This window comes from Typopeltis vanoorti, chromosome 11 (assembly GCF_054136105.1).
Source record: "Typopeltis vanoorti isolate ZY-2024b chromosome 11, IOZ_Tvanoo_1.0, whole genome shotgun sequence".
NCBI classification, from domain to species: Eukaryota; Metazoa; Arthropoda; class Arachnida; order Uropygi; family Thelyphonidae; genus Typopeltis; species Typopeltis vanoorti.
The window spans coordinates 23,437,914-23,569,911 of NC_143559.1; the positions used below are offsets into that span (position 1 = coordinate 23,437,914).

Consider the following 131,998-nt stretch of genomic DNA (forward strand, 5'->3'; position numbering starts at 1 on the left):
GCTGTATGCAATGGAACGGTGCATTGAATCTCGTGATCTATCACTCCAACTTCCACAACAGTTTGATATTTTCTCCTGCCTCATGCGCGAAGACAGATATTGTACACCATTCACGGATTTTCCGCTCCGTATTAACAATTCTGTGGCCAGTCTTATTACAGAGCAGATACCGCTGACGTGTGAAATAAGACATATATATATAAGTGGGAAAACTTCCTTCAAAACCTGGTGGCCTGGAGATATCAGTAAAAAGGATTTTTGCGTTTGCTTAAATGGAAGACAATTGGAGCGGAGTACGTGGAGGTTTAGTTAGTGCCATGTGATGTGCTCAAACTATTACCACACACCACATGGCACTAACTAAACCTCCACGTACTCCGCTCCGATTGTCTTCCATTTAATCAATCGCAAAAATCCTTTACTGATGGCATCTCCAGGCCACCAAGCTGAAGCACATATGGTGTTCATGTCTCAGGTTGAGCCACGGGACAACCATATGAGACCAACTCCTTGGAAAGGCATATGATTCAGGCTACACATGATACCCTCGGTATCAGTGCATATCCAACGCTCACTATCACTGCGACCACCCTCCACCCCCACCAGACTATCCTATACAAGAGTACTTGCGATGCTACTGCTACTTGCACTGCATTGTTAGTCCAGAGCCTCCCCTATCTCCGAGTCATCACGAACACAGTGATGGTACTCGGGAATGAGATAAAATCCCATTCCCGAGTACCATCACTGTGTGTTCCGATATACACATCAGAACATAGGAATCTCCTTCCACCGAACTCTTTCCACTCCTCATGAACAATTTGGAAATGGATGTTTCCTGTATATATATATATATATATACATATACACACACACACACACACACACACACATACTGGGAAGTATTTTCGTAACAATATAAAATATGGACGTCACGGAGCAATCGACATCAATGCCAATTCAACGATCAGTTCAAAATAGTGACTGTGGTGGAGGCGGGGTGACCACCACTAGTACTTTCGTACTAGATCTAGTACTTTTTATAAATTTTTAGTGTTCTAGTACACGTTCAGCAACAGATCTAGTACTTTCTTCCTTCCGAATAATAATAACAACAACATGAGTTTTATCTTCTCCCACCTCCCCATAGGTCACATTCAGTGACCCGAGTATGAATTCTCTTTTTTCCCTACTCCCTCTCACTGTTCGCTAACCCCCCCCCCCCCCGATCCCATACTCACGCAGTCCGACTGGCATTAGCCAATGAAAAAATATTCTTCTCTATCCAAGCACTTCTCGCGCATTATAAGATCACTACAACAATGAAAACAAGTGGAAAAATTAAATATTTTAATACGAGTAATCACCTTTTATTGATGCACAGCGTAATTTGGACCCTATTGAAAAGATAAATCCATCCGACAATGGTCAGTTTTTAGACATAGAAAATGTGTATCTAGGGCGTTATGAAGAGCTTGATAGAGAATGGCAACTATTGAAGACTGTAGAAGCATTGAAAAAAGTCAAGAATTCATGTTTTTTTGGAATAAAGACTTTGAAATGAAAAATGCTGTAAGAGAACAAATGTTTCCTAATTTAACAACATTAGTTAAATCTGTACCGTGCCTCCCTCATTCATTAGCAGCAACTGAAAGAATATTTTCAGCAGTGACAATAAATAAGAATAAAATAAGAAATCAACAACAAACTCCCTTGATGAGTGGACTCCTTTTGACAAAAGAAAAATTGAAACATTCATCAGCTACAGATGTTACTGTTTCTGAAGAGTTACCTAATTTAGTAAAATCTGCTAAAATAATGAATAAATAATTCCAATGTTTTTCTTGTGAGTGAGAACCCCTGTATATGTGTAAATAGCATAATAAATAACTGAAGATTTAATGTTACATTATTTTAAACACTAAAATAAGACTAAAAATTATCTGGTAAATTAATTCACATGTTAAGTGCTAGAGTTAAAATTGGGACTTCTGTTATGATGATTGACAAATGCAGCTCTTGGACTCATAGATGACTATAGTGAAGTGAGTTTTGACTTTTTTCCTTTTCATATTTGTTGTTTTTCGGATCTAGTACCTTTTTCCTGCATAAGTTAGTACAAAATATTTTTGCTGGGTGTTCACCCTGGGTGGAGGATGAAATCAAATAATAGTCTTTTGCGCAAGAACACAAGGGTTCAATTCCGATTGGTGCAATGACATTAACTGTTTGTTTTAGAATCCGGAAAATCACTGACTCAAGACCAAAACAAAAAAAATATATACGCATTTAATAAAACTGAAACAATATATATGTAACCGGCAAAGTGTGAAAAGCGGTTCTATAGAATGCCGAAAGTGGGACATCAAAGTATGAAACGCTTAGATTTTCACACATTTCCTAGGCATTCTATAGAATGCCAAAAGGCAAATCGGCAAAGTATAAAATACTCCAGCAGTGACTTTTAATGTCGCAAGGAAAGTGATGTGACTTCGACGCTCGCCTCAAACAGAGAGCCAGAGCACTTCCTAACCTAAACCTAACTTAACCAGATATGGTTAGGTTACGTTCATGCCGCCTGTGGACATGAGAGTAAAGACGATGGAAATGAGAAAATAGAAGGTTATGATGTTAATATTTTGTGTACTCTTTGCTTCAATATTGAGAATGCTGTCAAAGGTAAAACTCCATCTAAATTGAATCTGGAAATACAGGCGCCGAAAAAATGAAAACGGATTTCAACAATAAATTTCCTCCTGCACCTTTGGGGGTTACTGCGCGAGTTCCTATCCCAGACGTCGACAAGGGACGGGGTGAACTCACGCAATCTGCTGACGGTTATGAGTGTGACAGATGATAGTTTTTACAGAACTTGAAACTGCTGAAGGAATTTTAAACCAACTCTATGCCAGATCGCAATTCACTTTATGTCCTAAGGACTTACTGAGACTTGGAGACTTTCCTGACCATGAAATAGCTCTCCGGTCAGTCGCTTTCGCTCTGTCCACGGGTAGGCCAATGGTTCGTGAGGTGTACTTGCAAGACCAAGTGCCTAAATTTTAAGTGCTTTGTATAAAAAAGACAGTTAAGTGCAATTCAAAATGTCATTCCAGTCTACCTTGTAGCAACAAGTAGTTCAGCACTGGTCTTTTTCTCTTTCTATAGAAAAATCCGGTATCTTACATTTTGTACTTCTTACATTTTCGCATGCATCTTTTCAATAAAAGATACTTTGCCGAAATAGTATTTGTCATTCTATATAATGCCTTGGTATTCTATACAATGCCTAGGGAAAGTATGTAAAATATTAAAATAAAACAGACATTTCATACTTTGCCTAAAAACGTCACGCATTCTATAGAATGCCTGCTTTTCACAATTTGCCGGCAACATATGCACTTTAACTAAAGTTATAATATTACAAAATGCTGGATCCAAAGCTGTCTAAAATAAATCTACACTTCAGAGATTTTCTTATCCAAAAATATTAAAATCGCCCATTCTCTGACTCATTCTATTACACAAACACACACACACACAGAACTTATCTGGAAATACCCTCTGAAATGCTGAAAAAAATGGACAGCAATCATTTGATGTGACTGAGTTGCCTTCGCTTCGGTTCTTCCTCTTCTCCTTTGAACTTGTGTTTGTAAAATAAAAACGAAACTGGAAATGGACGTAATTCGCTGTAACACAGAGGCTTGATACCGAGAGTATCATGTGCAGCCTGAATCATATGCGTTTCCAAGGAGTTGGTCTCCTATGGTTGTCCTGTGTCTCAACCTGAGTCATTGACACTATATGTGCTTCAGCTCGGTGGCCTACAAGCCATCAGTAAACGATGTTTGCGATTGCATAATTGGAGGAAGGAGTGGAGTACGTAGAGGTATAGTTGTCCCATCTGCGGTGTGAGGTAATAGTTTGAGCACAGTGTATAACAATTTAATTTGGAATAGGAGATGGAGGTCGGTGGAAGGAATTTTCCCCTTTATATGTCTTATTTCCCACGTCGCAGGTGTGTGCTCTGAAAAAATAAACGCAGAATTGTTAAGGCGGAGCGGAGAATCCGAGAATGGTGTAAAATATCGGTCTTCGCGCGTGAAACAGGAGAAAATATCAAGCTGTTGTGGAGGTTAGAGTGACAGATTACGAGATTCAATGCACCTTTTCACTGCATACAGCTATATAACTTCGACCAATTGTAAAAAAAAAAAAAATCAATGGATTAATAGTTAGGTATGCGTATAATGGAACAACCATAACTTACGGTTTTGAATTCTTGGACCAATAAATAAATAGAAGCGAATTAAGCATTGTTTTTCGCTGAAATCAAAACGAAATTGAGTTGATTACATGGTAAGTCTCAATCAACATTTAATTTTCTTGTTTCTCCTTTATTACTTTTCTACAAACACAAACAAATTTTATTCAGGCATTGAAATCTTACCTCCAGTTGATTTCGAATTTTATTTTCTAAGTTTAATATCTAGACAGATCCAGACGGACTCCTTATTTCCCTTCTAATAAAGGATAGAGGGACATTTATGGTGGAGTTTGTTTGATGGTTCGGAGAGGCCCCTCGTTGGATGAAAGCACCCACCGGTCATATCTCATGACCATCATTAAAGCAATTATGTGATTTAAAAAGGACCCAATATAGCAATCAAAAAACAAAAAAGCGTCTATTATATATTATTACTACGATATTTCAGGGAGTCAGGAATTTATCGAGGGAGGCCATTCTATTAGCCCAAACTGTCATCATTGTAATTCAATTTATTCATATAACGTTCACGAACAACACCCAACTGCAGTCCCTTCCAATCACGCACTACACTATGAAAAAAACATCTAGCCGTAACCCGCCTTCTTCACAGCATTCATTCTCAACTTCCATGGACGCTCTCCTATTCTTACCCTACCACCATACATCCATAAAATGAAATATTCTATCCCTTCACAAGCTATCGCTAAATTCTTATTCAGTTTATATAAGAGCTATAATACCTCCTCTTCATACACCTGAGTTAAATCACAATATTGCACACAACAAGATTGATACCTGTTAGCAAAATGGCTTCTATTTAATGGAACAATAACATTTGCATCAATCATCCGCTTACCATCTGCGTTCAATAGAGTTATTCTTTCCAACTCATTATTTTACTTGAAGCCTAAGAATAGAATTCTTTGGGTTTGTCTTTAACTTGCAGAGCCAGTTTATTTACATACTCCGAGTTAACTTTCCGCACGATTCTTGTGACTGTTCTGGATTGCCGTTTATAATTATCATTACTGTCATCATCCTTATTACACATGATGTTCCTTACACCATCGCATTCGTACTGATCTCCTACTTAATTAGATTGCACATTCATTTCACTTATACACTGTTTATTCGTCGAACTTTATATACATATATGGGATCCTATGACGAATAAATTCGTAATCAGATCCTAGAGATCTAGATAAGTAATCTGCTACTACATTTCCTTTTCCTGGAATACAAGTCACATCAATATTATATTCCTGCAGTTCCAGTGCCCAACTAATTATACGTTAATTTTTATCCTTCATAGTACTGTATAAGTTTAAATCCAAGAAGGAAACAAGATACAGACATAACCGAGTTCTTTCATCGGAAATAATAGATGGACATGTGACGGCATAATTTAAATATTTCTAACTTGTAAAAAATAGTACTTTTCTTTAAAATTTGGCTCACTTTTTTAGGTGTTATATTTGTAAGCATAACACATGTTGCGAGGCTAGTACAATAATCGGATTCCATAATGTTTAACATCACTGATTGAAAACCTTCCTATTATTATTTTCCAACTTAAAAGTAGTCGGAAGATTCTCACAATCCCACACACTTAATCTGCATTCTCTAAAAGATTTTCTAATAGAGATTATCATTTACTCATTTTCGGTTTAATCGAAAAGTTGGTCAATGGGTCTTATTATGTATCCGCAGTGTTCCCTTAGGTGTCTATTCCAGAATTCTCCACATTTCAGTTATTTAATATTAAAAAGCTACCATATAATAAAGTATGCCTGAGGTTATTAATCCCATATTTCATTTCTTCAACCTCTTGTAGTTTGTTTTTTTTTTAATTTGGGTTTACCCTTTTTACCTTGCAGTTCTTATTTTCCCGAGAAAAAATTCTCTTTATATAAAGCTTTATCTATTCTTAATACGCGTAATGCCATCGACAAGAACCAAGCACTTTACAGTCACTTTTTTATATAAAAAACCCACCCACTGGAAAGATTAAAAAGTTTATACGCCCAAGTGCTGTGTGTGACTTAACTGTGGAATGGAATACAATACTGACTGCCTTTCATGCACTGCAGTCTCAAGGAGCTCCACTAAAAGAGGAAAACAAAACAAAACTCATGAGGAAATTTTGCTTCATTCCTCTTTATCCCATTTCAGACATATCTTACAGCATTCCAATTATTTGTGCCTATGTTGACTTTCCTTTATACGCTGTAAACTACATGTTGTCTTTGGTATTTCCATAAAAAGATAATGCTTCTGACAAAGAGAATCGGACACTTATCTAAACGGGTAAATGGCAGAAAGATTTTTTTTTTTTTTTTGTTGAACAATATTATCTCTTTATAGCTTAATCGGTATCTGTGAAGTGCAATCGGCCTTCACTTTGCTATCTCTGTGTCGTCCTTCTCCCACACCCCTTTAAATAACAGTGCAATCCTACTGTCACCTTATCTGAGTTTACTTTTTTCATTCAATTCATACCTTATAAAGGGAAGATATAATCCCCCCCCACCTAAAAGACAGGGCAATTCTACTCAGTTTATCTTATCTGAGTTTACTTTCTTGTATCATTCAATTCACACTTTATTGAGGGGGAGATTTATTCTTAAAAGCGCTTCTCATTTCGCTGGTTTAAGCCTTAATAATTTACCTGCTGTCCTGAGAATTTCGCAACTTTTCATTTTTTTTTTCTTCTTTATTTTTCTCCTTCTGCAAAACGTGTTTGTTTGGTTATATATGTTTCCCTCTTCAATTACGAAATTATAAAAAAATTCATCACTTCAACTACAAATTATAAGTTCCTATTTTCCGCAATCCCATTTTTATTTTCTGAAAAGGCTTTTTTTTTTTAAAAAAAAATTCTAGCATTCCGATTATTTTATAATCACGTTATAGTTTCATGCCTATCATTTTGTGCTCTGGTCTTCCAATATTTAAAAATATTTAAATGGAATATTTTTAAATCTTCTAAACACATAATTTCAATGTATTTGCTGCGATATGTCTGCACTGCCACATGCTTACTTAAATACTAGTTTACTCACGGCAACAATACAGCTTTCTTCATAAATGAAGAAAGCGTCGTTACTGTAATTTTTCCATTACAGTAACGACTTTGGTATTTATCACGGGACTTTTTTTTTTAACTTTACGTCTGTTCTCCAACCAATTCTCTCCCAACATTTGATAGAATTAAGGCAATATATTTCTCACGATGCTGATCCCAGCTATAAAATGAAATGTATCACCTTGTATTGGAGATGACAAATCACCGGAATCAACGGACTATTTCCCCTTTGGGGAATCTTGATTCTTGTAATAAGGAGGTGGGTGCTAGATTTAGGAGGACTCTTTTCGAAATTGGAAAGCCTTTTATGATTGAGGGTTAAAAGACTATGAACAACATAGACAGTCTTTATACATAATTAGCATTAAAACGTTGTAGTTGTATTTGAAGCTGTTCTTTCATTTGTTGCATTGTTGGGAGAGTGCGTGCTTGCTGCATCACGTGAACGCCAATACATGATTACAGCTGAATGACTATCTGGGAGGTTGTAGCTTAAGTTGTTATTTAGATGAACAGGATTGAAGATGATTTCTCTCGATTCCACAATTTTTCTCTCTATTTCGTCACTGCAACGGAAGATGTTTGTAGATTTTTCCCAGCAGACTTTGTGACTTTGGTTATCATCATTAGGATTAGCTGAGAAGAGGATATGACTTGATAATGCACTTGCTCGCTGTCTCTTGTAAGTAATGTCTCTCATGTGTTCTTCCATACGCATTTCGACAGATTTGTCTGTCTGCCCGAAATAAGGAATATCGCAGTCACATAATATTTTATATACGCCAGGGTATTCGAGTTGATGATGACAAGGTTTTGGGTGGCTAATTAAGGAACGGATCTTTGGAAGTGGAGTGAACAAGGTTCTGATATTGTATTTTTTTAGAACTCTTGCTAATTTATGTGAAACAGTACTTATGTAAGGAATAGATATATTGCTTTTGAATCTATTTGTTTCTTCTGAGTGATGTCTGGGAGGATTAAGAAGGAATTTGTTAATGATTTTCTTGGAATATCCATTAACTTCGAAAGAAGTTTTCAGATGGTTTATTTCTGTAAGAATTTCATTTGGATCATCAAGAAGAGAACGGGCTCTATGTCCCAATGTGGAAATTATTCCAAGCTTATGAGGAGGGAAATGATGGGATTGACTGTGCAGATATCTGTTGGTATGTGTGGGTTTTCTATATATCGATATTTTTAGTTTACCAGCAGAAGAGTGAGTCAGTTTGACATCAAGAAAAGGCAAGGAATTATCCGTTTCAAGCTCAGCAGTAAACTTAATACTTTGATGTCGGCTATTGAGATGTTCGAGGAAAACCATAAGGGATTCATGTCCATGGCTCCAAACAATGAAGACATCATCCACATAACGTTTCCAAACTTTAGGTGTTAAAATAAAGGAAGAGATAGCCTTGGTTTCAAAATCTTCTAAGTAAATATTTGCAAGAACAGGAGATAAAGGATTACCCATAGCCAATCCATGATTTTGTTTGTATATATTATCTTGAAATTTGAAGTAACCGGAGCTGATGCAATGTGTAAGCAAGGCTAACATTTTTTTTGGATAACTTGTCCTTGAGTAATGTTAGGACTTCATCTGTTGGGACATTAGTGAACAAAGAAGTTATGTCCAAGCTAGCCATGATGTCATTTTCATCAACTGTAATATCCTTGATGTATGTAACAAATTCTGTAGTGTTCTTGATAAAGGAAGGTGATTTCCCTGAAAAACTTTTGAGGTATTTGGCAAGGTATTTTGAAAGATTGTATGTAGGAGAATCGATACCTTCTACAATTGGGCGTAATGGGGTGTTCTCTTTATGGATTTTAGGAACACCATATATGCGAGGAATTAACGGATGGAGAGAGCGTAGAGATAAACGGACTTTTCGGGATAATTCAGTTGTTGTTTTTAATAAGTTGTTTGTACGATTTTGAAGTTCACGAGTTGGATCTCTCTCAAGTATTGAGTAGGTATCATTATGTAGTAATTCGATCATTTTATTCTTGTAATCTTCGGAGTTCAGGATGACTGTTGCATTTCCTTTATCTGCAGGGAGGATGATTATATCTCTGTTGTTTTTTAAACTTTTAATAGCTTTGCGTTCAGTTGAAGTAATGTTGTCTGCAGGTGGTTTTGCGTTATTGATAATAAAGATTGATTCAATACGTAGAAGGTTTGCATCTTGTGGAGGGAGAGAAGAAGCAGCTTTTTCTATTTTTGTAAGTAGTGTCTCCTTTGGTATTAATTTTGGGGAAGGAATGAAGTTTAGACCTTAACTAAGGATGCTTTGTTCTACATCTGAAAGTATATAGGAGGATTTGTTGATAACGACTTTGTCAATATTGATGTGTGGTTTTGAGTTCCTATTATTTTGTAATCTCTTTAACGTTTCAAATTTTCTTATAAGATTTACTTTGTTATTATATTGTATTCTGGCTGCTTGAGATTCACAGTATGTATTAAAGGTATGCCAACTTTCATTATCTAGAGATTCTTCCAGTATTTCAGCTATGGTTCTTTTTTTATTGAAAAGAAAAGCGAGAGTGCGTAATAAAGCAATAGTGAATTAGTAGAAAAACAAATAATGGCGTTTCGCAGGATTTTAAAATAAATGCCATTTCAGACAATAATAGCAATTTTAGTACTCTTTGGGTCTGTGTGCACTTTTAAATATGTGTCGTTATACGTTAAAGGAGGAGCTGTCCTCAATATGCAAATATTTTGCGAATTGTCTTAATTTCAAGGACGGGGCACGACTTCATATTAAACACTTTGCAGTAATGGAAAGTTTAACAGAAGTCTTGTAGAGCAGCTTAGGAGAATAAAGATGTTTCTTGGAGAAATTTTTTCCGACATCAAGTGACCGTCATAACTACATAACTCAGTATAATAATTTCGAGAAATCTTTATTTTTTAAATATTTAGTACAAGATATACTACAGGAAATTATTGTAGTCTCGTCATTATTATTATATGAATCTCGTTAGCATAGTACGTTTACTAATTCATTTTAAGAGAATATTAATTGACCGACCACTATCGACTTCCCAGTATATGCAAGAAAACAGGAATGGAATGAAATATACCTCAGCTGACAAAGCAAGTACTTCGACATTCAAAATGCCTTAAATTGTTTTACGGAAACATATTTTGAACACTTGCATTCCGATAAGTAGTTATTTCCCAGCCGATCTCTGGAGTTGAAAAAGAACTTCATCCTACAGCGCGATGCTCCATATATTTTCAAGGCGAATGATGAACTTTTTAAAGAGTTTATATTGTGCCAAAGTCGCCTTATGAGACGACCACAAATTTTACAAACACTGAAAGCTTCTTACATATTACTTTAATATTATGTAGGCATAGCAATCACCCCAGGTATTTTCTTATGAACGATGTCTTCACGTACGAGGAAATCGATAAAATTGTTCCGTTTATACCAGTCATCGGTTTCTTATATTGTAATTCATTTACAATAGTTTCATTAAGATTTAAATGAATAAAAAAAACTGCATGGTTGCGCTACTGAATACATTTATTAAATATAAATCTTTATATACAAAATGTACTATATATTAACAAGCTAATATATATCAATATGTCCGAAGCTTATTATATCACAGTGCATGCATCTACGACAATGTTTTCCATAGTCGAATTCTGAAGTTCAGATTTTATAAAGAAGCATAAGACGAGCCCTGGTTTCAGCAATTTTTTTTTTTTAATATTTCAAATGTCTTATATGCCGACATATACGGTATTTATTATTTTTGAGACCTTTGTAATATAAACGAAGTTAGCTTCCCTAAAGCATTTTAGATTGACCATCTTTCAATTAATATTTATTGTAAGATCTCACCGCCATTGGTCAACACTCTTACTGATCTCTCTTTATTAACTTCGGCACGCATTAACCAAAGCCGTGAATGTTTTACGACGATGCAAATCAATTTACATGAATGACAAAAACGGTTTGGGTGGTTGGTTAACCAGACAGTAATTGCCCAACAGAATCAATTCCAGAAATACTTCACCTGTCATCTACTGAGCACACAAAATTTCGCAATGCGTGATGTACCAGAGTTACGCCACGGACTAAATCGACATTTTGATGACGTCCACTAAACAATGTTTACTGTCTGGTATCCATAGGAACTGATCATATTATCACAATCTATTTTATTACTTAATGTTCTATACAGAACATTCTAGATTCTAGGCATACCATTCTCCAAAATTATTTCGTTTGTGAAAACTCAGGCAATTTATTGGAAAACAACTGGAGAATTTAAAATGAATGTACTTTTAAATAAAATCGAAAGATTTGACTAAATGACCTTGAATGTTTGCTATTTATTGTGAAAATTAATATAAAAATAGAATAAAAGCCAAAACGCTATTTTTCTGGCAACCTTAATAATAATGAAGGGGATACAAATCCTTTGATGTTTTTCTGCAAGTAAGAGAAACTCTAAGAACTAGGACTAAGATCTATGAGTTTCATACCGAAAAACTATCGGCAAATCCAAGTGTAAGTAACCACTTGGTAGTACAACACCAAGACAACTCGTATCAAAGGTGGAGCAAGCTCCCTCGCTATCCTTGATATTTTCTCATAATGCAAAAACACAGCCCTAGGGGACGTAATACTGTAATTACATTATGAGGAGAGGTCACTAACCTTGTTATCTTCCAGGTCTACCTACTCACTGATGAGACCTCAAAAAAGGGTGAAACCGGTCTGGGTAGTGCCCTCTCCTCATAATGTAATTACAGTATTACATCCTCTAGGGGCTGTGTTTTTACATTATGAGAAAATATCAAGGATAGTGAGGGAGCTTGCTCCACCTTTGATACGAGTTGTCTTGGTGTTGTACTACCAAGTGGTTACTTACACTTGGATTTGCCGATAGTTTTTCGGTATGAAACTCATAAATCTTAATCCTAGTTCTTAGAATAATATATATATATATATTTTATTACAGACAACAAATTTACAGTATAATAAACACTGTGTATTTGTCGTAGTTTTTTTTTTTTTTTTTTTACTTATATGGGATTCATACACGTAAGGTTCGAAACCCACTGAACCTTAGTGCTGTGAGATGACTAAAATATAGATATTCCGGAAAACCTGCTGTAAAGGGTAAACACGGAAGATTTTTATCCAATTCAGGCCTCCAAATACGCATGGTGACGGTCTCACAATGGCAATGAAATTCATCTACAACTAAAAATATTCGCAAACATCCATACCTGCATGGGGTTCAAGCCCATATCCTATTGGTTGAAGCGGAATCCGCTCAGTAACTAGGCCGGCGAAAAGTGAAGAAAGAATGTAGTTTTTGAATCATTTACTTCAGTTATTTCTCTTACATGGTTAGTTTCTTAAGCTCTCCTAGATAACGCGGATTCAGAAGCTATCAACATCCAAATATTTTTCTCCAGAATACTTGTACACCATTGACTCAAATAGGTAATAAGATGACTGATTTTCATGTAGATTGCACCCCCCCCCCCCTCTCTCTCTCTCTCTTCAAGTATTAGAATATACTTTTAGTGGCGCCCGTTCAACTTTATTATATGCTCTTTCTTTCTCTCTTCATTATCAGTCTGTTAATTGGAATAACTAGGTAAAGTAAATGTTGGGCAAAATACCTGAAAATTAGGTCAATTTGAAAATGAAACTGGAATTTAGTTACATTTACAAATAGAAGCCAGGTCGCAAAATTGCTAATTTATCAATCAGCAAAATAATTAAAAAGTGGCTAAAAATTTCAAAATTGCAGATCAATCAACAGAAGTAGAAAACAGAAGGTGCTTTACTAATATTCAAATCAGTTATTATTTGTTGCATATATTTTTCATACTGTGAAACAGAATATATGGCGAAAAAAAAAAAGGATAGTATATAATACTCAAACAGTCTTTACAGATAAGTTTCATGATGTCATAAGGCATGAACATAGTTCGGGTTTCAAAGGCTAAAAAATTGATTTTTAGCCTTTGGTTACTTACCAGAGTTCATTCTATCGTCAGTCTGCGTATACACAAGTACTAGATTGACTGGAATAAGGTAATTCGAATCGGATAATACATATTTGAGGATTTTACAAGAGAGACCATTGGTAAAACGGGACTTAAGAAATTTGGGGTATTCTTTGGCACTTGGTGTTGCACAATGATTTAAAAAATCACAGATAAATATAACTTTGCATACTGATTGCTTGTAAATAGTTATCATTAGTAAGGATGCCATCGTGAATATAAGGCCAAAGTTCATCTTAACGTGACTCAATTTTTATTACATAGTCTATTCCCACTATCTCTCTCAATCTATCTTGCAACGGATAGGTAGAGTTCTCTGGTTAGGGGCTTAAAGGCTATTTTTTTTTTTTTTTAGTGTGGCCAGCTTGCCATTCCGCTGATGCATCCTTTACGAATTTGGGTGTCTTCAGTTTATATATAAGTGTGTTCATGACCGATTCGCCTGCCTTATAGAGCGAAAAATCCCAGTTTCTGAAAGAAAAAAAATCTTCCGTCTCCACACGAGATCAACAAGGAAACTGGATATTGAAAGAACATACTGCACCCAGATTTTGTCCGCTTTCGCATTTATGTCGGGAGGTGCATCTTCCTGTTTTCTGGAAAATGGCTTCGTGTATTTTCTTCGTATCAGAATTCATTTTAAACCCACCAAACAGCGGAGATTTAGGTTTTCAGTTAAAGATTTGGTTTCTGTTTAGCAGAACAGAAATCGCCTCGAGTGGAACCGATGCCACTGAACTGATTTGGTTCAACGTAATTTGTAAGCATAACGGTGGATCGTGTAGTTTTGTTTGTAATAAAAGTAAAAATTATAAACCTGCACTAGCATTTTATTTAAGATTTCAAGTAATCTTAAATGCACTTTAACATTACTTTTAAAGAAACATCGACGTAGATCACTGCTGTGGTCTACGTCGATGTTTAGCTAGATGAAGGGGGGGGGTATCCGGAGAGTTCACCGAAAAACAGTTAACCGAAAGACAATTCATCGAACGACAATTTATCGAAAAAGCAATTCACCGAATAATCAATTCATCGAACAACAATTAATCGAAAAAGCAATTCCCCCAAAAAGCAATTCACCGATCAGCAGTTAATCGAAAACACAATTCATCGAAACGCAATTGATCGAAAATACAGTTCACCGAAAAATGAATTATAAGACATGTGGGATGAAGATGTGTGTGGAATTTTTTTTTTAATTGTTTTGTGAGAGATATATCTTTCAGGTAACTTATATACAGTAAACTACTATTTATCCGACTTCGTTCGGAAAGCGATTTTTTTGTGGGGCATACTGGTTGCGGTGAATGATATCCACTGAGGCGGATATAGTTGAGATGTTAAATGAACATTTCATAAAGGATTTCATCCTCGTGAAAATAACGTCCTACAGAACTTGAGGTCAGTGGGAGGAACACTGATGGTAAGTGAGTTGGAAGTATGAATGAGGAATTCAGTAAACTGGATATCCGCGCGGTTAGCCTACTGGCTTTGCGCTTCGCAACCATATGCTTGGGGAAGAAGTGTCCTAGGTCCGATTCCCGTCGTCGACGTGAGGAGCTTAAGGATCTTCCTCAGCCATAGCCAAGTTAGCCGGTCTTGTGCGTGGACAGCAGGGTTTTTTCCGCCAGTTTATCTGGTTTTTCATCCCGCAAGCATACAAACCGGACTCGTGAACACACAGGCACACAGTCAGGAATACTTAGAGGTATAGGGCTGACCATCTTATTCTCATATTTCGGTTACGAAATCCAAGCATGCTTGGAAGGTTGTGGGCCTTAAAGGCCTTTTTCAATGAATTGTCTTTCGATTAACTTCGATGAATTTGCCTGTAACCGGGGGGGGGGATAGATGGAAAAAAAAGCCATTGGGATAGGATAGTAAACTGGATATCAATCAGCATGTAGGACTTGTTGATATATCAACATGTGTGTGTCTTTGCGATATCTTCTGAGAAGTAGTTGAAAGTAACAAGCTGTACGAGGGGAGGGGACTGAAAACTTCTGATAAACACCTAGAACAAAATGATGTTAAAGCATTCTGATATAAATCACAAGGAAGACCATATCTTAAAACCCTTCAACACCTATGTTTCCTGAAATCGTAATAATTATTGTTTTTCATTTAGGATATGTAAGGAAACATGTTAGTGGTTTTGAAGAAATCCAAAATGATATTAGCAATTCCGCTCTGGCTGGAATTTTTAATTTCAATGGGACTAGATTTATTGTGACAAAATTTGGTAGAATGAAATGTCTTCTTCAGAGATAAATCGCTATCTGAATAAAGAAGCAGGATGTACACTTACATTAAATGTTCTAAAATGTAAGAAAATAATTATTACGTTTCAATGACCCCTTTCATCTGTTGACTGTATCATGAGTAACGTTCACTATTGTAACTGAATATTTTCTAAACAATAGTTTGCAAGAAAAATGACGTTTCGATGAATTATGAAAGAATTCATCGAAAAATTTTCGGTGAATTGTTTTTTGGATGAATTGCATTTTCAACGAATTGTCTTTCGATGAATTGCCGTTCGAGGAATTGGTCATTCGATGAATTGCCTTTTCGACGAATTGCCATTCGTTAAATTGTCGTTCGATGAATTGTTAATTCGGCGAATTGCTTTTTCGATGACTTGTCTTTCGATTAACTTCGATGAATTTGCCTGTAACCGGGGGGGGGGATAGATGGAAAAAAAAGTTAGGGCTAAAAGGATGCAGCTTCCTTTGAGGAATAAAACGAAAGTAGACTATATTTATTAGCAGTCATAAAAATTCGACGGAAAGCAGATTTTGCTTTTCGTCGAATGCGCATTATATGAAAATAAGGAGATAGTGCGTCATTCAGTGAGGTAAAATTTACAGCAAATGTCAATAAAAACGAGAAATGGCTACTAAAATTCATGGGGTCATTGCACAACACCTTCATACTGCAGTCTGAAGAAAAATTTGTTCCCTTAAGGATAAGAACAACCGAGTGTTCTCTTAGGTGATCTCATGAATTATATGGGGGAAAAAAAACATTTTCAGCTGAAGGTGAGTTAAACGGGATCTTATGGGGTAGGAGGATTTTTTTCATACCTACAAAAGTCGAGCGACTTAAAGAAACCTCCCCTACTGCAAGCTAATATTGATAATAAGCCTTCATACAGCTGTCGATAAAGCTACAACTAAACCAAAATGCTCTTTAGTTGCTCACTCGTTGTGGACAGAATTCAAACCTTCGGCGTTTGAATTTAAAAGTTCAAACACACTTAAAAGGGTTCCTCGTTCTTTTGTTAAATCTCCTGAAACACCAGAGTATCGGGAGATTTAACGTGTGATATTTCTTCATTTCGGCAGGCATTCACATAGTTCAAAGTGCCAAATTTTACCTTACCTTAGCAATGCAGTCTATTTTTTTAATTTTTTTTCTGCTTGTATTCATGTTAATCTAAGGTACTAATTTAATACTTCTATTTACACTGAACTACTGATCATCGTTTAATTAGTTAACATTATAAAAATAATACTTATTTAAGCATTCAACAAAGATTATTTTTTAAACATAGAACTATGTTGACAGGTTTAACAGAGAGGGTGGAATAATTATGTCGATAAATATTTGTTTTAATCAGGAGAAAAGCTTACCTGGTGTCACTTGTTGCGCTATTCAAAGCTAGCTGTCTGTCGACGACTCACGCCAAAAAAGCAGCAGAAGCGCTCCGCACAAATTAGATGTCTTGTGGGCTTGGTAACACAGCAATCAAATGAGAGAGAGGCATTTCTTTGAACACAGATCGAATAGGTAGGTACGGTAATGCAGGAGGAGTCAAGTATGCGCGAGTACACTCCTTGCTGTTAAGACAAACAGGCGACCACAGAACGTGCATTGAATATTCAAATACTTCATCTGCTTGTCGTAATCATATGTTTGTTTTCATTTTTCTCAGTAAGTGGCTCATTTGCATATCGACATTTTTTAATGGATGTTAAAATCTGTCCTTCTCTATGCACCCCCTCATTTTTAACATTATGTTTATAATATCCAGACATAACTGGATGATACATGCAAAGCGGTGCTAACGAGTTTCAGGTGCTGTCATTGTTGCTTCTTAGACAACCATCGAGAAATACTTGAAAATTAACAAAGATTCTGCAATGTCAGGAGAAGTAAGTAAGAAAAATTCATTTTATTCCATACAGGAATCAGAAACGATTACTTTCCAGTTAGTATGCGTTTCTTTAGATAAGAACAAATTCATTTTGTGTTCCAAGATGAAACGCTTTTGGTCGTCGATTAATAGCAACCTCTTCTGAGCAGTTAACATGGAAGTAATTTTTTTTTTTTTTACAGATAAATCCTCTTCTGAATTCCTTTGGCTTGGAAAGATCACAGAAGAATTATATCGCCATCTGAAGTCTACCTACATCTAACCTGTCTTGGAATCGAATAAAATTCACGTGTGTTAACTTGCTTTTACTTGATATTTAACTGGCTATTAACGAAGGAAAAAGATATGCAGGTACCAAAAAACAAAAAAAAAAAAAATACCCTAACAAGGATTCGAAAATAGATGATTTAAATAATATTCAAGTTAATATTCAGACATGATAATTAACACACATGATTACATTGGCTTTTATTTATAATCATTTTATTCCCAAATCATATTTTCATTTCAAATAGCGAGTCTGCAAAAGAAACAAATTAACGTCCGTGCGATAAAAATGAGATGCAGAGGAAACAGCTGATTGGGAGATAGTAGAAATATATGCTGCATTGTTAGCTATAGGACATTTAATAATCTTTAGTTATCTCGAAATTTCAAAATCTATTCAATTATTGGAGAGAGAGCTAACGTACTTATTTGTGTTTGTTTGTTTTTTGAAATAATTAAAATATAATATAAAAAAATGAAACTTTTAAATTAACAAAATATATACTTTTCGGACTTCAAGAAATCATAAACAAGAGAATAAAATGACCGTACTTCTATAAGGAAATTCCAGTTACTGCCATATATATTTTGAAGCATTATGGCCCTGTAAATGATCTGATTGAAAAAGAAATCGCCAGAAAAATATTTAAGGCCTTTAGATAACAGGGAAAAAAATTACGTGCTTGGGCAATATGCATCACATTTGATAAAATAAAATCATATTGCATTTTAACAAGAGAAAAAAAAACGACAGGCAGATAGAGAGAGCTAACTGCATTCCGACTTGAATGAAATAAGTTAAGATATTCATCCTGTTACCAGTTTAAAATCCTACAAGGCTTCAAAAATGCTTAACAGCGATTTCTATACCTTCCTGTAAGTTAAACTAGTTTATCCTTAGAGCACATTTCAAAGTTAGGGCTTTGCTTTATAACGCTTAGAGAAATGTATCATGCAAGTGTCATAGCTCCAGTACTCACTCTCCGATAAACTGGTCCACTATAATGGACCTCCCGAAGATACTGATGTACTTTCTCCAGTCTTATTCTCAATCGTACCTAATATTTTTACGTTTTCTTTTTCTTTTTTTGACGTAAAATTTTTTCTTTTTCATTTTCGGACGTAAAACTCTTTAGGTTGGTTGTTTTCAGAACCATTTTCTCACGTCTACTTTGAAGTGTTAGTCATTTCCGAAATAGCTATCTTGAGATATGTCTTCAATTTGGATTTTTCTAGGAAATGCTCTTGATAATAAAGATGTGGTAACGTGATTGTTCGCTTCAACATCCGATAGAATCAGCTTGATTTTCTTCGGTATTTGTCTGAGTATTAGTAAGAGTGAATGACTAGTAAAGTTAGTTTCAAAATTTCATAAAAACCATTTTTTTCTGTGTGAAGAATTTATTTAACTTATGAACGTCTTAAGTAAGGATTATTTGAAAGAGTCATGCTTGGAGAAAAGAACTGTTATTTTCAATGTTAGGAGGTTTTTTTGTATTTGATAAGATTCCTTGGTTCGGAAAGATTCAAACAAAAAAGATTGAAATAATCCTGTAAATCTGCTTCAACTGAAATCTCAATAAATCATACAAGTTTAATAAAATAAAGAGCCAAAAGGTTTCAGTTCGGCGATGCAAACTTTATAAAAATCAAGTAGTCCACGCTAGGGTGACTCGAAAATGCCGGCGGGCGTATTCCCGTAAGCTCTCTGGTCCACTAATTTGTACTGAAACTTTCATAGTTTCTACATTCGGCTTTGAAATAATGCTGGATCTAATATCCATTTGATTTTTATAAATACAAATTTAATATTACGAATTCCTTAAGCAATTTTGCGTATTTTCTTTAAAGTGTGATGCAGAAGAAACTACCAGAAATACTTTCATATTTTTCCTATTCATTCATTTATTTCATGTATTAAAATTGCTCGTATGTGTTTAATTCTCATAAACGTGTGCTATTTTTATATAATCTTTCATAGTCCATCATTCATCATTCTTGTAACAAATTTTTAGCATTCATTTAGGTGGAAGATGAATTTCATTGGCCAATATGAAACCATATGATTGGAGGCCTGAAGTGGCTTGAAAAAGTTCCATATTTGACCTCTAGAGCAGGGTTTCCGGACTATGTAAAAATAAATAAATATGAAAAAATATAAAATTAATAAAAGAGAAAAAATTCATAGCCTATCCAGAGTATGAATGTAGTATAGGTCTACCAAAACCTTTCGTGGATGGAAGCCACAGGAAAAAAAAATACTTAAGATTGGAGAGTTATAAACACAGGATTATGAGTATTTTATTTTACTATTTTAGAGTAAAAGGATTGAGAATAAAACCTTTGTTTCCTCCATTTAGAATTATGAAAACAATCGGCATATTAACTGTTACAGAATTAGAGAACGTTATTAGGTGTTCAGTTCAAATTATTTTTGAACCACTCAGAAAAACTCTGATTACTTACAATAGGTACACTCCTACTGAAGAGGTATACACAGTCAAAATGAAATCTTAATTTTTATTTCTTATTTTGAAATGAATAAAATATCTGTTTGAAAGAATTTTAAATTTTAGGAGTGACAAATATAGAATATTTGAATGTGACATTCAAATGTCCCACTAGTTTAACAATAGGCATAGTAACATTAAAGGAGTTCGCTTAATCGCAAAAGAAATCACTAATGGCTCTGCTTCGTATTAGCGAAATACTGTTCTTGTACTTTATATGTCTATATATATTTATATTATTATTATTATTATTATGTGAGCAACTTCATGGAGTCCTTAGACTCGTTGAGGAGGAGGGCTCTAAACAGTGCCAAGTGCTATTCAACGTTTGCACAATATTTCTCATACTTTGCTTTTAACTCATTCACAGTGATGGCACTCACGACAGACTCTGAGAACTTATTCCATTCATTCACCTATCATATACATTGTATAGCGATGTAATAAACTGAAAATCTTATATATTTCGCTAATACGATGTCGACATTGGTGTTTTCTTCACGATTTATGTCAACGTTAAGTGCAGTAAACAATATAATACACAAATGATGACATACAGTGAGATACCAAATTTCTGTGTAGTGAATAAGCACTGAATAGTACATAAATACTCTACAATTCCCGCTTAATAAACTTTGTTTACAGTAGAAAGTTTCAAGTTCAGATTCAACTGGATAATTTATAATTGCTTTCGGTGATTTCCAATTCTGTTTTACTCCGTGCGTCGGAACTGCTTTCAGTAACCAATTGCGCTATCGCAAGGTATCGTAAACCAGGGTATCTACTGACGGAATATTGAACATGGATCAGTTCCTGTAACAAGTACAAGGTTTCTTAAGTAAGTGAATCAAACTTTCCTGGGGAAAAGGATGCACCATTTTCAACTAATTTCTTACACTATTATCTACTCCGTTATGCAATCAACTAGTGACAAATATTCACAACCATCAGCTAATTTCCATAAGAAACGCTGATATATCAGAGAACCATCAGACAACTTGATGGGCTGATTTTTTGGAGGGATTGGGATTAGCTGGAATCAGCTGTTACAGCAAGTGACTAACACCCAGTATATTTATGTTCGTTAATTTTGTGTGTGTTCTTCGACTGGTTTGTAAGTTTTGCAAGAGAAAACAAAAAGAGTAATATAACAGCGGCTACTTCACTCGAAAAGTTCTTATAAATGTTCCTGACATATGAGAAAAGATTAGAAGTTAGGTCTTTCTGGAAGGAAAGTACTCTTTTTTAAAGGTAGAATACAAACTTTTGAAATTCCCTTTAATAAACTATTTTGAACAGCACACACACAAACCATATTTTATATATATGTATTGATTCTAATATACGTACATATTATTAAAATTGTTATGTCTCGTGAGGGTGTTTCTTGTTGATATAAGAGATGCGGGTAGATACTGTTATACGTGTCCGGTATTTGACAACACCAAAAGAAAAAAAAAAATCTAAAGAGTTCATTGGCCTAATCATCAAGCCCGTGATATCTCTGAGTATTGACTTGTATTCATTATAAACCAGTAAGGAATGGATGGATCATTTTGTACTATCGTTTTGAATGTTATCAATAAATAAATTGGATAGGAAGTAGACCCGAGTGCGTGCAGTTGCAGTACTCTAGTAAACAATAATTCCCGAGTGTCGCATCATTTGGGGATTGCTGACGTCCACAACATGCCAGCCGCATAACGCACAGTCAATAATTCTGCTACCGATTGTACATTGGGACCGATGTATAATCAATGACACGAGAACGCTGGTGCCTGTCACAAGGGAACACCACGGAGAACCCTGATGTACAAAGCGCAATCAATGGCATTATAGAAACCAATAATACATTGCGGGTTGTGTAGTCATAATTCATCATAAAATAATTTGCGAAGTAAAAAAAAAAATAGTCATAGTTAGGTTAACTCTAAAAATAATTCCCGAAATAATGTACTTTTAAAATATGAGTACGTTTATGGTTACTGTGGTCACAAAGAAATAAAATAATTAGAGAAAACTAAAAGACAGACAGAACAAAATTCTTCCCCCCCGCCTTACTACTTTGTTAGGATCTCTTAAGCTTTTGGAACTGTTTTTGTGAGTGTGAATTTGACTTGAAAACAACACGAAGAATCTCTAATTAAATTCCTTTTGATATTCCCAAAAGCAAAAAAGAATATTCAGTCAATATTACTGTTATGCGCCATTGATGAGGGCGGGGGGGGGGGGGAGAGTGGGAAGAAAGAAAGGAAAAATGATTATTAACATTTGAAAAGTATGAGGAAATGCACATCAAGGAACGTTATCCAAAAAGAGTGATGCTGAGGATAAATAATAGTTCGACGAATTTGAAATTTAGTATGAATGGAAGATGGCTAACTGTGCTGCCTTTCAAAGCTTAGAAGAAAGGCGAGAAATTAGACTGATTAAAAACAATATCGTTCACAGATCCACAGGACTGAACATCAGAATGTAACCGAATCTGTTTGTATATATAGGGAAGATCAGTCCTAGATGTGTAATCATATTCTAAAGTAGACCAGGAGAATTTGATAATTGTTTAGAGCAGCATTTTTCAAACTGCGGGTCGCAACCCATTAGTGGGTCGTGAAATCAATTTAGTGGGTAACGACCAGAATCCTTTTTTAAAAATGAAATAGACAGAAAATATCCGAATGGATCTTACAGATTTCACACTTTTAAAACATTTTCATTTGATTTTATACAAACGTTCAAATCTAATTATAAAACACAAATGGTGGCTATGGTTAAGAAAATGTTTACATTCACGGTCTATCTACATAAGTATTCTAAAAAATTCCACTTAGTTGTCCAATCAAACAGACCAACAGGCAAACAGACCAATGTGTGTTATGAATTATCAGTGCGTTTTTTGGAAAGGAGCTTACTGAATGTGGCATTTTTCAAGTTCGCAACAATTGTATCATTATGAATTTAACACTAGGATTTAACCTTTAACCGACTGAAAACAAAAGAAACATTACACTTGATACGAGCGTAATATTGTCCTCATATGTTCATTCATACTGGAATGAACTTATGAACAGGCAAGAACACCGTAGAATTAAATAAAATATTTCCTCATTTCTGATATTTATTACGTGTTTATGTTTACTTTATTATATGTAGTAAGTGCACTTGCTATAAATGTGTACTGAATCCCACAGGCTCAGTAGCCATATACAGTGGCACAGAGCTAATACAGTTAAGCAGAAATCATTTCTAAATCTAGGAATTACTGAAGATAATTGTATACATTTTTGTCAGAAATAAATCAGCATTTAGTTGCTTTCATTGGTTGTTCAGTCTAGCCGAAATTTTGATATCCAGAAGGGTATTTTCAGTTAACTGCTCAGTTATGTACTTTTTTTTTTAAAGCGAAACATCTTTTAATTAAGACAAGTGCAGCTACAGACTGCAATTATTCGTGAAAAGACAACGAGCAGTGGTTACTTTGCAGAAATCAGCAATGTGAAACCATCAGATTTTATCAAGATTTATTACAATAGGAGCCACAAAGCAAATATCGATGGACAGCGTATTCGATCACATCCAAGGTTAGTTAACTCTGAGAGAAGTTATATCATGCTGTCTTCTTCCTGTTTTCTTGCATCGAATCTCATCGTCATTAAACTTTGGCCGTAGTCAGAATGATGACTAGTTTCCGACTCTTCAGCGCCATAAATGGGGTCAGACTATGATAAAGGGGAAAAAAACAAACAAACTAGTAACCATCTTTATAGAATTAATCGTTGAACATTATTTTAGCTATGTGAAACACACACACACACACACACACACACACACACACACACACACACACACACACACACACACACACACACACACACACACACACACACACACACACACACACACACACACATTCAAAATACGCGATTTATTTATTCAGACGTCGCTCCTCAATTCTTTTCCCTTTGGATTACAAGTCGATCAGTGTTAAAAATTTCAGAATGCATTTCTGTAAATTAATAATAAAATTTAGTAGTAAAAGATATTCATAAAAACATCACTTGTCGTTAACGCAAAAAACCCATAAAATCATTTTTTACCTATTTCGGATAACAGAGTCCATCATCAAAACTTCGAAATTCAAAAGTTTCAAATATCAGAGAGGTTTAAATTTTAAAATAACCTCAAATACCGACTGTAAATCCTTATTCTACGACTTTCACTAAGTTCTTCGCGAACTATTTTGCACAAATGAAACCATAATATTATATTTCAATGTTTCCTTAGTAGAGAATTCCACTTACTATGAGAAGTGCATTAGTGGTCATCATCATCGTCATTATGCATTTTTTTAATGTTTCTATTTAATAATAATAGTAATGATCTAATTCGATATTTCTGGGCGTCAGTTAAGAGAAAGATTAACAAACGAGGAGTACTTACCAAACCAGGACTTTGGTACATTGGATTATCGAAGCCTTTCACAGAAGGTTCAGTAGATGACGCCGTTGGCTGACTGGGATCGAGCTCTTCATGTGGAGTTGTGCCTAGTTCCAACTCGATCCTACCAGTATCAGTGTCGAATCGAGCGAAGGAGAACGGAAGACTGCGGGTAATGTAAGAAGAATCATTGCTATAGTCTAGCACAATTTCATTTGAGAGGTCAAAGAGATCATTAAAGATTAAGATTTGAAAATTTTAAATTCATATATCACAAATCAAGACGCTCTTTTAAATGCGATGTGTAAAACATCATATGTGTAAAAATAAATAAAAATTGAAAAAGAAAAATGAATATACGAAATAAGTGAGTCACAAACTGCATTACATAACAGTATTTAAAACTGGTAACGAAGACACAACTAAATGTCAACTAATGTCTGTATTTCAGCAGTTCAATGTGATTTTATCAATTCTTACTTGGATGAATGAAGATTGGAAAAACTATCTTGATGGATGCTGAGACATTTTGATGTCTTACGCAGAGAGATCTAAATTAGAGAATCAAAGGTTCGCTATTTCAGTGAAGATTTAGAGAAGATTGGCCACCACAATTTTAGAGACAGCTCCCCAACATTAACGCTATGGGTGAGCGCGCGATCAATCTGATTCTTCAGAAAGCTCAGTTGAGTGCAAACGTACACAATACAACTCGAACGTTCAGGTCAGGTGAATAACAAATTATATCTTATAGAACGATAGATTTACCACCAAGTCCGGTAAAAATATTATGACCAATCCCATTATTCCCCAACTGACATTCCATCCTGCCAGGTGACACTCGTATCATGGTGAAAGCCCATATGCATAATACTGAAGAAGTGTAATGTACTGTTCAATCGAGGATGCCGATCGCCATAGGTAAGGAACATGAGCTAACTACTTCGAAAAATCATGATTATATATCAGTTGAAGGGTGACAGTATCCAGGAAACTACCAATGTCTGTTCAGACTGTTTGTGTAATGACTTGGTTAAGAGTAGAAGGATAATATAGGGCGAACAGCATTCACTAATTCAGGGAGAATATCCTGTTTTCTACAAGCCCAAAGACAAAAAACTGTGGAACGGCTAACAGGGACAAATAGCAGTGTTTCCCCAGATAACATCCAGCAAAGCACCCGAACTTTCGCTTAACCATTGACTACTACGTCTACACTATACATCTAAGATACAGTATATTATGGGACGCCCAAAAAAAAAAAAAAAAGTTGCCTTTTCGGATGTCTCGAGCTATCCAGTGTGGACGGTAAATAGGACGCTAGGCAAATACCTAGAGAAAAAGCGAGAGAGAGAATTATCCCGATGTCATGATCAAGCAGAAACGGTAGGAAGTGGCAGTGTTATGTTAAGATTTCCCTGAGAATCTCTTGGAGCTTTGCATCCTTAGATCATAATACCATGAATGTTACAAAGTTCTCTATTGTGGCTGTTGAGAGAACACTCCTTAATGGTGATCGTCTTTCCAGATGGCGTGTTCCAGCATGATACCACACTGTGCCACTTTGCTCAGATTGTTCGAGAGTGGTGCGTGAAACATAACAGTGACTTCCAAGTGTCGTGTTTTGCAAATTTGTGGGATATGTATCCCATATAACATTTCGGAATTTATGTGGATTGAGAAATCCGGCGTTTGAAATCTCTACCCCGAACACTCACACATCTGCGGGAAGCAATTCTGGAGATGCCGTATAGCACGTTCCTTCAACGGTGAAAGGTCCATCATGCTATGACGCGTAGCTGCATTCTAGCAGCTGCCAGTGTGTGGGGGGGATGGGGGGGGGAGGCTAAGAACTATAGGGCAGTCGCATAATATTTTTACTGGACAGTAAAAATATTATGCGTAAAATACTTTACCGAGGTAAAATATTTTACCTTGGGTATAATAAAATAGCTTGGTATTTTTAACATATATATATATATATATATATATAGTTTGCTCCTGCACGTAGTGCAAGTCTGAGGCAACTCGTGGTAAAGGTGGAGTAAGCTCCGATCATGTTCCTTAGTATTTTCCCCTAATGCAAAGCACATCCCCTTGCGGAGATGTATGATGCTATGCATTAAAGGCAAGGGTCACTACCCAGACCGGTTTCGACCTTTATTGAGGTCTCGTCAGTGGGAGCCAGACCTAAAAGTGCCAAAAACCATGGCATTTTTAGGTCTGGATCCCACTGACGAGACCTCAATAAAGGTAGAAACCGGTCTGCGTAGTGACCCTTGCCTTTAATGCATAGCATCATACATCTCCGCAAGGGGATGTGCTTTGCATTATTGGAAAATACTAAGGAACGTGATAGGAGCTTACTCCACCTTTACCACGAGTTGCCTCAGACTTGCACTACACTACGTGCAGGCGCAAACTTGACTTACTTGTCTGTTTGCTTCCTTGAGAAAAAAAGGATTAAAACCTAGCTTATAAAACTGCTTAGTATATCTTAAATATAGTATATACCCAGGTAAAAAACTTTCTACATATATATATATATATATATTATTATTATTATTATTATTATTATGGGTCCAAAGACATCGAGGGAGGGCACCAACTCTACAACTCTCTGGCTCCACCACTCAATTCACCTACTACAACGAACTGCAACTACACCGAGCCATCTATCGTCCACCACCATCACTAGTATTTTCACAGACAATCACATCATCATCATCATATACATATTATTACAAGAGATGGAAGATGTAGTTGGTTGGAAACACTTCTTATGGAAGACATTGAATAATATAAAAAGATGCCATTTGGAGTTGTAGACATCGAAGTCACATAGGAATATGACTTCACTATTTGGACAGCGTGCAATACAGAGTTTCAAGATTTAGTGATAGAAAGTTGAAAGAGGTCAGTGATTTTAAGAATTTGGAGAGGGCTAGAGAGATATATGTAACTCAATAAAAAAGTGTAGTTTTGGCTTTTTCTGGAATGGAACGTCGAATCGAATACAGCCAAAAAATGCCGTCTTTGTTATGACTGAAGGAATCACACAGAAAGTAGTTTGAATAGTTGAGATGTACACTTACAGATCTGTGAGAAGCAATTCTGGAGATGTCGTACAACACATTTCTTCAACGTTGAAAGGTCCAGATTGTTGAGATTGGTGTCTGACTTTTCATCAGAAACAGGAAGCCAGATCTAGAGATGTCTGTAAGTGATGATTCTTTTTTAGTTTTAAATTATTTTTTTATTTTTATTTTAGAGAGATTTTTTAACCGTAGCGAATATAAATGCCCGTTATTTAGTCCCTGCTCGTTTTGGTGATTGGCTAAAAGGAAGACATGTCCTTGCTTTCTTTCAGCAGACTCTTGGATATGTCGCGCGGACATCCAATCACTTCATATCAGATCCCACATTTACTTGAATTCTCCTTCCTGTGTGATCCGACAGAGTATGTGGCAGCAAGATTATTTACAGCTGATCTTACGATCAGCTGTTGATTTTACCATCCTATTTGGTTGTGTGCGCTATCTGGTGGTTAGACTATGAAACCGTTGTACTACTGTATCCTGGAATTGAGAAGTTTTTTTTTTTTTTTTCGAGAGGGGTGGGGGGGGGGGTGTCTATGTTATGTCTGGTATGTCCTTGAAAGGTATCACGCTGCATGGATAAGAAAAGGAGAGAGAACAGGACCTCCGACCTGGAGGCGAAATATGGCATTGGCTACTTTAAGCTTCCAACAAGCAAGTAGTAACGTTTCACCGGGCGATAAACTACTAAATAGCAGTTGTAGTCATAATCACTTAATAGTGGGAATACTCACTGTTTTTGTCGAAGCCAATCACAAAAAAGCGTTGGCTGAAAAAAAAGGCTATTTTCTGCTTCAACCTACGCATTAGTGGCCATTTGTTTCCATGCTCTGAGAAAAACGGAATTATATTTTTCCTTAATTTTGTTGCCAAAAAAGACAAAAAGGAATATTAATTCTCATGTCTGAAAGCGCATTCTGGTTCTGAATTTCATTTCGCTGGTTTAGTACCTTGAAGTTTGAATTCTGTAATTGAATTTATGTTATGGCCAAAACTGCATGAAGAGTAGAGGGGGATTGGAGAGCGTATATATTTTATTTATTCACTTATTCATTTTTTGTCCAGTGACTGTGTAATTAAGACTAGTAATATTTGTTTCATTGGCCGGTGTGGCGAATAAAACAATCAGGAAGAATCGTAGTGAATTAGTCATACTAATTTAAGAGTCTAAAGACGTGCTAATACCGTTAGAATGGTCAAACGTATTTTAGGCATGGTAACAGTAGTCTGCTTAGTCATCTAAACCTAAATCATTACTATTTAAATTAATAGCAATGAATTCATGAATTAATAGCAATGAACCTATCATAACTAAAAATATATTTATAAAAATATAATTATTTGTTGATTATGACCAACAAGTCATACACAGCAAAATAAAAAATAAAAAAATAAACTTACTATCTGCGTCTGTACCAAAAGTACGCTGATATGCCACCTGCAGCTAGCAGCAGAAGGAAGAACACGATGGTGACTACGCTTCCGGCACCGAGACCTGGAAATTAACGTATAAGATGAGGGCAACAGTTACAAATGTAATAGGATCCGAGAGATGACACTCAATGAAGAAATGGCAGTAAATATACAGACAAATAATATATCATAAATTTAGTTTAATCCTTTATCCAAGTGTGAGCAAACAAAGTTTGAGCCTGAAAGTATCTTCAGGACTGGGGTAAGGTGGTACAACACCGGGCAACTCGTTGCAAAGGTCGAAAACTAGTCTGGGTAGTGGCCCTCCCCTTAATGCATAACATTACACATATCCGCAAGGAGATGTGTTTTGCATTATGGAAGATACTGAGATAGGAGTGTTGTGAGCTTGCTCCACCTTCGCAACGAGTTTCCCGGTGTTGTACCACCTTACTCCAGTCCTGAAGATACTTTCAGGCGCAAACTTTGTTTGCTCACACTTGGATAAAGGATTAAACTAAATTTATTAAAGTCTAACCAAGTGAAAAATAAACTTTCAAAATAATATATCAATTTGACATGGAAAGAAACATTTCATAGGTAAGGCTATTCATATACAAATTCATATAATATTGCTTCGGTAATCTAATTAAATAAAAAAATAAATGCTTAAGAAATATGCGACGTGCCATATAATTACTACTACCGACAATATAACGAGATAATGAAAAATTGACCATCTAAGCACGGAAATGATGTACCAGTTAGATTCTAATCGGGAGCGTGAGTTATTTGGATAAGTGTGGAGAGTTTCACTGAGAAAGCGATGATCAGTGTTTCATCTACAGAGTCAAATTCGCAAGGATACCAATTCTGAAATAATGTTATATTTTTTTACTTAACATTTAAACTTCTCTCTGCCTAGTTTTCCGTCTGGACACTATCACACAAATTCAGATTTCCTTCCCCCCTCTCTCCTCATGTCATGGCCAAAGTTTATAAAAACAAAAATTACGGAAAGACTAAAATAAAAAGCCAAGAGGCTTCACTTCGGCGATGCAAAATTATACAAATTAAGTGGATATTGAATCCAACATTATTTTAAAGCCGAATATATAGAAACTAAAGAGTTTCGTACCGAATATAGAAACTATAAAAGTTTCGGCGGATCCAAGCGCAAGCAACCGAAAGTGATCAGAACTTACTCACCTTTGCCACGAGTTGCCCATGTCCTGAAAGGTTGCTTACGCTTGGACCCGCCGAAACTTTTATAGTTTCTATTCGGTACGAAACTCTTTAGTTTCTATATATTCGGCTTTGAAATAATGTTGGATCAATATCCACTTAATTTGTATAATTTTGCATCGCCGAAGTGAAGCCTCTTGGCTCTTTATTTCAGTAATTCTTGGTACCTTTTAAAATATGACACCTTTTGGTATTCGCATGGGAAAGAATGACTTCTGCATCACTTCAACCTGGGTATTTTACATCTGGGTCTGGCTCCCACTGACGAGACCTCAACAAAGGTCGAAACCGGTCTCGGTAGTGACTCCTGCCCATCATACATGTCCGCAAGAAGATGTGCTTTCCATTATGGAGAATACTAAAGAAAGTGATCAGAACTTACTCCACCTTTGCCATGAGTTGCCCCTATCATGAAAGGCTGCTTACGCTTGGATCCGCCGGAAACTTTTATAGTTTCTATATTCGGCACGAAACTCTTTAGTTTCTATATATTCTGCTTTGAAATAATGTTGGATTCAATATCCACTTAATTTGTATAATTACGGAATGAATTCTGACCATTAAAATGTATAAATAAATTCATTTCTATTTTTCTATAACTTCTATAATTACATATACTATAAAATAATCGATTCCCGTCTATGACGTGAAGAACCTTCATCTGGTCTCTTTCGACCAAAGGTGAGTTACCCGGTCTCATACGGAGGTAGATGGTTTTTTTCACCCGGAAGCTCGGGTTTTTCGTCTCTCAGAACAGGCAAACTGGCCCAGTGAACACACACACGGATCTTGTCAAAAATACATACTTAGAAGTTCCTCATTGGAGGGCACAATCTCAACCTTTCCCAGGGGACGAATGGGGAAAATCAGGAGAGGGGGATTTAAAATACTATTCATATTTTGAAATCCCAATAGTATAAAGTTATAAAATTCCGTCCCCTAATCGTACATAGAAACAGAAACTTCAAGATAATTATTATAAGAAAGCTGCAGAATAAAATGTTGCATTCGGGTAGTTAGCTGTCCAACCAAATGAATCCTACATAGGCATGGATGTTTGTGATTATTTTACTAATTCTGTGCGAAAAGGAAGATTTAACTATACTACTTCCCCTAGAAACCCTCCAAAGAGAAGGCAATATGACCAACTTTCCCTTATGATTTGTCCAATCAAATCTGCAAAAGAAAGAAATTAAATAAATGTTTTGATTTTTATTTTTTTAAAATATATCTAATAAACATCGATTATTTGTGTTTTAAATATCAAGGTAACTCGGCCAGATAAATTATGATTCACGATGCTGACAGTGATTTCAGTTGGTGCAAACGAGCTTTGGATTATCTTATGAATGGTGTAAAGTGAACTGTTTATCATAATTTACTTATAAACTGTTTCGCAACCTAATAAAGCAGCATTGTAGACAACTAAGCTAACGAGATTATGGTTATTCAGTCAGATAAGGTATTTCAGCAACTAATTTTTTATGATTTATTTTCGTCAAAAAAAAAGGTAAAGAAACGACTATGGTCATTCTAATTCACTCATTAATTCTAAATCGACCGTTATTAATTAATGTCTTGAAGAAATTGATAACTGGAAAGAAATGCATCAACGCATGGTAAGAAGATATTAAGTTGAGTTTAGTATGTTCTGCTGGTTGGGAAGAAGGCAACACGATGGCACATTCCTATATGCCCATGCGATGTTACGTTCAAGAATATAGCATGCAACTATTTGCTCAGATCGATGGTGCTAATTTGAGTTTACAAAGGAAGACGGTGGTGACTTAAAAAAAGAAAAAAAAAAGAAAGAAATCCAGACTTTTGAGATTATTTCACAGAAAGCAGATATTGATGGAAAGTGGGTGACATTGGATGACCGCGCAAATAAGAATGAATCAATATGCGAATCCTACGTGAATAAAATTTTAAAGAGAAAAAGAAAAGATGGTCAAAATTCATACATAATCATTATTTAAGCATGTTTAAAGTAGGAATACTTCAACAGATATTAACTTAAGTGTTTTTACACAGTATTTACTTAAATGATTCTGATAATCGATACGATTAGCGGTCATGTTTATACCGAAGAACAGAACCTGGTGACAAAAATTCAGAACATCAGGTAAAAATATGGAATAGGATTTCTACATTTACTTCTTAGTGTGTGTGTGTGTGTGTGTGTGTGTGTGTGTGTGTGTGTGTGTGTGTGTGTGTGTGTGTGTGTGTGTGTGTGTGTGTGTGTGTGTGTGTGTGTGTGTGTGTGTGTCACACACACGCACGCACGCACGCAGAAAGAGAGAGAGAGAGAGAGAGAGAGAAAAAGAAATTTTAGATAGAATCGAAAAAAGAATTTCTAGGTCTCTCTCTTCCATATGAAACTTTTCAAAATCACAATCTACCGTGCTTGAAATCACCACATCGATTCTGTCTTCCTTTCAAATATTTTGCTTTCAAACATATCTTATTATGTAGCGAATCAGACATGTATATCATCATACTACTAACTGCCGTGAGTAGTCAACAATACCGTTAGATTACTTTTGTCAGTTGGGTATGCTTTTAGTATTAATGGAGAAGAGAAAAAAAGGTTGTCACTCAATTTCCGATAAGGAAATGGTGAACACTCGAAACGTGGAAGAACAACCAGTTCTTTCTATTTAAACTTGAAGGAAGAAATTAAAGAAATTTCTGCTTATTACATTGATTCCATTTTTTTAGCAGAGCTAATGCAGCACAGACATGTTTTACTTGAGCTATATGTAAAATCTACTTCCCCCTGAGGCTTCTAAATACGACTCAATGCTTACTTATTATTTTTAAAAGTCCAGAAAAACTGAAAATTAAATCAGAATGTTATCAGAAATACAGAAAATTAGTTCATAGAAATCTATTTACAGAAATTATAGTTATGTTTTAAGTACATACCTTCATAAGGACTAGTAAAAGCAAAAGGAACAATAATCCCAGCTTTCCAGTTATATGATATGTGCGGACGAACAGTCTTCACTTTGTACGCTCCGTTATTATCTGCAATCACAAAATATAAGCTGAACATGAAAATTATACATGAAAGAAGTGAACTACTTTTATCAGTTAAGTTTTAATTTTAAAAGTAACAAAACTTACGTGTTCGCATTCGTTTGTACAAAGAAAGGTATTTTCCATGAGCAGTTGAACTGTACACTGCTAGGAAAGAAGTCAACGGAAACCATAATGTGAGGAACAAACAGCCATGGCCCACCTTAATAACATGTAGGACCTCCACTTGCTGCAATGATTGCAGCAATCCTAAGGGGCATACTTTTCACAAGCGTACGATAGCGATCAATGGGAATTTTGAACCATTCTTCCTATAGGCATGTAATGAGGTCCTGGACTGTTGTGAGGCAGACGTCCTTTGACCTTATCCAACGCTCTAGTTCATCCCACAAATGTTCAATAGGGTTGACATCAGGGCTCTGTGGAGGTCAGTCAAGTGTGGTGATGCTAATCCATAAACCACGCATTTGCAGCGGCAGAAGCACTTATGACACGGTGCATTGTTTTACTACATCCATACCCGTCCATCTGCTCGGTGGAGGTTGTAGCGTGATTTGTCGCTGCATAACACAGCTCTCCAAGCTTCCACGTTCCACTGGACATACATTCCCTTTGCATCACTGAAGACGACTGCATGTTGGTTCAGGTAATGTGGGATCTTGCATATTGCGGTCCTACCATAGAAACCCATGTTGTGAGCTTCGGTTTTGAATGCGTTTGTACAGATTTGTATTCCACTCGATACCCAGAGCTGCGCATTCAACGTGTCGGCCGGCAAATGGCGGTTTTTACATATTATCCTTTATAGCACGCTACGGTAAATTTCGGTGAGTCGTCCACTGAAGTTAGCATTTGTAGTTGACTCCTTACGCTTCGATCTCAGTATAGTATCCTTGATTACTGATCTGGGATGACTCAATTTATCAACAATTTGGCGAATAGATAAGGCTCCAATATGGCATCCTATCACAATACTTCTTTAAAACTCCATCAGTTCCTTTCTAGCTGTTCATTTCACACGGACACAGTTGCGCTAACTAACTCTGGACTATCATATTCCTCCAATTTATTCCGACATGGCACGATGCACCTTGCCCATGGGTATGTACGTTGACTTCTTTCCAAGCAGTGTGTTTGAACATCCCGAAGTGACTAATAGACAGTGTTTTGCTGTGTTTTGGTTTATAATTTCTACAAGACTTGCGGAAGTTCTGTAGAATTTAACAAACCTTTCGCCGAGTTCATTAATTCTAAAAGGAAGCAAATTTCCTTTTAAGATAAAGAATCATTCCAGAATTCATTGGTGTTTCTCCAAATATGAAATTAGTAAGAACAAAATAGTTTACGAGGAAACAGTATAAGAACACCCAACAAAAAATTACATTTTGCTCTCGCTTACGCTACAACATGTGCTACGCTAAAACTACATTCACATCGCTTTAGTTTTAATAATAAATAATTAATGTATGACGCCTTGGTTGGTTGAATGGATAGGGTTTGGGTTCCCCAAATGATGATCTTCGTTGGCCAGTATGAGATCACACTATTTAGGAAGCCTGAATTGACTTGAAATCTTGTCAGATGGACTGAGATCCCAACAAATATGATCATTATCATCATGTATCTTAAACTGCTTGAGGATCTGACAGCGTTGGTACATTTGCAAAGAATTTCCTTGACGTGTTAAATGCAACGAGTGTAATGGTTCTATTTTACTCAAACGTATACGTTATGTTACGATATTATTTAACACTTACCTTGAATTATCGCTTCCTGGATTAATTTGGCTACTTCAGCTGCATATCCACGGGCATCACCTCCATCCATAAATACTGCACTTATTTTATTGTTTGAAGACCTGTATAGGTATCCCTGAACAGTTTTAAACTCTTCCTACAAAGTAGTTATATAGTAGTTAATTTGCAAGTGCACAAGATGTCTAAAAAATGAGAGAGCATCCTAACATTGCTAAATAAACTAAAACTACTTCAGTAAAGATAACAAAATAATGAAATCGATAACAATACTGTTGGATGGATTAAAAAGAAAACAGCATAACTTTTTTTTTCTTTTTGGAAAGAAGAAAACTCAGAATATGATGGCCATAAAAGTCCGCGACATTACTTGGTTTTGCGATACACTACAATTTCTTTCAAATTTTATTTAAAGAAACAGATAATTTATCATTATTATTATATTTGCAAAAGATAAAAAAAAGTTACACCTAAAATAATGTATGTGCGTAACAAAAATGTAAATTTGATCCTGTATGCTTTCATGGATGATGCACATCCGAGACGACATCTACAATATATTGGAAAAAAGTATTTGGACAGCAATCTTTCAGAGAACCCGAAGTAGAATAGACCTCAGCAGGTTACGTTTTGCGCAATTTCCACATTTTAAGCATACTCGCCACCAACGTATAAAATACGAGCCAAATATTTGGCCCATTCTTCTTTCAACATGTGGCATATCCATCGACGTTTTTCCTTTCATGCACTACACTCAGAAACCTGAGTCCATAATATAAAAAAAAATGTTCCAGACCATTTCACCTGACTCACTCGAGCAAAAGGTTATCGACTGATAGCCAGGCGTAATGTAGAATTTAAGTGAAGTCGACATTTTTCAGGTTAGCAGTAGTATCATATTAACATCCTGAACCAATGCAGAATCTTTTGACATGCTGCTTCATCTTTCCAGCATCGGACTGCCAAGATTTGCGGAGCACTGTTCAGACCATCGTTTTGTCTATTGGTGTTTAACTTCTTGAGTCTTCCTATGTGTTTCTTGTTAAGGTGGGGTACTCCTGTTATATATACATGATTGATCTAATATTAGTCCAACATAGCCTATTCTTGAATCTTACTTGAATCTTGAAGGTTACTACTTCGTCACCTTTTTTATATGGGCCATCATCATCATCAAATTCCCGACATGTACCCACAGGGGTGTGCAGGATATTATGCACACCATGAAACAGTTACACCATTACTAGCTTCCGATCAACAGTTTTCCTCCAAATTAATCTGTTATATGTCCAACATTATCAGATCTTATATTTCTCTCTTTTAAGACACTTATATATCGATCCATCTACATCTTGCTTTTCCTCTTTGGCCTTTTCCGTAAAAAAAAAACAGCTGTTTTGCTATTGGTTAAATGGGTTAAACAACATTTTGTTTAACTCATTTGATCCCAAGAATTATTTTTTTAAAGGCATTTTTTTTTCATATTATTTAGTTTGTTAATTTATTCAAAATTAACAAACTGCTGTACTCAAATGAGTATGCTGGGATAAAATGAGTTAAGTGACCATACCATCTGAGATTAGCTCTGCTAACACATTCCTGGATGTTAACAATGTCAAGTGGTTTCCTAATATCCTCGTTTTAAAGATGATATTTTCATTGATGCTATCTGTTCATGCCCCTAATCCTTCTCAGGAGTCTCATATCTGCTGTCTCTTGTCTTTGGTCAAGTGTTTTATTTCTAACGCAGCTCTGAGACTGAGTTTCTACCACACCCAGCTTTACTAATTCTGCTATCTATTTCCTCATTTAAGTTATTATCTTCACTAAAATTGTGCCTAAATAAATGTTTTACTTGTTCTACAGTTCTCCATTCAGACTGCAGTTGAGGTTTTCAATGTTTCTGCCTATTTTCACTGTCTAGGTCTTTTTATTGCTGATTTTCATACCAAATTTATTACAACAATTATTCAATTTAGTCAGGGAATCTTGCAGACTTGTAGCGTTTATTTAGAAGTGTAACATCATCCCTATAAAGAAAAGAGCTGACATTAACATCCCCAATTTTGATATCAGATTTAATACCACTTTCCTTTATAATGTGAAGGAAAGTGGTATTAAATATCCATATTACAGATGCTGAATAACGGTGGAGATATTGTTTGATTTTATATCAACCCATTTTCCTGTACCTCCTACAATTCTAACTGCTGATTTGCAGCTTAAATTTGCAGCCTAAATATTGCTCGATATAATGTCCAATTTACACCATATAACTGTATCGTTTAGAAAAGCTTTCCTCTTGGCACCTTTATATGAGTCATCATAATCATTTCCAGGTATGTACTGTATCTTCGAAGGTTGTGAGAAGACTATGATAGATTTTAGTTTCAGTATGACACCTACTTGCAGAATGCTGGACAAGAAAATTGAAGGGAAAAAAGGAAACCAGATTAATAAAAGCTGTATAAGTCAATTTGTAAAATTATCATCTCTTGAAGGAACGTGAGTAGGTTTCTTCTCCTTGCGAGAGGCGCCAAGTAGGCGAATAGCTTGTACTCACCTTATTAAGGAAACTGCTGTACAGGTGTTGTAGGCCTAATAATCGGAAGCCACTGCTGTATTCCATTTCCAACATAGCACCTGATAATCAACAAAAGAAAATAAAGAATAATTAAATAAACTGTTTAAATGAATTCTACATTTGTATCATACACATTCCAAAATGCTATGATGCTGACTTACCACACATAAGACAGCAGTTTCCCGTACTGAGAATAGGATCCGTACAATCCAGTTCTGGACAAACACTTTCCTGTTTTGCACAAATCTTGGCCATTATCTGTTTTAAAGAAAGTTAATCATGTGTAATATTTCTAATAACAAGCGAGGAAATAATGAAAAACAATCATTTTCAAAAACAGCACACTTTTACATTAAAGGTATTCGTTTTCACAAAAACTAAACATTGGGGCCGTTTCAGTTTTGAGTGCTGTAGTTGGCCATGTTGCATTTTCTTGGCAACATGGTCGGCGAAGTGGATAATATCTCTGCTCTCATGATAACAAAGAGAGCTCAAATAACACTATAGCATAGTGTGATTTAGAAAGTCCGAAGTAGATTTTCCTGACTGGTGTGAGACCTCCGTCTTGCTTAGTGGTGGCGCGAAGTGGCTTGAAACAGCATCATGTTCGCTCTATGGAATAAGGCTTTCTGAATTAGCCAGAACACATTACTTCTAAACGTGGAATAGGTTAGAAACTTTTCTTCATTGAGATTCACATAAATCAAGTCAGTTTACTTAATGCCATCTGTAAAGCAGAATTTGATATTATCACGAATTGTTTTACCTAATTCTACCATACAAAATCGTTCGAGTTGCACCGAAATTGAGATTAAACAAATTTTACTAAAGGATGTTAATAAAAATAGATTCGTACTTTCATTAAAATTCGTCCAGCCTGAGCTGAGTGGTTTTAGGCATATAAATGATTCGATAGAAACAACAAATCTAATATTTTATGAAACGCGTTTAAAATTGACATCTTACAATAAGTGGTTCTTATTTGTACGTTTATGCGATTTTAAAAATAAAAAAAGTCGTCTCGCCTATTACTATTTTCATTATTTGTTGGAAATGAAGACTACTTACTTACCACATAAAAAAGCAGTTCAAACCGACAAATGAAATTACTTACATTGGGCGTTTCATTCCCACAAAGGCATCCTTCGGGATCAGTGCAATCTCTCTGATTTGAAGTGATTCTCCCTTGTTCTTTGAATATTCGTAGGCCTGTTTTTGTACCGACCATCCACTGAAGATCTTGTCCAGTATACCTCTGCACAGAAGAAGAACAACGACTGGCTTTTAATTATTTGATTTAAAATTTCAATTTCATATGCATCTATAAGCAACTGCGAAGTGAATGATTCTGCGTGCTTTAGGAGACTTAAAATTACGAAAAATAAATTGCTTCATTCACTAATTTTTATTTCAATTGCATTATCGATCATACTGAGTTGATAACATCACGGTCACGACAAAGAAATTGGTTAACAACACCGAAGATCTTTTAAAGAGTATGGAACTTGGGATATTTACCACACCATCGATGGTGAGCGACTTCACAATGATCTCCGCTCCACTTAGAGAAAGTGTGAATGTTGTGTTCACAGGAAATTCCACATCGTCGTAGGTGCACGGTACCTGTTCCGAGTGGGGCACCGGGGACCGCGTATTGTTTGCTTGTACGCGAATCGCTGCCGTGGATGACATATTCCAGTTGAAAGGATGAAACCAGTTCTCCTCTCTGTTGATAAATTCGACATCTGAGAAAGAAAGAATGATATGTAATCAAGCAAACTGAAATCACATGCGATGCGATAGAAAAACACTGTAAGGAAATGTGAATATAATGTTAACGAAAAAACAGTTGTTGTTTTTTTCGCGAAAAGCAAACCAGGCTATTACACCCAATTAACTAACAAAATACTCTAGCTTCATATCTTAATTGCTCTGACCACAATTCTAATCAAATAAAAGTAAATCCAATAACTTGATATGGTAAAGGCTTTAGCATTTAGGGGCACTAATTAAAGACATGTAAGGCGATTGATTCCTATCGCTTTAGTTTGTCATGTGTCGGTGTGTCAGTTTCAATTAAGTCTCTTCTTTGATTTGTAGGAGGAAAATATCCAAGAAGGTAGCAATTTTGTGAAAGGTAGTTGTGAAAGACAAGTTGTGAACTTGTGAAAGGCAAGGTTGTGAAAGGTAGCTCCTTTCACAACCCATCACCCATATACGGTACTAACGTACTATAGGTTGACCAGCCAACCTCCTGTATATGGGCCCAACATAAAAAAAAAATTAAAAAAAAAAAATTCTCTCTCTCTCTTCCAGAAGGAAAAATATTGCCACTTTATGAGATCAGTAAACTGAAATTCAGTTGAAAGGTGTTTTGAAGTCCACCACATCAGAGATGAATTCGAACCAAGATATTTTCTATGAAATCTCTTTTTCTCATGACGCAATTGTCAAAATATTATAAACGAAATATTATTTAAGAGTGCAATCCGAATAGTAGATGACCCTCTCTCTCTCTCTCTCTCTCTCTCACACACACACACACACAGATTCAAGCTTTCTCTCAGATGTCCTGGTTCTAGGTTATTGCGTTTCTATATGAATTTTATGGACTAGACTTTGCTCTCCATCGAACTACTCCAGTAGCCTATACGCATTAAGAAATTAACAAAATTTACCCTAAAATTTACCGAAACAACTTCTCATCCTCTTTCATTTGATCAATCTCAGTTCTTTGACAGTTTCTTCGCACAGTTTTCTACTAGAAGACAATCTACAGCTGTCCAAGGAGCATATGAGTAGTTATCTTCTTTTTCGACCATTTGCGTGCACATAGGGCATTGTGCTATAGATTTTATGCCTTCCCTATGTTTGACTGATATTTAAAAATTGTAATTCTAAAATTAAATTTTTAAAAGCTTGGGAAACGTAGTTAGGAGGAACTATGGACGGTTACTTTTTCTTAAATATTCCCAGGCTTGTTTATATTATCAAATTGTTTTACTATATTCACTTTCACATATTTTACTCCCATCTTAGTACACAGCAGTTATGAAATCAACTAAAATCTTCGTAGCTCAGTAGGTATAAGCGAAGTCTTCTGGTCAGAAAGACCTAGGATCGATTCTCGTCCGTGAGGTGAAGAACCTTTATCTGGTCTCTTTCGACGAAAGGTAAGTTAGCCAGTCTCATACGGAGGTAGGTTTTTTTTTTCACCCCGAAACTCGGGTTTTTCGTCGCCCAGAACATCTCAGGAATAAGACACATCCATAGGCGTAATTCGTCCCCCCCCCCTAATTTTATCCGGACTGAATAAAATTAGGTGGTATTGAGATGGTGCCGCACCTCCCCGTAAAAGGAGCTCACGGCGGTTGTATAATCATACGAAATAAATAAATAAAATGAAATCAGATCAATGGCTGGATATAGATCTCTAGTTTAAGTTTTACTTTTGTAATATGTTTAGTATTTCTGGACTGTGTCCCATACATTTTTGCAACATTGTCACCAGGGACAGTAAACCATACTGCGCTAACCGCATTCAGAATTGAATTCCTTTTTAAAATACTTACACGCTAAATATATAATATAATGTGGGACATTTTCTTCGAGCACTGACAGTATCATATTCATATTCAAACAAATTAGAATTCTTACACATAATAGGAGGCTATGCTTCAAAAAATAAGGTTAAGAGCGAATGGCATGACACCAGAAACATCGAATGCGGAGAGGGGGTAGGGAATTTGGATAAGCGAAGAGAGCAGGGCCGAATGCTGGTCTTGAAATTCACGCTTGCTCTTGTTATCATTCAGGGAGTGAGAGGTGTGATTGAAGTCTGATTAGCGGAATAATGAATTACTGACCATTTAAAACTATATATTTAGAAATTTATGTACATTTAATCATACAAATACAACATTTATTTTACAAATGATACTCTATATTTTTCAATTTAGCTACTTGAATACAAATTCTACCCTACAGTTCTTTTTTATGAACTGGTCAATAACATCGTCATAAAAAGTTGGTTGTAACTTAATTTTCCCAAGCAACACGCATACAAAGGCTGGCTAGAGCTACTTTGACTGCGTATGGCCTGTGTTTAAGCAACAGAGTGAGACGATGTGAAGAGAGCGGAAATGGCTATGCACGCGCATGAAATCACAGTGCTGAAGCGAGAACCTGTGAGCTCCTACAACCGAGCAAGCCAAGGTAGCTTTGACTAGACGAGCAAGCATCGGCCTTCGATACACAACGCAAAGCTCAATTATTGTCGCGCAAGCTTAAGACGTCTTCTGTCTACAAAAATAAAAGCCTAAATGGAATGCTTATAAATGCGTGCATTTATAAACAAAGAGAAAAAAGATTTATTACTTCTTGAGAAAGAAGTAATAAATATTACTTCTTTCTCAAGTAATGAGCTTGCGCAACAAGCATAGCAAGCATGGAGAATTCGCCCCTGGAAGAGAGTGTTCTTGTGTTTCCTCGGACTGCACTGCAAGAAAACTAGCCAGCTTGATTCGATTGCGTCATGTTATGAATACCGCACTAATCGAAATTTACTGCCAGTCAGCACGCTTCGTATGAAGCGTGCTGACTGGCAGTAAATTTGGTGTAATAACTTTTTAAAGAATGTGGACGGATGCAGCAGTGTGCAGCATGCTGTCTTTTTCTTGGTTAAAAATCACTTAACGCCAATTAATTCTTCTCCAGGACAGCTGCGCAAAATGCATAAACATCTTTGGCGACTACGTGAAAAACAAAGTAATGTGTAGCAATCTTGACATGCGTCACACGTGCATTGATGTTAGAATGAAGTCCCTTACGCAAGAGTACCTGTTCCCTTATTTTTTTGAAACACACTCATATTGTGATGGACACTGAATATAATGAAACAAATTATTATGCATCATCTTCATTTTCTGCTTAGTTTGAATAAGATTTTCATCGTTTACCTCGTCCTTCACAGGAATCATCCGCAGCTGCTCCTATATCAGCGACAGCATCGGTAGGAAACACCAGCTCTCCATTCATAGGTAGAATCTGAATATAATAAACAAATGCGTGAACAAAAAAATTATGGAACTTATTTTTCTCAGATGAGAAAGCAAAATCAGCAGAGGTTATTATTATTATTATTATTATTATTATTATTATTATTATTATTGCTGAATAAAGAATTGGTGAAAAAAGTGAACGGAGAAAATGAAAAATAGAAAAGGTGAGTGTGGTTCAGAGAGCCGGTAACTTCATAAAATTTAGAGAATTGTGTATGAAACAATAAATACCGTTTCCTACACAACTCCTTTGCAGGAAATCTAATGGAAATCCTAAACTGTTCTTAGAGAAACTAAAAGTCTACTTAGATGTACGTCCATCTTTGGCTTAATAGTAGCCATTTTATCTTATATTAGGGAAAAATGCTACATGAAAGTGTCGTGTATCAACCACATTAATATTCGTGTAGCAGATAAGAGATTTATATCAGCAACTATTAAGTAAAACTAGCAGACTAATACCTGCATCAACACATATTCCCACATTGGATAAACAAAGCTCCAACATCATACCCACATCCTTCCTTCCTGATTTACGCTTACGCGTACTTCACCGAGCAGGTATTCGATTCCAAATCTGACGGAATAGGTTGGTTAATTCTTATCCCCAAAGTGCCTTATGTTTGTATATTGCGTGTGTTCTTCAAACCGGCTTTGAGGGACAAAAAACTAAGTTTTCGGGAGAAAAACTCTCCATCTACGTACGAGACCGTCTAACTCACCATTTGATTGAAACACGTGATTCGAGCCCGAGTCTTTCAGTCAGAGAGCTTGTCGAAACCAACTGAGCTACGAAGGTTCACACCCACATAAAATATGAAACAAACATTAATAGATGAATAAATTAGAATTAGAAACTTCACGGCATCTTATAACACAATCCGACAGTCCGGATAATCACATGTTTTTTTTTTTTTTCTTTCGACTTGACGTGTTGTATATAGGCGAAAGAGTTAAGGATTTACTTACATGGCCAAATGATGACACGCTACTAAAAATGACTGACTGACTGTGACAGTGACTAAAAGCAATTCTCCATCTAGCCAAAGCTTAAAATATATGCGGAATTCAGAAACAAATCTTCAGTCAGAAATACGCCGCAATAAACGTAACAATTACAGCAATAAAAGAAAACAAAATGAAAAAAAAAAACTTAAAGGCACTTGCATAACAATAAACGAAGGTACTCAAAACACCACTTGTCCCTGCACCAACAACAATTACTCAGAACCTTGCCAAACGTGGTTAAGCAATATGAAATCAGCGCACAGACTTAATGGCACTTTCAAGGACCAAAAATTATTAAGGAAAACTAAACTATTCCGACCTTGGAAAGCTAACCTAATAACACACTTGGAAAGTTTTCTCTGATAACGCAAAAAGATACAGCTATATCGAAAATAAATTTTAAATCATGCATCTGATCGCATACGATCTAAAGATGTCAAAATGAACAAAATGCGCGATTAAGTTTGTCCCCGGAATTGCTGTCTGTCAACGTATCTATTTTTAAATTCATTTTTTTTCAGAGGAAAAATACCAGTTTCCCAGAGGTTACACTCTGCTACGTTCATATCTAAACCGTTATCCCACCTTCAGCTGAAAAGTCGTTTATAAAGAAACATTTACATGGTTCTCAAATCCTATATAGGCTAGAACCCTAGTCTTTCCAAGCAAACAGTGAATTCCCTAATTACTACCATACTAAAGAGCTTACTGCTTTATTAATATACAAAGAACTATAAGATGTTATAAACCCATCATCATTTCATACTCAGATAACTGAATTAAATAGTTAAATACTTTCAAAATTGAGCTTATGAGAATACAGTCTTCGGCATCGGTCTGATGCCTTTGTACTGCACTACTTAAAAACATTAACTCTGCCTAGAAGCTAGTATATTTATCTTTTAATAGCATGAAACCGTAATCAAAAGCACTAATAAAGTCAAATCATTGGCTCTTAGGAAGAGTCCGTGTCTTTTAAGTAACGCAGTACCAAGGCAACTCCGATGTCGATTGTTGTATTCTCACAAGTTCTCTGGGCCAATTTTGAAACCTTTTAATCTCATTTTTCAATTATTAATGTACGTATTTATTTTCGTGATGTTCACTTTATTTTATTAGTTATTTTATCTCAGAAGACTCACCGAATTGAGTTCAATATTTATAATTCTTATTCGTGAGCCCATTAGTCATAGTTTGGTTGTTTTATATTTATTTGTTTATTTTTTAATGCATTATAGGATACATTAATAGAAGAAGGTGTGTGCATTAAAATCAAGAACGTTGGTTTCATGCAACCTGTTGCAAGACTTACCATTTCCCTGAAAGAAAAAGACTTGGGCATTTGCACGACTGCTGAGTCAGGAAAAATAACTCTGTCATTGGCACATGGCACTCGACCGCCTTTCCAGTTTTTCGGATTGTCATAATTTGTATCGATCAACCACGTCTTCACGGAAGCTTCGCAACCGACTAAAAATAATAATAAATAAGTAAACATATTAGAAATTAGTAAATAAATAAAAAGAAGTCAGCAATAAAAGATGACGAACCGATTCACAGATTGCAGCAGGGAGAAATGGGGATAATTTCAGAAAGCAGTTATTACAGACTAAAAATCTATCCTTTTATAGATTTCATACTACAACTAAACTACAGATTTTAAAGGATATCCCTGCCATTCCCAACATTAAGGCTAAGGCTGACAGAGATCTTGAAAATGGAATCATTGGGAATGAAAACGCATTTTGTACGTTCTAAATTATTCGCTGAGAGGTTTAACAGAATTTGAACAATCACATAATGCATTAATGTCTTGATAGATAACTTGATCACAGGCGGAATAATGACAGAATTTAGCTGTAAAATATACGGTGGTGGTCATTTCTCCTTTAAATTATTCAATCTGTTATCGCATGCTTACTGAGGTAAACTGTATGGCGAAAATAACACAGTTACGGACCCATCATGTGCGTACCACAATGCAAAGACGTAACGTGGAAAGTGACAACGTGGAACATAATGTCCTTAAGCTCCAGCATAAGTGAGACTTACCTGACTAATTATGCTCACCATTTATTTTACACGTGATGGACACTTCCGACAGGATAACATGCCGTGTCACTCGGCTTGTGTTATCCAAGAAATATTATAAAAACGTTATAGTCACTTTACCTCAGGGTACTGCTTCCATCCCTCCTATTCACTGCATCTCAATCGTGTTGAGCATCTTTTGGATGTGGCAGAACGAGACGTTCCTGAGAGGAAATCGATGTATGCAAATCTGATGGAAGCCATCGAGTTCTTACCTAGGATTGGATATTATGTAGTGTTTTAGAAAGGGTGTTTCGACATTGCTCAACACGCTATTAGGGATTCATTAAGAAACTGGGCTTGTGTTGTTCAAGAAATATTAGTATTATAGCTGAAAATTTACGGTGGTGGTCATTTTTCCTTTACATTATTCAATCTGTTATTCCATGCGCACAGATGGCGAAAATAACACAGTTACGGACCCAATAAATTTATTCCCACTTAATTTCCTAATATCTTCGGATTGTAACAGCATTTTAAACTATGCTTCTCCTGTACACTCGGCATCAACTATATGTGACTTGTTTAATATAATTTATTGTATCTGTTTTTGCTTCTTTCATCATGAGAACTACAGTGATAATGAAAAAGAAAACTTGTTCGAAAACAATGCAATAAATAAAGAGTATTTATGAATAGTGTAAAAGTGATGCTTTTGATTCATTTGCCATCTTTCATAAGCCCTAAATCGTGTAATTTATGCAATCCTGAAACTCGTTCTCTTATAAATTTAAATTAAACAACAACAAAAATGTTTTCGTAAATTGCTAACAAGGAATTAATTAAATAAGAAATACATATTTCTTACTGATGATATAAGCCTCCGTAGCGCAATTGGAAGAACGACGGTACATTGCGCCCTTCGATTGGAATACGCCTAAGTCCGATTCTCGTCGCGACGGGAGGAATCTTTATCTGGTCGATTTCAATCGAAGGTGAGTTAGCCGATCTCAGCAGGGTTTTTTCTCCCGGAAACTCGGGTTTTTCATCCCGCATACAGACAAATCGGCCCTTCAGAACACACGCAATTTACAGACAAAACATACTAGCTGTGGTAGTGGTGGAGGTGGGCGGTAGATGCCGTTGATTCGTAGTAGTGGTTCAGTGTAGTGGTAGAGACAGTTGTAGTGTGTCCTCCCGTGATGAGTCTTCGGACTCCTTGGAGGTGTCAGGAATAATAATAATAATAATAATATACGGATTTTTATCATCCTTTAATAAAAGAACTACTAAAACTGGATTCTTCAATTGGTGGTTCTTCAAAATTTTAGGTTATTAAATTTATTAGGAGACAGCAATCTCACGAAGAATAGCATTTGTTATAAATACATAAAAATATGCGAATAGACATATTTACAAAATTGTAACAGTAGACATATGCCTCTCGTAACGCTTATAGACGAAAATCCTGTGTTTTTCCTACATTGTCACAAATACAGTCCATAGTTCCGTCAGATACACGCGTTATACGAGAGACTAGTAAATCTCTCTAATAAATAACAGGACTATTTCATAGGCCGAGAATTGCCCTTTCTGTTCAGTGGTTCTATTTATAAACTGCAAACCTTTAATTTATATGATATCTACACCTTAATTCATTTTAAAAGATCAACTCTCACATGTTTCTAAACAGCTTATGATTTCTTAACTGTCTCGTAATAGTTTTTTTTATAAGCAAAGTATACCTAGATAGATACGAAGAAAAATTCTTACCGAGGAGGAAAAATATTCCCAAAGAGTAAAAGAGGTGATTCATTTTTACAGATGTTTGGTAGCATAGGTCACAGATGTAAATCCAAATAACAGCTTAGGGTCATAAACCCAACACGAATTCAGTAAAACATAGCATTTTTTAAGCTTGCGGTATGATTACTATCACTATCCGACAGCGAACTGTTGTAGCAGGAATTGCCTGGCTCCGCATGGTCTTACCAACACCGAACTATCTCAGATTACTTAGTTTGATGGTAGACACGCGTATGCTTCGTTGTTGACAGGTCAACCAGTAACTGGCTAATACGCAGGTGGATATTATATTCGCCTCTTTTGCCACATGCTTAAGATAAATGAAGTAAGAAATTAGCAATAAAAATATGATAACTTACTGTTGGTTTTTCGACCATTACGGAACTTTGGCATTTCTCCTTCCTTAAAAGAATAAGAAAGGTAAGGGGAGCAGAAGGAGATGTTCTTTAAGCATTTTAATGAAAATTTTAAATTCTGTACAATTTCAACGTTGCTCATTACACTACTTCTTTGTATTTCTAGTAAGTGGGTTGTGAAAACTATAAGCATTTGAGCATTATAGTACGATATTCTGATTTTTAACTTCACTATAAAAGAATAATGTTTTGGGTTTGGAGTGTGGATGTTAATGAATCTTAGTGAATTTTTAGGTGATAGCTGATTTCCATCGCCTGGTGTGGAACCTACATCCTGTTTGAAAGTACCACCACCAACAATAACTCTAGTCTCTTGAACAAGTCAATCATCTAAACCGTACCCAGTTCGTTTTGCTTACGTTTTTTCAAAATGGCCGATTTTAACTAACCTAAGATAAATCAACTATTTTACTGAAGATTCTAAATACAAAATTTCACTAAAATGTATTTAGAGTTGCTACGTGTGCACGGACGGATAGACAGAATGAATCTAATAGGGGATGATACATTCTCAAAACTCACCAGAGAACAATACTAATATACAAATTACTTAATTAAGCCAGATTGAGTTTTTTTATATACTTTTTCCCTTATTTTTTTTCATAGTGCATTTACGACATCGGTTGAAACGGATCTTGTAATTTTTAGTTTTCGAACAAGCAAGGTTTGTGAAATGAAGAATGGAATGTACATTAATCGATTAATAAGAACGAGGGAAGGATACTCGATATTCCAGTCTAAACTATCGTTTATTCATAAATATCGATGGTATCCTTCCCTAGATATTATTAATGTACATTCCATTCTTCTTCATTTCACAAACCTTGCTTGTTCGAAACTAAAAATTACAAGAACGGTTGCAACCGATGTCTTAAATGCACTACGAAAAAAATAGGGGGAAAAGTGTAAAAAAAAAGCAATCTCAATCTGGATAAAGATTGAGTTTTGGTGGCTCTATAGTTTTAGCTGCAGTTTCGAACATGGAATTATAGCCCGATCTGCTAAAAGAAAAGTGACTATTCGCTGTCAAAAAGAAAAACTGCAGGTTAGAACTTCCTGAGTAGGTCCCCTATGCAAGCCCCAATAGAACATCCTGAAAATGTAAGAAAAATAAGCCTAGTTTCTCCAAATCGTTCAACATCAGGTTTTTATGAAATAAAGAAGTTGGCTGGTGAAAGACTTCTCTGTTACTTGGGAAAGTCCAGAGTAAAAAGTAAAAAGATAATGGTAAATAATTTTAGTTATTACTGTTATATTAATTTTTCTATGGTGTATTTACGACATCAGTTCCATCTGTTCCTGTAATTTGCATGTTCCCTCTGATGATGTGATGAGATACGAAGAAATATACTTCTTCTGCTATTAAATAATTTATTTTATCTATACAAACTTTACGTGCATAGAAAGTTCTTCGATGTTGAAGATGCCTCTTCTTTTCCATCGGTATACAGAAAAGCAATGACACCTTTATTTTTGTATTCTCTTTTTCCATTAATAGACACCATTGGAAAAGGAAAGTATAAAAACTAAACACGATGGGAATTAATTCCAGATATAAACAGGATTTGAATACAACTGTGGCGATAATCGGGATCCGAGGTTTTTGTTTCTAAACTGGCGAAATATTTTCTAATCTCAACGAGGAGTATGAAATCAGCGGTATTATTTCTATAATGAATATTCCACAACAAGAAGTAGATAAGACAGAGGCAGTAGGAAGCAAGTCACTGAAAGCGCTCACAATTTTTCAAAAAAAACAAATCTCTGCACAGAATGCATGTTTTAGAGAGATGTTTTGTAGTTCGTCAAAACAAGAGCTTTGAAGAACAAATATAACACCGAGTCAGTCTCTTATTAGGTATGTTCCAGCAACACTACATGAATGCAAAATTACTTTCGCAGGCAGGGCTGAACAGAATATTTAAATAATACGAATAAGAATTAATAAACAATCACAAAGAAATATCAGTTTGATCATATTTTGTGATTTATTATTTATTATTACTCTTGACTGCTTACAAAAAAAAAAAAAAAAACATTGAAACTAAAAGCCTTCACTTTAGAGAAATTACTGTTTGGTCTTGAACAATTGCTTCCGTTTCTTAGCAGATTTACTCTTGGCAATTTGAACATGAATTTCTTTCCCGTTGCTTCTGTTGCGAATTTCTATATAGACGGAGAACAAAATTGGTATTTTTACTTTCCTGACAGTCAGCCGTGTTAATCTCCATTTTTGCCTTAATCATCATTAAATTGTTACAGAGTAATCTAATATAAACTTCGATGCATTTGAATTAGGAAAATGAAGACAGATGTGATCCATTAAGAAATATGAATATTAATTAAAGAGATAATTTCATTTAGTAATTATCAACTGAATGGATCCATAATGGGTTTTTCCATAATACAAATTATAAACAGACATTATGAACTAAGTGTAAACATGTAGAAATAGTCCTTACATGGAAGTCTAATTTGCTTTTATTAATTTGTTTTAAACTCTACTGAGTATCCATCAAAGTATTTCAGAAGAATGTAAATCATTTGGATGCATTCTGTTGTGCATGTTGTTTTTTTTTTTTTTTGTTGGTGGTTCTGGTTCTTTAAAAAAAGTGCAGATTAAATTAAGCTCTTACTGGAGAAAAAAGAAACAAACAAAAGCAAATGGTATTGTAAATTTTTTTAATCACCGATATTAAAGTAATAATCACTAAAGAATTTAGGAATATTACAAATAAATTACACTGATTATATATATATATAGGAAACTGTACAATTTCGAAGAAATATGAATCCATCGAATTTTGACTCTGCTCCCTCAAGGAACTTTCTTCTTCACGTAAAATGAATCCCAGTTTTGTGCATCCTCGCATCAGAATTCCAGGTACACACCGGGTTTCAGTACAACTGTGGTGATCAGGATCAGATGTTTATTACTAGACTATTTCGATGTAAAAAATGCATACTTTCCTTGGGAAAACCACAAAATGACTCCAAAATTCGTATCGCCAAAAAGGCAAGTTTAGTTTTAGAAGTAACCTGATCATGCAGACATCGGAGCTTTTATCTATGAATCAGGTCACCTACTGAGCGCAAAGATCAATATCTGATCGACAGTGATGTGATGAGACTGTTCGTATCAGTGAAAGTATGAATTTCGATTTGTTCTATCACTGCAGCTCACTGAAATCCGACATCTGCCTCATTGCACTTTGAAATATGGAGGGCTTGAAAAATTGATATATCGGGATTGTCTTATAAGTAGGATAAAGCCCTTTCTTCTTTCCTTTCTCTCCAACAACTCCTTTTGTGAATCCATCCCACGATTTTCCCTCTAATGCTTCATATACCAAAGCGAATTCATTTTCCTTACGAATATAATCTCCTATATTTAGATGAAGTTCACTTTTCGTTACCGCTTTGTGGGGGTAGAGTACCTTCCTTTGTGGAGGCTGAACAAATGCATAATGATACGGGACATCCAGGGAATGTACAGACGCTGAGGAATTTCCATCTCCAGATCCGTGCTTTAGTTCATAAGCCAAACGACATAACTTGTAAAAACAAAATAACATTGTAATTATTGTTAATTCAATGGCAAATAGAAATCACTTAATTTGTTCAAAAATCCACAGACATGGAAAGAAATGCATCAACAGCTTACCCCAGATGAAAGGGTACACACGATGAAATCTGATTCTGACAACAGAAACACATCCACCAGAAGACTCCATAAAGACGAGTTGCTATATCGTGTTGTTAAATTGAAGGCCACATTTGCACCATCGAGGAAATAGATGAAATCATAATTCTGAAAGCTAATAAACAAAGAAAAAAAAGGTAGAGTCAATTGAACGATATTACAGTAATATACAATTGTCCATAAAGCAGCGGCCTTTTGATAAGTCGATTATTTTACAGAATACGGAAATTATTTCCGTATTCTGTACCTTAGACCAGGCCTTCTTAAACTTTTTCCACTCGTGAACCCCTTTTCGCACGAGACATTTTTACGCGACCCCTGGTATATGGGTATATAAACTAGGTATACAATTCAAACATTTACTGATAATAAATCATAAAGAAATTTATTTTAAAACTTTGGTATACATATAATTTTACCATTTATTAAAGAGGAAAGCAAATTTGCATACGAATGAGATGGATGAGCTTGTTTATTTTTACATAAAGAATTAAATCTTGGCTGAATATTTGATACTGCTGGACGTAGAGAATCTTCAACTTTTTCCGAGTTGATCGATATTTTGATTTTATAATCGTCAATGCAGAAAACTCCGCATAAATACGTAGTACAAAATGTCAGAAGTATGTTTAGGGTCATTTGAGAAATTGTTAGAAATTCCAAAGCAGAAATTCATTTAACGATTTTTTAAGAAACTCAAGTTTTAAACGTGAGTCGCTTGATAACTCGGCAAATTCTTCTAGAACTTTTAATGGCAGATGACTGCCGTTTTTGATTTCAATTGAGTATAGTTTATGAACCCAATTTAGAATTTTTGAATCAAAATTTGAACGGAAGTATTTCTGAAACTGTGTCTCCAGACACTTCAGATGATCAATTATAACTCTTACAATTAAATATTTGGGAAGATTATTTTCAATTATAACATGAATTTCTAAACAACGATTTTCCACCCTATTCTTCATTATGTTAACTTTTTTAGTAAAACTTTCAATTTTATCTTTTAACATAAATACAATGCTTGCCTTGAAGCAACATGTTTAAATCATTGAAAGTATGAATTTCGATTTGTTCTATCACTGCAGCTCACTGAAATCCGACATCTGCCTCATTGCACTTTGAAATATGGAGGGCTTGAAAAATTGATATATCGGGATTGTCTTATAAGTAGGATAAAGCCCTTTCTTCTTTCCTTTCTCTCCAACAACTCCTTTTGTGAATCCATCCCACGATTTTCCCTCTAATGCTTCATATACCAAAGCGAATTCATTTTCCTTACGAATATAATCTCCTATATTTAGATGAAGTTCACTTTTCGTTACCGCTTTGTGGGGGTAGAGTACCTTCCTTTGTGGAGGCTGAACAAATGCATAATGATACGGGACATCCAGGGAATGTACAGACGCTGAGGAATTTCCATCTCCAGATCCGTGCTTTAGTTCATAAGCCAAACGACATAACTTGTAAAAACAAAATAACATTGTAATTATTGTTAATTCAATGGCAAATAGAAATCACTTAATTTGTTCAAAAATCCACAGACATGGAAAGAAATGCATCAACAGCTTACCCCAGATGAAAGGGTACACACGATGAAATCTGATTCTGACAACAGAAACACATCCACCAGAAGACTCCATAAAGACGAGTTGCTATATCGTGTTGTTAAATTGAAGGCCACATTTGCACCATCGAGGAAATAGATGAAATCATAATTCTGAAAGCTAATAAACAAAGAAAAAAAAGGTAGAGTCAATTGAACGATATTACAGTAATATACAATTGTCCATAAAGCAGCGGCCTTTTGATAAGTCGATTATTTTACAGAATACGGAAATTATTTCCGTATTCTGTACCTTAGACCAGGCCTTCTTAAACTTTTTCCACTCGTGAACCCCTTTTCGCACGAGACATTTTTACGCGACCCCTGGTATATGGGTATATAAACTAGGTATACAATTCAAACATTTACTGATAATAAATCATAAAGAAATTTATTTTAAAACTTTGGTATACATATAATTTTACCATTTATTAAAGAGGAAAGCAAATTTGCATACGAATGAGATGGATGAGCTTGTTTAATTTTTACATAAAGAATTAAATCTTGGCTGAATATTTGATACTGCTGGACGTAGAGAATCTTCAACTTTTTCCGAGTTGATCGATATTTTGATTTTATAATCGTCAATGCAGAAAACTCCGCATAAATACGTAGTACAAAATGTCAGAAGTATGTTTAGGGTCATTTGAGAAATTGTTAGAAATTCCAAAGCAGAAATTCATTTAACGATTTTTTAAGAAACTCAAGTTTTAAACGTGAGTCGCTTGATAACTCGGCAAATTCTTCTAGAACTTTTAATGGCAGATGACTGCCGTTTTTGATTTCAATTGAGTATAGTTTATGAACCCAATTTAGAATTTTTGAATCAAAATTTGAACGGAAGTATTTCTGAAACTGTGTCTCCAGACACTTCAGATGATCAATTATAACTCTTACAATTAAATATTTGGGAAGATTATTTTCAATTATAACATGAATTTCTAAACAACGATTTTCCACCCTATTCTTCATTATGTTAACTTTTTTAGTAAAACTTTCAATTTTATCTTTTAACATAAATACAATGCTTGCCTTGAAGCAACATGTTTAAATCATTGAGGTTTTCGAAAATATCCGACAAATACTGATACACAGTTTTGAAAGCGATAAGTCATTATGAAAAAAAAATTAACAAATTAGATTTCTGCTCAGTCAAAAATATAACTTCATCTTTCAATTTCAATAATCTGTTTAAACTTCGCTCTCTTGAAAGCTACCTTACCTCTGCAAGTAGCAATAGGCTTTTGTAATCGGAGTCCATGTCTTTGCGAAAGTTTGAAAACAAACAACTTTTAAGGGCACGGCTTTTAATGAAGTTAATGATTATGATAATATCGCGAAACATAACATCTAACTCTGGTGATATTTTTTTGGCTACGAGTGCCTCCCGATGGATCATGCAGTGAGTAAACGTGATATGTTCATTGCCACCAGCTTTAAATTTTGCTACAAATCCAACATTCTTGCCCATCATTGCTCCAGCACCGTCTGTACAGACTCCAACGCAATTTCTCCACTCTAAACCTTCATTTGTGAAAAATGCATAGATTTTAAGATATATCTTAAATAAGATATATCTTATATATCTTAGATATATCTTGTGCCCTTCCAAAGGGCGACAAAACAATAATTACTCATGTATGCTTCCTTCATAAATATATCTTACATAAAGTAAGAGTTGTGCCATGTTAGAAATATCAGTTGTTTCATCTAACTGAATTACTAACTTTGGTCCGCCCTTAGGCCTGATAATAACTGCTGGAATAAGTTATTACTAATTTCAGAAATCCTTTTGGAAACAGTATCATTCGATAAAGGAATTTTACGAATTTCATCCCCATACTTTTTCCCATGAACTATTTCTGACATTTTAATAGCAGCAGGTAACATGAGATCTTCTCCTATCGCGTAGGGCATTTTAGTTTTTGCAATTAAATAAGAAATTGCGTAAGATGAAAGTAAATACTTTTCGTTGACAGTAACAAATTTCTGAAAGCATTGTCTTTCTTTATTTGAAGATTTTAAAAGTAGTTCAAAATATTCCTTTGATTTATTGAGTACGCTGCATGCTTGGTATTAAGATGTCGTTTTAGTTTGGCTGGTTTAATGCTTTCCGCAGCCCAAAACTTCATTACAAATTAAACAAAGAGGTTTTCCATGCCATCCTGATTATTAGAAGTAAATCCATATTGCAAAAATGATTTGACATATTTTCTTTTTCTTGTCAATTTAGGTGTACTGCAACCTGGTGCGAAGACTCTGCCGCATTGTCATCAGTATTTTTATCTCTTGTCTAAATTTAGCCACTTATCCATAACCGAAAAATATTTTTTTCGGTTCATAGGTGTTTCCAGTAGCGTTCGTTGGTGTTGAGTGGCGTGGCTGCAGTGAAGTCGCGCAATGCAACACGGGCGAGCGCTTCCAGAAACACCTTGGATTCATTACGCGTTTGATTTTGAATTAATGTTTAGTAGTTGCGCATTCGGAAACCTTTTTTGTTGTTGCCAACAGTAAAAACCTTTTACTGTTACTTAGACTATCCAGAAGAATACACGCAATTAACATAGTACGCAGTCTCAGATTAATTGCTTCGACTGTACTTCTAAACAAACAACAGCAAATAAGCCTCCGAGTAGGCCGGGCGATCTGACACGCAGCGATGAAAATTATCTCTCACCTAAAGACAGGTAAAAATCCATGTTAACGTTTTGATTCGAACCTGCAGCATGCCTGTCGGAGAGTGAAGAGGTTATGCATCCGTTAACAATCCTAGCTTAAAGAAAACGTTTATCTAACGGTAGTATCCTGAAGGTTATATGTTCGACAAAAGTAACAATATAAAAATATTCAAAATTACATAGTCATAAAAACTCATGAAAATATAATAATAACGTCATGATCCTAATTATATATGATATCCATCAGGACTGTGAGGTTGTACTAAAGATCATTCTTCGGAAAAGACACTCTAGCCAGCAGAAATCAAAAGAAATTGAATGACAACAGCTGAAAGAAATTTAAACGACAAGTCGATGTTTTTTGATAATCTGCAGTAAAAGGAGTTTTTTGCAAATGCATGAATAAGCTAGAAGTGATAAAGAAAACAGTTTATGCCAGTTTAGGTTCTTCTTCGTCTTCTTCATAAAAAGATAACAAGCGAACTAACAATCCGCTGAACATTTAGAATATGAAATGTTTGAATATTCATAAATACAATTTTAACGAATTCGTGTTCTTCCTTTTCTTGATTTCGCAATCTGATTGGTGCCTTCCAAATGTCTTTACAAATGACGCTGTGGCTTCGAGGCATCGCTATTTTTCTAAGACATATGTGGATGGTATCCGGAAATGGAAAAACACCGTGGTAAAATTGTTTTAGTAACCGTAGAGAAACAAATTTCACTTGAACTCAAACCAACAAAGTAGTTTATAACATAATCAGAATTAAGCAATCAAATCAGATATTACTAACACTTGAAAATTAGACGGATACAAATTAACATATATAAAGTAAAAATAACACTCAAAAACAACAGCAGAGATCACTCACTTGCGGTTACAATTTCGAATGACACGCGGATCATCCGTAGCCAAATATACACGCCTCTCTGAAGTTTCATTACGTAACTCCATCTGCTGGTAAAAATCTTCCACATGGTACATATACTCGCGAAGACCGTGGAGCACAGCCTCGTTTCCAACTTTGTCTGTTCGCCTCACATGGATCCTAAATCAGAAGCGATGAGAGAGAGAGAGAGGGGTAACAAAGATTTTAACTCTTATACTGCTCTAATTCTTAAGTTGTATCAGTCAACAACACATTCTTGACTGATACATTACAATTTACATCAAAACAATTTAAGGTAATACTTAAAATATCTCAAATCTCAAACAAAATCTCAAAAATGCACACATCTCTTCTGTGCATTTAGCGTCATCCCCTTACACAGTTGACTCCTCCAAAGTTCTCATGAAGAAAATAGACCTTTCTTTTTTGTTTGTTCAGAAAGTGCCACGTTAATGCAACAAGAAGAAAGATGCGACATTATATGAATTCCATCTGGTCCGCGTAGAACATATATAACGTAGTTTCAAATAAAGGTAATTTAGCTGATCTAGTCTAGTTGAAAGGCAACAGGGCTTTCGTCATTTCGTTTCTTTTTTTTCTTTTTTTTTTTTTTACCTTTCCACAATAACACAAACAAACTAGCAGACAACGCAATATCTGTCCGGGTGGTAACTTTCTAAAGAGCAACAATCTGCTCACGTAGTACGACGAGCATTTCATGATTGGGAACTGGAATGCTTGCAGGATTCCAATTTTCAATCTTTTTCAATTAGCTATTTTCTATCGTAAGAAAAGTTTCTTTTTTATGGCAGCTCCACCCATGATAGGTTGAAATCTATGCCACGTTATAAAGTAACCTTACCCTAAAAACAGAGATGCTTTTTAAAACTACTAACTTCCAACAAGAAGAGTTTCCTTTTCACTGCTGGGTGTGTGCTTTCACAAGGTACTAAACGTTACCGCCTAAAAGTCTGATGAGATTCTCCCACTTAGAAATCTCTATCATATCATCTCACTTTTCTTATATTTAATTCGCTAAGTCACATTTCCACAGTCAGAAATTGTAGTCTCATATCCACAGCCCTGATTGAACAGTTTAATCACCTCTGAACTCCTTCCCCCATCTTTCTAATATATATTCCAAGAAAATTTTGCTTAGATTCAAAGTTTAGATTCAACATCGAATAATTTCTCTTACCCTACAATAGGATGCTTATAACCAATTCGTTTCTTCTGTCTCTCCAAGAATTTCCGAAGGCTGCCTGATGGGCGTAGGATGTACTTAATAAACTGACCGTACCACCATGCTAGCGGATCTTCGTATAGTTTGACTATGGCGGGACCAATGTCGGATGGCAACATGGTCATCAGATTCCTCTTGAGATGATCTGTTGGTAAAAAAATTTAAAATAAGAATCTCAAAAGTCTTAAACAAAAATAATAATCAGCAGCACATTTTTACACTATTTTGATATTATCACTGCTAGCTAATGGGTGTTATTTTAATGTCAATTTTAAGTAACCGCAATCAACTAGTAAAGAGAACTTCTTAAAGAAAATATTTTTTCAAACAAAACAAAAAAAATCGATTACTCGATTCTATGAGCATTTAGAGTTCGGTCGGTATCGAAAATGACTGGAGAGACTTGAGTTGGACGCGAACTTATACGAATTTTCGATATACGGTGAGTTATCGGTTCCCATAAGGGGATGTAGGAATTTATTTTTCCATTTTCTTCTTTGTGCGTTGGCACGTGTTGATAATAATGTAAACTGAACTGTTAATTATTACAGAATTCCGTAAACCTCTTGAAATCACTGAAATATCACTGCCCTGTCCACTGACTATGCTATTCACGAATAGCATAGTCAGTGGAAATCGCTATCATTTTGAACTATCACAGCTTTCCAACATATCGAGTCGAGTCACCAGAGTGTGTGTGTGTGTGTGTGTGTGTGTGTGTGTGTGTGTGTGTGTGTGTGTGTGTGTGTGTGTGTGTGTGTGTGTGTGTGTGTGTGTGTGTGTGCGTGCGTGCGTGCATGCGTGAGTGTTCATTAAGGTAATCGTGTTATAGCAGATTTGATTTTGTTTGTGATCGTGAAAAAGGAACAACATACATAATTCGTTAGAGTGATATATGTATATATACAGTATATATATATATAAAAACTCGAAATATTGATTAAAATGACTAAAGGAATGAATAACGCATGTATAATGTTCTTTAGTGTACAAAATGTTTATTATGATAAATTCATTTTCCAGCGAGCAAAGTGAAGAGATTCACAAGCAGAGACAAGTGTCTCTACTTGCGTCTCTGCTATCTTCAGTGGCTTCAATGTAGTGAACAAAATAAAGACATTCTTACAAGCGTGCTTAATTTTCTATACCAGCTTCTTAGTGTACGAAGCTGGTGTAGAAAATCTAGATCACCAGAGCACCAATTGTACCGATTTAAGATTCCTACTAGCAACAGTGAGGAAATCTAAAGGAAATGGAATACACATTAATCAAGAAATATTTCCATTAATGCTCGTAAAATTAAATTGCAAAATTAGAAACTTTATCTGGCCATTTATAAAAGGTTAAATATACAGTAATAAACTCAACACACTGTATATTTGATACAGTATACTGGTATGTTAGTACAATCTAAGCATGCATCAGACGAGGCTGCCCTTAAACTTTTCGCAACACGTACAAAGAATTCATGGTGCTCTGAATCTATAAAATGAAAATGTCATAAAAATGAGGGCGTATTCTTACTGTTTTCTCCTGGCCAAGAACTCGTTTTTGTGATTTTATGACGAGTAGAAGCACACAGAGCAGAAAGTGGTTCGAAAACATCCGTCCAGGCCTCCTGGGAATAGTGCCACCTTGACGTTTCCACAACCACCATTCTCTCGCTGTAATACGCTTTGATGAAGCACCAAAGCAGATCGTGAATGGCAGAGGCGAACCCATTCGGATTGGTTAAGTTACACAGAATCTTTCTACTAGTATCGCAATTAGGAGGATTCTAAAAGAAACGTGAGAAAAAATTAGTATAAAAAATATGTAAACAAAATTAGCATAAATTAGTATAAAAAAATTAGTAGAAAATAAAAAAAAACCGTAGATGGATTATAAAACTGAGTTTAAGGAAAAAGCATACGCACAGATGATTTTAAAGTATATGTCAATGAATTTTAAAGTTAATGAATCTCAATGTTAAACATTTATTTTAACGCTTCCTCAAGATAGGAAGTGTTTTTTAAAGCAGAGACCAAAAGTCACTTCTGCCACTGTAAATTTTACACAATCGACGTTCATAAGATTAGATTCAGTTTTAAGTCGAATTCAGAACTAGGACGACATTTTTCTGATTAAAAACATGTGACGTTTAAAACTTATCTTTTGCAAAATTAAATTCAATTTCTGCATATAATTACGCAATAAAATTGTACAAATTAAAAAAAAAAAAGACTTCGTCAATAATTAGAAATATTATATGAAAACTTTATTATCAGAAATCAAATATTATATGAAACTTTATAATTATTAACATATCACTTTATTGATATGTTAATAATTATAAAGAAACATTTAACATCCTTTTGTTTATTTAGAAAACAATTTTTTAATGTCAGGCCACCGATGAAAAGCTGTAAACCTGTGTTGCATTCATGTCGTGAATGAGAGGCCATTACATAACCCGGAAATCCTGTTCCAGTGACGAAACATTATGGAACCAATTCAGAGAGAGGATACGCCAACAACTTGGAGGACCAGCCCAGTATCCGATGGAATCGTCGTGTTATCTTTGAATTTATTTCGAAAAATAAATTCAAAAAATATTTACGAAGTTTTTCTTTCATATTTGTAAGGTTGGCTTCGTAAGGTTCTACACACACACACACACATTTCAGTTTGTTTTTACATCAAATATTTTCATTCAGTTAATTTTTTTCGTTTGGTTAGCGACTTTAATAAATGTAACTTTCTTTTACTAACCTGTAACATGTGTATCCTGTTTTGTATTCGACTTCGCAATTGCCTCTCCTGTGTATTTTGCCATTCTGTCCAGTGATGTTCTTTAGGCATTTGCCGTAACTCGTTGATAATCAATCTAAAAATTGAATATTCCAAAACAAGGATTCATAGCAGTTCTATAGAGCATTAACAGCAATTGATATCTTTTCATAAATTAATTTTTGTGATATAATTCGAAATAAAAATAGATAGAGAAATAACTAAGATTTAGACATATAGAGAATTAGAATATCTTGAAAAAAAATTCTTGACAGGGGACACCAACAATGAAATCGCATATTGCGCTGCCATTCAACACGAGATCACGTGCTAAATGTGACGATACATTCCAAGAAATGATGGTGGAAATATAAAGTGAGATATTATACATCTCAGTTTTGAAAATTAGATAGTTCATTAGTCTATTAGTTTAAGAAAGTTTCAATAGCTCTTCTCCGTCTCCCCCCCCCCCACCCGTTCTTTCAAGCGTCAAATTTGGAGATGACGTGAAATATTATAGCCTATGCTGGTAAGGTCATGTTTCATGTTTACAAAAATTCGCTGATCAATTTTCTTTCAGTTTTTGTTACTCCATGTTCTTGTGTTCTTCTTCTTATAGTGCTATCTTCTATCGAAGGTCAGCGACCATCTTGGCGAACAAACTGCGCTCTTGTGCTAATCTGAGCAGTTGTGCACTGCTCTTTCCTGTCCACGTCTTGATGTTGTCAAACCATGATATTCTTTTTCTTCCTCTAGTTCCTTTGCCATCAATTCTTCCTACCAAAATAGTTTGTATAAGTTGGTATTTGATATTTCTCATGATGTGGCCAAGATATGATGTTTGTCGTTTCTTGATTATTTGTACAAGATGTTTAGCTTTGCCAATTAAGACATCTTCATTGGTAATTTTTTCTGTCCATGATATCTTTAGAATTCTTCTGTATAGCCACATCTCAAAGGCTTCGATTTTCTTGATGGTTGTCACCTTCAATGTCCATGTTTCAACTCCATAGAGCAGAATAGACCACACGTAGCATTTCAGCATTCGGCATCTGACTTCCATGTTTAGGTCTTTATTGCAGAATAGTGTTCTCATTTTCATGAAGGACTGCCGTGTTATTAATCAATTATTATTAATGATTACCTAACTTTATCTTTTAATTTTTTTCGATATTTGCGTCGTGACGTCTCATTTTTCAATAACTAACAATCAAGCAAGCAATAGTAATTAACTAAAATACCAAAAAAAATTACCTGAGCCATTCAAAATAAACGCCGAATATGTACAAATGATTATCTGTCGACATCTTTAGCGATAAACTCTTTGCTGAATTGGTTTAGCGATAAACCAATTCAGCATGAACTGAATTGGTATAATGGCCTGATTTGGACGTCGATTTTGGCCAACATAACTCTTTTCGCTGCATTGATTTTCCTGTCATTTCCAGTCAAGGAACATCTAAGTCACTGTATTCACAGATTTATGAAGATTCACAGAAAAATACGAAATGAATGACGTCACAGAAGAGGTATATATTCAAAGTGATTTGCTATATGCAAGTTATTTGGCTAGAGCTTAGAAATTTGGGGGAGGGGTATGAGAGTTCTAAGAGATCGCAGTTATTCAATTTTTGTAAAATGTCGAGAATATTGTTTAGGGACAATATAATATTGGAATCTTAAAGAGAAAGATTTGAAAGCTGCATGTTGGAACAAATTAGGAGAAATTAATCTTTTGGCATTCTACTCCAAATGCACATTGTTTTTTAATACAAATATTAATACAGAAAATACCATAATAGGGCAAAGGAACAATGGCCAAATGCCAGAAAATTCGTCGTTAGAATTTTATATGGCCATCAGAAAGATCAACACATATATTCTGTGACTGCATTTTAACTCTTTCGCTATACTGCTACTGTAAAATTGACATATGTGCGCTATGAAGTAGGAAAAGTTTGTAATATAAATAGTTCCGTTATGAAATTTAAAATATATATCATACTGAGATTCTGAAATGCAAAATAAATATTGAAATCGATAATAGAATAAGTAAACCTGGTGTGGTGGAGAGTGAACTGAATATATTTATATGTAACAAGAGCGAAATTTGTCAAAGCATAGCTGACTGTATACAAGACAGTGCTTCAGACTATTTTAATTTTAAAGTATGGATAGGAGATTTGGCTTCGAAATAAACATTCATTAACCTATTGAAAACCAGAAAATGGCAGAAATGACAGAATCCTATCATAAACGAAAGGTATCAGATAATAATTTGATATTATTAATATTCAAGAATGTCTAAATAATGTATTATTTTTATATCTATAAAGAAAATTCCACCTAACATTCGGTCTGGAGCGCCACTATTATGCATTTCATTTCAGTTTAAATGTGAAAGTTTTCAAAAAAAAAAAGTTTATGGAACTGCATTTGTACTTCCGTAAAATAATTAAATTAAGTCGTTATTAGTTTAACTAGTTGTATAAAATTTTAGTTAAAACTGAAAAAGAATCGTACAAATTTCATCTTTCGGTAATTCGAGCATGCCAATCATATAAATCCAAAGTTTTCTCAATGTTTCATCACTGATGAAATCACAATCGGACATAATGAAGACCATTTTTGTTTTGCCAGGAAAGAAAATAAACTAACCTCTTAAACTGAGCAGTATGTTCCAAAATAAAGCCTATTTGACTCTTAGTCTCGAGAGGATTATTGAGACTTTTTAGACGTTTGTTGAGTTGGTGATGAAGAAAATACCACATCTCTCTAATAACGAAATTCAAATATCTTTGTCTTTGCACTGGTTCCCAATGGAGAATGAAGAAATCTGAAATAACAAAATTATTCGATTAAACAGAACTCTTTTACAGGATTTCAGCAATATGACAGCAGCGTAGCAGTCACTTTATTCACTAAAGAACTTTATGTATAGTTGAACACTACATGTTAAGTTAAAATACACATTCTAACAAGAACAGCAGCACACAATATAATTGTGTGTGTGTGACGTTTATATATGCAGTTATACCTTATGTAATAGTGAGTAGAAACCACGGAAAAATCCACGGAAAGGGAAAACTGCATCCCATGAATCCCATGTAGAAAGTTTTTCGGCTAGGTAACAAAATAAATTATACTAGAAAAGTTTCATGTTTATATATGGAGATACACCATTTTGCTAATTCTATATGGGAAAAATATGACTTTTAAACGGAATTAACTTATTTTCCATAAAGGTCGAAACCAGTCCAGGTAGCCTGCTTAATACACAGAATGTATACTTCTGAAAGAAAATGTGCTTTACATTATGGGATACTAAGGTAATAACTGATGTGAAGTTAAAAGCCTCCTTAAAATATGAAGTAGACTGGCGTGGAAGATATTCCAAAAACTTAGAATTCCTTATGCTTAGTTTGCTTAAGCTTGGGAGGATTAAAACAGGGATGTAATTTCTTGTCAAGTACAATTTAGTTTAAACCCATTTAGATATGAGAAATTCTTTATATTCAAAGTACAGTTCATAGTAGTACTTTTTCTTAGATGCTTTCGTTTAATGTATTTGGGTCTAAAAGTGATAATGAATTCCATAAATTCATGGCATGCAGAAGGAAATGACCACACTTGGAACAGGTCCTAAACCTATTCAAAGTGGGGATCAGATTTTTATTTAATGATTTGAATATAGTACTGATACGCCACAGTTCAGCAGTAGGGTGCTCTTTTATTCGTTTTGTATTTTGTGAAGGGTAAGGAGACGGTGTTAGTATGTGTTTCCTTTTAAATCTGAAAGAGGTATTAATATAATTTTATGCATTTTTTATGTTACTGTAGTAGCCATTGAAGTTAAATATATTTATCAAAACATGTTATTTAATCTGCACAGCCGATCCCGATGAGAAAATTAGCTCGGTCATGATGCCTCAATATACGAAGAAACTTTCTTTTCAGAAAGAAATGATGCAGAATGAAATTTGTATTACTTCGTGTAGGCGTCTACATTTTATGATACACCACATTTTAGGAAGTTTTGTAACAAATATTTCGAGAACAGTAATTGGTCTCCCTTTTCTTTCTCTGCTCTGAAATAATTAATTCGGGGTTTTAACTGTTCAGTGGAGCTACAGATGATGCTTAAAGGCAAATTAAGCCATGTGTATAAATGAAAATAGGCCTTAAATACACAAAAGTCCAATCATGAGTTAAGAAGGATAGAAATTACTTTCTTTTGTTTTTCTTTTCTTTAAAAAAAATTATTTTACATAGCTTTATGTGTAGTCATTGCAATATGTTACGAGGACGATTGGTCAGAGCACTGGGGTAATCCGACCTTGGCGTATAAATCTAAGGAGAGGGACCATCCATCGTGATACAAGGATACATAATGAGCAACCTATTCAGGAAGTGGGCAGGAAGTGGCTACCCAAATTGCAGTTGCAACTTTCTTTAAATTAAATTACGTACCATTTTTAGTACCATTGTCATTCCTTTTGTAATAGCTCTCCATGGAATGTCTTGCCTCTGGAAATCTGGTCAAAAAAAAAAATGAAAATAAAATTTTATTCATTCATTTTATAAAATGAAATTTCGTATCATATTATACATTCTACATATCAATTGATTTTAAAAGCTGCAGTGTTTTTAAAATTAATTAAAATGAGTGACGTGGGAATGGCTACAAATTCACGATGCCATTCTGGTTGGCCGAGTGGTTAGCGTACCCGCTCTCTAACCAACAGGTAGCGGGTTAGAATTCCCGCTGTGGGCATGGATGTTTTGTGATTGTCTTTAGATGGGAGATGAATCTCATCGTCCGGTGTGAGACCACTGTCCCGTTTACGGGACGCCTGAAGTGACTTGAAAAAGTTTCACGTTTGGTCTCTAGAGCAGGGTTTCCGGACTATGTAAAAATACATAAATAAGTATGCAAGAAATATAAAATTGATAAAAATGGAAGAGGAATCCTTAGCTTACCCACGGTACAAAATGTACAATGGGTTTATAATAACCTTTCGTGCTTTCGTGTATGGGAACTACACACAAAAATAAAAATAAATAAAAATAAAAACATGGAACATCTGACTGACAGAGAATTAAAAAATAATAATAATAAAGAAATAGAAAAGAAAAAAAAAGAAAAGAAAATTCATGCTACGATTTGCATGTCGTTAAACTGGAATTCGCCGCCCTAGTGGTTAGCGCATCCACTCTCCCGCCAAGAGGATGGAGGTTCAAATTCCTCCAAGGGCATGGATGTTTGTGATTGTCTTTCACCTTGATACATTCATTCATACATGTGAATAAACACTCTTCGAAGATGGATGGGGTGACCATGGGAGTAGAAGACCCAACCCTCCCTCAATTGGAGAGGCCTTTACCCAGTAGCGGTGGAAAAGATATAGGCTGAGGGGAAAAAAAAAATTAAATTCCCAACTAATTCCTGACATGTCACGCCGTGGTATGTGAATATAATAATAACACTACTACAATGATCTATATCTATCTATCTATCTATCTATATATATATATATATATATATATATATATATATATATATATATATATATATATATATATATATATATATATATATAGATGTAATATATTGCAGGACAAGATGCTTGCTTCTATGGAAAATCGGACATGAAACGTAACACAGATAGAGCGCGCGCGCGCTCACACACACACACACACACACACACACACACACACACACACACACACACACACACACACACACACACACACACACACACACACACACTATTTTAGATATTTCTTCCCCAAAGAAAATTACTGCACATTGCACATCCAAATTAATAAGAAACGAAGTCAAAGTAAACAAGTAGAGGGTAATCAGGAAGCATTTGAATTTCCACAAAAAGTAACGATAGTTTGTTTAGAATAAATATGTTATTTTTGAAATCAGTTGAGATCAGAATAGTGAATTAGCTGATGTGGAAGGTCTTCATATGTAAATTTGTCAGATATATATTTTATCACGTGTTTATTCATGCTGTTTATCAATAAACACGGGATAAAATCAACACACATAACTAAATTACGTAGCATATTATGCAAATATAACTCACAGCTTTATCAGAGCATTAATTAGGTTTCTATAAAGCCAAGTTATTTGGTCGTAATAGCTAATGGGTGAAAATGAAAATTAATTCTGCGATACAAGATATTCCTCAATACCTGTTAGATCCATCGTCAAATAAAGACGGAAAAATGTAAACAGTGGAAAGAATGTTATGGTATTAGTAACGTCTTTGTAAGGCAGTCAGAAACAGTATGTGTGCATAGATTGGAAAGATATCAGTTCGAATCACCTTTCGGAAGGAGGAATACTTATAAGGAAAACCAACAAACTTTATGAGACTAACTGGTTGTTTTTAGATTACTCCAAAGAAACTGATGTAAATGTATTATTATCTGCATTGATTGCTTTTGTTCTCTGGTCGGTTTGTGTATTATGAAGTATGGAAAACTCAAGTTCTGAATAAAACTTGAGTTTTCCATACTTCATAATACACATCAGAGAAGCGCTTGTTAATGTTTCGCTCATCCCAGACGAAATTCGAACCTAAATTAATACAGCTAAAGGATATCGTTGCTATTGACTGCCCTTTCTAATAATGAGGGTGTCAGGAATTTCCCTCTAGGAAAATTCCTGACACCTTCGATTGACACTCTCCAAACAGATCGGAGACTACAATAAAGTAATAAGCGTAATACTTAGCGTAAAACATACTGCCTTAGCTGCACAGGTGTAATCCTAAACAGCAGTAGAATATGCATTAGATTTACTGAAGTGCAGTAGGAATCGTCTTGGAGACCTCCCATTTGGACTATTTCTTAAATTAAGTAAAAAAAAATAAAAAATAAAAATAAAATGAAATTAATGTAATGTCTTATACTTGGAATTATATTACATTTCTTCTACAATTAAAATATTTTCAAATAAATGGAATCACTGCTTTTGCCTTTTTCATTTGATTGATGAAGCCGAAAATGTCATACAAAAAATACAGTTGATAACGATAATACCTCTCCCTTGACAAGATGCAGTACTGTTAACTGAAAAAGCCCTTTGATGTGACCAACCAATCCGGAATTGTTGCCATTTAGCGTAATATTTGTTGTGAAAAAAGTGACGTAATGTATGGTCTTCCTCTTACTTAAATGGTGTTGGCATTGCCTTTTTAGAATAAACAAATGAAAAAAAAAAAACTCCGTATTTCTACAAATAGCGTGTATACGAATGCCGCCATACATTTCCTGCTTTTTTTGTGTGACCCATATGTTAAAGAGAGGCGTGGTTTTGTGAGACGTCACTGTTCGCGGAGCTTTGAAAACATTGCAGTGCTATTCTTTTCCCATTGGTGGATGCGATAATACAAATAAATATCTAAATTATTTAGTTAAATGAATGTTAGATATTAATTATCCTCAGCCATCTTTTCGTCCACACATCTTTTAATTTTAAGTTCTCAGATGGATCGCTCAGAATGGCAAAGCACGGTACTTAGCCTAAAATTTTTCACGTTTGATACTAAACCGTACTGTAGGCTGCAAAAGATCACAGCGACTAAAATATTTCATTAGAGCACAAATCATCCCGCCCTCCATAAAAAATATTTTAAAAAAATTAAACCATGCACAAAAGCATAATTATAAAATCAGTTACACTTCACAAAAACTGTCACTGCTAGTATACCACAGATGCTTAGAAATAGCATGAGGAACGACTTCCGTTTCAAGAAAAGTTTACGCACAAATGAAAACAAAAGTCGAGACCACCAATGTAAAACATATTCGGTGGCAAAAGCATTTTTGTTTCTTCTTCTTTTCAGAAGGACACATCTCCACGCTGCTCAGCATATATTCGATAAAGCATCGGGTTCATTCTTAGTGCTATAATGGTTGGAGACTCGTATTTACAATATATCTAAAGTGGATGCGTAGGCAGAGTTTGCTGACCTGTTTTAATGTGTCACATACACAACACTAACGTAGTACAGATTGAACAATCCACTTCTCTCGTATGGGCCAACATAAATAAAAAAAAATCCTATTCTGTAGGACATTTGACAACAGAAAAGCAAACTGAGATACGTCGTTAATGAACTGGCTGTTCAAGAAGGCAAACAATGCATGGCTATTGACGCTGTTATTTATGCATTTTTTGAAATCAGCTGACACCCATCCTACTAATGGAATTCATACGGTTCGATACTCATACTAATTGTACTCGTACGATAGACAGTTTATTGTCGGTGGAATTAATAAAAAAAAAAAATTAGTTATGTGATTTCTGAATAGATTTAAATGTAGAATCCACGTATACCTATGCAGATTTCCAGAATACGTTTTATTTCTAATGGGTATATGAAAAAATATGCAATATATACATATATAAATTTTTTATTGTGAGTTAAGACAAAAAATGAACTTATTATTATTATACATAAGAAACCAATATTGCTTTAAATAGTTGCTTTCAAATAAATAGCAAACTTACAGAACGCTACATAACTAACCTGGGTATCATTTGAACACAGACTGGTTTCGGTTTGCGAATCGCTGGAGCAGAATAAAAATTGTACTTCAATAGCAGAAATATATTAAGACCAATGGATCCCATCACAACGAGTTTTACAGAACCAGCAGCCATTGTTACTGAAAAGAAACAAATAGAAAAATCAGATGTCAATAAATGGATACATAGCATGTAGATCTACGATCAACCTGGCACCCTTGAAATAATTTCAAGCAAAAATTTAAAATAATTAAAATAAAAAATAATATTACTGAAAATTAAAACAAAAAGACAACTTTCGGTAATATGCAGAGGAAATTCGTAATATTTAAAGTAAATCCGTGTTAAAGATTTGGTCTATGAAACTGAATTTTGATCTATAAAGGACTGCTTTATAGACTGTTTATCGCCAAGTTTGTAGGTTCAAATCTGCTCTGGGAAAATAGATTTAGTTTGTGAATACACAGCGGCTAAATAAAGCACTTAACGCGACAGGTTCGTAAAATTAGCGGAATTATGGATGTCAGTTAAGATCGGTACAAATAGATAATTGTCTCTAAACGACAAAATACTGTTAAAAATTAAGAATTACTGAAAGTAATAATTTTTTAGTGGTATTAAACCTCCAGTTGAAGAATAGAGGACTGTAAAAAAAGAACAATAAATATATTAGGTGTTTATTAAGTGATAATTATCGCAAATAAATCCGATTATAGATTTAAGCTGGCAGCCATTACCTTGCTGCCGCTCCAGCAGCATCGTGTTCACATTCCACTTCATAAATATATTTTTGAAAATTATGGAAATAGCAACTACCGTGTTTGAGTAAAACTTTAGTTTAATATGAACCAAAATCCACACTTGACGTTTCGACCTTTATATCAAGGTCATCTTCTGGAGCATATATACTATATACAGAGGTCAGGCTAATAATTGTTGTAACAGTTGGTCAGTAACTTTAGCAAACCATGTAGATTGTAGTGCAGCTTGTTTCTCTGTATATAATACATATGCTCCAGAAGATGACCTTGATAGAAAGGTCGAAACCTTTATGATTTTGGTTCATATCAAACTAAAGTTAAGTTTTACTCAAACACACGGTAGTTATCTCCATAATTTTCAAAAATGTATTCGGATCACCGTGTAAGCCTAAAAGAAAGGATCATAAATATACGTATTTTTTATGATCAGCGGATTCACACGCGGTTTCATGGTTCAGGAAATTAGATGAAAAGAAAACATAAGCAAAAAGTTTAGGATAGTATGCAATGTTGAGGAGAACAGCAAAGAGGCAAAATTAACATGACAAAACAGGGGAAAAAAGATTTTCTTTAAAAGAAAGAGCGCAGAGGAAATTTCAGATCAGTGATTCTATTGACAATACATCAGAGAGCACATCAAAATTGGATCACTTGATATGAAAGTGAGTTATAAGAGTCCATGATTGGGACTCGGTGGAGTGAGTTTAAACCATTGAAAAGATTAAAATATATTATACATAAAATATATTACATAAAATACAAAATGCATGTAGAATTTTCAAACCTTTTTTCTCTTGAAAGCAATGTTTCTATTTGGTTCTGTTGATAACAGCTTTTTCGTAAGAATTTGGTAGCACACATAGCTAACAAGCAAAACAATCTCGGTCTGAAACCGATGGATAATACAACGTTCACGAGAATTTTTCATCCCGATAAATATAAGAACTACGTCTATATATTTCTAGATTGTGGTGTTGCGTTATTAAGTAACTCGTTATCTTTCTCTTCTGGTAACACTGTATTCATAGTATGCACTCATCTCTATAGATCTCTTTCCACTGACAAGAATAAAGGCAACGGATCACAATAAACCTATTTGTGGTTATATCTGGTTTTAGAGTTTATTGAACAAAATCTGAAAATCAAGACAACACATTGCTCTACACTTATGTTGAAATATTCGCATACCTTTTAAAAGGCCAACTTAATCACTGCCCGCGAGTAATAATGCTTATTCTCAAAGTTAATAACAAGGAAAGAGATATATTCAAGTGCATATCTTAGTCTGCATTCTAGTATTTATACTAAGATACAAATGTACTCCACTCGACAACCATCATAATGAAATTTAAGCCATGCATATTAGTAGTGATTCCAAGTGGAAAATTTCGCTATCAAAATTAATTCCCCTTGAGTTTGAAATATTATTTAAACAACGACTAAGGAAAAAATGATGGCAGCAACATATGCAACAACAAAAAAAAATCGGGGATATTATTCAACTCTCCAAATATGTACATCACAGAATGTAGATATGTCATGTCTCTTGCTCTAGAAAATGCTAATATTCGTAGTGTTAATGCAATTACGATACCAACACAAAGAATTTATTGGCATGTAATGAGTAAATAACTGGGTAAAGAAAGCACATCATAACGAGAGCAATAAACATATTAATTTTGTATAAACTGGATTAAATTTTAAAGCGACTTATCAGTAGAAAAAAGATGATTTTCATGCCTGTGAAGAGCACAAAAGTATGTAAAATAAGAGAACTTTAATAAACAAAAATGCAGAAGTTGGACTCTGTATAAAGGTAAAGACTGCACTGCTTTGCGTGCTGTTATTTAATACAGGTGCAATAGTCATTAAATAAAAGCACTTTGAAAGGCAATGTATGTTTTCCCTTTACCCGTTAAGCTTCGATAGCAATTGACAATGAATATATGTTTCTTTATTATGGACTCATTGTAACAGGTGGTACATTATCTTCCTCTTATTTCAAATGTTTTATTCGTCCGTAGATAATGACTTTGCAGGAAGTTTCAGTCTATATGACGAATACTAATGTAAAAATTGTATACAGCGATGGGAACACGAAAGGGAATTTGTATTTCGTATATTTTCAAAATTAGTAGTTATTCTTATGCAACATTGCAGGAAGTTTCAGTTCGTATATTTTCAAAATTAGTAGTTATTCTTATGCAACATTCAAATAATTACTCTATTGATATATAACATTGTGATCGCAATGGTACAAAACATGTCAATGATTACGAATAAGAGGCGGAGGGCAGTGCGAGGATATACAAACCGAATATAATTTAATAACGAAATCCTATTGAAATAACTAGATTTACACGGTTTAATACACATATGCGTTTACTCCACTCCCACGCATATTCCACATTGTGAAAATATGGAAATAACTGCGTGTATTTTACAAAATATGAACCACTTCGGAAATTCATATAAACAGATCTTATAGATATGGATAAAATAAGTAGTGCAAAACAAACGAAGCGTTTTTAAATAAAAGAATAACAGCATAGAACATAATGAATTTACAGTAAAAAGTGTCGAATTTCCTGATTAAGGTTATATGGTTTGTTGAATACATATGGATATTCCAAAGTATATTTTCAGAGTATATTGTAACTGCATATTTATCAGTTTAAAGCTTTTTAAACTGCATTTCAACTAAAGTCAGTTGAAACTGAGTTGAAGTTCATGTCAGAAGAATGAGTTTTTCTAAGCAATAGACTTTCAGATTGTTTAGCTAATGAACACATGCACTGACAAACATAATATATTCACCTTATGACTTAAGCTGCCTCGAAGCGACCAAAAATAACTCAAGCAAAAACAACATCCAATTAAAATTCAATTGTTGTTGTTGTTGTTATTTACCAGTATATGCAACAGCATATACTCGTAAATAACATTAATAACTTCCATATTGCAATATTAAAGATGCAGCCATGGTGTTCATCCATGATGATCCGAATATAGTCTCATCGGCATTGAAAACGCTATACATAACTTGAAATTGAATATAGTCAAAGTTAATGATATTCGCTAAGACAGATCTCCAACTCATCAATACTTTATATCATAAAAGTCAATATCCATTCCCATGTGCACAAGATATCATCTCTGCTTAAACCAAAGTTATCATGTACGTGAATACAGTGCAGTACCTTGGACTTCAGTGCTGATCTGAATTTAGTACTGACGGCAGTAGCAATGTCATTGACTTGTGAACTGATTGGTTTGCGACTTCTACCAAGTCTAACTCCCAACAATCCTTTCTTCAAATGACTATTAGTTACAGAGCACATGGAAATAGTGGACCTCGTTCACATTTATGCAGGCGACGAAATTTACGGAGTACCGCAACAACATTGCAATTGTTTAGGTAGTACAGCTTCACGAGCAAAGCATGCAGGGGCAAAATTAGTGCCATCACTGTGGGTAGTATTAACTATCAGAATGTAGGAAAAAATTCCGTGTCCATTTTCTTAAACCCTCCTGACCTTGCATTCCTGCAAAGTTTCGCAGTATCATTGGATGGCGCTTCAGAGATACTTTAATTTTGATCACCATATGTATATTTCCATATTCTTATATAAGTTCCTGACAGCTCAAGATTTGATTAGATATTAGATTGGTTAACTAGAATTTAAATGGATGCCAAATTGTTTGGAAGACCTTTTCTCGCCGTAGAATGGGAAAAATATTTTTAAGGACATTTGAACTAAACAAGAGTTAGCTGGTGCCATAAAGCAATAAATCATTAACATATCCCCTTTCTCCTTATACGTATAATAGGTCTAGTGGCCTGTTACGTTCGTATTAGGCATGGCCTATTACGATTTGAAATCGCGACCGCCTCCAGGTTAGCCCTATGCCTCCAGATATATCCTATGTCTGTAGATGCGTGTGTTCACGGGACCGGTTTGGTGTTCTGGGGGAAGAAAATCCCGCGTTTCTGGGTGAATCCCCTACCTCCGTATGAGACCGGCTAACTCACCTTTAGTCGAAAGACACCAGATAAAGGTTTCTCACGTCTTGGACGAGAATCGAACGCAAATCTTTTCGACCAAAGGGCTTCGTCTATACCGACTGAGCTACGGAGGCTCAATTAACATATACCGTGCCCAAAAGGAATTGGAATTCAGGCAATTGAAGAAGAGGAAACTAAACGAACTAAGGCTATTCAAAAAAGATTTAATAAGTATGCTGATAATTATTCTCTCAAGGCTTACAAGTTCGTTGAGTAGCTGAAAACTGGTGAACTTATCTTACTTCGAATGTGGCAGTGCAAACATTAAAACAAATATGACTGTAGTGTAAGCAAATTAGGTAAGTTAGATGTGTAAACACAAATTATTGTTTCATCCACGTGCTTTAATATTATTTTTAAGTATTTATCTTTTTTATAATTTTAAATTATATATTTTCATTAAAAATAAAAATAAATATAAATATCAGATAACGCCCTTTTTTTTCCTGGGGAGTAGGCGAGGCGAGGCCTTTATACCCTATCTAGCTTTATGAACTATTTCTAATTAAATGTTAAAAAATCAATTTTTTTTGAAATTTGAAAAACCAAATAAACTACTTCAAAGAAGCTATCCAACTATTTATGGCAATTAAACATCAACGAAGTGATCCCTTATGTTCGTCATACAAATGTGTGTATGACTTACAGTATTTATATACACCTACATAAGTTTATGCATCTACATTGTAATATTGTATATATATGAATGTACAATGAAAATGTACATAAAATGCTAATATTACTTTAAAATGATTATTATGAATATTTCATTCATATAATTGAAACACAGTCAAAATAAGATATCATATAAACAAAAATTTGACTGGTGATAGAGGACAATTCTGATTCTACCCAAGAATCTAAAAATAGTCCGTCAGGTAGCGTCGCAAAATATGGACTGTTCCAAGTAACGCTGTTTTTTGTAGGTCATAAGGGATCACTTCGTTGATGTTTAATTGCCATAAATAGTTGGATAGCTTCTTTGAAGTTGCACCTAGAGCACCGATAACTATTGGGATGACTTTGGTGTGTTTAAACCACAGCCTGACAACTTCGATTGCCAGATCTCGATATTTAATTATTTTTTCCAGTTCTTGGTTGTTAATGTTGTTATCACGGAGTACTGCATTATCAATAATCCAAACCTGTCGATGTTCGATAATTGATGTCAGGTCTATTGTGTTCCAAATACCGATCAGTTTGTATTCTAAAGTTCCAGAGAATTTTTGCTGTTTCATTTTCCAATACTATCTCTATTTTATGCTGCCACCAGTTATCAGAAGTAGGAAAGTCATATTTTTTGTATATACGAATGAATTATTTTGGGCACTTGATCGTGGCGGTATTTATAGTCAGTTTGAGCTATTTTGCTGCAGGCACTGATTACATGTTCCACAGTCTCATGTTTCTATCGCATAATCTGCGTTTGCTGTTATTATTGATGTTCAAAATTTTTGCTTTCGTTGCATTAGTTTGTAATGCCTGTTCTTGAGCTGCTAGAATAAATCCTTCTGTTTCTGTTTTAATATATCCATATTGTAGCTATTGCCACGTCTTGTTCACGTCATCGTCCTCAGTATCTCGAAGAAATTGGCCATGCAAAGGTTTATTTTTCAAGCACACATATCGGTTATTTTGTTGTTCCATTTTGTAATCGGATTTGTTTCCCGTTGTTTTAGAAGGCTTTCTTGTGTAATTGCTTGAAGCATTGGCTCAGAGCTATTGTTGATGTAACTTCTTAAACTAATTTCTTCTTCTTTTTCCACAGTCTGTCTCACTTGCATCAGATCCCGTCCACCTATTTTCCTTGGTAGGTACACCGGTCAACATTACTTCGTGGATGTAATGCATGATGTATAGTCATTACTTTTCTAGTTTTTCGGTCCAGTTTGTCCAGGTCTTCTTTTGTCCAATTCGAAGAGTACGAACATTGTGTATCAGATCACTGTATAGCCTAAGAATTCATTGCTCTGATTGTGTTTAATCCATTTAGTTTTGTTTTCAGAACATTGTAACTCTTTTGATGTATTCTGATGCTGCCTGTTGTTTAAGTTTCGAGTGTAGAATATCACTAGCTTCTAATATTCCTTGGTAGTAATAGCGTTCGTCAGCTGAAATTGCTTTTATATATTTCTCTTGATCAAAATTAAAATTGCTAGTGAAATTAAAATTCCTCGTTTAATAGATAAAATTGCGCATTTATCTAAATCAAATTCCATTTTGATGTCCTGAAAATACAAACTCTGTTCAATAACGAGTCTATTTACTGGGTTGATTTTCCATATAACTTCAAGTCATCCATATACAACAGATGGGAAATTTTAATATTACATTTTATATTTTATTTTATTATTTCTTATTTTATTAATAATATATCACAGTTATTATTAATATATCACAAAGGGTATTGTGTAGGCATACGAGTACACAAATGCCTACACAATACCCTTTGTTTAGGCATATGTGATATCGGAGCTCCTGTTTTTAGTATTAAAGCGGTTTTAACGCCCATTTTTAATTTAAAAGTGTTACCAGGCAATTCTACTTGTCATGCTGAAAACAGACGTATAATTAATCGAAATTGGCTAAGTAGAATCCAATTTCTGAATGCTGAAAGTTGTAGACAGCGTGTACTGTGGTCATTCACGAGCAAAGAACAAAGGAAGTTACTGACAACTCTCAATCATTTTACGAGTCATGCTGCAGTTGCTCAAGCAACTGCAGCATGACTCTTAAAATTCCAAAGGACCCCAAGCAAAATATCCTGTAACAAGTCCCATAAACCTTTAAACTACGGGGACAGGCCCCATTGCTCTTGCTGCGGTCGAAGACTACATTACCAGTGCACCGGGATCTTGGAAACCATGTGGAAAGCAAAGGAAGCAGCAAAACGTACCGAATGGCGCTGCTCACAATGGCGTGAGAAAATGAAGAACAGACACCGAGCAAAACCAACGACGCACAGCAATGTAAGTCCTTTCCTGATCGTAAGATTACTAGCAACTTTGATTAATTCAAACTCATGATTAAAAACTTGCTTAATGCTCACATGGAACAAATTAACAAAAAAATTGAAGAGCACGAACATTACATACAGTACAATAATGATAAAGTAGAAGTGCTTGGAGCTACTGCCACACACCACTACATTAAGAACCAAAATAGCTGCCAATGTCTCGAAATCACACCCGTAACACAGGAAATATCTTGGCCTTTACATAGTTTATCACCTTAAATGAACAAAACATATAGAATAACCTACATACTAAACTCCGCATCATTGCAGCAAAAACTCTAACAAGTAAAACACACGATTCCATCTTACGTAAAAAACAAACAAACATATATCGCTACTCAGTATGTTATAACAGTGTACGCAAACACATCAAACAGACATCAAACGAAATTAGAAACATTACAAAGGAAAATTGTTTCTACAGTAATTTGGAAGCCTCATATCAATAACCGAACCACTTATGGCAATACACAGAATCCTGAGCATTAAAAATCAGAAACACTACATTATGTTACTAAAGAATTACATCAACAACACCTATGATAACAACAGATACATTATCGAAAAACACGACACACCAAAACTCATGCGATTCGACAGAGGTCATATCGCATATTCACGCTACTCAACAACCGACCACAAAATTTAAAACACACACACACAATTATAGAACATTAAAACACGAATTAATGATGCTATATCAATAGTTAATACATCAAAACTATATACAGAACCACAGTATCCAAGGCCTACATTCCATCCATGAAAAGTACCAAAAAACATAAATAGTGTATTCTAATCCCACTCTCTTCATGAAAGCTAATCCTAGCTTCGAAGGCGGTCGAATTAACAGCCTATTCAACTAATCTTTAATAATCACCTTTATAACAGTTTTATTTATTATCACTGAATACTGAACTCTTCGAACAGACTGAATTTGTATTAACAACTGTAAATAGTCTGAATGAGAATAATAATATCTCTGTGAAATGTATACTGATAAAATAATGAATACATTAAGAAGTTGTACACTTAATCCTTGTAGTGACGAAAAAATTTAAATCTTAGTTGTATACAAAGCATAATGTAATGGAAGATGATGGTTTTTAAATAGCAATATGAATATAACAAGTGCAGTATTCGTTCGCTCATAAGTGCATGTATATATTATAATAGTACGTATGAATTAAAAATTGATTAATCATTTAAAAAGTATTATTATTATACTCAATAATAATAATTATGTATTAATTTTGGTTACAGTAAAAAAATATTCAGTAATAAAAGTTTTGTATCATGATGTTATAAAAAAGATAATTATTCTCGAAGACCATTAAGAAAATTATTGTTACTGTAATTAAAAAAATTTATTATTATTTTACATATATCAGTTCAACTTATTGCTCTAATACAAAAAAAAACATTTGTATTAGAGTATTAATTTTTGTTTATCTTCTTTTGTATACGTATAATTTATTTGAAAAAGAACAAATGTTAAAAAAATACACTGAGGGTTTTATAAAGCATGAAAGCTGCAAATAACTGCAGAAGTAAAATTCTCAGATTGAAGAACTCTTAAAAGTGAATTTTATGTGAGTTTTAATATTTTTTTCATACACTTCACATGTAAACCAACAGCAGTTCGGCAATAAACGCGAAGAGTGCGATTTAGTAGTGTAGGATAATGGTATTTGATAAGCAATAAACCATGCAGACGATTTTGGTTATTATGACACAAACGGTAATCAATAATCGCACATAAAACCAGATTGGGATAACCAAGCACTTATTCGCAGATAATTAATAGAAATTATGCATGCAGTGGAATTCTTCTAGTATTAAATTCCTTCAAATTATGTCATATAGCCGAGTAAATCCATCGTATATATCGTTTCTGAATTTTATAACATGCAGTGCGGAATTTATTTCTCCTGCCTATTAATAGTAGTAACTACGGCGTAATGAATTTCAATATATTAATGTTAAAATAAGTATACATGAGTAATTGCTTTCATTTGGCTATTATTACCATCCTCAAAGAAATGAGATATAGAAAGTATCAAGAAGAAAACAACAGAATTAAGTGTAACTTACTTCCAGAACTTACTGTTTACATTAAAAAAAAAAAAAAAACTTCGCCTACCTTATGCCAGTTGATACGTTTTGCGACCAGCTCGCACAAATCACGTTTCATATCCGCCATTTGAGTAATAATAACTAGCTATCATCATAGCGCCATCTACGTTGGTGATACTTCAAACTCATTTTCGAATTTTATTTAACTTGGATATCATCCAAAAATTCATTTATCTTAATAAAACTTGAAATTATGGAATTTAATAAGGAGAAGGAGGAAAACTAATGGCTTGTACTTGAAAACTGATAAAATCTAATAAGTATTACTTGTTTAAAATTATTTAGAAACATAAGCATTTTTATATGCGTTTTGAAAATAAGAATGTATCAGTGAGATGCGTTTAGTCCGCTTGCACGATGCATATGATCCTGTGAAATTCAGTATTTGGGAAAGTTCTAGTTTAAATAGGATCATTTACGTGATCAAAATAAAGCAAAGACTTTCGAAATAATTAATAATAATATTATTAAAAAAACAGCACTATATATAAAATAGAATTATTTTTGATATATAGATATTTATGACTTTTTCCTCTTTTATTTTAATAAGGTAATAATTGAATTGAATTTGCTAATATTCTGCAAAAATTTAATTATCTAAAAGGCACGATTAGATAGTTGATATCGCTGGAGGACGGGTTAATTAAAATTTATGTATAATTATGTAACTTGGCACTGTTGAATATGACGGCATTGCATTTTGGTTGGGCCAAAATTATGATTCATAAATATATGGTTCACTCGATTTTATTTTATTTATTTATTTATTATTAATAGTATTATTAGCAGTAGTAATAATAGTAATATTTGCAACATTGACTTTGTTGCTCTTGGACTGACTGTGGATTACATAGACCTAAAAGAAATTTTGGATTTTGAATATCTAAATATGAGTTCTTGAGGACTTTCATTTTTTGAAATTGAAAATGTTGAAAATTTGAAAACTGTCGAATGCTCATGTTAAAAAATACAATAATGAGGTGGCAAGACATTTTTCAGAATCTCGATTTTTTTTTCGCCGATGGACACGTGAAAACCGGCTTCAGACTAATGTTTACAATTTACAAATGATATAGGAGAATTGTCATATAGCCATAACTACTCTGATCTTAGGTCTGTGTTATAATTACTGTCAATTTTGGAACTGGGTGCTTCCTCTCTCTCTTTCTCTCTCTCTCTGAATGGCAGTGCATATTTTTAAGTTAAAAAAATACGAAATATCGGTATAAATTCAATTCATATACTTTATTACATTTATAATTTTATGTTCTTCATTCGAAAATTTATCCCACAACAGCATTTAGGTAGTAATTTTGTGTTGTTGTCTTGTAGTTTCCCAGATTATTTTATTACTCGAAGAATGGGCAGGATAACGTGAGTCCACCATCTGCCACTAAGGTCTCTCCTGTCATGAATGAGGAATCTGATGAAGCGAGAAACGCTATCACTGTCGCTATTTCTTTGGGGATCGCCACTCTACCGATCTGCTTATGACTTTTTGCATACTTTTTCAATTTCTAATAAAGAAAAAAGATTTAATTAAGCAAAGCGGAATATATTGCAAAACAATAGCCACAATTGTGTAGAGAATGTAACAATCCAGATAATAGTTTTTACAAGAATTTTAGCAATTTTATTACGATATTCTGATTGCTATATCCTAAAACCATGTAAGATACATAAATAAAATATGGCATATTTAAAATTTTCCTCCATAACAGGAGAAATTAAGATTTTGCAGCATTTTTCTTTCTACCATTTCAAACCTGTGGAGAATTTGTATGCATCAGAAATATTTGAAATTTTAAATGAATATTCTACTCTTACTAAGTGCTCGACAACTATACGCGCTTAAAATAATTCACGAATACTTCCGAAACTGGCTGACATAAAAGAAAACGTTTGAATAATTTAAATAACAAAAATTACTCATATAAATATGAGAGCTGTAATTAATACTTGGAAGAGTTTCAAAGTTATTCCCTTTTTCTTGTGAAATTTATTTTCTATAATATAAATCAGTACACGTTAATCAAATGAAGTAGTACCCAACCCGTCTGGACGGGTTGGGTACTTCGAGTCCATCTTCTCCACACTTCTCTCTTTAATAGTCTTTCTTGAAAGATCTTGAAGGCTGCTGATCTTAGCAGCTTTCGTAATATTGGCGATCCAGCTTATCCTTGTCCGACCCCCTCACACACACACTTGTCCGTTTGGTGGTTTTCTACCCTTGTAGGGCAGTGTAATCTCTTGATTTATTCTGTTATTATGTTGATTCAACTGTTAAATAAAGTATTGATTTTTAAGTTATTACCTGAGTCTTTAATTACGCTTATTAAGTCCAGAATTCGAGTTGTTGCAAAATTGTTCGTTATTGGAGAGTGGTATTCATCTATCATCTCTTTAATGAGGAGATGGTAGCCTCATGTCTTCAGTTAATAAAGATAGGTACTTTATAGCCAAACATTTTGCGTATGTTTCTCCTCCTCTCGAGAAATCTGGACACATGGCACAGTTTAACCGATTTAGACTACGTATATTTTTGAGTAGTTTACCCGGCATAAAAAAAAAAAGTGATAACTCCAATAAATCTAAAATCTGACCCGATTACTGAGAAAATAGGGAACAGCCAGCAATTTAAAAGGGATAATTTGGCTGATGTTATTTTGTCATTGTGGAAGATATAATATCAAAATTCTAAACCAATCTGGAAAATATATAAAATATAAAAAGAATCTAAATCTTGAAATTATAATCTTAAATATAATCTGAGTTTAATCTTAAATATAATTTGAGTTTGTAATAATAGGAAACTTCAGCAATAGAATGGAACACAATTAGTGAAGTAACCAGAATACCAGGAATAATAAATAATGTCAGACAATTTCTTGCTTTCTAAGTTGCAGTCAACCTCCTACTTTTTGTACTTACCGTTTCATGAAAATGTTTTTCAAACGTTAGACAAATTCGTATTTTGCTTGGTTCGTTTATTAGGAGAGAAGATAAATTTCAGACTGCATTTCGGCTATTAACTAGTCACCGAATAAGAATAGAGAGGATGAAAATAAAATGATAATTTTTGACTTGCTATCGCTTTACTTACTGTAGTTGAAACCTGTCAGCTATAGGCGAGTTTTTCCCTTTGCTTCTGCCTACCCACCTTATAGTCCACCGTTACCACTTCCACGTTTTATTTTCAGTGCAATGTAGTCAAATAATATATAAATAGATTTGGGCATTTTTAAAAATCTCCAGAGTATACAAGTAGTGTCTTTCTTTCTTTTCTTTCTTTTTTTTTCTGGGGAGGGGGGGGGATCGTTTTGTTTTGTTTTCTTTAACTGCACTATTTAGTGATAATACTAATCTCTCTTGTCACCTATATATAAGATTTAGGGAAGTCAAGGGTAACTTCTATCAGATTCTGGCTAGAAAACTTTGTATTTCTAATTTCCTACATAAAAAGAAGCAAATGTTTAATTATGTACTTTTTGTTTTAAAGATGCTTGATAGTTCCAGGAAACTAAACACTGCCCAACTGAAAACTCTTTAGACCGCTATTTCAATGAATAATGGCATAAGGGGAGTCACATGATTTACGAAAGATGGAGAGAATGAATTCTTATACTCACCTCTTCGATGACTGCTAAAACATCAGTATTAAGATTTCTTTTTCCTAAGTGAGTGTCCACAAGTCCAGGACTGTAAAGGATAAAAGGGATACCCTTAGAAAGTTGATCGTAGAAAAAATGATTTTAGACAAATAAATATACAAAACAAAACTAAATAGATACACAGACATTAAACCTAATTTCTAAAGATATATAGTCTTAAAGAGTAACTATAACTACTTTGAAAGAACTTGTTACAGGAAGATTATAAGAATAGGATGGGTACAGAAAATCACCAATGAAGAACTCTATCAGAAGATACAACCAGAAGAATCTAATGTAGAAGATTAAAAAACGGAAGCTGCATTTATTTTGACACATCTTTAGAATGAGTGAGGACCGGAAGATAAAGACATTTATGTGTGGTATTTTGGATAGTTTAAACAGAAGAGTAGACCATACAAAGATACAAAGAATGGATAGACGATATAAAAAACTAGTGTGGAATGGGTGTACAAAAACTGCGACACTGTGCACTGGACAAAGAAAGGTGGAAGAAGATAGTAAAACAGGCATCAGACATCAACGGGCAGTGAGTCCATGGTTCGTGATGATGATGATGATAGCTACTGTACTTCTGTTTAAACTGAATAGCTTTCATCAAGTAGTTGTTTGAATAAGTAAAGGTCTTGAATGAAGACTGATTTTAACAGGCCGCTGTGAGCCCACTACTTTACTTATAGAACGCCATGTTGACTTGAAAAGTGCCATGTTTGATTACGTTTGTAAAGAAGCACTATAATAGCGAATCGTAAATAGAAAGGGTAGAACTATCAGTAATTTAGAAATGATGAAGAAATTAAAGCACTTCAAGAATGATAGAGAAATTAAAACATATTTTTAAACATACAAATACATTCTGTATAATTATCGAAGGTACACCGAATATTTCGTAATTCACTCAGGTTTAATGAATAAGCAAACGAAAGAAACGACATCATCTTATCTTGACTGGATTTAGTTAAGCAAGGTCATGCTTGAAAATAGTTAGTGCTGATAAATAAAACTACTTCTTATAAGCTTTTTTAGTGGTGTTTATTTTGAATGCATATCTCTTCAACCTAGTTCCTTTGTCTGTCTCTTTCTTTAATTTCACCGAGATACTGTGGAATTAAAAAAAGAGACATTCATTTCACTGTCAACCCTATACTTCTCTTTCTGCACACCAATGATAAGAATGTATTCATCTCATTTGCATCCACGACTATGTATACCTTGTGTGTCTGTTAAATTAGTGTATTTTTCTAGAGGGTTTGCTTTGCGGAATGGAAAGCCTTCTGAAGAGGAATAAACCTTATTCTCCTGGAAGGGGGGGGGTGAACTCTTATGCAACTGTCTAAGACCAGCTAAAATAAAAGCCAGTTTAGGTATCAAATACTAGCAGTTTGTATTGTACTCTGACAAATTTTTATTCTCTAGAAGAACTGTTATTCAGAAACAACCATTATCGGCAATTATTTCGAATATTTCTCCAGAATCAAAACCCTCAAGAAACTTTTTTGTACGTAAAGTCGAAAAGTCCAATAAATGTCTAGTGCAAACAATCCATAACAAAAACCTTCAAGATATTTCTGAGACATAGGATTTTTTTTAAAGTAGCTGTGAATAGAGGAAATGGAATACGGATTTTGCAAGAAGCACAATCTAATTGTTTTTAATTTATTGTAGGAGAAAAAGTCGGAATATCGCTGATAGTTTTTATTTTAAATCGCTTAGATTCATCCCATGATGATTGGGCATGTTACGGGAAATAAACGAAAAAGTGAGCCACAGCACGCTGCTCTTTTTTTTTCCCTTTTCTTTTTATGATTATTATATCTATGGAGAGCGTACTTTGATTCAGTTCATGTCGACAGACGGCACTATTGGTACCCAAGGTACAGAACTTAAGCGACTGTTTACAAAACTCTGTATGGTGAAAGTGTCCTGTTGCAGGAGGCTGTCAGAACACTAATAGTTCTTTATCGGCAACCTATAAACTTTTTAAATATGCTAATTCACTCGCATGCAGTAGCTGTGAGAAAATACTGTGGCGATGTTGTGCTGTAAATGATGGTTGATACAACTTTATTTCACAAAAATGGAATCACTGCACTCTGTTCTTCTTCTTCGATATATTAATGAGGGATGTGCTTAACTTAGCACGATAATATTGGTATAATCGAGTATTATGTAACATTTTAATATAGCAAATGTAACTTACTTTACTGCATTCACACGGATGTTCTTGGGACCCAACTCTGGAAGGAAAAAAAACGAAAAGGACCATAAGTTTCAAAGTAGAATATGCATTGAACTGTTATATTCTGTCGTAAATAGAGTTAAATGAAACTAATATGTGCGTGTGTGCGTGTGTGTGTGTGTGTGTGTGTGTGTATCAGTGGCGGCCAGTGGAAATTTCAAGTGGGGGTGCTGCATATACCAAATAAGAAAAATAATTCATTTTTTCCTAATCAGTAATCAATTTATTAATAAGTAAATTTACATATTAAAAAATTTCTTCATTAAAAATATTTCACCCTCACCACGAACACGCTCACACCAATAATAAAAGTTTCGTATTCAGAAATAAACGCGCGCAAGCATACAATTTATCTGTAGCGATACTTCACAACGAGCAGTGTCGGTTTTTTCGACATTCCGACACTGCGTTAGATCGCAGTGCATTTGTTTCGTGTAACAATAAATTTTCATGTCACGATAATTGAGAAAGTATAATTGTGTTTTCATATTTTCACCAGTGATATTCGTTATAATTCAACCTTGTATTGATAATAAATAAATAATGATATGTTATTTTAACAGAATAAAATAAGATTCATCAAAAAGATTTCACCCTCACCCACACACCAATAATAAAGAAATAACGCGCGCAAACATACAATTTATCCGTAGCGACACTGCTCGTTGAGCAGTATCGGATTCACTTGTTACGTGCAGTGAAAAGAGCAAACGAATATTGGCGAGTCTAGCTAAAATTGGCCGAACGTGATAATTTCGACACAGCGCTAGATCGCAGTGCATTTGTTTCGTAATCTAAAGCGTTAATCGAACAATTCCAATTATTAGCTTATTCAATCAATGTCGAAACATAAGCTGTAATCTTTAACATGTGATATTGCATTTATATAATGTTGTAAGCATTGTGACTGTTTATAAACACAAACAAAATTTCATTTCTTTTCTTTTTTTTCCCTTGAGGGGGGCACAGCGTCGCAGTGATTATGTACAATCCGCCACTGGTGTGTGTGTATGTGTGTGCGAGAGAGAGAGAGAGAGAGAGAGAGAGAGAGAGAGAGAGAGAGAGAGATCCTAAACTGTTAATAGAAACTGAAGCATTTGCTTGTAAGTAGAATATAAAATATGCATTAGCACGTGACTGAGTCAGAAATGGTTGGTTTAAAACAAAACTAGTTCTATAAGTATGCAGTTATTATTATTTTAAGAATAAAGGTCTATTGACTTTTATTATGATATATATTTCTTAATCTTATATTTTTATTATTTTGCTAACTGAAATTAATTTCCGATTACATAGTGTGACATTACCTAAAGCAGCACACCTGGTGAGAGCATCCATGGCTGCTTTAGTCATACTATAATCGCAGGTAAGGGGAAACTATAAAAGAAAAAAATATATATATATAGATATAGATATAAATATAGATATATACAATTACTAGATTACTAGCACATATTATTTTAAACACATAGGAAGCATCTTTAAATAAAAGTTAAGATAAAAATATTATAAACATTTGTTTTGAACCCTAGGCTAAATTTTAATTAAGCATCCATGTAAATTCTGATTGATAAGGGCTAAATATTCAGGTGTTAAAACTTTCATGTTGGCTTGCGAAACAAAAGTTCTAAGACAATCAATAAGGTTCGAAAAGATTGAAAAAGAATAAATTTAATTTACCATTAGGCTGTTCAAGTGTATTGAGCAATGCTCGCTATTACAGGCTTGAAGTGAGATTGAAAAGATTTTATGTGGTCACTAGAGTAAGATTTCAAACTCTCAATCCACTCACCCATCTAATTAAGGTATGATTGGTTTACATCATGCAGGGTTGCTTTCTATGCTGCACCAGTCAGGTGGGACGTACAGGCACCAAATCGTCCGCAGAGGACTCAGGTACTAGTTTGGGTTTAGAACAGCCACCATACTGCGATGTATTGAAACTCATTCTCTGACTAATTATAATTAGCCAGAAGATGAGGACTCTTCATTGGATGCCACTTATAATTATAAGTGGCATCCGATGACGAGATGACGAACGTGTCGCCATCTCGTGATCCCAAACACAGTATGTTCTTGTCTAAAATAGGATAGGTTCTACGGTTGATTTTCTAAAGTTTACGGACGAAAAACCCGAATTTCCATGAGATAAAAAATCTGTTGCCAGTGCCCCAGAGATAGATTAACTCGGGAATCAGTCAAGGAAAGATTTAGGAAAAGTTCTTCTAGCGGTCACTAGACTAGACTACAATTGAAGCCGTGCTACTACGACTACTACTATTACTACTACTACTACTACTATTACTACTATTCTGCATCACAAGACAATCAAAAAACTAAACTCATTACAAACCAGGCTGATGGCAACAATATCCCAGGAGCCTAAATAATACTCCTCTTTTCCATCCATCAACACACCCACCAACAGTCGACTTTTGGTTATTTCGTTAATGATACAGTTAATATATTATAGTGATATTTCTGTTCGTTATTTGTTGCACATCATTTAACCATAAAAATTTATAACGCTGCTGTTCACATAAAGGCTATTAAAAATCTTAGACATTACATTATCAGGCTAAATCACTACTTTTCCAGAAAATATCGAACAGCAGTAATAATTCCATATCAAATCAGACCTCAGCATATAACATACATCACAAGTAATTATATTAATGCATGTGGAAAAGCAACCCGTCAGTTCTATATATCAGAACTATTAAATAAGCTTCCATACAATATAAAGAACCTAATTTTATATGCCTTAACGAGATCTCTGTGGTCCCTGTTCTCAAGATTTGGCAAAACATTGCCTGAAATTAAAGTAGCCACATGAAAAAAAATCATATCCTTATATTGGACTGAAGAAATTACTCATTATAAAGTGTATCTACTAAAAAAATAAAAATAAAAAAAAATTAGTACTCTAATTCTATACTATAATGGTATCTAAACTATATAAGCAAACATTGGCTTCGAAAGTTGTGAGCAAAATAATAACTATACTACTAAAATATTGTAATTGTTATTATTATTATTATTATTATTACAGAGGGCGCTGCGTAGGCATACGAACGGTTGCATGGTTGTATTGCTGGTCCCGTTTTTTATAGTTTTAATGTGGTTCTAACTCCTGTTTTTAATTTAAAAGTGTCATAATGTAACTCTACTTGTCACGCTGAAGACGGTGATATACAGTATAATTCATCGAAATCGGCCAAGTGGAATTCAAAATCTGAGTGCGCTGAAATTTGAATACAGTTCACCATGGTCACTAACGAGCATAGAACAAAGGACGTCGCCATCTTTACAGTTATCCAAGGGAAGAAAGGTGAGTCATGAAGTGCAACAATTGCCTTAAGGAATTACGGGCCGACGGAAGTCATATAACCTGCAGGAAATACCTTAGGAATCTTCACTTTATATGTTTCGCAACCTCAGAAACAACATGGCAACGCAAATCCAGTGCCAAACGAGAGGAATGGAAATGCTTAAACTGCAGAGAAAATAATGAAACGCCGCCACCCACGGCGCAACTGATTACGCCGGAAGCAGAATCGAACGATGAACTGAACAGATAAAAAAAATACCGGTGAGTCTTATAATTTGAATTCCATAAATTTATTACTAGAAAAAGGTTTAGAAAATATAAAAGGCAGCTTAGTAGATCTTGTCCAAGAACTATTTGATAAACAAAATAAACAAATAATAAAAAAATTAGCGAATATGAAGAGTTTCTTAAATTTAATAATACAACAGTAATTCAATAATACAAATGAAGAAGTCTTACAAACGATAAAATACATTGAAACCAACATTAACGTAATAACTCACAGGCAACACAAATTGATAAAAGACACATCCGAACCCCGTCAAGAATTTAATTCCCTAAAAACTACAATACAAACTTTTAAATCAACAACAACATAAAGAAGACCTTGTTATAAATGGTCTTCCAGAAAGTCAATCCACAGAAAATCTCAGAGACGTAGTTATAAAGTTAGATCATGCAATTGACATCCCCCTACAGCATAATGATATTCAGACCATAAATCGGATTCACAGGAAGAACAAAAAACAAGACTCGCCACGACAAGCACCAGGCATAGTTCGTCTGACAAACAAGACTACAAGAGACAATCTCATAAAAGCCAGCAGACTGAAAAACACAGTTGTCAAGGACTTAAACGCAACGCAAGAGAATACACCACTCTTTCTATCTGAGTATTTAACACCTTTCAATCAGAATCTGATGTACCAAGCAAGAAAAGCAAAAACAGAAAAAAATTATCAATGTGGATCAAAGGCGGCAATATACTCTTGAGAAAGTCACAAACTTCAAAGTCTATACAAATAAAAAGCTCGGAAGACATAGATAGGCTGCTAGCGTGAAATAAAAACTCCAATTTAGTTCAAAAAGAAGACCTCAACACAGCAAAAATGAATGTGAACCATTAGATAGATGTAATCACACCAGAATACAACAGCAATCGTACTTTTGCAACACACAGTACAAGTTAGATGACTCTCAATCTTGAATATTAACATCAGAAGCATCCGAAAACATTGGTTATTGTTACAGGCTTATCTGAGGAATTACACCGGTATTATTGATATATTGGTCCTAACAGAAATAGCACAGGGAGCTGTACTATCTCCCCAACTCTATTCAACATTTACACGCACGATATTAATCAGCTACCTCTCAAAGTTAAGACATTCCAATACGCAGACGATACAACAATAATATCCATCCACAATAACGCAAGCATAGCCCAAACAAATATGCAACATGACATAAATCTAATCACAGAGTGGCTCATGAAAAACTCCATACACCTAAACTCAGATAAGACAAAATTAATAATATTCAGAAATCCACTGACTCGACCAGTTGATAACAAATAAAAAACCATCCAACATCCACTCTCCAACATATAAAAACACACAGAACAGCAAAACCACTACAATCACTCAGGTTGAAACAATACGATATCTTGGAATTTACTTCGATGCAGATATGAACTGGAATAGCCACATAAACTATCTACACAACAAACTCCGAACAATAAGTGGCAAACTCTACAGGTTAAAAGACATAGTTCCCACACGCCTAAAAACACTAATATACAAAGCACTATGCCAAAATATACTAAGATACGCTATAACAACGTATGCTTTCGGTGCATACGTTGATCTCGATGCATACTGTAACGAGATTAATCTCGTTACAGTAGAAAATCATAAAACTGATCTTTTGGGAACAAAGAGACAATAACGACTTTATATACACTGCAATGTCAGAACACAAAATACTGACAGCAAAACATTTATGTCACTATGCAGTTTTGCTAAAACATTATTTCGATGCCAACTACAGGACAGTCAGAAATACATATCGCATAACAAAACCTCAGACAACTAATTATATCACATATAAATACAATAATCACTATGGAAAGGCCACACGAAACTTCTGCATCCCAGACATAAAAAAAATTACCTTTTTGAATAGAAACCTTACAAACTACAATAGCCTGAAAAGAGCTCTAAGGACATAACTACGAACAAGAAACACACACCCAAAATACCATACAAATTTAATGAAACACAATATATTCGTTCAGGCTTCCAGTTCAGCGATGCATCAATACATTACAATTTATTGTGTGTGTGTGTGTGTGTGTGTGTGTGTGTGTGTGTGTGTGTGTGTGTGTGTGTGTGTGTGTGTGTGTGTGTGTGTGTGTGTGTGTGTGTGTGTGTGTGTGTGTGTGTGTGTGTGTGTGTGTGTGTGCGTGTGTGCGTGCGTGCGTGTGTGTGTGCGTGTGTGTGTGTGCGTGCGTGCGCGTGTGTGTGTGCGTGCGTGCGTGCGTGCGTGTGTGTGCGTGCGTGTGTGTGTGTGTGTGCGTGCGTGCGTGTGGGTGCGCGCGCGAATTTCTCAATCATAGATTTCGTAGCTTCCCAACACAGCAAAAAAAACAATAAATAATAACCAACTGGTGTCATCCTCTGATAAGCTTACATATAACCTTCAAGGATGATAGCAGAAAAATTAGTTCTCATCCAAGATGTATCATATTGTTACACCTGCTATCTTAGGAATATAGTATTCTCAGCTATCATGGTGTAACATGAAGAATAAATATCATCAATTAAAACCCTTACATAAAAAAATGAATTATTTAATGGAAAATTTCTTGCATCCAGTAATATCTATAAAACGTAAGGGTTGTTGTTAAAGTAGCTGATAAAGGAAGGAATGTATTAATATTGTAATATGACTTAAAATAAGGAATTCTAACTAAATAAGTAGCTAACAAAGGAAAGTATAATATTGTAATACGATTAAAAACGAGAGAGTTAAGTAAATAAGTAGAAAGGGGTGAGTCATAAAATACGTTATGTGAGAGATTAAGTTATTAAGTAGAATTCATAGAAAAAGTTTGAAAGGGGATTAAGTCAGGCTAGCACAAGAAAAGCAAAGCTATCGGGCCGATCCCCGGATTGAAACATTGAGCTTGCCGATCAAATGACGTTTGGTGAGAAAACGCCACCCTAATTGGTCGATAATTAAAAAACAAGTAGAAGGAGGAGAAAGGAAGTAAGAAAAGGTGCCGTTAGGGAAGCAGCTATAAAAGGGTTGGTAACCCCCTGGGGAGGGCTTTACACTTTTTTTGGATAGTCGCTTTTAGCTTTGGAGTTTGGTTTTGGTTCTGGTGGAGTTCACGGGGTTTTTCTGAGTGGTGACAGGGGTGATATCTCCTCGTCACAACACGGAAACGAAAGTGAGCAGGATTTCGATTCCCGTTTTCCCGAGTAGGAAGCAAAGGAAAAATTGCCATAGAGTCCTAGAAAAGGAGGGATCTTCTTCGTTTCGATGTCAGTGATAACTACGCAAGGCAGAAAGCTGTAAAGAGATCGATGTCCTTGTTGCTGATAGTAGAGCAAATATATGTGTGTTAAAGTATTCCAGAGTTATTATTATTATTATTATTATTATTATTATTATTATTATTATTCCTGATACCTCCAAGAGTTACGAGAAGTTATACCAGAGGTTCGTTTGGAAAAGAATAAAGGCCCATACGAAAAGCTCAAGAAAGGTACTGTAAATCATAACCTATGTTAACTAGAAATTTGTCTGTGAAAAGTATCGTGATTCCAATACAGAACTGTTGAAGTTATACTAGGACTTTAGTATATGATAGAATGTGTTATGTGTAGATTGACAAGTGTTAAAGATTTGTGAATGATTAAGAGTCCTAAGGTATTTTTGCATGTCTATTATATTGCACAAGATATTTAAATGACATAATTGTGTGTTAGTGCAAATAACGGTATAACGGAATAGTGTGAATTAAGTAATTACGTATCCTAAGAATTGAATGCCTAATGTAATGTATAAAATAATTGAAATGTCACAAGTATGTGTTAGCAGTGAATGATTTGTTAATCTACTTCAGTATGAATAATCAGATAGTGTGAATTGATCTAATTTGTTCACATCAGGCGAATTTATGAATTAATGTGTATGGCGGCATAATCACAAATAGCCATATTGCTTGTAATGATTTAATGTTAGTCCACAAGTATTTTAGTTTAGTATTTGAATTGTACCATGTTTAGAAACTTAATAAACCTTTTGTTCAATGATAAAAGAGTTGTCTGATGTTGCTAATCCAATGCACCGCTTAAAATGATCGTACCTAATCACGCGGGAAATTTAATGTTGAGGAAAGAGATTAAGAGTCACAACTGCAATAATATTTAAATACTAAGAGATATATTCGAGATTGACTTTCTCCCTATTTATGACAACATAAATGGCGCAGTTGATAACCACTTGAAAATATTGTACTTAGTCTCCCGGATAATTTAAGTTGAGAATCGAGTTAAGTGTCACGACTGCAATAGTTACACTTTCAGATATATTTGAGTTCTTTCTCCTTGTTTATGTATGTAATATCCTAAACTAAATATCCCAAAAGGCGCAGTATAAATACAAATATTAGGGGTACTACGGGGAGCAATAACTTAGATATTGGTATAAGTTTTGGTAAAATCTCGGGCATAGAAGTTAGAAGAATATAGATAAAAGGAATCTGTAAGATTAGAGTAGAAATCGTAAAAAGGGACACAACAATATGTAACCAAATGTATGTAATGTGTGTAATAACTGTAGCAAATGTATGCAATGTAATAAAAAAATGTAAATCATGAGTTTACACTGTATGTTTGTGAGAATTAGGAAATATAATATTTTGATTGCATATGTGTAAATACTGTTGTATAATCACACCTTTTCAAACTTGAAAAAAAAATAGTAAACTACAATATGTAATATTATACAACTTATGTAACTGTGAACAAAATAATTGTAAATTATTACTGTGATTGTCATTAAAAAAAACTATGTTATCATCATTACTATTTAAATCTCATTATATGTAGCACAAAGTACTGAACTTTGTCAAATAATATTCTGAATAGATGATCATTGTACATATGTAAATATCTGAAAGAACAATAAAAAAAATTATTATTATTACGTATATTTAAAATATATCAGATGTGTTCTAATTATAATACCTTAATTGTAGATATTTCGGTACTCCTTATATATGATAATAATAATAATTAACAATTGTATTAGGCATATAAACTAAAGTGTATCTAATAAAATATTATTAGTAGTCTAATGACATATTCTAATGGAACATGAAACATCTTCATATTAGCCAAACATTGACTTTGAAAGATGTGAACAAAATAGACGTTGAATATACTGCTAAATTTATTGTACTTCCTATATGCCTATACATATGCAGGGCCAGTTTTATCATTAGGCGAATCTAGGCAATCCCCTAGGGGCGCTAAGACTTTAGGGCGCCAGATTTTGCCATAGTTCAGGGGAAAATTACAACCTTCGAAAAAAAAAATAATAAAATCTTGATTAATAATAAAAAAACTGAAATAAGTGAAGCCGTCCTGGTGCTCGGTGATGATCCTACATCATTTTCGCCTTTCTCTATTTCTTCCACTCCCCTGCTCTTTATATACTTAATATCAAGTGCAGAGATTTTTCCTCTTTCTGGCATCTGTCCCAAGATGAGCAGGGAAGTTCCAGGGTATTCCTCAACCTAACAATCAGTGGTCGCGGCTAACCGACTGTTCTTATCTTCATTCCCTATAGACTTAATTCTGTTGATTTTTAGATTAAGCCCTGTTTCTGCAAGCTCTCTGAGATCTGAGAAGTTGGGGATTACGTCATTCATTTTCTCACATCTTGTTAATTCAGTTCAGTTTATTGAAAATCAGTATAAGAATGCCGTGGGAATTTTCATAGAATTGCAGTGGCAGGGATTCTGATTGGTAGTATTCGTGAAATAAGACCTCTGATTAGTCATTCTCTTCGCTCCCTCCGGCATTCTTCTACTGATTTCAGATTAGTTCGGTCAAGCTTTTTCGTAGGTGACAGTTGATTCCAATGGCTAATAGTTTTTGGTACTTGTATATCTAACATTCTTACAGCGGCTGAAGAACGTCTGTGGCCAAAATAGCCAGTGTTCTCCATAGAGCAGTATTTCTGTAAGTAATACCTGTCTATTCATTTCGTATCATTTAAACATTACTAAAATCATTAAAATTTCCGAGATTAAAGTTAAATTAAAACTCACAAAAACTTATACTCTCTCTACATGGCTCAGGAACGACTCACTGGTCTAGCAATAATATCTATAGAGCAGGAGTGGCCAGAGTTTTTGCAGCAAGAGCCCTAGTTACCTACCAGCAATCGTTACGAGCCTCATCCCAAAGGTCTATGTCAGTCATATACGTACACATATAAATACAATGTCATTTATAAGGAATAAGGAAAAAAAGTTTTTGAAACATATTTATTATTACATATTTTTTACATGTATTTACATTTTTTTATTTACTCTTCACTAGTAGAAGGTTTATGGATTTCTAAGTTAGCAACTAATTTTTGATAATTTGGTTTGTAATTAGTAATTGAACTTCTTTATTCTTTCAAATGTTAGTTTGTTAACTGAGAACAATACTTGGATTTTACAAATTTCATCGTGAGTACAGTGACTCAACATTGTACATCGAACCAAAAATTGGTAATAAACGATGTGCTGCATTTTTTTAAATGACTGTACTTTATGGTAGGTACACATTTCCAAAATTCATTGATTGAATTTACTGATTTATGTAACATCTTAAGACCTTCGTCTTGGATTTCTGTTAACTTCATTTCTCCTGATGCTGTTCCAAGAAGTAAGCTTTTTAAAAGCGGGAAACCGTTGTTAATTACATCAATGTCAAATGGATTTAATAGAAATGCGATAGATGGCTTTAATTCTTGTAAGTCTACAAATCGTTCTTCAAAATCGTCCAACAGGTTGTTTAATTTTGCTCGATAGTTACTGTTGGCTGTAGGAAGAATATCACATCCCTGAAGTCGCTTTTTTCAAACGTGGAAAGTGATTGAATGTCTTTTCACTTATATTTTTTTGAAAAAGTTGTAATGTTTTTTTTAAAACTAAAAATGCTCTGACTCAATTCTGAAACATTCTTGTCCTTGCCTTGCAGCGACACATTGAAATTTTGTAAATGTTCCATTATATCAATAAAAAACATTAAGTCCTGGATCCATTCATTGTTTTTTAATTACGGATATCATTGGTTTTTTTTATCTAGGAATTCGATAATTGGTTCCAATAAAGCTACAAATTTGTTCAATACATCGTACGTAGATAACCATCTCACTATGCAGTACAATGATAAATCATTTATTTCTTCATTCAAATCAAGTTCATAAATAAAATTTCGTTTGAAAAGTTTTATCCCGAACATGAGGATCCTCGGAGGCAAAATATGTGAACCCCTTTGTTGAACACAAAGCGAACAGCCCTTTCTCGTGTAGAAATCCTTCAACGTATTGAATTATCATCGGACAAAGGACTGGAAAGTGCTTTAAATTCTAAGGAATAATCCGAAATTCTGGCTAAGAATGAAAAATGAATATCCAAATTTATATGAAATATCAATAAGATTTCTTCTTTGTTTTTCCACCACATATATTTGTGAAATTTTGCATTTATAGTTGCCTTTTCTGTCATGCCTGTGCTTATAACGAAACAGACGAACCGCTTGCAACTTTCTGACTGTCTCAGTTTGGCTGTCACTTCAATTCATCCCAGAATTAATAAGCTAACGGACAGAAAAGCGCAACAAAATTCTCACTACCATAACTAAAACTTTCAAAAACTTAGTTTTAGTAAAAGAAACTAAGTTTAACTTTTTCAATAAATTTTAATTCCTGCGTTAAAGTGATATGCTTTTAAATTCAAAATATTAATTATTGTTGGAACTAGTGTTTAAAATTGAGAGTGTCGTTTATCGTGCCGACGGAACTTCTAATTACCTGCGGGTTCAACTCACACAAAGTTTCAACTCTTGGTTGATTTTTATTGCTGCTTGTTTGCGTTTGAGCTGGGAGGGGAACTCACACAAGTATTACATGGCATGTTTCAATTCGTGGTAGAATTTTATTTGAAGTTAGCCTTTGTGATCTGCCATAATGACATCGAGAATTTCAAATGCAATCAAACAAACACTTCTTTCATATAATTGAAAAATTGGACAATAGTTTTTAGTTACTAATTATATGAAGAGCCAAAGGCTTCGATTATTTTAGTTATTTTCTTACTTCTCACTACGGTTTTTTTTTTTCAAACCAATATCATTAAAATGAACTTAACTATACAATAATCAATTTTACACTGAATAATATTATAAATTTATATATAAATAAATATTATAAATAAAATAAAATACTATTTTTATAAAATTATAAATAATTAAATCTTTATAGATGTTATATATATATATATATATATAGATATATAGATATATATATTATAAATAAATTAATTAATTAATTTACTATTAATTTTTCCTCTATTAAAAACTACCCGGCACGTCAGCAACTCGATTTGTAAACCTTTGGCACGCGCACATAAAAAGGTTGGCCACCACTGCTATAGAGCATGAATTGCATCTACAATCAATATAGATGAATTAATTCAAAACTTTGCCATAGAAAAAGCCCAAAAGATTAATTTTTCATAATTTTTGTATTTAAGATGTATAATTTTCTTGCTATACAGGTATTAGGAGTAATCATATATGTATACAAATGTATTGGTTTTGATTAATAAATTTTTTTAATGTTCATAATGATATTATTTCTATAAATATCCACATGTGTTAGCGTACATCTGCTTGTGTGAGTATGACAAAATATATATAGAGAGACAATGTATAAGGGTGCCTAAATTTTCTTTGCCTAGGGGAATCAGATAGTGTCGGATCGGTCCTGTACATATGTAATGTATAAATATATTTAATGTCGATGTGTATGGATATACGAGTATATGTGTAATTGTATGCACATCCTTGCTCATGCATGTATAAATAATATGAATGAATTTTTTAGAATGCGTCGTTCTCTCATGCACCACACCATTATGTAAAATCAAGAGTGACCTCTTTTCTCTATCCCCTTCCTTCTTTCAATCCTTTGAAAAATAACCTGGGTATTTATTTGGTAAGCCCAATCATATATCTCAATCATATCACCCCTCCTGCGCCAATTATCAGGTTCTGCAACTTACATCCACCAAACCTGTGACGATAGTCGTTTGACCGTCACAAATATGAGGTTATTTACAAGAAATTTTGTTTACTATTTTCCTTAAGTTATTTAGATATTCTTCTTCTTCTTGTGTGTGTGTGTGTGTGTGTGTGTGTGTGTGTGTGTGTGTGTGTGTGTGTGTGTGTGTGTGTGTGTGTGTGTGTGTAAACAATCCCACAGTTCTGAGAATAACTCTGGATTCATTTTTTAAGTAACTTCCTAAAATGCAGAATAAATTCACCAAAGGCGCACGTTACCATGCACAGAAAGGTCAAAATGTACGAGAAATGGATACTCATATGGGTGATAGAGTTAAAATGGCTCCAAACTAAGGCAGCCCAAATTCAAGTTCAGCCCAGCTGACAGTTGTTTTCAGTAAGTCTTTTTTCTTTTGTAACAAAAACAACTCACAGGAGCAAACCCAACTGTTGCTAAATAATCGCACACCCAGTTGATTCGCTTTCGTGTTCTCATTTCTGATTTTTAATCACCATATTCAATCACTTTAAATGTTTACTAATTTTAGTAATTTCATAAATTGCATTTTTCAATTTATCTGATTTTTGATAATAAAGTTCAATACTTACTGCTCTAATTGAAGCAACGCTGGATACATTGACGATCGCACCTGCAATATGATTAAAAGGGTGAATATCTTGGAGTGTACACGTTCAGCTGCAGCTTGTTGAGATGTAAATATTTAAATATCAGAATATTATTGGTAGGATATTCTCAATGTGATAAAATAATCATGGAATCCAAATACACATTTAAAATGTTAAATATAAACTTGTCTGTCGGATACCTTTCACTATGCTTCTCTAGTATAAAAGATAACAATTTATACCGGATATCTATTTCTGTAGATTTTTATATTCACGATGACATTCAAGTTTCATAACATTTCTCATAATTTGACAGGTAATAAACTCATGGACATTTTATACAACGTTACAAAATGCGATTAACCGATGAATTATAATTAAAAATTCAAAGTAAGACATTTGAAAATATAACCTCTAGAATTTTATGAACGAATCTCTTACATACCTTTTGTCTTTTCCAAGTGTGGAATAGCCAGTTTGATCAACTGATACACGGAACGTATATTTACGTTCATTATTTGATCGTATTCCTCCATGGTCGTGTCTACAATCGGTTTGTTATTTACCATTGCTGCATTGTTAACCTTTTGAGAAACACAAATATTTCGTTAATGACACAGTTAATATATCACAGTGATATTTCTGTTCATTATTTGTTGCACATCATTTTTACCATAAAAATTTATAAAGCTAGTATTCATATAAAAGCTCACACATAATTATTACGACAATATCTTAAAATTAACTCAGTCAGTTATCATGATCTCAATAAGATCATGTGGCATTTATAAGATCGTGCGATTATGAGATCATGCCATTCACAAGCGCATGATTATGACCATTATGGGATCATGTCATTCATTAGATCACGATGATAGTAATAGTATTTGTGTCATTCATAAGCAAGACTCCTGAATTGCAGCTTAATCCTACTTCCGTGAAATCCACTGAAGTCTTCCATTTTCCTGGGAGTAGGCGAGGCCGTTTAAAACTATCTAACATTCTGAAGAATGAGGGAGAAGCTCAATTCTTGCCAAATTAAAAAAAAAAAAACTGCAAGGCTGATCCGATAAAGACACTGATTAGGATGATGTGTGAATTTTAGAAAAAAAAAAGGAATTAAATCTCAACGGTTCGGTGATTTCTAATTATTTCATAACTGCAAGAATATCAAATTTTAATAAATGCAAGAATTAAATTTCTGTAAATCGAAAACAAAAAAACAAACAAAAAAAATTAGCTAAAGCCTTTCATTCCCTTATAGGGAGTAGGCGAGGCGGATTTTAGGCCCTATCTGACTTTTGAAGACTGGGCAGCTCAATCACCACCGGTAGCCAATCAGATATAGCTGGCCCAAGACTGTCATATATTTTAAGTGGATCCAGTAAAGATACAGGCAAACAAGTGCTCCCATCCTCGTAGTACTTAACACTAACACGATATGTTATTATCATAAAATGTATATGTTCTCGGTCAATTTTCTAGTGTTTACGGTATGAACAACTGGAGTTTCCGGGAGAAAACCCCACTTAATCGTGCAGGAGATCAATTATCTCAGGAACCTGTCGTATAAAGAAACTTTTCTCAAGTCGGCGACTACAATTGAACTTAGGTCTTATTCGGGCGGGATAGCCCTGAGGAGGCAAGCATCATGAATTATATTTTAACTAATGCAAGAATCTAAAGAATGTAATAATCAAAAATCCTAATAATTTACCAAAACATCCAGTTTGCCAAATTTTTCAATTGTCTTTTTCATGATGTGTTTGATATCTTCTTCTTTTCCTGCGTCCCCTGGTATTACACACATCTGAAAGGTATTCGATGTCAATTAGCACCAGTTATTCAAATAGTTGAAAAAACTAATTTATTCACTGTTAAGAATGATTAAGCTTAAGACACGGAAGAGATGTCGGGTTATAAACGTTTTACCCGTGCTTATAAGTTATGAATTACAGTACATTAACACACAGGTTTCACGAATGTTTTGTTAAATTGTTTCATTAAACAAGTAAATTAAAGGACAAGATTGTTTTCTACAGAATGTCTGCATTCTTACATCTCTAATAAATAATTAGTTATGAATTTAGCGTGACTAATGCACCAGATAAAAATAATATCACCAAAAATTATGGAGAATGACACATTTACGAGTTAAATAGGTTGTGCCAAATACTTCTATATCTTTATTTTTGATTTTATAAAAGATGGTTGCCTTTTCGAGTTGAAAAAAAAAAGTAAAAAATTCTTTAAAATATCATAAAAGACAAATGAACCCTTTAAATTAAATAAATGCCGTCAGTTTTATGTGTCAATAACAGGCTACTGTAACTGAAGGTGGAATTGCAGTTGACTTTTATTTCGATCTAAAATATACCGTATATTGATATTTATAAATTTCACCCTCTTATTTTAATGTGTGATTCTCATCCCTACTCTTTGCAGAGCAAACATTGAACTCTGGGCTTATAATAATAAGCAGGAATATTCTCTATTGTGAATGTTTATAAGTAAGAGCGCCCTCTACTCTTTATAATTGTGAGATGAATTTAATTTGTCATTTATAAACATTCACAAACATCAATGTTTACAGTAAGATTTGATTCTACAGCTTGTTGGTTGGAGACAGTATTCACAAGGTCAGTGTTTCCAAAAGTGTAGAATGAGCTTTACGACTAAAATAATCTCGGATGATAGAACAAGGCACGTAATAAACATTCATCGAATTGTCTGATAATATTTGTGTAGAAAGAAACTTTTCAGAATGCATTTAACGTGTTTCGGTAACTTACACATCAACTCTAACTGAAAACTCATTAAATTATGTAAACCTTTTCATCGGACAGTCCAGCCTTTTCACAGTCTTCAGCAGTTTTCTTCAGTCTGTCAACATCGCGTCCAGTTAGTGACACACAACTTCCTAACGATGCGAAATGAACAGCTGTGCTTGCTCCAATTCCTGATGAAGCACCTGAAATAAGACGTTTTCATAGAACTATCTAAAACATACAACTTTTGTTATATTTCAGAAACGTTTTATTGAAAAACAGTCATTGGAATGATTTGGCAGAAGAGGTGCATTTTACTGTTGTGGTGGGACTCTTAAATTTAGAATTACAGTCAAGGACCATATAATACTGACTTTATTATCAACTGAAGCTCAAATATTCTTCATTTTGCCAGTTATTTATAACACTCTCTAATTACAACAGATCATTAATAGACGTTTTTGAGTAACAAACTATAATTTTGGATTGCGCGTGGGATAAAATTTTGGAAATCAGGGGATACTGATCTAGAGACCGAATATGTAACTTTTTCAAGTCAGATCAGGTGTGTAATAAGCGAAGTTTTGGCCTCGCACTGTGACTAATTATCGCAGTGTGAGGCCACAACTGTGATAATTAGTGGCAATATATATATATATATATATATATATATATATATATTGCCACTAATTATATATATATATATATATATATATATATATATTGCCACTAATTATCACAGTTGTGGCCTCACACTGCGATAATTAGTCACAGTGCGAGGCCAAAACTTCGCTTCGGCCAAAACAAAAATATAAAAGATATAAATATAAATATATATATATATATATATATATATATATATATATATATATATATATATATATATATATATATATATATATATATATATATATATATATATAAGGGATGGGTGACTTCTTTCAATATGAACTCATCAAAAACAAATATATTATTATTTATGCTTTACAAATAGATAATCGTATGAACAGTCAAAGACGACTCAATATTTGCTCTTCAGCATTGCAGAACTAATGCCAATATCCTTTCAACTATTTGATATAATTCGTATTTTCTTATATTTTGAATGAACTTTGTGAAACGACCATTGACAAGAATAGCTTAAGATAGAATATCCCATGTCATGTTTTTATTTTTATTTTCTTAAGTTTTCCTTAATGAAAAACACAAGTTTCTTGTGTGTTGGGTGGGGGGGGGAGTTTGCTGGACCAGAGATCGACTAACTCTGGAGCACGTCAAAAGAAAACAAAATCTTATAAAGAGCACCTCCAGGCGAATAGAATACAATTTTAAAAGTCTTTCTTTGGGTGGCCCATGGCTACGAATGCAAATATCATTTTTACATGGTTATAAGTATTGCAACAGTTTTGGAACCTAATTTGATGCATTGTCATCTCCTCATCCAATAGTAGTAGCACTGTGTACTATGTTATGTTACTAGGTTGATAGATCTTGGTGAAGTAAGCACTCTTTATATGAAATACCTCATCTGCTTCTGATTTTAGGGTAGCGTTTCCATTTACTAAATTTATTCCTCTGCATTCTTTCTTTTAGTTGCAGCATAAGGATTAAATTCTTTTGGGTTGCCGTTTACCTATGCAATCAATTTCTTTTCATAGTTCAAGCTAACTTTCTCTAAACGTCGTGTGACCTTTGTGGCCTGTGCGTTATATATTTCATAACTACTCTCACTCTTATTCTCACGATATTCCTTCCACGCCATCTACTTCTTATGGATCTCTTTTTTAATAATATTGCACAACCATTCTATTTGTTCTTTAAATTCTAGAAACAACACATTCACATACCATATCCTTTAAGCATCTTTTCAAAGCTTCCCATGCGCTTTTGATATCCATCCCATTCAACAACTGATACCATAGAACCAAAGATAGTATTTTCCTGAGTTTGTCATAATTTCAAAATTTCTAGTTCATCATATAACCTGTTCTAATTGGAGCATCCGTATGGATGGCTGCTTCCCGGTCAATACGGCATATTCACTGTTACCGTGACTAAATGGTGGCAAAATTGTCACAACCTTATCTGCCACCTTCTGACTTTATGAGCAAATCTAACACTCTTTGTTCATGAGTTGCTTCTTTCACATTCTGCATGAAAAGGTTATCACGCAACAGCTCAATAAAGACTCCTTCGTTCTTAACACGAATTTTCTCTGCTATTTTCAACTTAATAAATGAAAGTAAATTTCTAAAGTAATTTTTAATAAGTTCGATTTTCGTAACATGTTTCTTGTGGTATTCCATAATATAATCATTTTGACTTCAGTTCGGTTCAGGCTATGAGGATGAAGCTGTTTGGATGAAAAATAATTTAAATCTGCTAATGCATATTCCTCCTTGTGGAGGAATATGCATTAGCAGATTAATAAATTAATAAAAAATGATTAATAATTTCAATCCGATATACGTGTATAATATCGTTATTTGCCGGATTTATTTCTAAAATTCCTTTTTTGTCTAGTTGACGTCTGATTTAGAAAAAAAAATATATAAAGAATTTTACTTTTACATTGGTAAATTTTCCGATTTTAAACTTTATGAAAACATGTAGTACTGCCAAATACCGTATGTATTTTTAGATTTTAATGAGGCGAGTTTATCATTAAACCAGCAGAGGACTCTGTGTACTTGGTTACTTCGTCATTATATACATTTAGTTATACACAATTATGTGCTCGTTATATTAATAAATCTGAAAATCTGTGAATGGCGTCACCTTAACAACTGACGATAATTAAGAGTTTTATGTGTGTATTAATCAGTTGTAAAAATGCGTTGGAACTGAAAATATCTTTACTATTTTCATCACTGTTGTAATCGCGCAAATTGCAAAGGCATTTAGAATTGGTTTAGCTCCAGTTAGTAGTTTAGACGTGGAAATAGAATATGAAGTAAGAATTGATCGCACAAATATTTTTACTTTAGCTACTACTATGTGTTTATGGTGCATTTAACCTCAACTTTTCCTCAAGTTGGTTATTCTAATGCTCATTTGGAGAAGTAGTTTTTTTTTTTTTTTAATCTGTAATAGAGATTAAAAAAGCTTGTATATAGTGAATACTAAGAAATATTTTTGAAATACATTTCAGTAGTACCAAAGTTGAGCTTAAGGAAATATTTCCCCAGTCTCCACTTTATTGTCATTAAATATTTTTCACAAATAATTTCCGTAACAAGTATAGTATTTGCCTGAATGTAATAAATTAACATATCCTGTTACTAAAAGTTTATGGAGATATATAATACATAAAAGGTAATGACATCGCTTGTTTCAAAAAATAAACACTTTCATTGTAAATCAAGCCTTGGTGAATTTTGACTCCAGGTGGGATTGTATAATAATAATTATAATAATAATCATGATAATAATAATAATAATAACAAAACAAATCATATCAATAATTTATATTGTTTATAAACGTTGAAATCTCTCGTGATGGTATTTTTTTCAGGTATTCTTGACTGGTAGATTTGCAAATACAATTATTGTACTAATTTGTAATGTAATTGGAATTGGCACTTTGACTTTACTTACTTTGCTTTAGCTCCTTGTGCAGAGCCGCGCCTACACTTTCATTACAGAGTTGTTGAGGTTTAACTCCGATGACGGCGCGCGCGAGAGAGAGTCACATCACATCACATAAGGATTTTAAAAAGTACATACCGTATATTCCTGATTGGTATGGCAAAAATAATAAACTGGCCGCATGAGTAATGTGATTGTTAATATAAAAGACTATGTCATGTAATTAAATGTATATTAACAATATTTAAAACATATATATATATATATATATATATATATATATATATATATATAAAGAAAATTAATGGTTAATAAAGAAATTAAGAAAATTGACAAATTTCTTTCCCCCAGTCACTCAACTACTTCTGAAGATCTGAAGAGATGAAGATCCCAGAGCTTTCATCTCTTTGCCTTACATCAGCTCTCTTTCACCAAAACTGGCAAAAACTCTCAAGAAGTTTAACTTCAGAACTTGCTTCACTACGCTCCCAAAACTTCGTTCAATACTTATTAAACCTAAAGAGAAACATCTTCCAACTCAGTTTCCAGGAGTGTACAAGATTTTATGTGATCGTGGAAAGCCATACTATGGCCAGACTGCTAAATCCATCCTTCTAAGTTTGGAAGAACACCGTAGAGATATGTCCTATAACAGGACTAGCGCCAGCGCTCTCTCTCTAGCCACGTTCTCTTTTCAGTTAACTCAGACGAAGGCCGCCAACACATTGTGAACTGGACTCAAACTTCTAACATCCATGTGTGATATGATGAACTTGAGAGAAATTTCTCTAGATTCTTCTCATATCAACAACAGCCTAAGTTTCAATCTCTCTGACGCACTCATTGCCTCTGTTCAGTATTGGCGCACTCGCGACAGCGCGTAAGTATACGTTTGTTTGGAACTGAAGCTCGCTTTTTGTTTTCGAACACGCTACTGTCTTTTTTGTACTTGTTCTGTTATTACAATTTTAAGTCTCTGTAATTCTTTATATATTTATTTGATTGTGATACCTGAAGATGTTGATCAATTCAACGAAACTAGTAAACTAGTAGTATCTTTTCAAATATACCATGTCATCTTTTTTTTTCTCTCGGTATCAGTCATTAAAGCTTTTACGTAATATTCCAACCGAGTAAAAAATGAATTCTGAAAATATACTGTATATATATATATATATATATATATAAAGAAGCAATACACAAACATTATATTTATTTAGCGCACCAAAAGTATTCAACACACTACATTTAACAATAAGAAATGAAACTACCCAAACAAATACAAAACTCTAATCAAAGAGTATTTATTTTCCCACAGAAATAAGGAAGCTCTGTTCAAAATAATTGTATAAATTATTGGGTTTTAGCATATTTGTATTCAAAGATCCAGTCTTGCGTAAAACGTAAAATTTAAATGCTATTTAGCTGGTTTGTTTTATTTTGTTCCTAATTAATTATTATGCAACTTTCTCTATATGATGAAATTTTATTTTTTCTGCTATTTTATTATGTAATTATATTATAATAATATGTAATATGTATATAATGAAAATGAATTACATAAAATTTTGTAACTGTATCCATATCGTAACCCGGATGAGCTGTTGCTCTTAGATTACATATATGATTGTGAAAATTTTGTACTATTATAGGAAGTTTACAAATAAATAAATATATGGAAAGTACGAAATTGATCATGTCATGGAAAACCCAGTAAAATAGATTATATTTGATTTGATGATTGGGAAAAGAAATTAATGTAATAAAATGGATACACCGTGCTACTTATTAATAAACTTATCTTGAACATAAGTTCAATTATAGATTTTATCTTCACAATACCGATCTTACATTTTTTTATTGCAAATTCAATTGCTAAATTTCTCGCTATGAATATTCCTTATCACAACAGTAAGTGCAATAATCTGTTAAGCATTTTTAACAGATTATTGCACTTACCGTTATCATAATTTGTGATTATGTACCACCATAATCACAATTTATGATAACGTTAGCGCCTTCTGTTTGTTTACTCTAAAATCATGCTTGGTAATATGTAACTTGTTACCGTTTATAAATATATCTATTTTCATACTAGCACTGGCCAAGACGTCTATAGACGTCAAGGTTATCATGGATGCGAAGTGCATATTAAAATAGTAATACCATTGATATTACATTGAAATATATGATGGATACGAAGCGTATGAGGATGCGTATTTGATCCATAGTGGCCGATAAGGTGGTTAAAAGCAAAATTTACTTGTTTTCTAGATAGTATCCTTTTTTGCACCACTGTAAATATAACTGGGTGTCCATCTAAGTCTTCGAAAATTTTAATTTCTCGTAATCTACAGAACATTCGATAGTGATGCTGACAATCTGCCGTTCTCTAACATTCTCTTTGAAAATAACAAAAAGCTGGGCTACTCTTGACTCAAAGAACTGTTTCTACCATCCAGAATAGCAGAAAATCCCAAACTATCAACTCAACACCCTTGACGTTTACTTTTTCGTAACCAGTTTTACTTCAAAATATACTGTAAATGCCAACTTTTCTCTAATATTCGAGACTATATCTCGTCCAAGTTTTCATTTGTGCGAAAACTCCATTAACTCAGCCATCTGGCACCAGGTATGTTGCCAAGTGTGATGACTTCCATGAATTCCTTCTCTCTTTCCTTTTCATGCTAAGATTATTGTTTACGCTTTTCTGATCCAAACAATTATTCTAATATACCGAATAACTGAAATAATTCAAGAGCTAGAATGAAGATAAAGTGGAACAGGGGTTTTCATCAGATGTTCCATATAAAACAAACCACATTACGCAATTCGAGACTCAATTCAATGTTATACAAAATTTAACATATCAGAAATGTCTGGAGATAAAAACTCAAGCATCGCACTCAGCCTACATTATATATTACATTACAAGAGCCTACATTACTCAGCCTACAGCTATAAAAGACGCACAAAAATCATTAACAACAACAAATGCAACTTTGAAATGAATGTTCAAATCCAGAAAGCTTTCTTTCTTCTGAATCATGCACCAGTTTTCTGTTCACTCCTCAATGTCGGGCCAACTTCTTTCTCTCGATCCTTCCACCTCTCTCTCTCTCTCTTTCTCTCTCTCATCCATTTGGTATCATCGTTACATTACCAGACTATTTGGCTAACTTCCTGATATTATTATTCTCCTTCACCTGTTGCTGAGATGAACGTGACAATTCAGCTGTCTCTATACCAAGACCAGCTCACTGCATGCCTGTTTAGATCTTTCTCAAATAGATATCAGAACAAAGCTGAATTTCAGACGAATTCAGATGAATTTCAGAATTTCAAAATAGTTCCTAGTTGATCTAAAACTTTGTAGCTAATAATTCAAATACATTCAGTGTCAGGTGTTCTGTATTTGGCCCAAACATGGAATTAAGCCGACATTCACCCCGTTGAAAAAAAAAAAAAAAAAAAAACGAGGTAGTTATCCATCAAAGTACTGTCACATTGCCGTTACCTAAGTTCTCTGGAAAATGATAATAAGATCATATACAACCCTTTTGTTACTACACGAAGCCTACTAATTAATTACCGATTACAGAATGTATTTCTCCATTCTTCATCCACAGCAGACTTCCTTAGCCAAACGATCCACTTTTCCACATCAGTCACGGTAGATGTTTGAAAAAATTCGTGCAGCTGCTCTCGACATTTCCAAAACATTTGATCGAGTCAGATAGAGCAAAACTTAAAGCAATTAGCATCTTATGATATATTATTCATTCCTAACAATAATGTCGTCAGCTTTATGTCTAATTGTTTCTGATGTGGCTGGTGGATGCCTTTTTTCCTATAGATTTCCTCCCACACATGTAGGTGTATCTGATCTCTAGCGCTTTTTCCCAGGCTCTTGTTTTTCTACATAAATAACTTTCACTAACTTCAAGTGGATAGCTAACAGTAGTTTTGCTTATGGTGGTAAACTGCACTCCACTCCACCTCACTCCATTCCTGTTCCTCATTGGTTAACCTGGTAGTGTTGAAATATTCCAAACATCAAAATCTCCCTTAATTAATGGATTAAACAGTGATCCCTTTGCCATTTTTTAGGGAACTGAAGGCAACACTTCGAACTTTACTGCCATAAATCATTACTAAGAAGATTATTTCTGTTAAGAACATTTCCATTTTACCCTCCTTTACCTTTGATATTATTCATATTTCTAGTTAAATCATATTTATTTTTGGGTCGAATACACTTCACAGGTTTCCTTTACACAACGTTTGTAGCAATTGGTCAGCCTTAGTTTTCACTCACGAAAGATTTTGTTCTCTAAACCTACAGTATATTCATATGGATAGATTAAGGATTTTTTTATTAACTCCATATTTTTTTTATATTTTTTTTACATAATACGAAACGTCTTCTAGAGCCTGAACATTGAACTTTTCAATTTCCTTTAAGCTGAGCGGTGGTCTCACACCTGGCGATGAAATTCATCTCCCACCTAGAGAGACAATGAGAAACATCGATCCCAGGGTAGGATTGAAACCAGCACGTTAACCACTCTGCAACTATAGCAATACAATACTTGACGTCCTCTGACCTGAAACATTGCAAATGCTATGACAATCTCAAATCTGGCCATCCATGGATTAACCTTCTCAAAGTTGGAGCTCGTGGATCAAGACTTACTAAAATGCTGTATGGAATTCAGGAAAGGATAATCCTCTTAATATGACCCGCTGTTTTACAGACTTGCTGTAATCACTTTCACATTAATCAGATTCTTCGTCATTTTTTATAAGCATTTTTATCAATTTCTTTGGAATTATTCTGGTGATACTGCTATCATCGTTACTCTGTATTCCCTTTTAGGCATGAAATTCACGAGCAGCTTTTTGTTTAACCCCATTCACTCTCTCTCTCTCTCTCTCTCTCTATCTATCTATCTATCTATCTATCTATCTATCTCCCTCATTTCCAACTTATTACGTCAATTCCTCGTATTCATTTTTCATTCAAAATATCCCTGTTCCTGGGAAATGCCTCTTTCAGGTGTGCAAAGGCTGTCTTTCTCTTCTTCTTTTTTTTTCTCTAAGCCCCCCCCCTTTCCCCTCACACAAGTGCTACGGTGCTTGATACCTCTCATGGGGGAGGTAACACATTAAAAAAAGAAACATCAGCAAACAAAGAAGCTGACATTTCTTAGTGGAATTTTAACTTGTTTCTTGGTTAGATACTAATTGTTCCTTATTTTTCATAATTCAAGATAACAAAATGAATAATCAAAGTTTATGAAGGAGAAACAAATCTTATCTGTTATCAAAACAACTTTGCCTTTTAGATCCGCCATAGTTAATGCAGTGTGCAAGCCAGTGAAAGGAAATTATCTGTTTATTCAAAATCCTTCTTCAAGAATAAGCTACTTGAAAGGGGAAGAAAGCACATGTTGTGCGTGTTTTATTATCTTCACATTGACCTTGACTGACTGCAGAAAGCAGCGCTATCATATCTCTTCGTGACAAGGTTCACGCAGAATGTTTCTACTGTTAAATAGCTATGGAAAAGATAAAATTATTTTATCTTCATTCACTAGATTTCTAAAGCACATTCTTCTAGCCTTGAACAAGACTATTTCATCAATCCTAGATACGAGCCGTATACAGAGGACACGCTAATGAACACTTCTTCTTATAGTGCTATCTTCTATCGACGGTCAGCGACCATCTTGGCGAACAAACTGCGGTCTTGTGCTAATCTGAGCAGTTGTGCACTGCTCTTTCCTGTCCACGTCTTGATGTTGTCAAACCATGATATTCTTTTTGTTCCTCTAGTTCCTTTGCCATCAACTCTTCCTACCAAAATAGTTTCTAGAAGTTGGTATTTGCTGGTTCTCATGATGTGGCCAAGATATGATGTTTTTCGTTTCTTGATTATTTGTACAAGATGTTTAGCTTTGCCAATGGATTTTAAGACCTCTTCATTGGTAATTTTTTCTGTCCATGATATCTTTAGCATTCTTCGGTATATCCACATCTCAAGGGCTTCGATTTTCTTGATGGTTGTCGCCTTCAATGTCCATGTTTCAACTCCATAGAGCAGAATAGACCACACGTAACATTTCAGCATTCGGCATCTGACTTCCATGTTTAGGTCTTTATTGCAGAATAGTGTTCTCATTTTCATGAAGGACTGCCGTGCAACTTCAATCCTTGTTTTTATATATATTTCTGGATCCCACCGTTCATTAAGCCAACAACCAAGATATTTATATCTTGACACTTGATCAATATTTTTCCCATTGAGTGTCAGTTTCATTGATGAGGCTGGATGTTTGCTGATGATCGTGTATTTTGTCTTGTTGATGTTTATATTTATTCCCATTCTTTGGCTTTCTATGTATACTCTGTCAATGAGTTTTTGGAGATCCATAATGTTATCTGCAATTAGCACGGTGTCGTCTGCATATCGTAGGTTGTTAACAATCTTTCCATTTATTGTGATTCCCTCTGGACATTCTTCCAATGCTTTTTTAAAGATTACCTCTGCGTATATGTTGAACAGGAGTGGTGAGAGCACACATCCTTGTCTCACTCCTCTTTTGATGTTAATATCACTGGTGGTAATGTTGTCTAATTGAACGGTAGCTGATTGATTCCAATACAGATTTGTTATTAGTCTTATGAACTATATACTCTTAATGAACACTATATAATAGTAAAGTTAACCTCTTCTTCTTCTTGACTTTCCGTATTATGCAATTGTTTTCAAGTGTTTAAAAAGTCCTCCGCCCATCTCCTACTGGGTCTTCCTTTGATCGGTGTTCCCTTTGGGTTATATTTCCAAGCAATATTTGGCTATCTGTCCTCATTCATTCTTTCTATGTAGTTTTTCTAGTTCTTTCTATAGTTTGTGATGTCGTCTGTTATGTTTATTATCGATAACTGTTTTCTTATTTCTTCGTTTCTTATCTTGTCTATTCTTTCATAGCCTGCGAATGGTTTTAGGAACTTCATTTCTGAGCTTCCAATTGTCTTTTATCTCGTTCTCCCCAAGTCCATGTTTCACTGCCATATTTCAGAATTGGTTTCGCTATTATTTTATATAGTTTTATTTGGGTTGTTCTCGACATCTGTTTACTGAAGTGTCTATTCAAAGTTCCAATGATTACTAAGAATTTTTGCTTTTTATATGCAATGTCCATTTTTCCATTGTGGCTTATGTAATTTCCTAGATATTTAAATTTGTTCACTTGTTCTATTACTTTGTTGTGAATGACTAGTTTGCAGCTTTTAATTTCTTTACCTTGAAAGGCTATTGATTTCGTTTTATTATTGAGATCTTCATGTCATACTGTTCTATTGTTTTGTTCAACACGTCTAGATTTTTCTGTAATTGGTCTTCATTTTCAGCTAAAATAACTTGATTGCTTGCATAACAATAGGCTGATTAATTCTTTATTTCCTATTGTAATTCCTATGATTTTGTTTTTCCTCCATCATCTTAAATTTTTTCCATATATATAATGAAGACTACTGGTGATAATCCACTTCCTTGAATGAGACTTCTATTGGTTTTAATTTTTTCGCTTGTTTCATTATTTATTTTAATTTTAATATAGTTGCCTTCTATTTTATTTGCTACTGCTTCTGTGGTTTGAGGTGGGCTTTCAATTCATACAGTATATCAATTTATTTATCTCTGTTGATTTGATCATATGCGTTCTCATAATCTAGGAAGGCCATATATGTTGGCAGGTTAAATTCTATTATTTTTTCTATAATTTATTTGAGTGTAAATGTAGGATCCTTGAACAAGATTATTTTCTTGACACACGCAATGTTGCGTAATTGTCTAGAATATAATGCTCCTGTTTCAAGGTCTCCAATCGTATTAAGCCTCATGTATCATGTTTTAAGTAGTGTAGCCACTATGAAGAGGAGGTTTGCGTGATGTTCAGACCATCTACAAAATAAAAAAAAACAACGATAAATAGTTATGTTCATATCTGGCACATTTCCTTAAAAATCATAATAGGTGTAAATGATCTTTGGGATAAGGCAACCGAAATGAATGAGGTAAGTCACTAGTGCTAACACTATGTAGCAGTTGGTTGCATTTGAGAATTCAAAAATAAATAAATAATTAAATAAAATAAAATGAAATAAAATAAATCTTAAAGGGTCAGAAGTTAAACTTTCTTAGAGATAGAATTCGTTTCTTTGACGTCTAAGATTTAAATATGTATTTGACCCGAACAAAATGTTTATATTAAAACAAATATAAACATTTCTCTTTTCCCCTTTCGATACTAATTTTATCTACTATTTAATATTATAATTGGAATCCTGATTTTTGGCGAGAACTGGAAATTATCTTATTAACATACGTAAAGTAGACTGACTCGGTATACCGAAAAAAAAAAGTAAACCCACAATGAACAATATAGTAGGAGATCGAGACGTGAGTAGGCGATTTCTCTTCTTTTAATATTTATTTATATTTCTGAGGCTTGCAGTTGAAATGCTGTCACAATACTCGGTATTGGATATAATTAGTTTTATATTATATATATAATATATATAACGTAGAGACTATCGTAAAATAGATATCAGCAATAACAATAAGCATGTGACTTCATTATTATTTTGCAGTTTCAATGCTCCTGCAAAATGAGGAAGGACAATGAACTGCTTTTTGGCATGTGCAGATTACTATTCTGGAAATTACAGCGCAAGAAATTGAAGAAAACCTTTGTTAGTGCAAACAATGATGGCTGTGATGTACACTCAGCATTTCAAATTGTACGAAAAATCAAGCGATACTTTTGTGTGAACACGGAGCATGTTATCAAACTGTCTTTTTTTATGTGAATCTCATCTAGGAAACACTGTTCGCCTATACGATGCACTAATACGTGGTGGTGGTGGGCTTAAGTTAACATAATCCGGAAACTCTGCGCTAGAGACCAAACCCAGAAAATAAAGATCATTTCTACAGCAGTGTGGTAATAGCATTTTGACAATGCGACTAGCCAAAAAAATTAGAAATCCTACCTCATTACAGTGTTGGGTCTTCAGGTTCTTCATCATATGAATGATAACTGGAATAATTTCCAGTCACCATTGTATCAACAGTTCATTTTTTGTTATTTAGTAATCAGATAATGGACTCTCTAATAAGGAGAGTCCATTACCTAATGTATCCAATATTCATTAAGATGTTGTGTGTCCCTTAATGCTTTCAAATTTTGTCAATTAAACTTAAAAAAGCTGCAAAATTGCATTGCAAATTTTATTCTAAAGCAAATACTTGTGAACTGATTGGAATATATCGTATCACTATATATTTTTTGTAGATCTTGCAACGGCATTAGATTATGTATTAAAAACTTCTAAGTATTAAAATTATTTATTATAAATGGAACATAATACAAATCTATTAAGCTTATATTTCATTTCTGGGTTGGCAGTAAGAACTAAAGAATATCCAATTCTAGCTTGTGTACTATAACCACTGTTGTTCATATGCAGCAAATGATTGAAGAAACTGATATTAAATTGATATTAAAATCGCTATCCCAGTTAGGATTATTTATTTTTTTATTTAAATGATTGTCATCTCTTTAGTAAATCATATACAAGTCTGAAAGGCACTTTAACCAAATTAAATAACAAATTCTCTTAAGACATCAGAGCAGTAAAATTGCCAAATGGCAGAAACTCTGATAAAAGACGGAAATGAAAAACATAAATGTGCATTTTGGTGACCCTATGAACAAATAATAATGATTGGATTCTTTTCATTTATAATTTTAGTGAATATGGCAAATGAAATATGAAAATAGATCTCATCAAACGGATAGCATGAAGGAGATCAACGGATAATACCAATTTTAAACATAATAAGCAATCTCGCACTTACCTTGGGTTGTAATACACTCTGTAAACAGCAACCCTGGCTCTGTTCTTCTCAGTAGCAAAGAGCTGCGCGCAAGTTTGGGAATTGAAATCACCACATGACTCTAACGGACACAACGCCATTACATTGAGAAACATTTCTGGTGCCGTATGGTCTATTCCTCTTCCATAGTTTCCTGTTCTTTCAAGCTTCATTTCTCTGTACTTTAGAAGAACAGAAGCTACCATCAAAGAAATAAATATTATCAATTTAACACACCTTTAGCCGAAAGAGACCAGATAAAGGTTCCTCACGTCTTGGACGGGTATCGAACCCAGGTCTTTCCAACCAAAGGGCTTCGTCTATACCGACTGAGCTACGGAGGCTCCATTAACATATACCGTGCCCAAAAGGAATTGGAATTCAGGCAATGGAAGAAGAGGAAACTAAACGAACTAAGGCTATTCAAAAACGATTTAACAAGTATGATGATAATTATTCTCTCAAGGCTTACAAGTTCGTTGAGAAGCTGAAAACTGAACATATCTTACTTCGAATGTGTCAGTGCAAACATTAAAACAAATATGACTGTAGTGTAAGCAAATTAGGTAAGTTAGATGTGTAAACACAAATTATTGTTTCATCCACGTGCTTTAATATTATTTTTAAGTTTATGTATCTACATTGTAATATTGTATATATATGAATATACAATGAAAACGTACATAAAATGCTAATATTACTTTAAAATGATTATTATTATTAGTTTATTCACATAATTTGAGTGAGGTTGAGAGGATCCAGAGGCGAGTGACCAAGATGATAGTAGATCTATGGAATGAACCTTATAAGAACAGGTTGAAGATTTGTGGGTTGCAGAAATTGGTTGGTAGCCGGAAAAGGGGAGATATGATTGAGACATTCAAATTGCTGAAGGTTTTCTATAGGATTAATTCAGAGGATATTTTGAGATCAGGACTGGTGGTGGGAGAACTAGGGAACATCTATGGAAGCTGGGAAAGAGTGTGGTTAGCAAGGGTGTTAGAGCTGGGTTCTTTACTTTTAGAGTTGTAAATGAGTGGAATAAGCTGCCAGAGTCTGTTGTGGGTGCTATGACAGTGAGTGAGTTCAAGGCAAGGTATGATAGATACTGTGAGAATGTTGTCGAATAGTTGTGTGGACATGATGTTTAAGGCCTCCCTCGATGAGTCTAAGGACTCCCTGGAGTCGCCCGTAATAATAATATATGGGATCACTTCGTTGATGTTTAATTGCTGTGAATAGTGGATAGCTTTTTGAAGTTGCACCTAGTGCACCGATAGCTATTGGGATGACTTTGGTGTGTTTAAGCCACAGCCTGACAACTTCGATTGCCAGATCTCGATATTTAATATTTTTTTCCAGTTCTTTGTTGTTAATGTTGTTATCACGGAGTACTGCGATATCAATAATCCAAACCTGTCGATGTTCGATAATTGTGATGTCAGGTCTACTCTGTTTCAAATGCCTATCAGTTTGTATTCTAATGTCCCAGAGAATGTTTGCTGTTTCATTTTCCAATACTATCTCTATTTTATGCTGCCACCAGTTATCAGAAGTAGAAAAGCCATATGTTTTGTAAACATGCTAATGAATTATTTTGGCCACTTGGTCATGGCGATTTTTATAGTCAGTTTGAGGTATTTTGCTGCAGGCACTGATTAGATGTTCTACAGTCTCATCTTTCTGATCGCATAATCTGCATTTGCTGTTATTATTGATTTTCAAAATTTTTGCTTTTGTTACATAAATTTGTAATGAGCTGCTAGAATAAATTCTTCTGTTTCTTTTTTAATATATCCATATTGTAGCCATTGCCACGTCTTGTTCACGTTATTGTCCTCAGTATCTCGAAGAAATTATTTTTCCAGGGCACACATCGGTTATTTTGTTGTTCCTTTTTTGTAATCGGATTTGTTTCCAGTTGCTTTTAGGCCTTCTTGTGTAATTGGCTGAGGCATTGGCTCAGAGCTATTGTTGATGTAACTTCTTAAACTAATTTCGTTTTCTTTTTCCACAGTCTGTCTCGCTTGCAGCAGATCCTGTCCACCTATTTTCTTCGGTAGGTACAACCAGTCAACATCACTTCGTGGATGTAATGCATGATGTATAGTTATTACTTTTCTAGTTTTTCGGTTCTTTTGTCCAATTCGAAGAGTACGAACATTGTGTATCAGATCACTGGTATAGTCCAAGAATTCATTGCTCTAATTGTGTTTAATCCATTTAGTTTTGTTTTCAGAATATTTCTAACTCTTTTGATGTATTCTGATGCTGCCTGTTGTTTAAGTTTCGAGTGTAGAATATCACTGGTTTTTAATATTCCTAGGAATTAATAGTGTTCATCAACTGAAATTGCTTTTATATATTTCTCTTGATCAAAATTAAAATTGCTAGAGTCATTAAATTTTCCTTGTTTAATAAATAAAATCGCGAATTTATCTAAATCAAATTCTATTTTTGATGTCCTTTACTGAAAATACGAACTCAATAAAGAGTCTATTTGCTGGGTTGGTTTTCCATATAACTTCAAGTCATCCATATACAACAGAATGGGAAATTATAATATTACATTTAGGAATTTCATATCTAAGTTTTGTTTTCTTCAGAATCATAGACAAATAGGCAAGGTGGAATACTAATATTTATGAAACAAAAATTAATAGCAAAAGAAATGGCATATCAGCTTGAGCATGCTGAAACCCTCTGCCTCGAAATCATTAATACCACGAATACACAGCATCCCATAATAATAAATGCTATTTACAGGCCACCAAACCTAAACATGAAAAAATTCTTACACGAACTCAATTGCTGGCTTTCAAGCCAAGAAATATGCTTAACCGAACACCTAATGATAATTGGCGACATAAACATAAATATTGCAAATGAAAACCAGAACAACACTGTACAATACCTAGACACACTATCCATGTACAATCTAATACCAACAATAACATCATGTACTAGAGAAGAAATATTCGGAAACATTATCACTGCCTCCTGTCTAGACCATATAAACGCCCGAGCATCACCAAATAGTTACACTGCATCAGTCATAAAGTGCAAAGTAGCAGACCATTACTTCACCGCTCTAAACCTGCACACCAAGACAATACCCATGCAATGTCCCACAGAAGAAAAACGACAGAAAACAATAATAGACGAAGAAATAGTCAACCACGAAATAAGAAAAACAGACTGGGAACACCTGGCATCAGATATCTTATACAACAACATTAAACTCACACTTGAGGAAATATATAAGAAAGCTACAAAAAAGTCCGATCAAAAACAACACAAAATCCTTGGATAACACAAAACTTTATCCTAGAAATACACAGAAAGAACGCTTTATGGAAAGAATTAAAGCGATATCCAAATAACACAACTTTAAAAACTGAATATAAGATAACAAGGAATCGCCTTACAACACAAATCAGAAATGCAAAAAGAAGCTACTACAGAGACAAACTAATCTCCGCACAAAACAACATCAAACAAACCTGGCATCTGATTAATGAGATGCTAGATTCTGTTCCCAACACCACTGCCTCCGAAACCATAAAACACAGCTTCATGAAAGACGCAAAACCTATCCAACAACTAGCAGATGACTTTAACCAATACTTTGCAGACTCCATCCAAGAACTTCACAGAAATATTCCCCCAAACACAAAACGAGACCCTCCACTTGGACCGCGATCAAAACAGATATTATGGTTCCCAACAGTAAAAGAAGCAGAACTCCTCTCAGCAATATATCAAATCAAACCAAACAAAGGCCTAGAAATAGATGGTATCAGACCTAAAGATATAAAGCAACATGCAACTAGTTTAAGTCCTATCCTACTAAAACTAATAAATAAAATATTTAAAACAGGACAGACACCAAGTATGCTAAAGACCGCCATAATTACACCCATATACAAACATGGAAAAAGAAATTTAATCAGCAATTACAGACCCATAGCAACATTACCAATTATCAATCAAATTATGGAACGGATCATACTGAAGAAACTCACAGCATACACAGAGACCTTTCATATTATCCCCAAAACACAATATATGGTTTTCAGAAAAATAAGGGAACAACATCTCTCTTGGAACACTTCGCAGACGTAATTAATACTGCCTTAGACAAAAACAAAATAGCCATGGTAGTCTTTATAGATCTAACCAAAGCATTCAATACACTTACACATCAAATCTTGTTAGAAAAGTTGAGACATGTTGGAATAGACGGGCCTCTTCACAGGTGGTTTACAAACTACCTCCAAAATAGAAAGCATATCACACGTATCGGATCAAACCTAAGCAGAGAGCTACCAGTAACCTGTGGAGTGCCACAGGGAGCTGTACTCTCCCCAACTCTATTCAACATTTACACGCACGATATTAATCAGTTACCACTCAAAGGTAAGCTATTCCAGTACGCAGACGATACAGCAATAATATCCATCCATAATAACGCAAGCATAGTCCAAACAAATATGCAACATGATATAAATCTGATCATAGACTGGCTCACGAAAAACACCATGCACCTGAACTCAGAAAAGACAAAATTAATGATATTCAGAAATCCACTGACTCGACCAGTTGATAACAAATATATAACCATCCAACATCCATTTTCCAAGACAAAAAACACACAGAACAGCAAAACCACTACAATCACTCAGGTTGAAACAATACGATACCTTGGAATTTACCTCGATGCAGATATGAACTGGAATAGCCATATAAAACATCTACACAACAAACTCCGAACAATAAGTGGCAAACTCTACAGATTAAAAGACATAGTTCCCATACGCCTAAAAACACTAATATACAAAGCACTATGCCAAAATATACTAAGATACGCGATAACAACGTATGCTTTCTGTGCACCCTACAAATTAAATAGACTAATGTCGCTACGGTACAAAATGACAAAACTGATTTTTTTGGGAACAAAGAGAAAATCACGACCTTATAAACATTGCAATGGCAGAACACAAAATACTGACAGCAAAACATTTATGTCACTATGCAGCCTTGCTAAAACATTATTTCGATGCCAGCTACAGGACAGTTAGAAATACATACCGTATAACAAGACCTCAGACTACTAATTATATCACATATAAATACAATAATCACTACGGAAAGGCCACGCGAAACTTCTACATCCCAGACATGATAAACAAATTACCTTTTGAATACAGAAACCTTACAAACTACAATAGCCTAAAAAGAGCTCTAAGGACATACTACGAACAAGAAACACGCACCCAAAATACCATACAAACTTAATGAAACACAATATATTCTCTCAGGCTTCCAGTTCAGCGACGCATCAGTACATTCCAATTTATTGTGTGGGGTGGGGAGTGGGGGTGGGAGGTGGGGGTGGGGAGTGCGCGTGTGTGTGTGTGTGCGTGCGTGCGTGCGTCTGCGTGTGAGTGCGCGCGCGCGAATTTCTCAATCATAGATTCCGTAGCATCCTAACAGCAAAAAAAAAAAAAATACATAATAAACCAACTGGTGTCATCCTCAGATAAGCTTACATTTAAGCTTCGAAGATGAAAGGAAAAAAAAATTAGTTCTCATCCAAGATGTATCATATGTAACCAAATGCATGTAATGTACGTATCACAAGAAAACCAATGTATGTATTATATGTAAACCAATGTACGTAATGTAAATATCACATGTAAACAAATGTAAGTAATGTATCATAGGTAAACAAATGAATGTAATGTATATAATAATTGTAACAAATGTATGTAATGTATATAATAACTGTAATGTATGCAATGTAAAAAAAAATTATTTTAAAAGTAAATCATGAGTTTACACCGTATGTTTGTGAAAATAAGGACGCATAATATTCAGATTGCATATGTGTAAATACTGTTGTATAATCACACCTTTTCAAACTTGAAAAAAAAATAGTAAACTACAACATGTAATATTATACAACTTATGTAACTCTGAACAATATAATTGTAAATTATTATTATGATTGTTATATAAAAAAAACTGTTATCAACATTACTATTTAAATCTCATTATATGTAGCACAAAGTGCTGAACCTTGTAAAATAATATACTGAATAGATGATCATTGTACATATGTAAATATTTGAAAGAACAATAAAAAATATTATTATTATTATTATTATTATTATTATATCACAGAGGGTATTGTGTAGGTACGAATACACATTCGCTGATATCGCAGTTTCTCCTGTTTTTGTTGTTTTAAAGTGGTTGTAACTGCTGTGTGTAATTTAAAAGTGTTACCAGGCAATTTCACTTGCCACTCTGAAGAGAGAGAGAGGCGTATAATTAATCGAAATTGGCTAAATAGAATCCAATTTCTGAATGCTGAAATTTGTAGACAGAGTGTACTGTGGTCACTAACGAGCAAAGAAGAAAAGAAGTTACTGACAACTCTCAACCATTTAAGAGTCATGCTGCAATTGCACAAGGGAAGAAAGTCCAAAGGATCCCAAGTCCAAATGTCCTGTAATAGGTGCTTTAAACCTTTAAACGAAGAAGGGGACACGCCCCATTGCTCTTGCTGCGGTCGAAGACTTCACTACCAGTGCACCGTGATCTTGGAAAGCAAAGGGAGCAGCAAAACGTACCGAATCTCGCTGCTCACAATGTCGTGAGAAAATGAAGAACAGATACCGAGCAAAACCAACGATGCACAGCAATGTAAGTCCTTCCCTGATCCTAAGTTTACTGACAACTTACATTCATTTAAACTCATGGTTAAAAACTTGCTTAATACTCAGATGGAACAAATTAACAAAAAATTCGAAGATTACGAACAATACAAAAAAATACAGTACAATTATGATAAAGTAGAAGTGCTTGAAACTGTGCGGGACATAACAAAACAAAACTAACGTTAACTATAGAAGCACAAGAAAACCTCAAGCGCGGGAATGAATTGCAGAAAGAGATAAACACCCTAAAGTGCCAAATCGAGAACTTGAAAGTGTTTGCTACAAATAGAACGAAAAACAGAACGAAAAAAAAAAAGAAATTCAAATAGAAAGAATACCAAAAGAAATGACAGAAGATTTAAGCTTCATAATTCTATTGACTGGCACCAATATCAATATACCAGTGACATCCATTGACATCACCTCTGTTAATCGAGGACCACAAAAAATATATATAGAGACCGCCATCAATCTTCGCTTGTTTACCCGCAAAAGTCTGAGAGACCACATTCTAGCAGCAAGCAAGAAAACAAGGTCGCCAACACCGATCCTAACTGACAAGCAACTCCCAACTCCAATCTATATATCTGAATAATGAACCTCATACTTTAAAAATCTTCTATAACAGGCAGGGAAAACAAAAACAGAATAAACTACAAATTTCTGTGGGCTAAGTAAGGATTTACGGATATTTACGACAGAATGAAAACGCTAAGTTTATATAATTGCAAGAGAATCCGACTTAAGTCATCTACCAATATAGTACATTAACTCTCCCCATTCTTAAGAGCAAGGTTTAAATTTATTTCTATAAACTATAGCATGAAGATCTCAAATCTGGGGGAACATATCCCATCAGAAATATAAATTTCAAAGTCTTTGACTCTGAAGAAATGGACTGACAACACTTCCACAAATACCGCATTCACCATCATACACACAAACATAAGAAATGTAAAGAAACACTAGTTTACATTAATAACATTGCTCAACTACCTTGACAAACATAGATGTACCAATCCTGACTGAAGTTTCAATAAATGACAGAATCCTATGCATACAACATTAATAACCAACAGTCCTACACCTTATGTACACAAAACAAAAGAAGAGGTAGCATCATGGCATTTATCAAAGAAGAATACAGCGTGACGGGAAAATAAACTCGTTTCGAACATGCGAAAACACTAATATTGGAAATCACAAATAACGACAAACTTATCTGCAAATACACGCTAATTATTATTATCATCATTATTGTTATTATGTAAAGTGCCTCCATGAGTCAAAAGACTCATTGTGGGAGACCCAACATTGACATACTAACCGTCATTCACACAATACCTGTCATACTTCCCCATAAACTCATTCACAGATGAAGCATTCACAACCACCTCTGGCAACGCATTCCACCCATTTACAATCCTCCAAGCAAAAAATCTAGTCCTAACACCCTTGTTAACCACACTCTTACACAATCTCCAGGGATGACCCCTTGTTCTCTCACTTCCTTCACTGGTCTTAAAAAGGTTATCAGTATCAATCCTATAAAACCCTTTTAATAATTTATATGCCTCTATCATATCTCCTCTCATACTGTTATACTTTGCATGAAAGGAAAAGTCAAAACCTTTAATTTCATTCAGATTTAACACGGTTTATCAATTCCGGAGGCAGTATTAATATATCAAGAGAAAAATAACCAATTGTAATTTATCAGTTACGTTAATATTTAAGAATGTTTTACCTAATGCATCATATTGAAAATAATTAAATGTTTTGTGAAGTTTAAACTATGTGTAATCTATGTAAGGGTTGTTACAATGTTGAAGGCAAAGGCCAATCCGATTATACAGCAATGGCCTGAAGTCATACACGTGCACCTAATAGAACGCGCACGTGGATGTCCTCCGAAGAGCACGCTAGGGAAGAGATTGGTGCTAGGTGCTGAAAGGAGTGACGTGCCGTGAGTAAATGGAGAAATCAGGATGACGTAGGCAAGAAACATAGAGCGCGCGTTTTTAAAGGTGCTGTGGCGACAGCTCGTGGCTTTTTTCTCGTTCCCTATACTGGGGTGGTCATCGGCGTAGAAGTCCATCGTGAGTTCTTCTCAGCAAGCATCAGTATACATGGGTAGTTTAGGCTATGGAATGACCTGACACGTTAAAGTTCCAGATCACGCCGGAGACCGAAAACCCATGCCCAGCCGATTGATGAGCTGTATTTATTTCTCAGATCTTTCTGAGAAATAAATACAAGATATTATATTCAGGAAATGACAGTCAAGGAAAAGAAGGAGTAGCCAGAGCATTCAACACAAAATGCGAGGCTAATCTACTTGAATGGCAGGCAGTCTCAAGTAGAGTGATGTGGGTTAATATCAGAATGGGGAATTGGATAATGAGATTTATTTATGCCTATGGTCCCACAGAAGGTTCTACTAAGGTAGAAGTGGAGGAATTTTTTGATGCTTTAGAAAAAGCAACTGACATAATGAAAAAGGAAAATTGGTCCTTTTTGGGGATCTAAATAGCAGAGTAGGAAATGATTGTCAGACATACAAATATATTGCTACCCCCGTCAGCGTTGTGTCAAGTCCGAATTCAACGGATGTGTAGAAAAGCCGAGGTAAATCTGGAAATTGAAGGTGCTGTAGGGATACACATGAAGGCCTAGTGCGTCCCCAACTACTGGTAATGTAGACTCTCATTTGTTATGTAAAATTGTGTAGGGGACAATAATTAGATATAGGTAAAATCTTCAACTCAGGACTGAGCCCACATTGAAAGAACTTTACGAATTATGCTGATGAAACTTAGGAACTCTATACTTTAATTGGAATAATAGTGTGAAGATATTTGTTAATGTATCTGAAGTATAGAAAAAATATAGCCTTTAATGATGTCATATATAGATGAGAGTTAGATCTTTGTTGAATTAATGGTATGAAATCATGATCTAATACGCTAAAGGAGATTTAGCAAACATAAGTGAAACTACTCACTTCCCAATATTATCAAGATTAATTTCATGTCAGAAAAAATTTCTTATAACATGTATTATGTCTATTCAGTGAATTAAATTAATTTCTTTTGAAATGAATATGAAGACTTGCCTTACTTTCATTTTGCTGAACCGTTCATAAAAGTTCGAACCAAGCCGGGAGGTAAGAATAACAAACATAAAATAGGGGGCTACGACTGCGAGATCCTAACAGTGAGATTAATTAAGAATACTCTGCTAAGTGTTTAAGAATTACGAGACAGTGTGCTTATTTAGACTTTGGTTCCATGAATAAATATTCATCAAATACATTTTAGGGTGGCGCACTATAAATACAAATTTTCCCTAAAATTAAAAAAGCACCAGTACCAGATTTGAAACAAAGGAGTTGGCGCCAATTGACGACATTTCCTTTGTCTTCATAGCCCACGTGCACATCTTGAGTGATAGTTAAGACATGACTCACTGATGTTAGATTAAGAAATTACTTAAGGGGGTAAGTCAGAAAAAAAGATAAATATAAAGATATATATATATATATATATATAAATACAAATATTAAAATAAAATTGGAACCCAAGTTTAACAAAGGCAGTTCGACAGGATTTCGTTCACGGGATTAAGATACTAAAATCATCATCATCATCATACTTATCAAGGATTTAGGCCTAGTATGACCTGTTCCGGCCTTAGAAGTCATCGTTGAATCGTTTAAGAGGACGTCCTGGGTTTCTTTTTCCTAATGGCTTGTACTTTAAGGCTTGTTTTGGTAATCTTTCTGTTTTCATTCTTTGAACGTGTTCCATCCATCTATGTTTATATTTTTTAATTTTTTCAATTACTGGTTCTTGGTTTAATTCTTTCATAATATCTTCGTTTCTTTTGTGATCAAATAGGGTATACTTTGCAGTTTTTCTCATAAACTTCATTTCTACTGTTGTTAATCTTTGTTTGTCTTTTTGTTTTATTGTCCAGATTTCGCTTCCATACATTAAGACCGGTAGGGCTAATGTATTGTATACTTTTAGCCTGGTTTGTTTTTGAACTAGGTTTGGTTTAAATATAGAGTTAATTACTCCTGTTATTTTTAAATATTTTGCAATTTTTATGTTTATATCTTTTTCATTTTCATTAGTGATCATACATCCTAGGTAGTTAAATGAATTCACCTGTTCTAAGATCTTGTTATCTAATACTATTTTAGTTCTTGCTGGATCTTCTCCTTTAAAGGCCATAGTTTTTGATTTTTCCTTTGATATTATCATACCATAATCTTTGGATATCTCATTTAGATTTAAAATAGCTTTCTGTAAGTTATCTTCAGAATTTGTAATTATTATTTGGTCGTCTGCAAAGAGGAGAGTGTTTAAGTTAATTGTAGGTGAAAGTTTAATTCCTTGATGTAAATTTTTACTCCATTTTATTATTATTTCATTTAAGTAGATATTAAAAAGAGTTGCTGAGAGGGGACATCCCTGTCGGACCCCTTGGTTTATCTCTCTTGTATATGATAGCTCATGATTTAATCTTATTTGTATTTGATTATTTTCATATATACTTGTGACAGCTTTTAGGATATTATTTGGTATTTGTCTTTCTTTTAATATGTTAAGTAATATGTTTCTTTTAACTTTGTCAAATGCTTTTTCAAAGTCAATAAATGCAATATGTGTTTCTAAATTTCCTAATTAAGAACACAAATGTCCATACATAAATACAAAATAATAAATTTTATATAATTAAATATTTATATGAAAAGTTCAAATTTACTCCTGTTTATCTGAAAGTCTGAAGTAAATTTTTAGATCAGACTCCGAAGATACATATTCTGAATTACGTCATCATGTGAAAGCAAGTTCGAACACGAATGAATAAAATATACTAAAATAAATGAATTAAAGTGAACAGGGTGTAAAATAAATCAGGAAAGATAAACTATAAGAAACTTTGAAATTTATAATTTTGTTGCGAAAAAGAAAGTTGTAATTGATACACTGAAATGGCTCTAGCATCTAGTACGGAAATGAATAATAGTGAATTTTTTAGGACAGTGAATCTGCAGCAAGTCTTTCCACAATTTTCTGGGGAGGAATCCGACGACATATTGGCATTCTTCTCCTACGTCGAAGAACTAAGAAAATTGCCAAATTGGTCTCATTTCCAGTTGCTGATTTTATTTAGGAATAAACTAATAGGAAAAGCGAAAAACTTCTGTATTCCTCCCCGATATTGAAAGAAACTTTAGATTACCAAAAATTTAAAGATGCGTTAATCTCTCAATTCTCCAAACTAAGAAGCATAGGACCCAATCTATGGAAGCTACAGTTAAGCGCTCAGAAGGAGAGGGAAAGCATGACAGAATATTTTGATCGTCTGCTAACCCTAGCCAACAGTCTCAATGTCTCAAGTAACGATAGACCTCACCTGGATTGGGCAGTATTACATCAATTCAAGCAGGGTTTAAAATTAGAATTGAGAGAAACTGCATACAAGAAAAAACTAACAAACTTGGAGGATTGTTACAATGCTGTTAAAGAGAAAGAACATATGCTCGGCGATATTTGTCCCGCATCTACCAAATTAATATCATCAAGGAAACTGATAATTCCACAAATAATAGTAAATCAGAAAAGGAACATAAGAGAGAAAGGAGAACTCAAAAAAATCAATGGAATAATGAAGGAGAGAAGTCCGTAAACTTTATTCAGGTAACCGATTACGATGAAAGCTTAACAAAAGAAAAGAGGGTGATGAATATGGAAGAGGTTCCATGGTAAAGCGAGAAGTGGATCGGATTCAGAAACCAGTGAGGGACCGTCTTGATGCGGTATTACAACAGCTGGCGGCCATCACTGTTAGAACCTCAGAGTCACCTATTTCTCAACCTGAGAAAATTGAAGAAATGATCAAACAAGAAGTTGAACGACAGCATCAGCCTATGTTAAACCGGCTTGATGAAATGATGCTGAAATTAGAAACACTGACTGAACAAAGATCGAATGTCCCTCAACCTCAGTCACAGAGAAGTTATGCTCTTAGAGACCATAGGAACTCCCTAAATGTTTTAAATGTGATAGAATTGGGCACCTTGCCCCGAATTGCTTTTCTAACAGGAGACCCTCCTGGAATAGCAACAGGGAATCAAATTTCGGGCATGTGCCCTATAATAACAAAAGAAGAAATAAAGGCCCTATGAAATCGAGAATGATAATCCTAGGAAGCATACAAAGATCCCCATGTTGCATGTTGATAGACACTGGCTATAATGCCTCTATCATAAATGAAAATTACTTCCAGAGCATTAAATAAAGAATTTGGAAAGGCATAATTGAGTTGAAGAAACCAATCACACTGTTGACTATTTGTAATTCAATCTCTCATGCATATAAGAAAGTCCACGCAAATTTATATCTACCTGAGTTTGGGTTGTTTGTCTGGCAGGAACTACTTGTTCTTCCCTCATCTCCTAGCTCTCGTTCGCAAATTATCCTAGGAACTGACTTCTTACAGAGATATCAATACTCTTGCAATTTTTACAGAGGTGAAGTGTTCATAATCGGTAGGAGGAGGTTTGCCAGGAAGAAAAAGGAATTAGAACATGATGTCAAGAAACAACACTTAGAGAGAACTCACGACGTAAGTAATGCAGAATCACTAGACAAAAAAATGGAAAGTGTTAAAGATATTCAAATTAAGTCTCTAAACACTGCTGACCCCGAAGTAAGATGTAAATCAAATATCTGCAATGTCTCGTGTGCGAAGCTGGATAAGGACACTTGCAACTCGGAGGCAGAGACAGAGGATAATTTTCCAAGGATAATAGAGGTATATTGTATTGAAATGATCAATCAGAATAATGAACTAAGCAATGGAAGTAAGTGAAACAAATGCCCACCAAATCAACTTCGCCAAGATCAAGACTGGCAATTCACATATATACAAAAAACAAAAGGGGGTTTTCTGCAGGGAGTACATCATATTAACAAAGAAGTTGATTGCAGAGGGAACGCGAATTGGCGGAGGCACAACCTGAGACCAAGGATAAGGTAAACCCTCCCCACCCCAGAAATTGCTCAAGAACGACAATACAAAAAAAAAAAAAAAATCTTTTTCAAATTAAATTTTTTTCTCGAAAAGGTTAGCCTTTGTATGAAAGGAAAAGTCATAACTTTTACCTTCATTCCGATTTAACACGGTTTATCAATTCCGGAGCCAGTATTAATATATCAATAGAAAAACCAATTGTAATTTATCAGTTACGTTAATATTGAAGAATGTTTTACCTAATGCATCATATTAAAAATAATTAAGTGTTTTGTGAAGTTTAAACTATGTGTAATCTATGTAAGTGCTGTTACAATGTTGAAGGCAAAGGCCAATCCGATTATACAGCAATGGCCTGAAGTCATACACGTGCACCTAATAGAACGCGCACGCGGATGTCCTCCGAAGAGCACGCTAGGGGAGAGATTGGTGCTAGGTGCTGAAAGGAGTGACGTGCCGTGAGTAAATGGAGAAATCAGGATGACGTAGGCAAAAAACATAGGGCGCGCGTTTTTAAAGGTGCTGTGGCGCCAGCTCGTGGCTTTTTTCTCGTTCCCTGTACTGGGGTGGTCATCGGCGTAGAAGTCCATCGTGAGGTCATCGCAGCAAGCTGCAGTATCCATGGGCAGTTCTAGGCTATGGAATGACCTGAAACGGTAAAGTTCCAGATCACGCCGGAGACCGATGGCCCATGCCCAGCTGATTGATGAGAGAGCAGGGAGCCAGAATTGCCTCCCCCGTCAGCGAAGTGTCAAGTCCGAATTCAACGGATGTGTAGAAAAGCCGAGGTAAATCTGGAAATTGAAGGTGCTGTAGGGATACACATGAAGGCCTAGTGCATTCCCAACTACTGGTAATGTAGACTCTCATTTGTTATGTAAAATTGTGTAAGGGACAATAATTAGATATAGGTAAAATCTTCAACTCAGGACTGAGCCCACATTAAAAGAACTTTACGAATTATGCTGATGAAACTTTAATTGGAATTTAATATACTTTAATTGGAATAATAGTGTGAAGATATTTGTTAATGTATCTGAAGTATAGAAAAAATATAGCCTTTAATGATGTCATATGTAGATGAGAGTTAGATCTTTATTAGAATTAATGGTATGAAATTATGATCTAATACGTTAAAGGAGATTTAGCAATCATAAGTAAAACTACTCACTTCCCAATATTATCAAGATTAATTTCATGTCAGTAAAAATTTCTTATAACATGTATTATGTCTATTCAGTGAATTAAATTAATTTCTTTTGAAATGAATATGAAGACTTGCCTTATTTTCATTTTGCTGAACCGTTCATAAAAGTTCGAACCAAGCCGGGAAGTAAGAATAACCAACATAAAATAGGGGGCTACGACTGCGAGATCCTAACAGTGAGATTAATTAAGAATACTCTGCTAAGTGTTTAAGAATTACGAGACAGTGTGCTTATCTAGACTTTGTTTCCATGAATAAATATTCATCAAATACATTTTAGGGTGGCGCACTATAAATACAAATTTTCCCTAAAATTAAAAAAGCACCAGTACCAGATTTGAAACAAAGGAGTTGGCGCCAATTGACGACATTTCCTTTGTCTTCATAGCCCACGTGCACATCTTGAGTGATAGTTAAGACATGACTCACTGATGTTAGATTAAGAAATTACTTAAGGGGGTAAGTCAGAAAAAAAGATAAATATAAAGATATATATATATATATATAAATACAAATATTAAAATAAAATTGGAACCCAAGTTTAACAATACATTTATCAACTTGGTTTTGAAGCCCACAGACCTTCCATCTATCCTCGTAGGAGACATCCCACAGACCTGCAACAATTTTCGAAATCCGCCGCTGAATCCTCTCCACCATTTCCACATCAGCAAGAAATCCAGGTGACCAGATCTGTGCACCATAGTCCGAATGAGGTCTTATTAATGCTTTATAAAGTGGGACAATCACTTTCTTATCCGTGCTTGTCAGTATGTTCCTCAATAACCATGTAATCTGATGTGAAGTTTTGACAACCTTTGCAATATGCCCTCGAAAATTAAGTTCTCTGTCCACAATAACTCCCAAGTCTCTAACCTCATCAACTTCCTGCACTTCAGTTCCATCAACATAATAAACAGCATGTGATTTCATCCTTCAGAAGTGCATCACCTTACACTTTGCCAAATTAAACTGGCAGCCATTTAGTTTAGCCAACATACGGGGTCCCATCAATACATATATCTCATCAGTAATTAACACCACATGTAAACCAACAGCAATTCGGCAATAAACACGAAGAGTGCGATTTAGTAGTGTAGGATAATGGGATTGATAAGCAATTAACCATGCAGACGATTTTGGTTATTATGACACAAACAGTGGAGGTGGGCGGTAGATGGCGTTGATTCGTAGTAGAGGTTCGGTGTAGTGGTTGAGACAGTTGTAGGTGTCCTCCCACGATGAGTCTTCGGACTCCTTGGAGGTATCCGGAATAATAATAATAATAATATAAACATTCAAAACCAGATGATTGGAATAACCAAGCACTTATTCGCAGATAATTAATAGAAATTATGCATGCAGTGGAATTCTTCTAGTTATTAAATTTCTTCAAATTATGTCATATAGCCGAGTAAATCCATCGTATATGCAGGGGAGCCAGTAGTGTTCGGCGCCTGTGTGCTAAACTTTAGTTGGGACCCCTATACCCCTCCCCGCCCCAATAAAAAAAACACTTTATGAAAACGCTATTTTTAATATTTGATGCCAATAAAGTGAGTAGTTCATTTTGAATTTTATCTCCTAAATAGGAGGGCATATTTTCAAAGTTAGGATCATTAGCTACACGTCGCGTGTGTTCCGATATAAAAGGCTCAGACTTTTCTAACATCTCAATGGATATTAAAAAATAATGGTGGTGGTTTCATGGTTATGTTCCTATACTGGTCACAAGCCAGGTGTTGATTTTACTGTTTGTTGGTACGTGCTTGGAAGACTTCGACAGCTATTACAGTTTAACTTTTTTTTTGGTGCAAATAGGGTTGGATTTAGA

At 34.5% G+C, this 131,998-nt stretch overlaps 4 protein-coding genes across 5 annotated transcripts; all 4 read right to left on the reverse strand.

The window, feature by feature from the left end:
* Positions 1 to 23,844: 23,844 nt before the first annotated feature.
* Positions 23,845 to 47,985, reverse strand: Amnionless (amnion associated transmembrane protein). Of its 2 annotated transcripts, none has more exons than XM_090400562.1 (12): positions 47,792 to 47,985; positions 45,300 to 45,457; positions 42,878 to 42,965; positions 39,438 to 39,664; positions 39,034 to 39,174; positions 38,081 to 38,177; positions 37,899 to 37,978; positions 35,339 to 35,474; positions 33,468 to 33,569; positions 29,283 to 29,376; positions 24,787 to 24,949; positions 23,845 to 24,065 (listed from the first exon to the last, which is right to left on the reverse strand). In XM_090400562.1, exons 1-12 carry the CDS (start codon positions 47,832 to 47,834, stop codon positions 23,949 to 23,951), a joined length of 1,446 nt encoding a protein of 481 aa, XP_090256688.1. In that variant the 5' UTR covers positions 47,835 to 47,985; the 3' UTR covers positions 23,845 to 23,948. The 2 variants fall into 2 exon arrangements, with proteins under 2 accessions (XP_090256688.1, XP_090256687.1); XM_090400561.1 differs by lacking the exon at positions 47,792 to 47,985 and adding an exon at positions 46,887 to 47,016.
* A 3,111-nt stretch (positions 47,986 to 51,096) lies between these two features.
* LOC150101370 (alpha-(1,6)-fucosyltransferase-like) lies at positions 51,097 to 52,908 on the reverse strand. The gene is made up of 3 exons (XM_090400781.1): positions 52,625 to 52,908; positions 51,905 to 52,058; positions 51,097 to 51,794 (listed from the first exon to the last, which is right to left on the reverse strand). Exons 1-3 carry the CDS (start codon positions 52,906 to 52,908, stop codon positions 51,411 to 51,413), a joined length of 822 nt encoding a protein of 273 aa, XP_090256907.1. The 3' UTR covers positions 51,097 to 51,410.
* Positions 52,909 to 53,019: 111 nt separating this feature from the next.
* LOC150101371 (alpha-(1,6)-fucosyltransferase-like) lies at positions 53,020 to 79,705 on the reverse strand. The gene is made up of 10 exons (XM_090400782.1): positions 79,664 to 79,705; positions 69,679 to 69,817; positions 65,597 to 65,661; positions 63,785 to 63,962; positions 61,109 to 61,223; positions 59,882 to 60,134; positions 58,313 to 58,502; positions 57,097 to 57,273; positions 53,514 to 53,667; positions 53,020 to 53,403 (listed from the first exon to the last, which is right to left on the reverse strand). Exons 2-10 carry the CDS (start codon positions 69,810 to 69,812, stop codon positions 53,020 to 53,022), a joined length of 1,650 nt encoding a protein of 549 aa, XP_090256908.1. The 5' UTR covers positions 69,813 to 69,817; positions 79,664 to 79,705.
* A 1,257-nt stretch (positions 79,706 to 80,962) lies between these two features.
* Positions 80,963 to 115,283, reverse strand: LOC150101372 (uncharacterized). The gene is made up of 9 exons (XM_090400785.1): positions 115,165 to 115,283; positions 101,706 to 101,853; positions 100,595 to 100,687; positions 99,323 to 99,461; positions 98,860 to 98,900; positions 86,874 to 86,943; positions 85,528 to 85,564; positions 83,286 to 83,355; positions 80,963 to 81,173 (listed from the first exon to the last, which is right to left on the reverse strand). The coding sequence occupies exons 1-9, from the start codon at positions 115,281 to 115,283 to the stop codon at positions 81,006 to 81,008; spliced, it is 885 nt and encodes a 294-aa protein (XP_090256911.1). The 3' UTR covers positions 80,963 to 81,005.
* Between the last annotated feature and the right edge of the window lie 16,715 nt (positions 115,284 to 131,998).

Bases quoted from the DNA above. Each gene is read 5' to 3' on its own strand.
- Amnionless (XM_090400561.1), bottom strand. From the start codon at position 46,932: ATGTACCGTCGTTCTTCCAATTGCGCTACGGAGGCTTATATCATCA. The intron at 39,175-39,437 runs GTAAATATCCCA...TCTTCTGTGCAG, and splicing joins CGCTCACCATCGATGGTGTG to AGGTATACTGGACAAGATCT. The intron at 24,066-24,786 runs GTAAGTACTCCT...CCTTTATCATAG, and splicing joins TGTACCAAAGTCCTGGTTTG to TCTGACCCCATTTATGGCGC.
- LOC150101370 (XM_090400781.1), bottom strand. From the start codon at position 52,908: ATGAAGAATAGGGTGGAAAATCGTTGTTTAGAAATTCATGTTATAATT. The intron at 52,059-52,624 runs GTTAAATGAATT...TTTGTTTATTAG, and splicing joins CTTGAGTTTCTTAAAAAATC to CTTTCAGAATTATGATTTCA. The intron at 51,795-51,904 runs GTAAGCTGTTGA...TGTTTTTACAAG, and splicing joins TGTGTACCCTTTCATCTGGG to TTATGTCGTTTGGCTTATGA.
- LOC150101372 (XM_090400785.1), bottom strand. From the start codon at position 115,283: ATGGCGTTGTGTCCGTTAGAGTCATGTGGTGATTTCAATTCCCAAACT. The intron at 86,944-98,859 runs GTAAGTATTGAA...TTTCTTTTATAG, and splicing joins GCGTTGCTTCAATTAGAGCA to TTTCCCCTTACCTGCGATTA. The intron at 81,174-83,285 runs GTGAGTATAAGA...TTTCTTTATTAG, and splicing joins TTTTAGCAGTCATCGAAGAG to AAATTGAAAAAGTATGCAAA.
- LOC150101371 (XM_090400782.1), bottom strand. From the start codon at position 69,812: ATGGCTGCTGGTTCTGTAAAACTCGTTGTGATGGGATCCATTGGTCTT. The intron at 60,135-61,108 runs GTTAGTAAAAGA...CGTTTCTTTTAG, and splicing joins ACAGGATACACATGTTACAG to AATCCTCCTAATTGCGATAC. The intron at 58,503-59,881 runs GTAAGAATACGC...TTTTACCAACAG, and splicing joins TTCTTGGCCAGGAGAAAACA to ATCATCTCAAGAGGAATCTG.